General features: G+C 50.7%; 11 protein-coding genes across 56 annotated transcripts; 8 read left to right on the forward strand and 3 right to left on the reverse strand.

Moving 5' to 3' along the window:
* The first annotated feature begins 2149 nt into the window (after positions 1-2149).
* Positions 2150-8312, forward strand: RABGGTA (Rab geranylgeranyltransferase subunit alpha). Of its 5 annotated transcripts, none has more exons than XM_084965790.1 (17): positions 2150-2192; positions 2506-2559; positions 2720-2830; positions 3201-3325; positions 3511-3698; positions 3960-4163; positions 4485-4568; positions 4653-4735; positions 4826-4927; positions 5036-5141; positions 5237-5288; positions 5462-5550; positions 5693-5785; positions 5877-5989; positions 6625-6738; positions 7008-7095; positions 8082-8312. In XM_084965790.1, the coding sequence occupies exons 2-17, from the start codon at positions 2557-2559 to the stop codon at positions 8228-8230; spliced, it is 1704 nt and encodes a 567-aa protein (XP_084821916.1). In that variant the 5' UTR covers positions 2150-2192; positions 2506-2556; the 3' UTR covers positions 8231-8312. The 5 variants fall into 5 exon arrangements, with proteins under 5 accessions (XP_084821916.1, XP_005666280.1, XP_084821918.1 ...); XM_005666223.4 differs by having other exon boundaries at positions 5693-5781; positions 5873-5989; XM_084965792.1 differs by lacking the exon at positions 4826-4927 and having other exon boundaries at positions 4653-4744.
* Positions 8313-8800: 488 nt separating this feature from the next.
* TGM1 (transglutaminase 1) lies at positions 8801-25522 on the forward strand. 2 transcript variants are annotated; one of them, XM_084969085.1, is made up of 17 exons: positions 8801-8953; positions 10300-10453; positions 10669-10749; positions 11430-11753; positions 11887-12075; positions 13024-13272; positions 13665-13783; positions 13891-13998; positions 14448-14622; positions 15028-15166; positions 15303-15406; positions 17979-18067; positions 18558-18711; positions 18816-19097; positions 19216-19376; positions 19972-20108; positions 25131-25522. In XM_084969085.1, the coding sequence occupies exons 3-17, from the start codon at positions 10725-10727 to the stop codon at positions 25354-25356; spliced, it is 2481 nt and encodes an 826-aa protein (XP_084825211.1). In that variant the 5' UTR covers positions 8801-8953; positions 10300-10453; positions 10669-10724; the 3' UTR covers positions 25357-25522. The 2 variants fall into 2 exon arrangements, with proteins under 2 accessions (XP_084825211.1, XP_020954865.1); XM_021099206.2 differs by lacking the exons at positions 8801-8953; positions 10300-10453 and having other exon boundaries at positions 10641-10749.
* Positions 25523-37199: 11677 nt separating this feature from the next.
* On the forward strand, positions 37200-48288 carry TINF2 (TERF1 interacting nuclear factor 2). Of its 11 annotated transcripts, XR_014810789.1 has the most exons (11): positions 37200-37702; positions 37845-37949; positions 38069-38170; positions 38249-38356; positions 38446-38539; positions 38897-39359; positions 39446-39513; positions 39620-39717; positions 39857-40826; positions 43195-44020; positions 46043-48288. XR_014810789.1 is itself a non-coding variant. In XM_001927925.6 (9 exons), exons 1-9 carry the CDS (start codon positions 37511-37513, stop codon positions 39992-39994), a joined length of 1368 nt encoding a protein of 455 aa, XP_001927960.1. In that variant the 5' UTR covers positions 37200-37510; the 3' UTR covers positions 39995-44351. The 11 variants fall into 11 exon arrangements, 3 of the variants coding, with proteins under 3 accessions (XP_001927960.1, XP_005666294.1, XP_084825237.1); XR_014810786.1 differs by lacking the exon at positions 46043-48288 and having other exon boundaries at positions 39857-40856; positions 43157-44351; XR_014810785.1 differs by lacking the exon at positions 46043-48288 and having other exon boundaries at positions 39857-40856; positions 43165-44351.
* On the reverse strand, positions 41048-50161 carry GMPR2 (guanosine monophosphate reductase 2). Of its 5 annotated transcripts, XM_001928014.6 has the most exons (10): positions 50035-50161; positions 49577-49697; positions 49311-49430; positions 45673-45756; positions 45350-45523; positions 43780-43861; positions 43582-43688; positions 43353-43395; positions 41860-42019; positions 41048-41654 (listed from the first exon to the last, which is right to left on the reverse strand). In XM_001928014.6, the coding sequence occupies exons 2-10, from the start codon at positions 49661-49663 to the stop codon at positions 41465-41467; spliced, it is 1047 nt and encodes a 348-aa protein (XP_001928049.1). In that variant the 5' UTR covers positions 49664-49697; positions 50035-50161; the 3' UTR covers positions 41048-41464. The 5 variants fall into 5 exon arrangements, with proteins under 5 accessions (XP_001928049.1, XP_084825239.1, XP_084825242.1 ...); XM_084969113.1 differs by having other exon boundaries at positions 43353-43688; XM_084969116.1 differs by lacking the exons at positions 49311-49430; positions 49577-49697; positions 50035-50161 and adding an exon at positions 47522-47656.
* A 358-nt stretch (positions 50162-50519) lies between these two features.
* Positions 50520-66270, forward strand: NEDD8 (NEDD8 ubiquitin like modifier). The gene is made up of 4 exons (XM_003128544.5): positions 50520-50636; positions 64850-64897; positions 65066-65148; positions 65899-66270. The coding sequence occupies exons 1-4, from the start codon at positions 50619-50621 to the stop codon at positions 65993-65995; spliced, it is 246 nt and encodes an 81-aa protein (XP_003128592.1). The 5' UTR covers positions 50520-50618; the 3' UTR covers positions 65996-66270.
* Positions 66271-67830: 1560 nt separating this feature from the next.
* MDP1 (magnesium dependent phosphatase 1) lies at positions 67831-69312 on the forward strand. Of its 2 annotated transcripts, XM_003128546.5 has the most exons (6): positions 67831-67949; positions 68065-68125; positions 68199-68309; positions 68639-68746; positions 68856-68941; positions 69104-69312. In XM_003128546.5, exons 1-6 carry the CDS (start codon positions 67913-67915, stop codon positions 69193-69195), a joined length of 495 nt encoding a protein of 164 aa, XP_003128594.1. In that variant the 5' UTR covers positions 67831-67912; the 3' UTR covers positions 69196-69312. The 2 variants fall into 2 exon arrangements, with proteins under 2 accessions (XP_003128594.1, XP_084825256.1); XM_084969130.1 differs by lacking the exons at positions 68639-68746; positions 68856-68941.
* A 459-nt stretch (positions 69313-69771) lies between these two features.
* On the forward strand, positions 69772-74162 carry CHMP4A (charged multivesicular body protein 4A). 2 transcript variants are annotated; one of them, XM_021099213.2, is made up of 6 exons: positions 69772-69893; positions 71673-71822; positions 71907-72084; positions 73001-73115; positions 73263-73398; positions 73813-74162. In XM_021099213.2, exons 1-6 carry the CDS (start codon positions 69833-69835, stop codon positions 73869-73871), a joined length of 699 nt encoding a protein of 232 aa, XP_020954872.1. In that variant the 5' UTR covers positions 69772-69832; the 3' UTR covers positions 73872-74162. The 2 variants fall into 2 exon arrangements, with proteins under 2 accessions (XP_020954872.1, XP_003128593.4); XM_003128545.6 differs by having other exon boundaries at positions 69772-69863.
* A 1127-nt stretch (positions 74163-75289) lies between these two features.
* TSSK4 (testis specific serine kinase 4) lies at positions 75290-84609 on the reverse strand. 10 transcript variants are annotated; one of them, XM_003128547.5, is made up of 5 exons: positions 83947-84609; positions 77331-77870; positions 76788-77002; positions 76009-76372; positions 75290-75574 (listed from the first exon to the last, which is right to left on the reverse strand). In XM_003128547.5, exons 2-5 carry the CDS (start codon positions 77553-77555, stop codon positions 75392-75394), a joined length of 987 nt encoding a protein of 328 aa, XP_003128595.1. In that variant the 5' UTR covers positions 77556-77870; positions 83947-84609; the 3' UTR covers positions 75290-75391.
* TM9SF1 (transmembrane 9 superfamily member 1) lies at positions 84347-90388 on the forward strand. Of its 9 annotated transcripts, none has more exons than XR_014810782.1 (6): positions 84347-84844; positions 85265-85622; positions 86668-87289; positions 87586-87771; positions 88214-89160; positions 89728-90388. XR_014810782.1 is itself a non-coding variant. In XM_084969096.1 (6 exons), the coding sequence occupies exons 2-6, from the start codon at positions 85281-85283 to the stop codon at positions 90119-90121; spliced, it is 1818 nt and encodes a 605-aa protein (XP_084825222.1). In that variant the 5' UTR covers positions 84347-84844; positions 85250-85280; the 3' UTR covers positions 90122-90388. The 9 variants fall into 9 exon arrangements, 5 of the variants coding, with proteins under 5 accessions (XP_084825222.1, XP_013833643.1, XP_013833644.1 ...); XR_014810781.1 differs by having other exon boundaries at positions 84347-84631; XM_084969096.1 differs by having other exon boundaries at positions 85250-85622; positions 88887-89160.
* Positions 90389-90702: 314 nt separating this feature from the next.
* On the forward strand, positions 90703-99103 carry IPO4 (importin 4). Of its 3 annotated transcripts, none has more exons than XR_014810779.1 (30): positions 90703-90810; positions 90898-90984; positions 91141-91220; positions 91298-91339; positions 91743-91872; positions 91964-92143; positions 92392-92457; positions 92562-92663; positions 92750-92833; positions 93087-93251; positions 93351-93404; positions 93561-93670; positions 93949-94057; positions 94217-94346; positions 94535-94648; positions 94766-94879; positions 95114-95205; positions 95362-95473; positions 95583-95692; positions 95812-95889; positions 95968-96025; positions 96122-96227; positions 96327-96520; positions 96671-96712; positions 96936-97061; positions 97170-97378; positions 97484-97616; positions 97704-97808; positions 98581-98650; positions 98776-99103. XR_014810779.1 is itself a non-coding variant. In XM_013978187.3 (30 exons), exons 1-30 carry the CDS (start codon positions 90742-90744, stop codon positions 98904-98906), a joined length of 3231 nt encoding a protein of 1076 aa, XP_013833641.1. In that variant the 5' UTR covers positions 90703-90741; the 3' UTR covers positions 98907-99103. The 3 variants fall into 3 exon arrangements, 2 of the variants coding, with proteins under 2 accessions (XP_013833641.1, XP_084825220.1); XM_013978187.3 differs by having other exon boundaries at positions 95114-95234; XM_084969094.1 differs by lacking the exons at positions 90703-90810; positions 90898-90984; positions 91141-91220; ... (4 more) ...; positions 92562-92663; positions 92750-92833 and having other exon boundaries at positions 93177-93251; positions 93510-93670; positions 95114-95234.
* Positions 99104-99106: 3 nt separating this feature from the next.
* REC8 (REC8 meiotic recombination protein) lies at positions 99107-105973 on the reverse strand. Of its 6 annotated transcripts, XM_005666240.4 has the most exons (20): positions 105804-105973; positions 105490-105646; positions 105322-105390; positions 105075-105217; positions 104914-104989; positions 104384-104504; positions 102738-102822; positions 102303-102382; positions 101969-102083; positions 101814-101886; positions 101652-101728; positions 101436-101485; positions 101039-101188; positions 100672-100738; positions 100434-100567; positions 100200-100248; positions 99874-99940; positions 99630-99761; positions 99451-99557; positions 99107-99327 (listed from the first exon to the last, which is right to left on the reverse strand). In XM_005666240.4, the coding sequence occupies exons 2-20, from the start codon at positions 105543-105545 to the stop codon at positions 99236-99238; spliced, it is 1743 nt and encodes a 580-aa protein (XP_005666297.1). In that variant the 5' UTR covers positions 105546-105646; positions 105804-105973; the 3' UTR covers positions 99107-99235. The 6 variants fall into 6 exon arrangements, with proteins under 6 accessions (XP_005666297.1, XP_084825227.1, XP_084825223.1 ...); XM_084969101.1 differs by lacking the exon at positions 101039-101188 and having other exon boundaries at positions 105490-105606; XM_084969097.1 differs by having other exon boundaries at positions 99451-99761; positions 105490-105606.
* Between the last annotated feature and the right edge of the window lie 547 nt (positions 105974-106520).

The raw sequence follows: 106520 nt of genomic DNA on the forward strand, positions 1-106520 counted from the left end.
CCTCAGACACCTGCACAGTTCCCACTTATCCCACACAAGAGGCCAAATATAACTCCTGACATCTCCTTTTGCCTTAAAGCCAGAGGCTTGTCATTGATTCCACTGCTCTTATCTTTCCAAAGGCACCTGGTTCGGCTTCTGTCTGCCAGCCAGCTAAGTCTGTTTGGCTTTCACTCCCCCACCTTCCTGTCATAGCACATGCCTAAAATGCCTTTCCTACCTTCTTTCCAAAACCAGGACCCACCTTCTTGGAAGCAAATTTGAGACTCATTTCCTCTCTTAAGCCTGCTTGACTCAAACTTCCTAGTTTCAGGATTGCTAACCATTAAAAAACATTTCATGCTTCCTTATTCAGTCTTCCTCTACCCCCTTTCCTCCACCCTTGGTGACTATGATGTAAGATTGTAGCTGGCAGATCTGCACTGTGGGCAATCTGACAGAGGGTCTGTGGGAATATGGTTTCAATCTTGGCCTCACTCAATGGGTTAAGGATCTGGTGTTGCTGCAAGCTGTGGTGTAGATCACAGATGTGGCTCAGATTCTGCATTGCCGTGGCTATGGTATAGGCCAGCAGCTGCAGCTCCAATTTGACCCCTAGCCTGGGAACTTCCATATGCTGCAGGTGTGGCCCTGAAAAGAAAAAAAATTAAAAAAAGATAAAAGGAGTTATTCTGGCAAAGGAAGGGCTGTGGAAGAAAAAGAATAAAGAAGAGGGAACAGACTAGATGCCTGGGAAACTGCAAGTCCTTCTATCAGCTGTAATGAAGGGTTTTTAACAGGGACAGGCAGGACATGACACCCGAGGGGCAAGCAAGTCCCATGTGCCAAGAATCTTGATGTGCTGACCTGAGACGTTCAAAGTCTTTCCTAAAAAGTTGTCAGGAGCCATGGAAGGGTTTTAGGCAGAGATGTAACATGACTGAATTTACATTTCGGAAAGACTGATTCAGCAGCACAGGGATGAACTGATAAAAGAGGGGACAGGATGGAGATGGGGGAACACTGAAAAGACTTTCAACAATCCCAGGAATAAATATGCTTAAGTTTTTAATGTAGTGGGAATGGAAGGATACTAAAGAAATGTTGGGGGGGGTCATCCACTAAAATAGGAAACATAAAGGCTAAAGTTTAGACTGGAAGGGGAGACAGTAATATCTCTCAACTTTTGGAGTTTGATGGGACAACTAGGTGCTACCTAATAAGCTTGTGAATGTGTGTTTGTGTGTATATTTTTTTCTAATATTAAAGTTTGCAAGACATCTGGGCTGGAGACATGTTTGAATGTCATCAAACTTACAGGTAGAAATTAAAACCACGACTGTGGATGAAGTCACCCAGGGAAATTGTGGGTCAGAAGTTCTGTGGACCCAGGATAGAACTCTGGGGAGCTCCAGCTCCAAGCAGTTGAAGACTTGGGTCTGTGAACATTCTCCCGGGAAGGTGTTCAAAATGGAAAGGAGTGAGGGAAGGGCCCTGGAAACCCACATTTAGGGGAGGAGAAAGTTAACAGATGAGAAGGGGAGGGCAAGTGTGCAGGAGAAGCCAGGACAGGGGGTCCGAGGGAGGTCAGTTGCATCAAATGCTGCAAAAGTCTCCTGCTGTCTAGTACTAGGAACTCTATCTAGTCACTTATGATGGAGCATGATGGAGCATAATGTGAGAAAAAGGAATGTATATGTGTACGTGTGACTGGGTCACCTTGCTGTACAGTAGAAAATTGACAGAACACTGTAAACCAGCTATAGTGGAAAAAATAAAAATCATTTATAGAATAAAATAAAACCATGACCAGAAAAGTGGTTAAAAACAACAACAACAACAAATGATGCAAAAGTCAATGAAAGACAGGAAAGCCCATCCCTTAGATTTGGCAACTAAGAGGTGTACAGTGCGGCCAGAGTGAGGTCAAGCGAGCGATAACGGCGTGGGCTTCCGGCTGGTGGCGAAAACTTTTCAACTGAAACACACTTTGAAGAGCTGCCGGGAAGTGCAGACCGCACTGCTTTCGCACCAGCGGCCTAACAGACTGAGACTTGGCGTTTCCGGACTGCCGGCTCCGCCGCAGGCCCTTCGCCAGGCCTGCAGAGGGCGCTGCGCTTCAGAGAGCCGAGGCGTGACGCCGCTCTAGCCAACGTTTGGGCTCGCTGGCGGGCGCCGCATCTCTGCGTTCCGCAGTCCTCCTCGCAGTACAGGTGGGTCCGCGCGCAGGGGGCGGCGGTGCTTGCGAGCTATGGGGCAGGCGGGTAGCGGCACCCATTGGGTGGGGAGTTGTCCCGATCACTTAAGTGCGGCAGATTGGGTCCAGCCCCAGCGGATCGGACTCTGGATAGGGCCGCACGGGTGCAAGCCCCAGTTCGGTGGGTGCCTTTTGGACTTGCAGTGCCTGTCCCAGGACCCCTTATTACCCCAGAGGTCTCCGCCCAGGCTCGCGTGCGACTTCCTGGGGACAGCTAGGGGCGGGGCTCCCAGGGGCGGGGTTCCCATGATTGACACTTCTTTCCTCAGATTTCACGGGCGCTCCTGGACCCTCCCCTGCCCTGAACCTGAGCCAGCACCATGGTGAGAACCCTGAACCTAGCCCCTCTCCTCCGCATGCCCATGCCCACGGCCTTGCCCCGCGTGGCCTTGCCAGATATAAACCTGAGACTCCGCAGTGGGGGTTTGGTGGGTTTGCCCCTGCAAGGCAGCCTGTTCTCGTCCAACCCGCGCATCCCTGTAGCACGGGCGCCTGAAGGTGAAGACATCAGAAGAGCAAGCAGAAGCCAAAAGGCTAGAGCGGGAACAGAAGCTGAAGCTATACCAGACAGCCACCCAGACCGTCTTCCAGAAGGTGGGGCCCTCAGACGTAGCCCCCTCCTGCAGCGGCTCCCTTAGTACAGCACTGAGGCCAAGAGCTGGGCCTTAGAGTCAGACCGCCTGGATCCACATCTGGTTTCTATCACTTAATAGCTGTGTGACCTTAGGCAAACTATTAAATCTCTTTGGACCTCAGTTTGCCCGTCTGTAAAATGGGGCTAATAATTACACTTAAGATTGTTGTTAAAATTAAACGAAAGAATACGAGGAAACCCATATAGTGCTCTGTAGAGTACCTGTTGTATAGTGTGGGATTCACAGAACAGTCTGTAGTTCTATTTATGGTCTTCAGTCCTGTGGTGGGAGATTGATATGATCTCTGACCCTGCTGTCTATCTTCTCAGCGTCAGGCTGGAGAGCTGGATGAGTCAGTGCTGGAACTGACAAGCCAGATTCTGGGAGCCAACCCTGACTTTGCCACACTCTGGAACTGTCGACGGGAGGTGCTTCAGCGGCTGGAGGTCCAGAAGTGCGTAGGGGTTCAGGGCCCAGGGAAGATGGCTCTGGCCTTGCCCCACCTGGGTCCAAGGATAGAGGACGAATGGGGCAGCCGAGGCATAGGCAGAAGGCAGTGGAGGGCTGGGTGCAAAAAGTCAGAGGTGAGCTGAGATTGGGTGTTGGAGGGCCCTGACCCTCATTCCCCTCTGGGTGCAGGTCCCCGGAAGAGTTGGCCGCTTTGGTGAAGGCAGAACTGGGCTTCCTGGAGAGCTGTCTGAGGGTGAACCCCAAGTCTTATGGTACCTGGCACCACCGCTGCTGGTTGCTGGGTCGCCTGCCAGAGCCCAACTGGGCCCGGGAGCTGGAGTTGTGTGCCCGCTTCCTCGAGGTTGATGAGCGGAACTGTACGTGCCTGCAGATTCTGTCCCCACAGGGCTCAATTGCCCCACATCCTGGTACAGCACCTCAGTAAGGCCCAGAGTGGGCAGGGATGGCCTGACAGGCCCAGTGAGCTGATGGCCAAAGGGATGAATGATGGAACCAAATGCATCCTCCGTGGAGTGCGTAGAAGTGTTTCTCAGGGCCTCCAAGGGAACTCCACGGGTACCAACCGGGGAGCTCCTCTGGCCCTGCATCTGAGATGTGCCGTCTGCCCTCCCCTGCAGTTCACTGCTGGGACTACCGGCGGTTTGTGGCCTCCCAGGCAGCTGTCCCCCCCGCGGAGGAGCTAGCCTTCACGGACAGCCTCATCACCCGAAACTTCTCCAACTACTCCTCCTGGCATTACCGCTCCTGCCTCTTGCCCCAGTTGCACCCCCAGCCAGACTCTGGACCCCAGGGGCGCCTCCCTGAGGATGTGCTGCTCAAAGGTAAGCAGAGTCAGGGGGTGCTGTGCAGTGCCGCCTTTCCAGCCCTGATGCCTAGCCCTGTTTCCGAACCTGCCACTGGGTTTACTGAGTACCCACTTTGTGCCTGGCTCTGAGGGTGCACAAGATCCAGCCCCTGGCTGCAGCAAGCTCAGGTGTCCAATGGCAAAGAAAAAAACTGACATATGTAGTAGCCCCTGGGCAAGGCCAGCGTATAAGTGAAACTGAGGGCTGCAGGTTCTCCAAAGAGGAGGTGGGATGTCGGGGTGGCCAGGAGCCCAGCAGGGTCCCAACCACAGCCCCATATCTCCTTGGCCCCCACAGAGCTGGAGCTGGTGCAGAACGCCTTCTTCACTGACCCCAACGATCAGAGTGCCTGGTTCTACCATCGCTGGCTCCTGGGACGAGGTGAGCAGTGGGGAAAGAGGCTTAGTGATTAGAGCTTGGAACAAATGGAAGAATATATAAGGAAGCCTGTTGTCTCCCTTGCAGCTGATCCCCAGGATGCCCTGCGCTGCCTGCACGTGAGCCGGGATGAGGCCTGTCTGACTGTCTCCTTCTCCCGGCCCCTCCTAGTGAGTCTTGCACCCTTTACCGGAGAACATCGTAGATTGGGGGCCTGGTGCTGTTGGAGTGATGGGTCTCTCATTTGTCCTCTGTGCCAGGTGGGCCCCAGCACGGAGACCTTGCTGCTCATGGTTAATGAGTCACCCCTGTCCGTGGAGTGGAGGACCCCAGATGGCAGGAACCGGCCTAGCCATGTCTGGGTATCCCAGGAGTGGTGGGGCAGAGTTGGGGGTGCTGGGGCAGGGTTGGGATAGGACAGTCAGAAAAGTGGGTGCAGCCTGGGCTTTTCCTTAACGTCATGCTCCCAGCTCTGTGACCTGCCTGCCGCCTCCCTCAACGACCATTTGCCGCAACATACGTTTCGTGTCATTTGGACAGCAGGCAATGCCCAGAAGGAGTGTGTGCTCTTAAAAGGTGACACAGCCTGCAGCTTCCACCTCTCGCAGCAGCCCCCCACTCCTCTCCTCCTCTCATGGGTGTCCCCTCCTTCCACCTACTCTTTCTCTCAGGCCGCCAAGAGGGCTGGTGCCGAGACTCAGCCACAGATGAACAGCTCTTCAGGTGATGACAGGGAACATACAGACAAGGAGCAAGGCTCTGGACTCTGGGCATCAGGCAGCTGGGGCGGGGGGGCTGAGGGCTTAAGCAGATGGTCTTGGCCTGGATACTAGGGAGGACTGGTGCCCAGGGCTGTTTGTGGGCATCACCCCCTCCCCCACTTCCTCCACCCTCAGGTGTGAGCTGTCAGTGGAGAAGTCCACGGTGCTGCAGTCTGAGCTGGAATCCTGTAAGGAGCTGCAGGAGCTGGAGCCTGAGAATAAATGTGAGGTCCAATTCCCTGAGATCCTGCTCCTCCAGGGAGGCCCTTTTCTGGGGGCCCCTTGGGGAGAGCAGGGCAGCTCTCCAGAGGATGGGAGCAGAGGAGGATCCAAGGGAGACCATCCTCTTCCCTGCCATCTCCCCAGGGTGCCTGCTCACCATCATCTTGCTGATGCGGGCGCTGGACCCCCTGCTGTATGAGAAGGAGACGCTGCAGTACTTCCAGACCCTCAAGGCAAGTCTGGCCTGTGGAAACCGGTGTAGGGCAGCCCCAATGGGCAGGAGGGCTGCTGACACGCGTTCCCTGTCGGCCCCCTCCCTGCCAGGCAGTGGACCCGATGCGGGCCGCGTACCTGGATGACCTGCGCAGCAAGTTCCTGCTGGAGAACAGCGTGCTCAAGATGGAGTACGCGGACGTGCGCGTGCTGCATCTGGGTCACAAGGTAGGGACTGCGCATGTGCCTTCCTGGCCAGCCCTCTTCCTCACCTCCCAGCTGGCTGGCTTTGATGTCCACTCCCTGGGCTTCGGCTGAGACCCTCACCAGCTCCTGGCTCTGTCTTCAGTCTCAGGTACCTTTCTGGATTCGTCTTCCTCAGCTCATCCCCATGCTTCTCTCCCTGGAGCAGGCACCAACCCCAAAGCCTGGATAGATTCCAGAGATTTCTGACGAACTTTCCAGATTCTTTTTTTCCTCTCTTTGTAGTCCTTCCCAATCAGTCTTCCCGACATAGCAGATCTGTCCCATCACTGCTGCCCACCTTCGCTCCCACCAAAGCAATCCCCCAGACTTACCCGGCCTGCACCTGCCAGGGTCTGTGTCTATCCCAGCACCCTCCTCCACCCCTGTATCTGCCCCCTCCCTCCGCTCTGCTGGCCACCCCAGCCCCAGCTGCACTCACATCTGTCCTTTGTCCTTGACATAGCCAGGGGGTGTGAGGTAAGCTCCCTACCTGCCCCATCCTGTGCTCAGCTGGCATCCCCAGGGGCTTATGTGGGGCACACAGGGCAAGTGCCCAATAAATGGTGGCTGAGGACTTTCCTCCAGGTCTCGCTGGGTGTCTCATCCCCCCTCTTCAGGATCTGACGGTGCTCTGCCATCTGGAACAGCTGCTTTTGGTCACTCACCTTGACCTGTCACACAATCGTCTCCGAGCGCTACCGCCAGCCCTGGCTGCCCTGCGCTGCCTCGAGGTAACGCACTCACTCCTCTGTCACTGTCCTGGATGGTCCTTTCCCACTTCCTCCACCTCTGAAGTCTGCCCACCCTACAAAGAGATGCCCAGGTGCTCCCAGTTCCCACAGATGATTCCTGTCCTGCCCTCTGTTAGCCAGTCCGACCCCAGGAACCCCTCCAGACATTGTAAGCTGATCACCCTGGGCTCCCTGGTGGCTTGTACCAATCCCAGACTGACAGCTGCCTGCCCTGCCTTGCCTTCCCGACCCCCTCCCCTGCTCCCCAGGTGCTGCAGGCCAATGATAATGCTATCGAGTCCCTGGACGGTGTCACTAACCTGCCCCGGCTGCAGGAGCTCTCCCTGTGCAACAACCGTATCCTTCCTTTGGGGTTTCTTTCAGGCAGCAGCTAGGGGGAAGTGCCACACCAGGAAGGGACAGATAGCAAGCAGGGTGGGTGTGCCCCTGGGCATGGGGAGGGGGCTCTGGCCATCTAAGCTGAGGAGAAAGGATAGCTGTAGGGGGCTGGCGCTGACTCACACTGGCAGAGTTTTTGCAGGGTGGAAGTAAGCGCCTTCTCCAGGCAGAGTTCACAGACCAGCGGCTTATAGATGTTCTTGGATACCACATCATTTTGGGGAGGGTTTTTTTGCCTTTTGGTTTTTTTTTTTTTTTTTTTTTTTTTTTTTTTTTTTTTTTCGCTTTTTAGTGCCGCAGGTATAGCATATGGAAGTTCCCAGGCTAGGGGTCTAATCAGAGCTATAGCTCCGGCCTACACCACAGCCACTGCAGTGCAGGATCCGAGCCTCGTCTATGACCTACACCACAGCTTACGGCAACGCCGGATCCTTAACCCACTGAATGAGGCCAGGGATCAAACCCACATCCTCATGGATCCTAATCAGGTTCGTTAACCACTGAGCCATGAAGGGAACTCCCCCACATCGTATTTTTTTTTTTTTTTTGAGTCAGGAAGTTTCATATTTTAAACAATCTAGACTTCTGATTCTTCTCAAAAATTGGAAGTTAAAGCAATGTATGGCCTGCATTTGCACTTGGCAACCCTTGGCCTTGGATGAGTCATGGGTGCTTCTGCAGCCAAGGCTAGCTTTCCCTTTGGCCATGGTCTCCATCACAACTTCTGGTACTGCATCCAGTCAGCCTCCTGTGCTTCCTACCTGGCCCCCAGAGGCAGGTGTTTGCAGTCTAGAGCCATACGCCCTTCAGGGAAGTGGACAAGGTGCCCATCAACCAGGCTGCCAGGCAGCAGTCCCCGTTCTTGAGGGAAAGACAGTGATGGGTACATGAGAGCAGACAGATCTGGGGGAACCCCCCCAAGCATTCCTTGACTCCTGCCCAAGGCCTCCAGCAGCCTGCAGTGCTCCAGCCTCTTGCCTCCTGCCCCAGGCTGGTCCTCCTCAACCTGCAGGACAACCCCCTGTGCCAAGCAGTGGGCATCTCAGAGCACCTGGCTGAGCTGCTCCCTTCAGTTAGCAGCATCCTCACCTAAAGGACCCTGCCCCCACCCTTGCCCCTTTAACTTATTGGAACTGAATAAACAATGAAGAGGCCCCCAAAGGCCACTGAGCTGCCACAGCCACCACCATTACTACTGCCGCCTATTCTGGAAAAGAAAGGGAGAGAAAAGCTGGTTCTCTCCCTCTACTTTTGTTTTATGCTCAGAACCACTGTTCCCTATCATGGAGAAGCAGAGCCTCAGTGTCTGGGGCTGAATCAGGGCAAGGGCTGAATTTGAGTCTCTCTTCTGGTTTGGGGCTGGGCCGAGTCTAGGTTCGAGGCTGGGATCAGGTCCTGGCTGGTGCTGGGCTACAAAAGCATCTGTAAGTCTCTCCAACTGAGAGGCCTCATAAAATTTTCTGCTGTGATCCCTACCTCTTCCAGACGCCCTCTCTGCCCTGGCTCCCCTTCACCACAGCTGAGAAAGCCATTCCCAGGAGGAGTCGGGCCAGGAGGCCTGACTCCACCCTCTTATAACAACCCTTAGTCCCCATGAGTAGCATCTTCTGGTCAAAGAGCCCTTGAAAATACTTGATCCCATTTGATCCTGACAAGCTCTCAGGGATGAGATGATTGGGCCCATTGTACTGATGAGGAAACTGCCATGAAGACGCACCCAAGGTTGCTGAGCTCAAGTGCTGGAGCCAAGGCTGTCTCTGCAGCATGGTCTGGGCTTCCAGACTCACGTTCTTGCTTCTGGATGGGGCCTCCCGAGGTACCAAGGTGGTGTCCTTTGCCATGTGCCCCCTCCAACATACACCTTGTCCTGACTGAAAGCCCTGAGGTCCTTGATCCTCCCGGAGGGAGGAAAGGGGAGTGGCTCAGGGGTGAGGGCACTGAGTCAAACCTGGCTGGGTGCGGAAAAGAAAGACCGATTGAAACAAGGGGGAGAAAGTGTGGCAAGGTTCCCTCAGTATCTACCTGGGCCCACATATCCAGACTCTCAGGGCCCTGCTCTTTCTTGTGTTCACAGTGATTCATAAATAGCCCTTTACCAAAGCCCTTTGGCTTACCTGCCTCACACCTGCTTGGAATTTTGATTTCTGCTAGTGCATCTTCTGAGTGTTGGAGGTGGGGGCAGGCTCCCCTCATCTCACCAGGGCTGGGACTTGGATGTGAACAGAAAAAAGTCAGCAGGGGTGTGGAGGGCTCCCTGCCAGCTCCTGGAGCCTCTGTCCCCACCCCCTGGGGCACCTCCCTGCCTGATGCATCACCACGCTCAGCCTCTCCTGTCAGCTTCCTTGTGTCTTCTTGCCAGCCCTGTTTTCACTGATTTCTGTTCAGTGGCCCATGGGCAGAGCTGGCACAACAGCGGGATGGAGGGAAGAGACCCCAGCAATAGGCTCAGCCTTCTGGAAGATATCTGACCTTCTCCCTGTCTTGTTCTCTTGGTGGCCTCTCGGGTGGTTCTCCCAGTGTCAGGGTGGAGTTGTGGCAGGTGTCTGGAGCCGGTTGGTCAGGAATTCCCAGGAAGAATTCCAAGTTGGAGGACGCTGGACTCCAGCTGCCCAGCCTTTCAGTGAGAGAGAAGGGGGTTCTCTGCAGCCGGGAGAGGAGGCCTTAGTTCCAACCCGAGCCTCAGAGCAAAGGCCTAAGTCTCCAGACCCCCCAGGATGCGGGAGTGGGGGCAAAAGGGGTGAAAAACCAAGAGATTGCTCCTGCTCTGAACCTCCTAATCTCAAACTTGGAGGGGCACAGGAAACAGGGGGTGGGGGTTGTGGAGTAGCTAGAGGGAGAACGAGGAGCAGATGGTTGGTGGGATCATGGGACCTGGTAGAGCTGGCAGGTCAAGGGGTGTAGAGCTGGCAGGTCAAGGGGTGGCTGGTGGAGCCAGTCTGAGGGCCTGTCTGCTGATGTCACCAGTTTGGGATCCAGGGGCCTCTCAGGGCAGGATGAGTCCCAGAGCCAGGCCCATGGGCAGTTTCACAGGGGTGAGCCTGGCAGCTGGGACCTAAGAGACAGAGGCAGGAGCCTGAGCTTGGGGAACAAAGAGGGTCTGCCCGGCGGGGTGTGGGTGGAAGGGGCTCCCTGCCTCTTTGCCCTCAGAGCTTCTCCTCCCAGGAGAAGGGGTTGCTGACTCGCCCAGCCTGACTCGCGCAGCCTGACTCGCGCTCCCCTGGTGTGGGGTCCCTCACAGCCCTGCCCTCATCAAGGTGTTCCAACTAAGACCTGACAGACGCCGCCCCCTCTCTAGTCCGGCCGCACCCCGCATCAAGTAGGTTCTGGGTTCCTCGAAAGGGGAGAGAGGGCGGGGCAAAGCTTCATTCCCCAGCCCTGCAGACGCAGCCCCCGGAGGCTGGCCCCCTCCCGCAAGGGGGCATGGAGCAACCCCGCTTCCCCTACTTCCCAGAAGCTTGGCCCCGCCCTCCCCTTCTCATAAACCACTTGCCGGCCCGCCCCTCAATCCCACACCTTCCCTTGCTGCGGCAGCGTCTGTCCTGTCCCATCAGTCCCGTCCTGTTCCATCCCGGCCGCGGGACTCAGAGATGCCGTCGCCAACGCCTCCATCAGGTGAGCGGCTCCGACGGGCACTGGCACGGCGGTGTTGAGTCTTGGCGGGGGATGCGCCGAGGTCCGGTCCCAGCCTATCGGTCCCATCGGGGCTCCCCGAACTCCTAAGCTCCTTCCCCCGAGAGCCCGTCTCTTGGCATCTCGCACCGGCGCCTCCCAGCTGCTCCGCAGGGGTGTTTGACCCGACCTGGGGAATGCCAGGACCCCAAGTCACGAATGTCCCTCGCTTGTCTTCTGCAAGGAATCCTGGGTGGGGGATCTCTGCTAAGAAACGGTCCTTGAGGTGGTCAGCCCTGTATCTCTAGACTGAGGACCCGATGGATAGAGGGAGGTGCCCGGATGGTCCTTGCTGCTGGATTTTGAGACTGTGACGTGTCCACTCATTTCCTGGGATGGATCCTTGAGCAAGTTTCTTGATGGGCATCTGGTTTGGTGGATGCCTATGTGAGGGGAAGAAGGGGAAGACTCTTCTCTGTAATGTGTGAAGCTTCTCTAGATGAGTTTAAAGGGAGTCTGAGGAAGGTTTCTGGAAGGGTCTGAGGGAATCTCTGGATCAAGGTCAGATCATCTTGGTGCATCCAGCTGGGATGGAATCAGCTGGATGGAGGATTTCTGGGTGAGCTGACTAGGGCATCCTAGTCTGAATGGGTGATGAGAGCCGCCTTGCCTCTTGCACACAGGCACAACAGATGGTGCTCGTTCAGACGTGGGCCGCTGGGGTGGGAACCCCTGGCAGCCCCCCACCACACCTTCTCCGGAGCCGGAGCCAGAGCCAGACAGACGTTCTCGCCGAGATGGCCGTTCCTTCTGGGCTCGCTGCTGTGGCTGCTGCTCATGCAGGAATACAGATGATGACTGGGGACCTCGTGGAGACCGAGGGGCTGGCTCCAGGGATCGAGGGTCCGGCTCTGGGAGTCGAAGACCCGACTCCCGGGGCTCAGACTCCCGTCGGCCTGGTTCCCGGGGCAGCGGCGTGAACGCAGCTGGAGATGGCACCATCCGAGGTGAGGCCTGCCTGTCACATTGCCTGAGAACCTGTCTGAGAGTCATTCTGGCATCTCTGGGGGGCCCAGAGGCTAATGATGGGGGCCTGGACTCCCCCTGGGGTTTCACTGACATGGATCCCTGGCCTCGCAGAGGGCATGCTGGTGGTGAAGGGTGTGGATCTGCTGAGTTCCCGCTCGGATCAGAACCGCCGAGAGCACCATACAGATGAGTTTGAGTACGATGAGCTGATTATCCGCCGTGGTCAGCCTTTCTACATGGTCCTCCTCCTGTCTCGGCCCTACGAATCCTCTGATTATGTCGCCCTGGAGCTGCTCATTGGTCAGTGGGGCCTGCAGTGGGAGGGGCGAAGGCCCTAGGCAGGGCAGGGTGGGGGAAGGGGCTAGCTAACAGGGCTCCCTGGCCCAGGTATCAGGGTGAAAGAGGCATCTCTAGGCTCTAGGGACATACTTGTGTGTCCCCTGGGGTGCCTCGGGGGGGGGTCTTGATGTCCCTGTTTTCCAAAGCTCATCCTCCTCAAGCCTCTCAGGGCATCTGTCTCAAAATATTTTCTCTTTGGGTGCACCTCCTTCAGTGTGGCTGCCTTAATGTATCTTTCTTTCTGGATCTGCCCCTTCTTCCCCAGGGTGTGGCTCCGCTCTCTGTCCAACTCTGTCCCTCTATCTCTCTGCCCCCATGGCCCAGGGCAGGTGCCTTCCTCACTGCAGTGCTCAGTAACCAATGACTGCCTAGGCTGGTGATTATACTGCTGCCGGGGGCGGGCGACTCCTCATATCCTTTGATTAGAGCTTAACCTTGCCCACCCGAGTCTCTAATTTCCCAGGTACCCCCACCACCTCCAGCAGGGATGCCCTGGGCTCTGGAAGCTGCAGCCCCAGAGGGCGGATGGGGATGACCTTCAGGATGTGAACTGCTCTTTCATGTGGGACAGGAGCTCATAGGACCCAGCTAGAGTGGTTCTGATCCTTCAGCCCAGGTCCTGGGACAGACAGGCAGGCAGAGGGTGACCTTTTTCTGGTCTCATCTACCATCTCTGAGTTCAGTGTCAGGGGAACAGGTTTGGGATGTTGGACTAGAGCTCTGCCCTGACACGTGAGCCAGCATCGGGTGGGGACAGAGCTACTCTCAGACTGATCTGGGCAATGGCCCAATTCAGGGACACACACGGTGGCTCATACACATCCTGGGTGGGGCTGGGAGAAGTCCAAGTCTCCATTCCCCCCTCTTCAGGGAGGCTGCACCAGCTTATCGGGGCTTCCCTCCCTCCAGGAAACAACCCTGAAGTGGGCAAGGGCACACACATCATCATCCCAGTGGGCAAGGGGGGCAGTGGAGGCTGGAAGGCCCAGGTGACCAAGTCCAGTGGGCAGAATCTGAATCTGCGGGTCCACACCTCCCCCAACGCTATCATCGGCAAGTTTCAGTTCACGGTCCGCACACGCTCGGAAGCTGGCGAGTTCCAGTTGCCCTTTAACCCCCGCAATGAAATCTACATCCTCTTCAATCCCTGGTGCCCAGGTGAGCCTGCTGGAGTTAGGAGCAAGGCGTGGACAGGAGGGGTGGGCAAGTCAGGGTTTCCTTTCCCGGGATCTGCCTGCGTGCCTGGGTGCCTGGCCCTAGGAGACGCCAGCCTCCATTGTCCAGCTGAGGGGACCCAGATCCAGTGTAGAGAGGTGACCTACCCAGGGTCACAGAGCCTCACCTCTCCTGGGGAAGAGCCCTGGTTACAGCCACCCTTCTCCCACCATCTCTATCACACTGGCTCCATCCTTTCTGGGAGCAGTGTCATCAGGCTGGAGGTGTCCTTGCTCTTCCTCTGTGATCATGAGCCCTGCAGAATCAGCCCAGGGGCAGGTGGGACCCAGGGAGAGGGCTGGAGGGGACCAGGAATGTATGTTTTGGGGACACAGAGGACATCGTGTATGTGGACCACGAGGATTGGCGGCAGGAGTACGTGCTTAACGAGTCCGGGAGAATTTACTATGGGACTGAAGCACAGATTGGCGAGCGGACATGGAACTACGGCCAGGTATGGCTGGCCAGGGCCTGGTGCACTCGGAGGCACTAGAGGCAGGTGGAGCGGGGTGGGGGAGCAGGTGCTGGCCTAGGCATCACCTCTGTCCTTCCTCCCTCCAGTTTGACCACGGAGTGCTGGATGCCTGCCTGTACATCCTGGACCGGCGGGGCATGCCATATGCGGGCCGAGGGGACCCAGTCAGTGTCTCCCGGGTCATCTCTGCCATGGTGAGCACCCTCGTGTCTCTGATCCCTACTGTGTGTCTGCCTGCTGCCTCCCCTACCCCTCCTCCCCCATTCCTACCCTTTCTGATTCTTGGAGGACCCCAACCCTGTCCCTGCCCTTGCAAAGGATACTGTGGGCAGGGTCTCAGTCCTCTTGCCTCCCTTGCCTGCCCCCCACCGTCCCCTTCCTGGCTCCAGTCCCAGCTCTTGTGGAATGTAGGGCCAAACCCAAAACTTGGCACACCCAGGATTCACATTCCTGTGTCAGACTAGGGTGGGGGGAGGGGCAGAGGGCTCTGGGAGGGGAGGGCAGGGCTCCGGCTGCCCTGGGATCCTGAAACCTTTAGGGCTGAGGGATGGCTGCAGGGTCAGGGGCTGGGCTGGTGGCCACAGGGCAGGCAGGTCATGAGCCTCTCCTCCAACTCTGCCCCACCCCATCCTGTCCCCGGCAGGTGAACTCCTTGGATGACAATGGGGTCCTGATTGGGAACTGGTCTGGCGATTACTCCCGTGGCACCAACCCATCAGCGTGGGTGGGCAGCGTGGAGATCCTACTCAGCTATCTCCGCACCGGCTATTCTGTCCCCTATGGCCAGTGCTGGGTCTTTGCCGGTGTGACCACCACAGGTAGTGGAGGGATGGGACAGGAGCGGCCTGGGCTCCAGGAAGGAGGGAGGGAAGCAGGCTCCACCTTCAGGAGCCCAGCCCAGTTGTGGCTGCAGAGGGGGCAGGCCAGGCGGGGGTGGATGGTAGGTTGGCCTTAATTATCATTAATTAGTGTTAACAACCAAGAGAGGCCTAGAGGAGAGGAGGGAAAAGGGACAGGCAGGGACAAGGGCAGGCAGGTGGCCAGGCATCCCCTAACTTCCAGTACTCCCTGACCCAAAGACTTCCTGGTCCTAGTGACCCCTGACCCAGCTTGGCAACCCCAGTTGTCCTTGGCCCCCTGCTATTCCTGACCCAATGCCTGACTACCCTCTCACCCCTGACCTGGCCCCAGGCCCTGAACCCCAACCCTGGCCTTCCCCACAGTGCTGCGCTGCCTGGGCCTGGCCACCCGCACTGTCACCAACTTCAACTCTGCACATGACACGGACACATCCCTCACCATGGACATCTACTTTGATGAGAACATGAAGCCACTTGAGCACCTGAACCACGACTCTGTTTGGTGAGGGTGGGGTTAGGGCTGGGCTGCCCATCCCTGCTGAGGACCAGTGGCCCAAAGCCTGGATGCCCAGGGATGATGTGGAGGCCCTGGGAGTTGGGGGGGCTGCTCATGGAGCCCTCTGTCCACATCCATCCAGGAACTTCCACGTGTGGAATGACTGCTGGATGAAGAGGCCGGATCTGCCCTCAGGCTTCAACGGGTGGCAGGTTGTGGATGCCACACCCCAGGAGACCAGCAGTGGTGAGACGGGGCCCTGCCTGGACCCCACCTGGGGGCCCTCCCTCTCTCCCCAGCCTGGGTAACAAAGTCTGGTGTCCTGGATGGGGACTTTGAGCCAGGTCCCTTGACCCCACAGTTCTTCAGACAGGGCTCAGCAGAGCAATCACCAGGTGGCCCTTCATATATTTTCATCTGCATAACTAGCTGCCTACATTTTATTTATGTATGATCATTAATATTCTCAGATGGTTCAGAAGTCCAAAGACTCGAGAGAATTCAGTGAGAGGGTCCCTCAAATCCATTCTTCCCACTTGCTTTGTTACTTACATGTCCTGGAGATAATTCATTGCAGGACCTTTTTGTTTATGTGTACATTTTTTTTTGGCTCTTTTTTTTTTACCCCCTAGGGCCTCACCCACAGTATATGGAAGTTCTCAGGCTAGGGGTTGAATGGGAGCTGTAGCTGCTGACCTGCACCACAGCCACAGCAACTTGGGATCTGAGCTGTGTCTGCAACCTACACCACAATCAGGGCAATGCCAGATCCTTTAACCCACGGAGCAAGGCCAGGGATTGAACCCGCATCCTCGTTGATACTAGTCGGGTTTGTTTCTGCTGAGCCACAACAGGAACTTCTATATATACTTTTTTTTAAGCTTAAAAAGTCATTATTATAAGTGAAACCTGCCTGGGGGGGATATAGAATTGTATAACATAAAAGTTCCCCAATTTCTTTCAGGAGGTTTCTGTTTTGTTTTGAGAAAATTCTGAGTCCTACCCCAGACCTGATACATCAGACATCCTGAGAACCAACGCTAGGAATCTGCATTTTTAAGTTTCCCTGGTGATGTCACAAATCAGCTGGGTTTGGGATTTTCTCTAGGACTGGAGCATTAGGTCAGCAGCAGAGCAGACCCAGCTCCTGACTCGCTCTTTTTGACACATATTCTCGCTTTTCCACTGCTCGCCATGAGGTACAGTATGGAAAAAAATCAGGGTCATGTCGGTTCAAAGGAGAAAACAGCTTGTATAACGCAGTCCAGCCTAAAAGATAATCACTAATGACATAACCTACTAGTCCCTTTAGTTTCTGTAAAAATTAGACTTCCCGGGAGTTCCCGTTGTGGCTCAGTGGTTAACGAATTCGAGTACGAACCATGAGGTTGCGGGTTTGATCCCTGGCCTTGCTCAATGAGTTAAGGATCCAGCATTGCCATGAGCTGTGGTGAGGTCGCAGATGAGGCTCAAATCCTGCATTGCTGTGGCTCTGGTGTAGGCCGGCAGCTTCAGCTCCGATTAGACCCCTAGCCTGGGAACCCCCATATGCTGCGGGAGTGGCCCTAGAAAAGGCAAAAAGACCAAAAAAAAAAAATTAGACTTCCCATACCCTCTGTTCTCAAATGGGTCCCTCACCCACTTCCTACCTTAACACTCTGGCCCCAGGCAGCCACACCTGCCCTTCCTGCTGCCTCCCCCCCACACACACCTCGCTCTTCCTCACCCTGGGTCAGGTAGCCATCCCCTAGCCTACATTCCTCCTGTGGTCTCCTTCTCTCCCTCTCAATCTTCTCTGTGAACAGTGGCCCCTGAGTTGTGCAACCCAGTGATGCCTGCGATGCTGCAACAGCCTGGCAGCGGTCATCAGAGATCTGAGTTCCGGTCCCCACTCTGGGAGGTGGTGGGCTGGGCAGCAGTCAGGGGCTCAGAGGCCAGCCAGACCCAGAGTGGATTCCAGCTTGATCACTTCTTAGATATGTCATTTTAGGCCATTTCCTTGCACCTTTGGGCTTCGGTGTTCTTATTTGTGATGTGGAGATGAGATATACCATATAGGGTAGTTGGAAGACTCAAATAGGAAGTCATATTAGACTAGCAGCATGGCTGGAACGACTCAGTAAATATTGTAGCTACTCAGTAAATATTAGCTCTTTCCGGTCTCTCTATGTCCACTGTCTTATGAAATCCTGGCATCTGCTTTGCCTTGCTGAACCTGTTTCCCCATCTGTAAAAGGAGACCACGGTGCAAGGTATTTTCTAAGATGCTTTCCTGATTGATGGCCCTCACTTCCTGCTGTGCCCCCTCCTCCGTGTCAGCCCCTCACCTCCAGAAAACCTCCTGACCCGATGAGGACAGACTCTATTCCCCACCAACTCCCTTCCTACCTCCCCACAGAGAGAACACAGTGGGCCGTAGAGCTTAGGGATTGTTCTGGATCTTTCTGGAATGGTGACCAGGATGTCATTGCTCTCCCAGCTGGCAAGCAGAGCCACCCTGGGCTCTGGATTTGTCTTGATGCAGGATGGTGATGGGCGGGGGCAGGGGGTGGTCTTGACTTCACAGATGGCTGACACCCAGCTTCAGCCAGTGCAGGAAGTGTGCCAGTGGTTTGGTGACCAAGGCAGGCTTGTCCCCACGGTTGTCTCTGCCCCTCATCCCCCACCGGATGATGGGACCAAACAGAACCGAGCTCTCCTCCATTTGCCCTGCCTGAATTGGACTGGGTGGGGGCTGACCCCTGGTGACGGGCCCAGGACCTGGGGGTCCCCATCAGCCTCCTTGGGTCTCACCTCCGACCTGCCTTCACTCCCCCAGGCATCTTCTGCTGTGGCCCCTGCTCCGTGGAGTCCATCAAGAATGGCCTGGTCTACATGAAATACGACACGCCATTCATTTTTGCTGAGGTGAGGGTGATGCTCCAGGTGACTTCTTGGACAGCCTGGGGAGACCAGGGCACCAGCGTCGGTCCTGGGTTCTCTGGTCCTGACCTTACAGCTGGCCACCTCGGGCAAGTCACTCACCCTAAACTACCCTTAGTTTCCCCAACAGTAAAAGGGGAATAATAATGGCTGCCGTGCTTCCTGTGCTCAGGATCAAAAGAAATAATGGGGATGAAACTGCTTTGTAAATTGTAAAGTCAGCGAACACGCATGAGGGATTATTATTATTACTGTCAGATGCAGTGTAAGGAGCCTCCCAAACCAGCTTCTTCCCTGCTGTCCAGCCTTGTCTGGCTCAGCGTGGAAAGACCCAGTCTGGCTCTGCCAGGAAGCATCCATCCACCCTTTGCATCTAGTCCTCCCTGCAGTTCCGAGGATCAGGGGGAGGCAGCTGGGGTCAGGCCCACTCATTCCTGGCTCACCGCCCCCCCACACCACTGTACTGCCCCAACAGGTGAACAGTGACAAGGTTTACTGGCAGCGGCAGAACGATGGCAGCTTCAAGATCGTGTACGTGGAGGAGAAGGCCATTGGCACGCTCATTGTCACCAAGGCCATCGGCTCCCATATGCGAGAAGATGTCACCCACATCTATAAGCACCCGGAAGGTACAAGCCCCACCCCACCCCCCGGCCAGCTCTGGCCATGCCAAGTGTTCCTGCCGAGCGCTCACCTACCAGCTGTAACCTCGCCCTTGACCCTCAATCCCCAGGCTCCGAAGCAGAGAGGAAAGCAGTGGAGACAGCAGCTGCCCATGGCAGCAAACCCAATGTGTACGCCACCCGGGACTCGGCTGAGGATGTGGCCGTGCAGGTGGAGGCGCAGGACGCAGTGATGGGGCAGGACCTGACGGTCTGTGTGGTGCTGACCAACCGAGGTGGCAGCCGTCGCACTGTGAAGCTGCACCTCTACCTCTCCGTTACCTTCTACACTGGTGTCACTGGGTCCGTCTTTAAGGAGAGCAAGAAGGAAGTAGTGCTGGAGCCAGGGGCCTGTAAGTGCTCCTGCCCTAGCCCCTTGACGGCTGGGCACCCCGGGGCTGGGGGCATGGAGACCCAGGAGGCTGGGTCTGAGGAAGCAGGCCTTGGTGACGCCATGCCTCTTCCCCCCAGCGGAGCGGGTGACTATGCCCGTGGCCTACAAGGAGTACCAGCCCCACCTCGTGGACCAGGGGGCCATGCTGCTCAACGTCTCGGGCCACGTCAAGGAGAACGGGCAGGTGCTGGCCAAGCAGCACACCTTCCGTCTGCGCACCCCGGACCTCTCCCTCACGGTAGAGCAGCTGGCTGGGGCTGGGGGGGACCAGAGGGCAGGGGGAGGGGGCACCAGGCATGACGAGCAGCGGCAGGAGGTCAGGAGCTGGCTCTGGGCCCTTGGGCTTTGGTTTCCTCCTTTGCAGTCAGATCTCATATCCCTGATGGTGTGCTGGCTTCAATTGGGGAGTGAGTTGGAGTTTCCCCTCTGGCTTTGGGGGAGCCCTCTCTAGGGGGCAGAAATGTGGGCTTGGGGGTCTTTTTTTTGTTTTTAAGGGCCACACCCTCAGCATATGGAGCTTCCCAGGCTGGGGACTGAATTGGAGCCATAGCCACCGGCCTATGCCACAGCCACAGCATCGCCAGATCTGAGCCACATCTGTGACCTAGGCTGTAGCTTGCGGCAACACTGGATCCTTTAATCCACTGAACAAGGCAGGAATCAAACCTGTATCCTCATGGATACTAGTTGGGTTCTTAACCCCCCGAGCCACAATGGGAACTCCCAGGGTCAGGCAGGTCTTGATTCTAAGGAGCTTTTCCTTGCTGGTGGAGTGTCTGGTCCCATGAGTTTGGCCAACATCTCTGATGAAAGGGGACTTCTTTTTCTCTCAGTTATTGGGAGCAGCTGTGGTTGGCCAGGAGTGCGAAGTACAGATCGTCTTCAAGAACCCCCTGCCTGTCACCCTCACCAACGTCGTCTTCCGGCTGGAGGGCTCCGGGCTGCAGAGACCCAAGATCCTCAACGTTGGGTGAGTCCAGCCCTTCTTCCTGCCCCTGGCACTGCCCTTGCCTGCCTCCCAGGCTGCCTCAGGTCCCAGCTTTGCTTTCTCTCTGGATCGCCAAGGTTTGTCAGGGCCAGCCAGTGCTGAGAAGTCCTTCTGCGGGCAGCGCTGTGCTGTGTCCCTGCCCTACCTGCCTTACAAGCTCTTTGGGAACTAAAACCTCCCCTAGGAATCACTAGCAACTCATCACTACCATCTCCTAGCCCTCAGGAATTGAGCAGGCGCTTGCAGGAATATTACCTCATTTAGAGACCATAAAAACTCTTTAAAGTACATTAGAGGTCATCATATGATTAGCTTCAAGTCCGGGCTCCATCACTCACCCGCCATGTGCCCTGGGGCAAGTGACTGATTTCCTCTACACCTCAGTTTTCTTACCTGTAAAGTGGGGATAACAATAATACCTGGTCTGAGAGTCAGAGGAAACGTGCACATAGAGCACTGAGTGTGGCGCTCGGCAGTGTCAGTGGTAGCCCCCCACCCCACTGTCCATACAAGATGGGCAGCTGGCGGCCACGCCTCTCCGGGGCTCACAGCTCCAAAGGCGCAGGCGCCGAACTGCCCAACTGCCGCGGTGCGTACCACGCACCGGCTCTCAAGCTTGTGGCTGTGGCGGGGCTGTGAGGGACGCACAGCAGTTCCGGAGGAGATGACCCTGAGACTAGGGCCTTCAACCAGGCTGCCCGGGCCTGATCCCAGCCAGGCAAGGCTCCGCGCCCAGAATGCCTGCAGCCGTGTTCCTGGGCCTGTGCTGTCATCTCTGACACGAACCCACACATGCAAGATCAGCACAGAGGAAAGCAGAGAAGGCCAGAGGCTGACCTTTAAGATCAGCTTTCTGGGGACAGGGGCAGGCATTTCCCTCATTTGACAAAGAGCACCGGAGGGAGCTGGATAGGGAAGCTGGAGGGCCCCTGCCACCCTGCTCTTCCCTCTTCCCACACACAGCAGGCCCTACCAGGGGTGGCCTCCACTTTCGCTGACAGGCCAGAGCTGAGAAGGTTGCTGCCCTGCCCTTTGCCACAGCCTGGCTCCCGGGACGATGAGATGTGTCACAAAGGAGGGTTCTCCTTGTGTCCCCTTACAAGGATCTCTGGCAGCTTAGAGAGTGGAGCTTGGGCCTCCGATACAGCTTGCCTGCTGGTGTCTCTCACCCGCAGATGCAGAGGGAGGGGCCCCTGTCCTGAGGGACACCCAAAGGTGGACTCTGCTCAGCAGCCCCACCAGATCTTCTTATGCCGGTGGGGAGTAAGAACAGGATCAGTGCACTGAGCAGGGGAGCCCCAGCCTCTCTCTTCAGCTGTGGCTTGTGTGAGTCTCCCCCCACTTAAGGCCCCCCCCAAGTCTTCCCACAAGTGAAAGGGTTGGATGATGGCTTCCCAAAGCAGGTCCTCCCCGGGCATTCTGTGGCGCCTCAGCTGCAGTGAGCCCAGGCTGGGCCTCCAGGACAGCGGAGCGCCCTGAGGGGGAAGTTCCCTGGCTGCTGGTTTGGATATATTAGATTCCAAGATGGGCGTTCCTTTGCTCTCGTCTGCACATCAAAGGCTGAGGTATGGAACCCCATTATAGCATAAGGTGTTCCACCCAGCCCTAATAAACATTCCAGAACCTACTCTTCCAGATGGCCATTGTCACCACCAAAGCAGTCCCCAGGAGAGGCTGGAAGTCTCTCCAAACCCTTCTCGGGAATTCCCCCCAGAACCTGAATCATATTCTCTAGAATGTCCCTGGGTGACCTTCCAAAGGGGTGGATTTGACTTTGGGGAAACAGCCTCAAGTCACTTAGAACTAAGACTAATTAATAAGGTAAGTGATCAAGGTGGGTAATGATGCCTTTTTCAATCAGAAATGAAGCTTGGCTCTAAAGGAGGGACCGTGACTCGTCTGAGTGCGCATGTGCACCCAACCAGGTGCACATGATGTGTGTGTGGTTTTAAATGGCTGTGAAGGAAAATCTGAGAGGAGTTTTTTAAAATGTTCAGTGTAGTTGAGCAAGTACATAATTGGAGGATAATGCTAATGTGGATGTTTAAGTTTTCTGGTGTCCTTGTTAGGGAGCTGGTTTTATGACCCTCCCTCACAGGCACATTCCAGCATTAGCAGCTGATGCGCTTGGCATATATTTGCCAACTGGGGTGCAACAAAAGTCTCGCCGGACACCTAAGCCCAGGGTAGAGAGAGATCTTGATATCCCTAGCTGGAACCAGGAGGGCAGCCTCTCTTGGAAATAATGTTATAGGTAAAGGCTAGGCCCTGGGCAGAGCTTCCTCGCCTGCCCGCTTGCCTCCCTCACAAAGTCCTATCTTAATAAATCTATTTCAGGAGTTCCCATCATGGCTCAGCAGTAACGAACCCAACTAGGAACCATGAGGATGTGGGTTCGATACCTGGCCTTGCTCAGTGGGTTAAGGATCCAGCATTGCCGTGAACCATGGTATAGGTCACAGATGCAGCTCGGATCCTGAGTTTCTGTGGCTGTGGCTTAGGCCAGCAGATGTAGCTCTGATTAGACCCCTAGCCTGGGAACTTCCATATGCTGCAGGTACGGTCCTAAAACGCAAAAACAAACAAACAAAAAACAAAAAACCTATTTCTTTTTTTCCCTTTTTTTTGGTCTTTTTAGGACCACGCATGTGGCATATGGAAGTTCCCAGGCTAGGGGTCAAATTGGAGCTGCAGCCACCGGCCACAGCCACAACCACAACAATGCCAGATCCAAGCCTACACCACAGCTCACGGCAACACTGGATGCTTAACCCATTGAGCAAGGTCAAGGATCAAACCCATGTCCTCATGGATATTAGTTGAGTTCATTGCCACAGAGTCACAATGGGAACTCCAGTAAATCTATTTCTTGTCTATCAAAAAAAAAAAAAAAAAAAAAAAAAAAAAGCCAGGCTCTGAAATAGTACAGTTCAATTAGAGTATGGGTGAAATAGACTATTGAAGGCTTATCTGAACCTAAACAACCTTTAACCTTGTATCTATGGAAAAGTGGGCACAATTAAAAACACAAAGACCATTTGATCCCACCCCTCATTTTACCTCTGCTTCCATGTTACACCAGAAAGTGAGGATCATGGGAGTTCCCATAGTGGCTCAGCCATAACAAACCCAGTTAGTATCCATGAGGACACGGGTTCGATCCCTGGCCTCGATCACTGGTTAAGGAACCGGCATTGCTCTGAGCTGTGGTGTTGTTCGCAGACATGGCTTGGATCCCGTGTTGCTGTGGCTGTGGTGTAGGCCGGCAGTTATAGCTCTGATTCAACCCCTAGCCCAGGAACTTTCATATGCTGCGGGTGTGGTCCTAAAAAGACAAAAAAAAAAAGATCAGGAATGATCAATAACTTGTCTGAAGCCATACAGTTAACAGTGGTAGAAGGAGTACAGAGGAGTCCAGGGAGCCTTGAAACAGGCTCCAAGCTAAGTGTTTCACCCCAAGGAGAACTCATTCTCAATACTGGGGTGTTGGTTCATTCCCTTGGAGGACTGTGGTGTTTGGACAGAGTCTGGCTGCAGAGGTGATCCCCAAGGCAGACTCAGGTTGAGCAAGCAGCCAGAGGTAAGGGCTTAGGGCAGAGTCAGGAAAGGACTGAGGCTAACAGGTATGAGTAGGTGTAACAGAAATGCAATCACAGCAGTGCATAGGCACACACACAGATGGCTGGAAGAGCTCAGAGAAGGGTGAGACTGACTCTGAGGGCAGGAGGTGCTCCAGGGAGCCCTCACCGAGGAGGCAGTGTAAGCCTGGAGGCAGCCCAGGGCAAAGTATGAAAACAGAGGTGGTTCAAGGGAGAGAAGGAGCCCGGTGGGGCTGCTGGGCAGGAGAAATTGTGGAAGATGAGGAGGCCATGCAGGGTGAGTCAGAGTGAGCCTGTGTGTCAGGTTAGGGAGCTGCAGTTTCATCTATCTCATAAGCACCACGGAGGCCAAGGCCTTGAAGGGCTCCGTTCACCTCTGAGTGGTTGGAGAGTAGAATGTGAGATGAGATGGGAGGCAAGGAGGCCAGTTAGAAGGTTGGTGAATTTGTGATTCCCAGAGGGGTAGTCTGGGACTAGATTTTCAGAGGTCCATGGAAAGGGAGAAAATACACTGGTGTGTGTGTGTGTTGAGTGAGAGAGTGAGAAACATGTGCTGATGTACACACACGGAGTATATGTCAGTTTGACCATACTAATTGTCATTCTTGGGAAGGACTTTACCTTTTTTTTTTTTTTTTTTTGAGATAACATCCTTCTGAAAGATGACCATAGCAGAGAATAATTAACTTTCTTCCACTTTCTTCCTTGGCAAACCTGAAAGTATTTGGCAATACCATGTTGAGCTGCAAAGTCCCATTTTAAAATTTCTTTGTCCTTGGGGTTCCCTTTGTGGCTCAGCAGTTAACCAACTCGACTAGGATCCACAAGGATTCGGGTTCGAGCCCTGGCCTCGCTCAGTGGGTTAAGGATCTGGTGTTGCCGTGAGCTGTGGTGTAGGTCGAAGATGCAGCTTGGATCCCATGTTGCTGTGGCTGTGGTATAGACCAGCAGCTGCAGCTCCGATTCGACCCCTAGCCTGGGAACCTCCATATGCTGAGGGTGTGGCCCTAAAAAGCAAAAAAAAAAAAAAAAAAGTTTCCTCATTCTCAGAAACCTTACAGGAGACTGAGATGATCTGGTTGGGGCAGGATTATTGGTGATGGAGAGGAGGGGCCGCAGTGCCGCAGTCTTTGTCCAGATGTTTGTGGGAGCAGAGGGGGAGAAGTGCTGGAGGCTGAGGAGACTTCCAGCTTCAGCAGCTGGGTAGGTGGCCACTGATCTGGCGTTGCAGAGGCAGCCTTGTCCTAGTTGGTTGGTAGGTTGACAGGTCGTGGGTGTGGAGATTCCACCTGAGCCCAGAAATGCCTGAAGGGCTCCACCTTCTGCTCCTTCTTTCCTGGCTGCCCTATCAGCCCTTAGTACACCCCCAGTGACCCCAGGCCCCTGACCCTATCTCTTCCCACAGGGACATTGGGGGCAACGAGACAGTGACACTGCGCCAGACGTTTGTGCCTGTGAGACCAGGCCCCCGCCAGCTCATCGCCAGCTTGGACAGCCCACAGCTCTCCCAGGTGCATGGTGTCATCCAGGTGGATGTGGCCCCAGCCGCTGGAGGTGGGGTCTTCTCAGATGCCAGAGGCAACAGTCGCTCAGGAGAGACCATCCCTATGGCATCTCGAGGTGAGGCTTAGCCCTCCACCAGGACCAACGGGACTGGAGTCAGATGAGCAAGGACTCTGCCTTAAGACAGGGGCCCACTGCAGAGCAGCTCCCCCCGGACGCAGGTGGGGAGACCGGGGCACCTGGGGAGGAGCCAATCCCACGTGCACGGATGCTAATAAACTGTTTTTTAATGAAGCTGTTCTTCTGTCCATCTGTCAGTCTATGCCAGACCAAGGAGTGTGCCCCATGGCTTGTCCTGGGGATGCATTTGGCGTTTCCAACACTCCTGGTTCTAAGAAGCATGGCTGGCAGTTCAGCGATGTTACCACTCAGCAGCTGCTGAGGCGGGGCTGCTGGGCATCGGGACGGCCTCCAGTGCTTGCCTGACCAGTCTCCCCCCACCCCAGGGCTGCTAACCAAAGCCCTTTGCAAGCTCCCTGAGCTGGATGGGACTGCCCTCTCTATGGCATGCCCTGTGGGACAGCAGGACCCAGATGGGCACACATCTGAGATAGAAATAGTCTGGAGTTCTCTCTGAGCAAAAGCCACATTCCCATATTTATCTTCAAATACTCTTGTCTGAGAATTTTTACAAAAGAAATATGTGTTGGAGTTCCCATCATGGTGCAACGGAAACAATCCGACTAGGAGCCATGAGGTTGCAGGTTCGATCCCTGGCCTCTCTCAGTGGGTTAAGGATTCCAGCGTTGCCCTGAGCTGTGGTGTAGGTCACAGATGTGGCTCGGATCTGATGTTGCTGTGGCTGTGGTATAGGGTGGCAGCTGCATCTCCGATTAGACCCCTAGCCTGGGAACCTCCATATTGTGCAGGTGCGGCCCTAAAAAGACAAAAAGACAAAAAAAAAAGTAGTATGTGTTCAGTGTTAAGAAAATATAGAAATTTGTAAGGCAGAAAATAACAATTATCTTCAACCCCACCATGTACAGAAAGTAACTATTAATGATGTGTGTCTCATATGCCGCTCTTCCCTCCACATAGCCACTGGTGAGCATTCTCCTACAGCATTAAATATTCTTTGAAAACATCATGTTTAGAGACTAGACAAGAGACTAGGCTTCCAGGTCACCCGCTGGCCCTCCCAGGTCTCTGGCTGCCCTTCTCAGTCTCCTCAGCTGGTGCCTCTGCCTCTGCTCAGACTTGGAGTGTTGGGGTGACTCGGGCTTCCACCCCAGGCTCTCTCTCATCCAGCCATGCTCTGCCAAAGTGAGCATTGCTAACCTCCCAAAATTGTGTGTTTTCCGTGAGCCTCAAACTTGTACATTTACTGCCTTCTCGGTATCTCTGTTGGATGTCTCATAGACACCACAAGTGTAACACGTCCAAGGTCAAGCTTCTAACCCCCAGCATATACTCTCCTGCAGACTCCCTTACCTCAACAAATGGTACCTGCATCTTTCCAGTTTCTTGGGCCCAAACTCTTAGAGTCATCCTTGTCTCCTTTCTTTCTCTCGCATCCCACGTTTCATCTGTCAGCAAATCTTGCTGGGTCTCTCTCTCATCCATAGGTGTCCAGAATCTGACCACTCCTTGTCATCTCAGCAGCTACCACCACCAGAGCTGCCGTCATCTCTCAGCTGGACTGTTTTACCCACTTCCTAATCATTTCCCCACTTTCCACTCCTGTGCTTTGGTACCCTGTTCTTCATACAGCAGCCAGAACGAGTACATGGACCAAATGGTGTCACTTCTCTGCTCAAAAACATTCACTGGCCTCCACCAAAGTCAAAGTCCTTGCAGTGCTCTGTGACTCCGCCCCCCCCCTCAGATCATCCCTCCCTTCCTGGCTCAAACCTTCCAGCTGGCTGGCCCCTTCCCACCTGGACAGTACGAGGTACACTCCTGCTCCAGGTGCTCCTCAGGGCTGTGCTCTTCCTGAGAGTTCTTCCCTGCATGGCCCCATGGCTCACTTCTTTTTCTCCTTCAGTTCTTCCTTGAGTGCCCCCATCTTATGGTCTTCTCTATTTTTTTAATTTTTTCTTTTAAACCTTTTTACCGCTGCACCTGTGGTATATGGAAGTTCCTGGGCTAGGGGTGGAGTCAGAGCTGCATCAGCGAACTAAGCTGCAGCTTTGCAGCAACTCTAGATCCTTAGCCCATTGATGGAGGATTGGGATCGAACCTGCATCCTCACAGAGACAACATCAGGTCCTTAACTTGCTGAGTCACAGCGGGAACTCTTACTATCTCATTTTAAAATTGCAACACCTGGAGTTCCCTGGTGGCTCAGCAGGTTAATGATCTGGTTCCCTGCCGTGGCTCTAATTATGGCTGTGGCGTGGTTTGATTCCTGGCCTGGGAACTTCCTCAAGCTGTGGGCACAGCCAAAAAAAAAAAAAAAAAAAAAAAAAATTGCAACACTTTCCATGTTTCCTGTCCCCCGTGCTCATTATTTTTCTTTGTAGTACATGTTACCATCTGATGTTCTATATATTGAATTCTTTGTATTATTTGTTAATTACCAAATTCTCTCTACCAGTGCTGCCCCATACCAGTCCAAGCCGCCCCCTTCCCTCACCAGCCGTTGCCCTGCCCTGTCTAGTCTCAATTTGGCAGTCAGAGGGATGTTTTTAAATGTCAGTCAGATCATGTCACCAGTCTGCTCACACCCCCCAGTGGCTCCTCACCTCTCACAGAATAACACCCATGGCTGCTTCACCCTTCTGGTTGTTTCTCAAAGCCTCAGCCTTTGGACTCACCAGCCTTTCCCCTGCCCAGCATACTCTTCTCCCGATACCCATGTGGCTGGCACCCTCCCCTCCTTTGAGGTCTTTCCTCAAATATTACTGTCTTCATGGGGCCTTTGAGGCCATCCTATTTTTTTTTTTTTTTGTCCTTTTGCCTTTTCTAGGGCCGCTCCCGCGGCATATGGAGGTTCCCAGTCTAGGGGTCGAATCGGAGCTGTAGCCACCGGCCTATGCCAGAGCCACAGCAACACGGGATCTGAGCCGCGTTTGCGACCTATACCACAGCTCACGACAACGCCAGATCCTTAACCCACTGAGCAAGGCCAGGGATCGAACCCTCATGGATGCTAATCAGATTCGTTTCTGCTGAGCCGCAATGGGAGCTCCCAACGTACTAAATATTTTGATAATGCATTTATTTATTGCGTCTCCCCTTCCCCCATCTGGACTATAAACTCCACAAGAGTGGTGCTTTTTGTCTAATTTGGTCTCTGCTTTAGGCTCAGAATTTAGTACCTAGAAATGCTCAGTAAATAATTGCGTAATGAAGAAAAAATTGGTGCTAATCTATTTATATATAATAACACCTGTCATTTTCACCACAGCCTCTTAAAGTAGGCTGTGTTTTAATGCCCCAGCTATAGATGATGAAACTGAGACAAGGAGTTAGGTGACCTGTCCAAAATCATTTAGCAGTCTAGACTGGAAATAGAACCTGGGCAGTCTGACTCCACAGTCTGTATTTTATCTCAAATGGAAAGTGGCCCCTCAGAGTTCTTAATTCCATCCCAAATTCTTCTTCCCTTGGTTTTTCCCATCTCATTGTCACTATAATGACCCAGTTGTCCCCACCAAAACCCTACAAGTCACCCTTGATCCCTCCCTTTCCTCTCCTCCAATATTCAATCCATCAGCAATTCTTACCAGTTCTACATTCAGAGTACCTCTAAATCTGTCAATTTTTTTTTGCACGTGGCACTGTCACTGTGCTCTCTCTCCCTACAGAACTGCCATAGGCTCCTGGCATGTTTCTACTCATTCCTGAATAATCCAGGTTCTTTACAGCCAGTGAGCTTTCTAAATTCTATTAACCATTTTTTAAATTGAAATATAGTTAGTTTACAATGTTGTCATATTTTCAAGTACATATCAAGCGATTCAGATATATGTATTTATATTTTTACATATTTCAGATTCTTTTCCATTATAGATTATTGAGAATAATTCCCTGTGTTATACAGTAGGTCCTTGTCGTTTAACTCTAAATTCTGGTACTCTCCGGCTTCAAACCTTCACCAAACCCAAGTTCAGCTGGTTGCTCCTTGAAAAGCCAGTACTCGAGAGACAAGTGTTGATGGGATGGGAAAGCCTGCTTTATTCAGGATGCTGGCAACCTGGGAAGATGGTGGACTAGTGTCCTAAAACTATCTCCAAGGTGCCAGTTAGGGGACCAAGGTTTTAAAGGGGAGTTTCAGGGGTGTACAGGTGGGGGGCTACATGCTGAACAGCACAGTCAGCTCCAATAACCATCTCAAAATTGGTGTTGTGGTGGTCTGGCCAGTGTCATTTTGATGGTTTTATGCACAATTAATCCCCCACTCCAGGACTGGTCTGCTCCCACCTCCTTAAGGCCAGTCCCTGGAATTCTTAAGCAAGCAAGATTAATTGTCTCTTAGTCAACTAGTCATTATCTAATTATCTCTTAAGACTTGCCAGGATCAGTAGAAAAGGAAGATAGCATGTAAATGTTAAACTCTGCTGCTGAAGATGGAGCAGCTTAGGTTATGGCTACACTTCCAGTGCTTTCCCAGTGCCTTGGGAACAGTCCAAAGTCCTACCCTGACCTTGCAGACCTCTCCAACCTCAACTCCACATGTGCCCCTGGCCCTGCTGCCTCAGCCCCGCAGTCCTTCTGCTTCTCTAATTCACCAACCTTCTACCTAAGACTGAAATCTGCTCTTCCTTCTGGAGGAACACTCTTTTTTTTATTTTTATTTTTTGTCTTTTTGCCTTTTCTTGGGGCGGTCCCACGGCATATGGAGGTTCCCAGGCCAGGGGTCGAATCGGAGCTGTAGCCGCCGGCCTACGCCAGAACCACAGCAACACGGGATCCGAGCCACGTTTGTGACCTACACCACAGCTCACAGCAACGCCAGATCCTTAACCCATTGAGCAAGGCCAGGGATCAAACCCGCAACCTCATGGTTTCTACTCAGATTCGTTAACCACTGCGCCACCAAGGGAACTCCTGGAGGAACACTCTTCGCCCGGGTGAATGGCTGATCCCATGACATTCAGGTCTCAACTCAAACGTCACCTCCCCATAGAGCTCTTCCCTGTCCATCAGTCTGATCAGCTTACTGCCTCCAGTCCCTTTGGCACCTTGCCCTGTTTTATTTCATAGCCTACCTAGCACTTACTGTTTAACATCAGCATGTCCATTTATTGAATTCTGTCTCTTTGCTCTAAAAGGCATGCTCCTTAAAAGATGAGACCTTATCGGGAGTTCCCATTGTGGCGCAGTGGTAACGAATCAGACTAGCATACCTGAGGACTCGGCTTTGATCCCTGGCCTCACTCAGTGGGTTAAGTAAGGATCCAGCATTGCCGTGAGTTGTGGTGTAGGTTGCAGACTCGGCTTGGATCTGGCGTGGTTGTAGCTGCAGCTCTGATGTGACCACTAGCCTGGGAACTTCCATATGCTGCAGGCTCAGCCCTAAAAAGACAAAAAAAAAAAAAAAAAAAAGATAAGATCTTATATATCTTGATTACACCTACAACCCAGGACCTAGAACAGGGCCCAGCACAGAGCTACTGTTTGCTACTTATAAATTTAAATGCAACAATTTGCAAGATGTAACTTATTGCTTGAATTTGTGGAGCAAACTCCAATAGCTGTATTATGTTTTTAGCAAAAATGAACAAAGAACATGATTTATTTCTCATTCCTGTTAATTTAAGTCTTCCCAAAGTTTTGCTATTCTAAACAGAACTGTGATAAATATCCTTGTTCAAGCACATAAACCTTTACGCTCATTTTCCACTACTTCCTTAAGATAACCCCCCAAGTGAGAATTATTGTGTAAACAGGATTGAGCATGTTTAAGGCGGTTGATACATTTTATTAAATTCATTTCCAGAAAGGTTGAACCAGAACTCAACAATATCTCTTTTTATTGAACTCTGGAGAAAATGTGAGAGCTTAAGGTTTCTAACAACTTTGTAACTTGCTTCACATTTGTTCCTTTTATCCTGGTCCCCTGTATGTATTAGAGCTCAAAAACTCTTGAAATCTTCAAAAAGCAAAGCAAAGCAAAGCAGGAGTTGCTGTCATGGCTCAGCAGAAATGAATCTGACTAGCATCCATGAGGACGCAGGTTCAATCCCTGGCCTCACTCAGTGAGTTAAGGATCCTGCGTTGCTATGAGCTGTGGTGTAAGTCGAAGATGCAGCTCAGATCTGGCGTTGCTGTGGCTGTGGTGTAGGCTGGCAGCTACGGCTCTGATTCAACTCGTAGCCCGGGAACCTCCACATACCGCAGGTGCGGCCCTAAAAAGACAAAAAAAAAAAAAAAAGCTCCTAGTATGAGTTCAGCTCAATCTGGGTGCTTCATGGGGTTCATGGGGATGATCTTTAATTCTCTGGGAGTGGGTATCAGAATCTCAGTCATCCCAGCTTAACTTGTCCTGGCCAGGTTTGCCTCCCACTAAATATACGCCTCACCTTATCTCTTTTACACTGATTCATAGTCCATGACTCATCGTAGCACTCAATACATACCTGAAAATGAACTAAATTGGAGCGAACTAAGTCTTGAGGCGAAGGAGTGCAACGGGATTGTGTTTTGGAGCATTTGTGGGGAGAATGTATGATGGATAACTAGACCAGTTCTGGGAAAGAGAGAGAGAAGTGGGAGCCAGGGGAAGCTGAGTCATGACCAGCAGAGCAGAGCTCTTATTGGGACTGCACCTCTGAAAACTATACTAGGGAAATTTACCTTTTTTTTTTTTTTTTTTGTCTTCTTAGGGCCGCACCTGCAGCACGTGGAGGTTCCCAGGCTAGGAGTTGAATCGGTGCTATAGCCATTGGCCTATGCCAAGCCACAGCAATGCCAGATCCAAGTCGCGTCTGCAAACTCCACCAGAGCTCACAGAAACGCCAGATCCTTAACCCACTGAGCGAGGCCAGGTATTGAACCCACAACCTCCTGGTTCCTAGTTGGATTCGTTTCTGCTGTGCCACAACAGGAACTCCTAGGGAAATTTACTTTTAAGCCATTTACATTTATTCATGTGATTACTTCCTTTACATCATCCTTTATATTAACAGAGTGCATTTTTTTTAATAAAGAGGAGGTGGTCTTAGTCTTGACTTTAAGAAATCCACTGGAGTTGCCCTCTTAGGAGATATCCCTGGACAGTGATGAGACAGTCATCATCTCTGAGTCTTGGTCACCAGTTTTGGTTCTCCTGGGACACCTGATTTACAAAGTTGACCACTAGGGTGGGGATGGAGTCTTTATATCAGTATCCAAAGTTTTCCTGAATATAAAGGATCAATATTATGAATGCCTTCTTGCCCCAAGATTTAAAGTTGGAGACATTAGTGTGGACTATGATAGCATCAACTGAAGCCCAACAGAAGGGAAGGGGACCATCCTAGCCTTGGGGAATTGGGCTGGATACAAGGGTGCATGAATCCCATGTGGGTGGGTTTGATTTGGCAAAGCCTGGGGCTAATGCTGGAAGCTTCTGCATCCCCTTAGGCCAAGGAGCAAAGTCTGGACCTGGATGTAGAATCCTGAGAGCTCAAGTATCAACCTCTGTTGTTGGTTTTCTAAGAGGACACTGAATGGGTGGAAAGGGATGATATGATCAGTTTTGCATTTCCCAACATTGATTGATTGATTTGTCTTTTGTCTTTTCTAGGGCTGCACCCATGGCATGTGGAAGTTCCCAGGCTAGGGGTCCAATCAGAGCTGTGGCCACCAGCCTATGCTGGAGCCATAGCAATGCCAGATCAGAGCCGCGTCTGTGACCTACACCACAGCTCACAGCAACGCTGGATCCTTAACCCACTGGGGGAGACCAGGGATCAAACCCGAAACCTCATGGTTCCTAGTCAGATTCGTTTCTGCTGCGACACGACCGGAACTCCCTCCCAAGATTTATGATGAAAGCAACATGGGTGGAGTTCCTGTGTGGCTCATTGGTTGAAGGAGCTGGAGTTGTCACTGCTGCGGCTTGTGTCGCTGCTGTGGCATGGGTTCTATCCCTGGCCCTGAGAACTTCTGCTGCAGGCGTGGCCAAAGAAAAATGGAAAAGAAATTAGGATTTGGGCTGGGGGTCAGGAGACTACAAAGTCTTCTCAATGTGAGAGACAGCCTGAAAGAGGATAACAACAGAATGAAAAAAGGGGCGGGGGAGAGCAATAGGTCTGAAGATTCTTCAGGAGGTAGAATTGACTAGAGTTGGTGAGAGATTAAATTTGGAGAGGAGGGAGGAGAGAGTTAAGGACAGTGGTCTGGGTTTCTGACCATGGTCAAAGAAAGATGCCAAGCAGAAAAATACAAAGCCCAGGAGAAAGAACAAGATTTAAAATGGAAGTTGAAGAGTTCCTGTCGTGGCTCAGTGGCTAACGAATCCAACTAGGAACATGAGGTTGCAGGTTCCATCCCTGACCTTGCTCAGTGGGTTAAGGATCCGGCGTTGCTGTGAGCTGTGGTGTAGGTTGCAGACACAGCTCAGATCCTTCGTTGCTGTTGCTTTGGTGTAGGCCAGCGGCTACAGCTCCAATTAGACCCCTAGCCTGGGAATCTCCATATGCTGCAGGAGCAGCCCCAGAAAAGGAAAAAAAAAAAAAAAAGACAAATAAAACAAAATAAAATGGAAGTTGACTTCTAGTTTTTGGTCTGGCATGTAAGGAGCTTAGACCATTCTCTCTTGTCCTCACAATAAGAAGGATGAACAGAAAATACAAAACTAAGAGAAAATCCTGAACAAAGAACAAAGGTGGCAGGAGGGACATCTTACCTGTAGAGGAGCAAGGATAAGAATTACATTGGACCTCTCAGAGTTCCCATAGTGGCTCAGTGGTTAACGAATCTGACTAAGAACCATGAGGTTGCAGGTTCAAGCCCTGGCCTTGCTCAGTGGGTTAAGGATCCGGCGTTGCTGTGAGCTGCGGTGTAGGCTGGTGGCTATAGCTCCGATTGGACCCCTAGCCTGGGAACCTCCATATGCCGCAGGAGCAGCCCAAGAAATGGCAAAAAAGGCAAAAAAAAAAAAAGAAAAGAAAAAGAAAAAGAAACTATGCAAGAAGAGAGTGCAGTAAATTTATCTTTTTTTACCTTTTTTTTTTCCTACTGTACAGCATGGTGACCCAGTTACACATACATGTATACATTCTTTTTTTTCACATTATCCTGCTCCATCATAAGTGACCATAGTTCCCAGTGCTACACAGCAGGATCTCGTTGCTAATCCATTCCAAAGGCAATAATCTGCATCTGTTAACCCCAAGCTCCCAGTCCATCCCACTCCCTTCCCCTCCCCCTTGGCAACTACCAGTCTATTCTCCAAGACCATGATTTTCTTTTCTGTGGAAACATTCATTTGTGCCGTATATTAGATTCCTGATATAAGTGGTATCATATGGTATTTGTCTTTCTCTTTCTGACTTATTTCACTCAGGATGAGAGTCTCTAGTTCCATCCATGTTGCTGTAAATGGCATTATGTTGTTCTTTTTTATGGCTGAGTAGTATTCCATTGTGTATATATACCACCTCTTCTGAATCCAATCATCTGTCAATGGACATTTGGGTTGTTTCCATGTCTTGGCTATTGTGAATAGTGCTGCAATGAACATGTGGGTGTATGTGTCTTTTTTTTTTTTTTGTCTTTTGTCTTTTGTTGTTGCTATTTCTTGGGCCGCTCCCGCGGCATATGTAGGTTCCCAGGCTAGGGGTTGAATCGGAGCTGTAGCCACCAGCCTACGCCAGAGCCACAGCAACGCGGGATCCGAGCCGCGTCTGCAACCTACACCACAGCTCACGGCAACGCCGGATCGTTAACCCACTGAACAAGGGCAGGGATCGAACCCGCAACCTCATGGTTCCTAGTCGGATTCGTTAACCACTGCGCCACGACGGGAACTCCTGTATGTGTCTTTTTTAAGGAAAGTTTTGTCCAGATATATGCCCAAGAGTGGGACTGCTGGGTCATACGGGAGTTCTATGCATAGTTTTCTAAGATACCTCCATACTGTTCTCCATAGTGGTTGTACCAGTTTACATTCCCACCAACAGTGCAGGAGGGTTCTCTTTTCTCCACACCCCCTCCAGCATTTATTTGTGGACTTACTAATGATGGCCATTCTGACTGGAGTGAGGTGGTATCTCAGGGTAGTTTTGATTTGCATTTCTCTAATAATCAGTGATGTTGAGCATTGTTTCAAGTGCTTGTTGGCCATCTGTATATCTTCCTTGGAGAAATATCTATTCCGGTCTTTTGCCCATTTTTCCATTGGGTTGTTGGCTTTTTTGCTGTTGAGTTGTATAAGTTGTGTGGAGTGCAGTAAATTTAAAGTGCTGAAGGAAAAAAGCCCACCAACCTAGACTTCTGTATATATCAAAATTATGTCTCAAAAGTGAAATATAACTAGAATTTCATACATGTCTGATCTGGGTACTTCGGGACCTCCAACTAGATGCCCCCTGGGCAGCTGAATATGTGGGGCACCTCAGAAGACTGATCTTAAGTGGAGACGGTGGGGAGCCATTATATCTAGGAAAGGAGATGCCCCAAAGAAAGGGTAATTTCACTAAACCCCTGTAAGGCAGTCAGAGAAGGTAATTAATTCAATCAACAGAAAATGTACATTGTGTGCAGAGGTTCTGTTCCTGGCAATGGAAATGAGAGGCACCAGAAACTGTGACAAGGAGAAAGACAAGTAAAACAGTCATTTACATTAGGGGACTGACTGTAGCAAGTGCGCGGAAGCAATTTGAAAAAGAAAATCTATTTTTATTATTTACTTTAGCACTTCATGATTAAAAAAGAAAAGATAGCAAACATAGAAAACATAGAATATTACCTAGTCTCACCATCTAGAGAAAAACAGGGTAACAATCTGATGTATCTTTTTTTTTTTTTTTGTCTTTTGTCTTTTTTTTTGTTGTTGTTGTTGCTATTTCTTGGGCCGCTCCCGGGGCATATGGAGGTTCCCAGGCTAGGGGTCGAATCGGAGCTGTAGCCACCGGCCTACGCCAGAGCCACAGCAACGCGGGATCCGAGCCGCGTCTGCGATCTACACCACAGCTCACGGCAACGCCGGATCGTCAACCCACTGAGCAAGGGCAGGGACCGAACCCACAACCTCATGGTTCCTAGTCGGATTCGTTAACCACTGCGCCACGACGGGAACTCCTGATGTATCTTTTTAAACTTTGTTTTCGGGTTTGTTTTTGTTTGTTTGGTTGGATTTCCTTTGCTTTTTTAGGGCCACACCCGTGGCATATGGAAGTTCTCAGGCTAGGGGTCGAATGGGAGCTACCGCTGCTGGCCTCCACCACACCCACAGCAACGCTAGATCTGAGGCGCGTCTGCAACCTACAGCAAAGCTCAAGGCAACTGACCCTCAACCCACTAAGCAGGGTCAAGGATCGAACCTGCATCCTCAAGCATACTAGTCAGGTCCGTAACCCGCTGAACCACACCAGGAACTCCCTGTATTTTATTTTTTAAAGGCGGGCGCCCTCTTCTGTTCTGTGAAAGGAAGAACAGTTGAATTCTTAATGGCAGCGGCGCGCCGCCGGGAAAGGCTTTGCAGGCGCTGGTTTGGGTGCCGGGATTTAAGGAATCGTATTTGAGAGGTGAAGACAATGGAGAAAGGAAGTGGCATAGACCTCCTTCAAAGACCAAAAAGCTAGACCTCAAAGAAAGACGTGACTTCTCTATATGCTCCGCAAAAAAACACCGAGGCCAGGGGCGGGACCCAAAACTGCACTCGCCACCACCCACCGGCCGTCAGCAGAGCAGGTCACAGTGGGCGGGAGCCGGCAGCGGCGCAGCCGGATCTGCGGGGGCGTGGCCTTATGACGCGACGTCACGTCTCCTCTGCCTGAAGGCCCATTGGTTCTCCACTGCCACCCTTTTCCGGGGTAGGGAAACTGGTGGCAGAGCCGAAGCGAGGTAGCCGTCCGGTTAGAGACTGCGGCGGCGTCTAAGACACAGCAACCTGGTGCCAGTGTAGCTGGCCAGCTTCTCCATTCGGGCTGCATCCAGAGTTGGGGAAAAAAACCCTAGAATTCTAGTGACCCACGGGAGGGTGTGGACTCAGATCGCGAACTATGCGGCGCAGACCAAAATAGCGGAGTCGGAGGGCCACCGGAAGCCCCACCCCTAGGAGGAGTCGCGAAGCCTCGCCTTGGAGGTAGGAACCAAAAGGGACGGCCCCTGGGGTGGAGCCCGCCGGCCATGGCCGCGCCCCCGGAGGCTGGTCCCGCAGCCCTGCGCTTCGCAGCCGCAGCCAGCTGGCAAGTTGTGCGCGGACGGCGCGTGGAGCATTTTCCGCGAGTATTGGAGTTTCTGCGATCCCTGCGCGCTGCTGCCCCTGGCTTGGTTCGCTACCGGCACCATGAACGCCTGTGTATGGGCCTAAAGGCCAAGGTATTGGAGTCAGTAGGACCTGGTTGAGGGGAAAGGGGAGGGATACGAGGTCCTCTGCTGGACCGACCGCTCTGGAGTGGGACTGGTTGGAAAAGGGTAGCTTGCCCCGACGTGGGGATTCTGAGCTCAGTATTCTTCACAGCTGGTGGTGGAGCTGATCCTGCAGGGCCGGCCTTGGGCCCAGGTTCTGAATGCCCTGAATCACCACTTCCCAGAGTCTGGACCTGTGGTGCGGGACCCCAAAGCCGTGAGTCGTCCCTGGAAGAAGCCCTACCCCCAGTTAACACTTAGGGCAGCACAGTTGCTCCTCCTTCCTGTCACTGGTCCTGATGTCCCTAACTTGTTTGCTTTCCTTACTCCCAACAGACAAAGCAGGATCTGAGGAAAATCTCAGAGGCCCAGGAAACCTTTTGCCAGCAGGTGAAGCAACTAGCAAAGGATTCTGTTGATTTGGCTTCGAACCTACAGGTGGGACTGGCAGCTTTGGAAGCTATGGTGTAGCTTTTTCTTTAGTCCTTTTCTGACCTGCTTCTTTCCTTCCTGCAGGGACTTGAGCAAGAGTATGGGGAAACTTTCCTGGCTGCCATGGAAAAGCTGTTTTTTGAATACTTGTGTCAGCTGGAAAAAGCACTGCCTACACTGCAGGCACAGCAGGTTTCTGGGAACAAAACACATTAAGGGTAGAATGTGGGTGGTTGTGTCAAGGACTGTGGTCTTTATGCCTCTCTTCTCCTTGCCCACAGCTTCAGGATGTGCTGAATTGGATGCAGCCTGGAGCTTCTGTCACTTCTTTTGTCCTGAGCCAGTATGTTGTGGACATGGGGTGGCCACCTCCAGGTACCAGGACCATCTCTGAAAACTAAGAATTTGGGGGTGGAATGTCTAGCCTGAGACTTTTTTTTTTTTTTTTTTGTCTTTTTTGCCTTTTCTAGGGCTGCTTCCGCGGCATATGGAGATTCCCAGGCTAGGGTCTAATCAGAAATATAGCCACCAGCCTACGCCAGAGCCACAGCAACACGGGATCCGAGCCGCACCTGCAACCTACAGCACAGGTCAAGGCTACGCTCATCCCATTGAGCGAGGCCAGGGATCGAACCTGCAATCTCATGGTTCCTAGTCGGATTCCTTAACCACTGAGCCAGGAGGGGAACTCCAGTAGGTTGCCTTTTTAAGCAGCTCTGCTTGCTTTTTCAGAGTGCTCTGCTACTGACTCAGCGACCACCTCAGAGCCCATGGGGCAGAGTCCTCCTCAGCAGCCAAGACCAGCACTCGACAACCCTCTGCCAAAAGCCCAGCCTGGCCCACACCTTCCACAGGGACCAATCTCAAGGAAGCACCCAGAACCTCTGGCTGGCCACCACTTCAATCTGGCCCCTCTAGGCCGGCGAAGAATCCAGTCTCGGTGGGCATCCACTAGCGGAGGCCATAAGGAGCGCCCCACAGTTATGCTGTTCCCCTTTAGGAATCTGGGTTCACCAACACAAGTCATATCTAAGCCTGAAAACAGGGAAGAACATGGGACACACATGGCAGATCCAGCAGGTGCAGTGGGCACCAGAGCGGCCTCTGCTGGCAAGTCTAGGAGTCCATCCAAGACCCTGGGGGGAAGGGCTCTGAAGGAGAACCCAATTGACCTGTCTGCCTCAGAGCAAAAGGAGTGAGTAGACCAGTTGTTTCTCCCTCCTAGTGGCACATTCCCTGCCTGCTTTCCCTTCACCCTGTCTTTGTTTGCTCTCGCCTCAGGAACTGCTTGGATTGCCCCATGGGCCCCCTGAGACTGTCATTATCACCTCCGAGGGCCAGGAAGCCAGGTAGGTCATCCTGAGTCAGGACCGGGTCAGACAGCCCCTTCTCTTGGAGACTCGAGGGTCGATGTTCACCGAGAAGAGTACTTGGACTCTGGTTTCCTCCCTGCAGCGTGTCCTCCGTCTCTGTGCAGCTCTGACATTACCATAGGGGACCTGGTTTTGGACTCGGAGGAGGAGGAGGAGGAAAATGGCCCGAGAGAAGGAAAGGTGAGTAGGAAGCAATGGAAAGCTGGGGGAGGCAGGGGCGCTTAGTGGCAGAACCAAGCAGAAAGCCACATGGTCTGGAGGACAGGGGCTCAGGGCATGTCTCAGTGATGATAGGATGTCCCTGCTCCCTTCTCTGCAGGAATCTCTGGAAAACTATCAGAAGACAAAGTTTGACACCCTGATCCCCACCTTCTGTGAATACCTCCCCCCTTCTGACCCCAGTGCTGAGTCTGTCCCTTTCCCTGACCATATAGACAGTTCTAGACTCCTACGATAGGACTGGCGTGCTCGCGGCACTCAGCCAGTTCCTTCCTCCTCAGTTCTGCATGCAGTTTGGGGGAATAAAGTGGAAGCCTAGGCTTGGACTGACTACATAGTTAAAAAATCACTTTGTGAAGCTTGATAATTAAATTTGGGATTTTTTAAAAGACTGTCTTGGTGTGAGGGAGGGGAATTAAGGCTTCTTTAAGGTCACTGTAGGTTATTCCTTAGAAACAGAACCGGCCTCTCCAGGGCTGGAAGGGGATCCCTTTGCCATTTCACTTCCCCTGGAGAGTGCTGTTCAGATGTGCCCGAAAAGGTTACCAGAGCTGAGCCTGGATAAGAAGTTTCCTTTGGCTACTCTGAAAATACTATGTGAGTCCTGATACCAGAATAGACTTTTGTAAGGCCTCCTACTGCCAGGTTCCCTGGGAGCGGTGGCACTAGGACGGAGATGCTTTGTGGGAAGAGTATGCACTGTCCTTGGCTCTGCTGGGTCAGTGCCTTAGAGCAGCACCCAGATGCTAGCCTTGTGCAGAAAACCCCAGAATCTCTTTTCTTTCTTTCTTTTTTTTTTTTTTTTTTTTTGTCATTATCTTTACGTTTGAGTATATGTTGGATTTTTCTGGGTCAGCTTTTACAGATGTATCTTTCAGAGAGAAAGGAGTTTTATGGGCCTTTCCTGTTTTTTCAGTGCAAGTGCTCCCTCTTCTGTTGCTATAGTGAAGAGCAGTTTTCTTAATTATAATGTGCTTTTTTGGTAGTCAGACCAGATCTTAGCTGTTCCCACTAATTTTGGGTGATTTCTTCCTGGAAGTGAACCTATGTTGATGTCACTGAGTTTCAGAGCCACATCCATGGCATATGGAGGTTCCCAGGCTAGCAGCTGAATCAGAGCTGTAGCTGCCATCCTACCCCACAGCCATAGCAACACGGGATCCGAGCCACATCTGTGACCTATACCACAGGTCACGGCAACGCCGGATCCTTAACCCACTGAGCGAGGCCAGGGATCGAACCTGCATCCTCAGGGATACTAGTCAGTTTCAATACTAGCCACCATGGGAACTCTGGGATTTCTCTTTATTGAGGTACTTAAAATATATAAACACTTCTGAGCTTTGTAGATATTCCAGATTCTATTTAATGAATCTGATGAACAAAACATGATTCTAAAGACCTGTCTCTTCCAGACCAAGCCCACATAAAGCCCTTATGTATGAATCAGCATCTCTTCCTTTTAATAATCTTCAGAATGCCGGGTCCCCAGATTCCTGTTTGATTATCTTACTTCATTTTCTCAGCCTGCCTTCCTTGCTTCCTCCCCAGTGAGTACCCTGGGCATTTTGCACGTGCAGATAGATAAGTGCAGAATCACTGCAGGAGCCCTCAGCAGAGAGAGGGTAGGAAATGACCAAGTAAGAGTCCTAGGAGTTGGGAATTGCAGAAGGGGTGCTGGTGCCCTGGGAGGGCAGAATTGTCAGGTCTAGCTCTCGTCACTGAAGATGGGATTCACCTGCTGGGTGACACGGATGAAGGTAGTTCTCCGACTCAGCTCCTTTAGCTTAGCTGCTCCCACATAGGTGCAGGTAGAACGGATCCCTCCAAGGATGTCCCGGATGGTGTGCTCTACAGCCCCTTTAAAGGGCACCTCCACAGTCTTTCCCTCTGAGGCCCTTAGAGGAGGAAAAGCTTTTTTAGCTTTTCTTTCTGGATTCCTTAAGCCAAATGACTCTTCCCCAGTCTCTATCATTTACCCCAGTTTCCCCTCTTCCCCCAAGAACTGTACCATCCATCTCCCAGCAGCCCTGAGGTCTGTCGCCACCTTACTTAGAAAGTCACACTTTATCAGAACCCTCGGCTTCTGGCCCCCACACCTACCTGTACTCAGCCACGCCCCCCGCATACTTCTTCATGGCCATTTCAGAACTCATTCCATAGAAGAGCTTGTACTTCTTGCCATTCCTCTCGATGAGCTCACCACCTGACTCACTGTGCCCCGCCAGCATGCCACCCAGCATCACGAAGTCAGCCCCTGCCCCTGCCAGCACCAAGAGGGAAAAGAGATGAATCTCGCTCAGGCGCCCGCCTTCGTGCCCCCAAAAGCAACTCACATCAAAGTCTCAGGGCTGACAATGATTCCAGTATCTTCCTGGTTTTGTTTCCCTAGCTGGTCCACAACCCAGCACACAGGCCTGCTTTGCCCTGGCTTCTATTCCTCAGTGAGCCTGACTTTTCCAAGAATTTAAAAAGAGCCTCTGGAGGTGCCTTGCCTGGATTCTGCTCTCTCCTTTTTGCTGCTTTCATCTTCTGACCACCCTTTTTTTTTTTTTTACTGTCCCCAGCTGAGCAAAGGTCTCCAACTTTAGTGTGAGCAAGGATCACCCAGGAAGCTGTGGGAGTGAAGATCTGCAGCCCCACTCTCCAGAGCCAGAGTCTGTGGGTCTGGGGGCAGGGCTTGGGCATCTACACTATCCAGCAGTTCCAGGGACACTGCAGATGGTGCACTTGGAGAGTCGGGATGAGAATCTCAGGATTTCCCCTGCTGGCTTGCCCCAGGTGACATCACAGGCTTCAGGTCACTAGTCAGATTATAAAAGAATCTGAGGAGTTCCCGCTGTGGTATAGTGGATTATGAACCTGACTGTAGCAGCTCAGGTTGCAGCTCAGATTCAGTCCTTGGCCCAGGAACTTCCATGTGCTGCAGGTGCGGCCGTTAAAAATCTGGGGGAGTTCCTCTCGTGGCACAGTGGTTAACGAATCCGACTAGGAACCATGAGGTTTCGGGTTCGATCCCTGCCCTTGCTCAGTGGGTTAATGACCCGGCATTGCCGTGAGCTGTGATGTAGGTTGCAGACACGGCTCGGGTCCCGCGTTGCTGTGGCTCTGGTGTAGGCCGGTGGCTACAGCTCGGATTAGACCCCTAGCCTGGGAACCTACATATGCCACATATTTCTTGGGAGTGGCCCAAGAAATAGCAAAAAGACAAAAAAAAAAAAAAAAAAAAAAAAAATCTGGGAGTTCGCGTCATGGCTCAGTGCTTAATGAACCCAACTAGCATCCATGAGGACGCAGGTTCGATCCCTAGCCTGGCTCAGTGGGTTAAGGGATCTGGCGTTGCCGTGAGCTGTGGTGTAGGCTGCAGATACAGCTCAGATCTGATGTTGCTGTGGCGTAGGCTGGCAGCTACAGCTCCTGATTCGATCCCTAGCCTAGGAACCTCCATATGCCGCAGGTGTGGCCCTAAAAAGACAAGACAAAAAAAAAAAAATCTGAACAGCTTTCTTGGACTTCCCTAGCCTGATCCTAGATCCTCAGAGGTGACTCATCCTCTTCAACAAGATCCTCCTTCCATGCCCTCCCAACGTCCTTACCAAAAGCCTTGGCCACATCGCCGGGACAGCTGCAACCTCCATCCTGCAAAGTAAGGAGATCTGTGAAGAGAGAGCATGATTTCCCAAGCCTTCTAGGAGGTTCCCAATGGCCCACCTCCAAGCTGACAGGAACCCAAGAGTCCTGATCCACCTCTCCCAGAGCCTCCAGACCTGGCAGAAAACCCCACTGTTTGGCAGCCTCACACTCTACCCTGCCTGTGGGCCTTACCGAGATGATGTGGCCTTTGAGACCGTGCGCAGCATCTGCACACTCCATCACCGCACTCAGCTGTGGATACCCCACTCCGGTTTTCTTCCGGGTGGTACAGACAGAGCCTGTGAAGAACGTGACAAGGATGAGAGTCAGGTTCTCCAGGGGTGCTGGCCACTGAATGGGTGGCTGGTGGCCCCCAGTGAACCGGCTTACCTGGTCCAATTCCCACTTTGATGATGTCAGCCCCAGAGAGGATCAGCTCTTCCACCATCTCTCCTGTTACTACATTCCCTGCCTGGGACAGAACCATCCAGTCAGCATTCTTGGGACCGGAAACAGAGGAAGCTGTGTGCTTCCAACATTACTACAAAGATGGGTGCCTGGGTTCCTTCTGTTGGGCCCTCTGAGGGCTTTGAAATGAGCCTCTTCAAAGGAGCCCACTTCCCAAGCTGAGGTAAGGGGCCAGTGTCACTGTTGTACTAAGGTAAAGCTGAGGTCCAACTGGACCAAGCCCACAACTAATTTACAGCAGATTTCTCTCCCTCTCCATGCCCACAGACCCAAACATATCTTGTGTTTTAGCTGTTATGTTATGAAACCTCTCTGGCTTCAGGAAAAAGGGGAAAACATGGAAATACAGGCTAAATACCCATCTACACAATTGTATTTGCTTTTGGTGGACAGGACAGAGAGACCACTCGATGTTGTGATGAAAAGGAGGCCTTGTCATCACTCCCCTGAGCTTGTAAAAAATATAAATAAATAAAAAACACTCTCTCATGCAACCTCTTTGGTAGGATTGTAGTGCCTGCCCATTTCTGTGGGCAGGTGTATGTGTACCAGAAGTACGTACAATGTGTAAGCATTCCCTTGTGATCTGGTGTGTGATGTCGGGCACTGGATTTGCAAAGACTGTGTTATTGTCAATTTCTTCTTTTAAGGTTGTTAGCAGTTGCCGTATATATTGAGGTGATCCTCTGCTGGGTGTATATATATTTACCACTGTTATATCTTCTTCCTGGATTGATCCTTTGATCATTATGTAACGTCCTTCCTGCCTCTTATTAAGGTCTGTTTTGTTTGATACGAGTATTGTTACTCCAGCTTTCTTTCGATTCCCGTTTGCATGGAATATTTTCTTTCATCCTCTCACTTTCAGTTTGTGTGTTCCTAGAAGCGAAGTGGGTCTCTTGAAGACAGCATATATATGGGTCTTGGTTTTGTATCCTTTCAGCCAGTCTATGTCTTTTGGTTGGGCGTTTAGTCTATTTACATTTGAAGTAATTATTGCCATTTTATTAACTGTTTGGGATTTTTGTTGCTCTTTTTTCTTCCCTTCTTCTCTTGTTCTCTCCTCTTGTGGTTTGATGACTATCTTTAGTGTTGTATTTGAGTTGATTTTTCTTATGTGTGTGTGTGTCAATTATAGATGTTTGGTTTGCAGTCACCCTGCAGTTTTGATATAGGATTCTATATGTACATACATATATATATATATATGAGACTATTTTAAATTGTTGGTCTCTTAGTTGCAAGTGTATCTCCATTTGGATTTACAAAGACTGTATCAAGGGTCAGAGAAAACTGCCCTGGCCAGTAAACAAACATTTAAAGCATGCAGCCATGGATGATCACCCAGTGACATGATTAAGTGAACTAGGAAAATCATAACACAGCAGAGGAGAGATGAACTGCTGCTCAGATGAACTGTAACAAAATGGAGTGGCAGGGAAGAGTGGAGGAAGGAGAGGAATGGGCCAGCTTCAGGGCCACGGCGACGTACCATGATGGTGTGTTCGGGGAAGCGCTTCCGCACATCCTTTACAAATTCAACAAAGTGTTCAGAGTAGCCATTGGCAACGTCCAGGCATATGTATTTCACCTGGGGAATAGCATCGAGGATCTGTTCCAGCTGCTCAAAATCAGAAGAGCCTGTGCCCGAGCTGGCGGCCAGATGCTGTGAGAGAAACAGGGCCATTGGCATGTCAGAAACCGCCTGGCTGAATAGCAAACAGGGGTAGGGAGGTAAGGGTTGGTCCCCAGGAAGCCAAACAAGGATTCCTAGAAGACTGGGATAAGGAAGGTATTTGGGAGGACCAGTGTTACCTCAAGACAGTCAGGGTTCTGGCTGGCAAACTCTTTCCACTGCTCGAGGCTGTAGTGTTTATGGACAGCCGTGAAGAGGGAGAACTGGGGAGAAGCCATCATAAAGGAGAGAATTCTGTTAAAAGAGTCTCTTTTTCTAAAAATAGACCTTCATACCATCCTATCTGAAGACAAAAGGACTGAAGTCTGTAAGGAGCAACTTGAAGAAGTCAGTGGTCGAGCTGTGATTTCACTTCAGCCATTATTCTCCCCATGAATCCAGTAGGGCTTTTTGCCATAAGCTAGTACTTGTCATACACTCCCGCCAACGTACAAAGTTACCTGGTTTGGACTTCACCCACCAGCATATCCCGTGCTTCTGATTTAACAGGTGACAAGGACAAGCTGTTGGTGCACTGGGACAAGCAGTAGACAAGAAAGAACCATGAAGAGACTGGACTGAACCACTGCCCGCCTGCACTGACTCAGCCCTTCCTCCTATGATAACCTATGACAGAACTAACCTCTTTTTTGGTCTCTTCTGGCCCAGCAGTAATTCAATGAGTCTAAATGCTCACAGAATCACAAAAGGTAAAGTCTAAAGGTTAACAGAGCCAGTAAGGTGCTACCCTTTCTCTATCTTCTCTGGAGTAAGACAAATTTTCTTGAGACAGGGACCAACTCGAAAAGTCTATTTCAGTCAACCAAGTTTAAGGATATAATGACTCATCAGACTTGTATTGCCTAGCTCAACAAATTGCAGACAACATCCCTGTACTTTGAGAAAGGCATTCCAAGGCTACTGTGACTGCTAGCATTTTTGCTTTAAAAAGTGCAGACATGCAGGGATTCCCCTGTGGGTTAAGGATCCGGCTTTGCTACTGCTTGTGTCACTGCTACGGCACAGGTTCAGTCCCTGGCTTGGGAACTTCCAGGTGCTCTGAGTGCCCCCACCCCCACCCCAATAAGTGCAGACATGCAAAAAGACAAGAGACAGTTGACTGAGACAGCACAAATCTTGCAACTGACAAGAAATCCAAGGGAGTCACGCATCAGCCAGCAGTAAGGAAGAGTAAATGCTACTCTCAGAGGTCATCAAAAACTACTGAGCTAAAGCTGGTACTGAATTCTGCTTTCTCAGCAACACTCTGCCATCAACATGCCAAAAAGACAAAAATCACTCTAGGAAGTCAGCAGACCTTAGAGATATACTGGCACAGGTGGCATGATGAGCATACTCAAAGATCTCAAAAGATCTTTGCTTGCAACCAACTTTTTAATTATTACTGAGAGACTTGACTGTATCTCTCAAATCTGACTTCTTTAGCACTCATTAGCAGTAATGAAACATAAAGCATCAAGGCAATCCTAGCAAGGATTGGAGTTCCCACTGTGGCTCAGCGGTTAACAAATCTGACTAGTGTCCTTGAGGACGCAGGTTCAATCCCTGGCCTCACTCAGTGGGTTAAGGATCCCACATTGCTGTGGCTGTGGCGTAGGCCAGTGGCTACAGCTCAGATTTGACGCCTAGCCTGGGAAACTCTATATGCCACGGGTGCAGCCATAAAATGACAAAAAACAGAACATCTGTTAACCCTGAAGTCAGGAGTTCCTGCTGTGGCCCAGTGGGTTAAGAATCTAACTGCAGTGCCTTGAGCCACTGTGGAGGCACAGGTTCAATCCCCAGCTTGGCACAGTGAGTTAAAGGATCCAGCGCTGCCGCAGCTGCAGCGTAGACCAAAGCAGCAGCTCAAATTCAACCCCTGGCCCAGGAACATCTATATGCCATGGGTGCAGCCATTAAAAAAAAAAAAACGAAACAAAACCAAAGAACAAAAACAACACTGAGGTCAGATTCACTATTCCTTACCTCTCTTGCACAGGCCAGGTGGACAGTGGGCAACAGCAGGATTCCTAAGCACTTGATGAATGACAACAGTAATACAGTAGTAAAACTGCATAACCATGAACCTCAGAGAAAGGACAGCAGACATTCCATAAAGACTTACAGCAATTGAAAACAGAGAAAAGGAGATGAAGTCTTTAAGGCTAAGAGAACCACAAGCAGCAGCAGAATCCATCCACCAGGGCTACATTAACCAGAAGAATCCAACGTTCTCAGGGCACCCAAAATAGCTATCTACCTTCTCAGCTACAAGTATACAGGCAGGTAATACTACTGACAGGAGCGGCATCTTCCATTTTGAAACTGAACAATAACCTGTATATAAGAAAAACACATTCTATTTTGGGGCTCATCTCAGAAACTCCCAGGAACCTAGGACTTAAAGAAGAGAAAGGTTTAAAAAAAAAAAAAAAAATAGGCATGAAAGGAAATAAGCTGCTTCTCTCTAGGATCTTCTAATTAGGAATTTTTCAATACTCTATATTTAGTTTCTGGACTAAAACAGTAAATGCTCAGTGTCCTAACAGTAGTGTAAAGAGAGATGCATATGATTTGGAGAAGATGACCTGGATGTTAAAAAAAGTTGTCAGGATGTATAAATTGCTGGACAGGAGAAAAGGGAAAGTTCCATTCATATATCAGAAAAATGGGAGCAAAACTTAGCTGTGAATTTCACAACTCGGCCTTTTTTTTTTTTAATCTTAATAAAATTTAAAAGATTGACATGTCAAGCATCTTTTCTCTTTTTCTTTTTTTTCTCTCTCTTTTTTTTTTTTTTTTTTTTTTTTTTTTTTGCTTTTTAGGGCTGCACTAGCAACATATGAAGTTCCCAAGCTAGGGGTCTAATCGGAGCTATAGCTGCCGGCCTAGGCCACACCACAAGAAGGCAGGATTAGAGCCATGTCAGCACCCAACACCACAGCTCAAGGCAAGGCTGGATCACAATGGGAATACCCAAGCATCTTTTCCAACCACAATGACATGAAATTTAAAAAACCAATTACAAAAATTAAACTGAAAAATTCAAAAATGTGTGGCAATTAAACAATACCTACTGGGTGAAATCAACATGCTACACCATATCAACAAAACAAAAATTATATGATCATCAGAGTTCCCATTGTGGCTCAGTGAAAATGAATCTGACTAGTATCCATGAGGACACAAGTTCAATCTCCGGCCTCGCTCAGTGGGTTAATGATCTGGTGTTACCGTGAGCTGTGGTGTAGGTCACAGACAGGGCAGCTCGGATCCTGGGTTGCTGTGGCTGTAGCTCCGATTTCAACCCCTAGGCTGGGAACCTTCATATATCGCTGGTGCAGCTCCAAAAGACAAAAATTAAAAATTAAACCATATGATTATCTCAGGAGATGCAGAAATTCAACATCCCTTCATGATACCTCTACAAGTTTCTTCATAGCAAAGGAAACCATCAACGAAGTGAAAAGTCAACCTACTGAATGGGAAAAAAAAAATTAAAACTATATATCTGATAAGGGGTTAATATTCAAACATATAAAGAACTCATACAACTCAAAAGCGAAAAAAAAAACCCACAAAAAACCAACTTAAAAATCCAGATGGCCTTTTGAATCCAGATAAAGGGGTCTTAGTACTGCTTTAAAACAGTAAATTGAGCATCCTCACTGTTAATTGCTAGAGTTGACCTGAGATAGGGGTGGAGATGCAGATACCTCTGCAGTCAGCCCCCAAACCTGGACACTATGAGGAAGGGGCACAAGGGAAGTCCTACCTTACAAAGAACCTTGGCCATCTCAAAGGTACCCACAGTATCCATATTGGCAGCGATAATGGGGATCCCAGTGTACATCTGCTTTGAGTTCCGAAATGAAAAGGATCTTGTGAGATCCACCTGCAGATAGGAACAGGACACTGAGCATTTATTGATCCAAAAGACAAGTATTGCAGGAGGGCAAGAGCCAGGAATCTGTCTCAGTCCTGGCCCACCAGGAGCAATTAGGTGGGCTCAAGAAGAAGCAACAAAGGAAGCAGGCTCACCTCACTTCGAGACTTAAGGGTACTGCGTTTGGGTCTCAGCAGGACATCCTTGAAGTCCAGTTTGACGTCGTTGTCGATGTGAGGCATGGCAGGGACTTCGGGGTAGTGACGAATTTGAGACCTGGAGGGTAGGAAAAGTAAGGAAGTGGTAGCTGAACCAATCTCCTCTTAGGCCTTAATGGCAGGGCTTCTTGCTTAGATGTGGAAGATCAGAGCACTGGCCGAGGCACGGTCCGTGAAGACAGTCACCTCAGACCTGTCCCGTGGTTTCAATTATTATTGGTGTTTCCATCCCACGTACTATTTCCTGGAGGAGAAGAACTGGAGCGGAGTCGTGAGTGACCCTAGAAAGGTCACTCTTCTTTTTCCTGCCCTTGCAAAGAGAAATTTGGGGTAAGAAGCCGACCAGGAGGGAACAGTGGGGTCCCATAACCAGCTTCCGGAGTAGGGGTACTCACTTCCTCTCGTCGAGGCCCAGGTGGCAGTTGACCGAAGGTCCTCTTGCTTAGCAACTAGCCTCGCGCAGCTCCGCTGACCTTCGTGGGCCACACTAACAGGTTCCGCTAATAGCCAGAGAGAACAATTAACCAAGGAATTCCAGCTTCGGTGGAGGACCTGAGAAGACTTCTGGGTAACAGAGTTCACACGCTGAGAATGCCGTTGGATTCAAGGGACAGGAGACTACAACTCCCAGGGTGGGACGCGCGGGCCTGCTCCTTGGCATGATGGGAGAAGTAATTCGTCCCGCCCCCACTGTCCACTAGCCCTGGCTCGCTAGGGACTCTCAGGATCGGAGTGGCGTCATCTCTGCTGTAACTAAACGGACTGCCTTCTTTTTTTATGCCCCCAAAAAGAAACGCGAGAGCACTTCTGAGCCTTTCCAGAACCCCGTGGAAAGGAGGGGGTGGAGCGGGTGGGTGGAGCCAGACAGTGACCCGGAAGCAGAAGTGACTTCTACAGGCGGAGTGCTGGGGAGCGGTAGCGGCGACCGCAGCGGCAGAAGCAGCAATTTACCTGTGTGCAGCTCTAAACTGGGAGGAAGATGCTAATTAAAGTGAAGGTGGGAGCACTGCTACCCTTGCCAAGACTCAGTGGTACTGGGCTGGCCGCAGTGCCTTAAGGGAGAAGCCGGGAAGGAAAACCATGCCTTTCCCGAGCCTGGAGGGGGCTGACAGCCTCGGGACTCCGCGCGAGGGGTGATGGGATGGGGGGGGGGGGGGGCAAGAGGGCTTTGAGAGCTAGGGGTTGGCCCAGCCAGCGGACCCTGGGGTCTCGGCAGTGGTTGCTTTCACTCCAGGTGTGTGCCTTGACGCAGAAAGAGGCCGCCTTTGTTTGGGCTCTCTCTGTATTCGAACCGCCGCAGTCATAGAGAAGGCCTAGCAGCATTTTGGTCTCCTTCTCTCTCGTATTCTTGGAATAAGCTCTGTTCTCCATCCTTCATACCCAGATAACCTGCTTCTCCCAGCCCCTAACGTAGGTTCCTCTGAGCACAGCACCAAAAGGTTAGCCTAGGGAACTGGGAGCCTCCCAGGAACTAGACTGTAAGCCTTTGCTAGTTGTCGCCAAGGTGTAGTGCCTCAGCCGGCCGTCAGGAAACAAAGCTGGGAGCGTGTTCAGTCAGCACCTGTCTTTCTGACCCAGCATCCTGGACCAGTCTCACTTCCTTGACTGAGGCAGGTTAGTTATCAGTGCCCTAGTTCTTGTTAGTTTCAAGTGTTTCCTTCATCTCTATCCCGCCTCCTGTGATTCCTCACCAACCCTCATTAATCTTATCTACTATTTCCTCCTGTGTACCCTCAGACAGAGAGGCAAAAACGAACAATTGATGCAGTGCAACGTTATTTAGGTTTTATTACAGCTAAGTAAGTCTATCGTTATTTTGTGAGCTCCTTAGTGTATTTACCATGCATAATAACCATTAACCTCTTTAGTCCTTCTGATCCACCTCCACCTCTTAGCTAAGGATTGAGGCCAGGAGGCATGTTAAAGGCTATTATTTTTTATTATTATTACTCAAATGAATTTATCACGTTTGTAGTTGTATAATGATCATAACAATCTGATTTCACAGGATTTCCATCCCACAGCCCAAGCACATCCCCCCACCCCCCAAACTGTCTCCTCCAGAAACCATAAGTTTTTCAATGCCTGTGAGTCAGCATCTGTTCTGCAAAGAAGTTCAGTCTGTCCTTTTTTCAGATTCCACATGTCAGTGAAATCATTTGATGTTGGTGTCTCATTGTATGGCATGATAATTTCTAGGTCCATCCATGTTGCTAAAAATGCTGGTATTTCGTTCTTTTTAATGGCTGAGTGATATTCCATTGTGTATATGTACCACATCTTCTTGATCCACTCCTGTGTCGATGGACATTTAGGTTGTTTCCATGTTTTGGCTATTGTAAATAGTGCTGCAGTGAACATTGGAGTACATGTGTCTTTTCAAGTCGTGGTTTTCTCTGGATAGATGCCCAGGAGTGGGACTGCTGGATCAAATGGTAGTTCTATGTTTAGTTTTCTGAGGCATCTCCATACTGCTCTCCACAGTGGTCACACCAATTTACAATCCCGCCAACAGTGTACTAGAGTTCCTTTTTCTCCACACCCTCTCTAGCACTTATTGTTTGTAGACTTTTTGATGATGGCCATTCTGGCTATTGTAACATGTTACCTCCTAGTGGTTTTGATTTGCATTTCTCTAATAATGAGTGATATTGAACATCTTTTCATGTGTTTTTTGGCCATCTGTATGTCTTCTTTGGAGAACTGTCTGTTTAGATCTTCTGCCCATTTTTTGATGGGGTTGTTTGTTTTTTTGGTATGGAGCTGCAGAAGTTGTAAGGCTGTTATTTTTCAAATTTTGAGTAGTGACCTGTAAAAGAGTCACTGATTGTAAAATCAGTTTAATAAGTCAGTATGTCACGGGCAATGAAAGAAAAAAAAAATCAGGTTTTACTTCTGGGTAAGAGTATTGTGTAATTTTTATTTTTATTTTGTATATTTATTATAACAGGTATGTGTTATTAGTTCATATGTATTTCTTAGTGTGGGTCACTTTCCCAAAAGTCTAAAACATTAGCACGTGAATGCTTTTATCTTTTCCATACATATGGATTCTCGTGTCCTCTTAGTCCTCTTTTAGTCCAAAGAAGAGGTTATTACTATACTTATGGTCAATGTTTTATTAAACCTTTTAAAAAATTTCAACCTACACAAAAAATTTTTACCTCATGGTGCCATACAAACACAAAAAGAACTGTGTGTGATATGCTCCGGCATTTTGAATTTTATTCCAGGTTGATTTCATAACCCACTGATAGGTTGAGACCTGCAGTTTAAGGAAATACTGTGTTTTGGCTGGGCTTCTCAACTTAGAAATGCGTAAGAATCATGTGGGGATCTTGTTAAAATGCTGATTCTAATTCAGGTGGCCTGAGATGGAACCTGAGATTCTACTTTTTTGCAGCACTTCCAGGTGATGCTGATGCTGCTTGTCTGGGGACTAGCCTTTGGGTAGCAAGGTTCTATTTTCTTTGAATCCATATTTATTCAGTACTTCTCTAAAATTTTTGGTCTCCTTTCCCAAAATACTTTACTTTCTGCCTTCAAATATCTTTCTCTGTCCATCATTCTCTTTCTTTTGTGTATATTAAATACATTTGAAAGCAATTAGTTAGCTGTGAATTACTATACACATAATAGGTTTTATGAACAGGGTTTCTTTGTGAATTATTCGTTCTTCAACTTTCATTCTCCGTAGCTGACTTACTCCATATTTCTTTCTGTAATCCTGTACTATCAAATCCCTTGTTGAGTGAAGAAAAAGCACACACAACATGAGAGCTGTGAGTTCAGTTTTATTTGGGGACCTACTGAGGACTGTAGCCCGGGAGACAGCCTGTTAGATAGCTCTGAGGAACTGCTCCGAGGAGGTAAGTGGAGGAGGTCAGCTTCTATGTGATTTTGGAGAAGGGTACCTATAATCAAACACACATCTCTGTCGAAAATTGTTGCTAGTCAGGAAGAACAGATATCTTAGTTAATGGTCATAGTGCCTTTCTAAGTATGGGAAGATACAAGAATTTGGGTTCATAAAATTTTCTCCTGAAAATATCTATCTAAAGGCCACCTCTTCCAGTTTTCCCAGAGCACAGAGAACATTCCTGAACATTCCACCTTGAACCCCTTTTAGGGTGTGTTGAAGGTCGGTGATGATAACTTAATGCAGTGGCTGATGACTTAATTCTTGTAGAACCAGGTAGCACAGTGACATTCTTTAGTTGGCACCCTCCCAATTTAAATCTTCTCTTGATACCTCATCTCTGTCTTTTTAAAATTATATACATCATTTCCTGTCTTAAGCCATCTTCCCAATATTCCTCTCATATATTGATCCCATCAGTCTGTCAGGTATCTGGAACCTAGTTCTTTAGAGTCATTATTCTCTTTTAAAAACTATTTTTTTCCTTTGGAACCTTTCTGCTTGATTTTCTTTCCATTCCCATTACCCTTGTTCTCATTAATTTATGTCTTTATTTCTGTGTGATACCTCCAACAAAGTTTTCCTACGGCCATATCCCCTCTAGACTTTAGAGTCTATACCAAGACACAGTGTACAAAATCATAGCATACAGGTCCTCTTTAAACTTCTTTTTCATCGTATTACTCCCTAATCTCAGATGCTTCATTGCTATCCTCTTAGCAAATTACTCGAGGCAACTGTCTTTTCTATCTAAGCTCCAGTTTGCTTCTTCATGCTTTATTAAAATAAAACACAGAGTTCTTAAGTGTTCAGTTCAAGGAGATTTGTTTGTGTGTGTATGATCGATTCTCCTTTTCAAAAAAAAATTTTTGTTATAGTTTATTTGCAATGTTCTGTCAATTTCTGCTGTACAGCAAAGTGACCCAGTTATAGGTATATACATTATTTTTCTCACATTATCCTCCAGCATGTTCCATCACAAGTGATTAGATATAGTTCCCTGTGCTATACAGCAGGATCTCATTGCTTATCCACTCCAAATGCAGTAGTTTGCATCTGCTAACCCCAAACTCCCTGTTCATCTCCCTCCCTCCCCCTCCCCCTTGGCAACCACAGGTCTGTCTTCCATGTCCACAAGTTCATTTCTTTTCTGTAGTTAGGTTCATTTGTGCCATATATTAGATTCCAGATATAAGTGATATCCTGTGGTATTTGCCTATCTCTTCATGACTTACTTCACTTTGTATGAGTCTCTAGTTTCATCCACGTTGCTGCAAATGGCATTATTTCATTCTTTTTTTATGGCTGAGTATTATGTACGCATCTTCTTAATCCATTCATCTGTTGATGGACATTTAAGTTGTTTCCGTGACTTGGCTGTTATGATTTGTGCTTCAGTGAACATAGGGATGCATGTATCTTTTTCAGTGAAAGTTTTGTCCAGATATATGCCCAGGAGTGGGATTGCTGGATGATATGGTAGTTCTGTGTTTAGTTTCTGAGGTATCTCTTACTGTTTTCCATAGTGGTTTTATCAATTTACATTCCCACCAACAGTGTAGTTGGGTTCCCTTTTCTCCACACCCTCTCCAGCATTTGTTATTTGTAGACTTACTAATGATGGCCATTCTGACTGGTGTGAAGTGGTATCTCATTGTAGTTTTGATTTGCATTTCCCTACTAGTGATGTTGAGCATTTTTTCACATGCCTGTTGGCCATCTGTATGTCTTCTTTGGAGACACGTCTGTTCAGGTCTTCTACCCATTTTCCAATTGGGTCGTTTGTTTTTTTGCTGTAGAGTTGTATGAGTTGTTTGTATGCTTTGGAGATTAAGCCCCTGTTGGTTGCATCATTTGCAGCTATTTTCTCCCACTCCGTAGGTTGTCCTTTTGGTTTTCTTTGCTATGCAAAAGCTTGTAAGTTTGGTTAGGTCCCATTGGTTTATTTTTGTTTTTATTTCTATTGCTTTTGGAGACTGACCTAAGAAAACATTTGTATGGTTGATGTCAGAGAATGTTTTGTGTATGTTCTCTTCTAGGAGTTTTCTGGTATCTTGCCTTATGTTTAGGTCTTTAAGCCATTTTGAGTCCATTTTTGTGCATGGTGTGAGCGTGTGTTCTGGTTTCATTGATTTAGATGCAGCAGTCCGTTTTAGCATTTCATATACTTGACTCCTTTGTCGAAGATCAATTGTAGGTGTTCAAGGAGATTTTTTGTTTGTTTGTTTTGTCATACCCGTGGCATATGAAAGTTCCCAAGCTGGGTGGGGGGCATCAGATCCAAGCCATAGCTTCAGCAATGCTGAATCATTAACCCACTGTACTAGGCCAGGGTCAACAGTATACACCCATGTAACCACAAGATCTAGAACATTTTCACCCATATCCTCGGAAAGTTCCTTAGGTTAGTTTTGCTTGTTTTGGAATTTCACATAAATGGAATTATAGAATATATAATTTTTATGTGACTTCTTTTACTCAGCATTATTTCAAGTTTCTGGCTATAATGAATAAGACTTTTATGAACATTGTTTTTTGTGGACCTATGTTTTCATTTCCTTTGGATAAATACCTAGGAATGGAATTGCTGGATCATGTGAACTTTAAAAGAAACTGCCAAACAGTTCTCCAAAGGGTTGCACCATTTTATGACCAGTAGTGAATGAGCATTCTGGCTGCTCTGCATCCATTTTTATTTTAGCTGTTGTAGTGGGTGTGAAATGTTGTGTCAGCCAGGTTAAATTAATCACTGTTGATTTTCTCTCACCACAGCATTTTGTCACTGCACCTTGTATTTGGACAGTAACAGCAGTGTGGCATTTCCTTGTATGTTGGTTGGTTCTATTAATTGTATGCTCATTGTCTCTTGGCTGTTAATCTTCACTTGAAAAAAGATTGTTGTCAAAGGCTGAGTCACTTAATTTCTTTTATATCCTCTTCAGTGTTTATAGCAGAATGTTGGGCTTAGGTTCATCATAGACTATTCCCAGGTGACAGTGACCAGATTGAAGAAGAAACCCAGTATGACATGCTCTTTTAAAATATCTTGGAGTTGGGAGTTCCCGTCGTGGCGCAGTGGTTAATGAATCCGACTAGGAACCATGAGGTTTCGGGTTCGGTCCCTGCCCTTGCTCAGTGGGTTAGGGATCCGGCGTTGCCGTGAGCTGTGGTGTGGGTTGCAGATGCGGCTCGGATCCCGCGTTGCTGTGGCTCTGGCGTAGGCCAGTGGCTACAGCTCCGATTTGACCCCTAGCCTGGGAACCTCCATATGCCGTGGGAGCGGCCCAAAGAAGTGGCAATAAGACAAAAAATAAAATAAAATATCTTGGAGTTCCCGTTATGGCTCAGAGGAAACAAATCTGAGTAGCACCTATGAGGACACAGTTTCAATCCCTGGCCTCGCTCAGTGGGTTAAAGAATCTGGTGTTGCTGTTAGCTGTGGTATAGCTCACAGACGTGGCTTGGACCCTGTGTTGATGTGGCTGTGGTGTAGGCCAGCGGGTACAGCTCCAGATCGACCCCTAGCCTGGGAACTTCCATATGCTGTGGGTGTGGCCCTTAAAAAAAAAAAAAAAAGGTATCCTTTAAAATTGTTCAATTTTAGGAGTTCCCGTTGTCGTGATGCAGTGGTTAACGAATCTGACTAGGAACCATGAGGTTTCAGGTACGATCCCTGGCCTTGCTCAGTGGGTTAAAGGATTCAGCGTTGCCATGGGCTGTGGTGTAGGTTGCAGATGCGGCTCGGATCCTGCGTTGCTGTGGCTCTGGCGTAGGCCGATGGCTATGGCTCTGATTCGACCCCTAGCCTGGGAACCTCCATATGCCGCAGGAGCGGCCCTAGAAAAGGCAAAAGGACAAAAAAAAAAAAGTTCAACTTTAAATGATTTTAATTACAACAGGTTCAAACATACACAATAGCAGAGATGGAATAATGCACCCTATACCTAGCTGCAAAAATTACCATCTCATGGCCAATCTTATTTTATTTATATTTTATTTACACTTGCCAACTTTCCTTATCTGATGTTTTAAGAAGCAAATCCCAGGTAGCATAGTGCATATTATTTGTATATAATTTAGTATTTATCTGTAAAAAATAACTTTTTTTTCCTAATGTAACCATAATCACTACATCTTGAAAATTAGCAGTGATTTCTCACTATCATTGTATCATTTGTTTTTTATAATTTGTTTGAATCTGTATCCAACCAAGATTCATACATTAGTTGGTTGGTAAGTATTTTAGGTCTCTTTAAATCTGTAATTCTTCATTTCCCCCATTTTTTTCTTGTTGCATAATCTATGTTGTTGGTCCTGTAGTGTTTCCTATAGTTTGGATTTTGCTGATTACATCCCTATGTTGTCTTTTTTTTTTGTCTTTTTGCTATTTCTTGGGCCGCTCCCACGGCATATGGAGGTTCCCAGGCTAGGGGTCTAATCAGAGCTGTAGCCACCTGCCTACGCCAGAGCCACAGCAACACGGAATCTGAGCCACATCTGCAACCTACACCGCAGCTCATGGCAACGCCAGATCGCTAACCCACCGAGCAAGGGCAGGGACCGAACCCGCAACCTCATGGTTCCTAGTCGGATTCGTCAACCACTGCGCCACGATAGGAACTCCCTATGTTGTCTTTTTTTTTTTTTTTTTTTTGTCTTTTTGCCATTTTCTTGGGCCACTGTCACGGCATATGGAGGTTCCCAGGCTAGGGGTCTAATCAGAGCTGTAGCCACCGGCCTACGCCAGAGCCACAGCAACGCGGGATCCGAGCTGCGTCTGCAACCTACATCACAGCTCACGGCAACGCCAGATCCTTAACCCACCGAGCAAGGGCAGGGACCGAGCAAGGGCAGGGACCGAACCCGCAACCTCATGATTCCTAGTCGGATTCGTTAACCACTGCGTGATGACAGGAACTCCACTATGTTGTCTTTTAATACATTTCTCTTTCCTCTGTATTTCCTATCAGTTGGTAATAAGATCTAAAGGCTTGGTTAGTCTGTCTTTTTTTTTTTTGCTTTTTAGGGCCACACCCATGGCATATGGAAGTTCCCAGGCTAGGAGTCAAATTGTAGCTACAGCTGCCGGCATTTGCCACAGCAATGCAGGGTCCGAACTGTGTCTGCAAGCTATATACCACAGCTCACGGCAGTGCCAGATCCTTAACCCTCTGAGCAAGGCCAGGGATGGAACTCTTTTCTTCATGGATACTAGTCGAATTTGTTTCTGCTGCGCCACAGTGGGAACTCCCTGTTAGTCTTTTTTATCTGTTCATGTGTTGGAGTAATTCAAAGGTGGTGTTGTGATATATACTTCTGTCAGGTTGTTTTGCTTTCTGTGGTGTCATTGCCTAGATCCGTTATTTCACTGGAAGTTATAAAATGGGGATATTGTAGTTTTATTGTTGCTTCATATAATAGCTGGAATGCTTGATCAGTGCCAGTATGGTGGCCATAAGCCCCTATGGACTATCAAGCACTTGAAATGTAGCTAGCGAGACTGACGAATTGACATTTCATTTCATGCTACCATCTCCCCTTCAAAATTTTGCAGAGGTTATAAAAAAAGAAAGTGGTATGTTGTGTGATGATCAAAAAAATTTTTATTTAAATACTTTATTTTTATTTTTATTTTTTGCTTTTTAGGGACGCACTTGCAGCATATGGAGTTTCCCAGGCTAGGGGTCTAATCGGAGCTACAGCAGCCAGCCTACGCCACAGCCACAACAGTGCCAGACCCGAGCCGAGTCTGCCACCTACACCACAGCTCACAGCGATACCGGATGCTTAACCCACTGAGCGAGACCAAGGATCAAATCTGCAACCTCATGGTTCCTAGTTGGATTCATTTCCTCTGCGCCACGATGGAAACTTACCCCAAAAAACTTTTTTAATTTAAATTATTTATTTGGGGAGTTCCCGTCGTGGCGCAGTGGTTAACGAATCCGATTAGGAACCATAAGGTTGCGGGTTCAGTCCCTGCCCTTGTTCAGTGGGTTAACAATCCGGCGTTGCCATGAGCTGTGGTGTGGGTCCCAGATGCGGCTTGTATCCCGCATTGCTGTGACTCTGGCGTAGGCCAATGGCTACAGCTCTGATTCGACCCCTAGCCTGGGAACCTCCATATGCCGCAGGAGCGGCCCAAAGAAATAGCAAAAAGACCAAAAATAAATAAATAAATAAATAAAAATAAATAATTTATTTGTATTTAATTTCCATTAATTTAAAAATAGGCACTAAAACTTTTTTCAGTCTTTGGAAAACAGCATGTTTGGAACAAGTTGGAAGTGTAAATCTAGTTTTTCACCTGTGAATTATGAAATTTAAAAACAGATCAAGAAATTCTCTGGTGGCCTAAAGGTTAAGGATCTGGAGGTGTTGTCACTGCTGTGGCTCAGATCACCATTGTGGCACCATTCAGTTCCTAGCCCAGGAACCTCCACGTGCCATGAGAACAGCCAAAAAAGAATGTAAAATATATTAACATGGTTACATGTTGAAGTATAATGTTTTGAATATGCTGCCTTGAAGAATATTAAAATTAATTTCACCTTTTAAAATTGTGGCTACTAGAATGTTTAATGTTGTGTATGTGATTTTCACTGAATTTCCACTTCTAGTGGTCAATGCTGCTTTACACAATTGTTTCCTTATATTCTCATCAATGATATTGTCTTAAAAGTTTTTTCCTCATTCCAGTGCATTCATGGTATTAAAAAAAGGAAAATACAGAAAGGCACAAAGGAAAGAAAGAAATCACTCATAATTTCACAACTTGAGCCCTGATGTCTCTATCCTTCCACACCTTTTTTTTGCCTTTTTTTTTTTTTTTGCTTTTTTGCTTTTTAGGGCCACATGTGGAAGTTCTCAGGCTAGGGGTCGAATCAGAGCTGCAGCTGCCACAACAACGCGGGATCCAAGCCTCATCTGCGACCCACACCACAGCTCACAGCAAGGCTGGATCATTAACCCACTGAGTGAGAGGGCAGGAATCGAACCCGCATCCCCATAGATACTTACCAGGTTCATTACTGCTGAGCCACAGTGAGAATTCCTTTCCAGACTTTTATGAAAGCATATAAATATGGAGTTCCCGTCATGGCGCAGTGGTTAATGAATCCGACTAGGAACCATGAGGTTGCTGGTTCGATTCCTTCCCTTGCTCAGTGGGTTAACGATCCAGTGTTGCTGTGAGCTGTGGTGTGGGTTGCAGATGCGGCTCGGATACCACATTGCTGTGGCTCTGGCTACAGCTCTGATTCGACCCCTAAGCCTGGGAAACTCCATATACCACGGGAGCGGCCCAAGAAATCGCAAAAAGACAGAAAGACAAAAAAAAAAAAAAAAAACCATATAAATACACATATGTGTTTATTTATTTATTTTACAAAATTGGAATTATACTATTAGTCTAAACATTGTTGGAGGACTGTGTGATTTTTCCCTATGTGTGTGTACCATAATTTATTTAACCCTCAATTGTTTGATGTTTAGATTATATTTCTAATTTTTCAGGTTCAAAAGGCTTTAATCACTGCTGTCATAGGTCTATTTTCAGACATGGGATTATTTTGCCCAGAAGTGTTGCTGGGACACCATATGACATACTGTGCTGTGGATACATTCATGGGCTTCTGTAGTCAATTTCAGAAACAAAAGACCAGTCCTAGAGTTAGAGATTTTATAAACCAATAATTGTTTTTAGGCCCAAGCATCTGACTTTTGGGAGAACAGTTCTAGGTCTTCTGTTAGGGCCTTTTGTACTCTTTAAAAATTTTTATTGTTAAATCAGAAGGAATATTCATGTGATAAAGGAGTGTGTGTGTGTGTATAATTTTTTTTTCCAGGGCTGCAACTGCAGCATATGGAAGTTCCCAGGCTAGGGGTAGAATCAGAGCTGCAGCTGCCAGCCACAACCACAGCAATGAGGATACCTAACCCACTAAGTGAGGCCAGAGATTGAACCCACCTTCTCATGGATACTAATTGGGTTCATTACCACTGAGCCATGGCGGGAACTCCCAAGGAATATATTTTTATTAGAAATTTAATTAGTACAGATCAAAGGAAAATTAGCTTTGATAAACCCTCCCCTCAGTCCTGCCTCTCTTCTCAAGGATAATCACTATTTTAAGAGATAGTATACTTTTAATCCTTTTTTCTATGCATGTGTATATGTTTGTATCTACATATAGAAAATGATAACTATGCATTCTTTAGATCTTTCCATGTTAGTATAGAAGCTCTTGTAGAATAAATATTCTATGGATGTGCCATAGTTTAATAGTTTTCTCATTAGTAGGCATTAGATTATTTCTAGTGTTTTGCTTTTATGAAAGGTGCTGCAGTAAACCTCACATGTTCCTCTCTGAATACATGCTCAAATTTCGAGTTTTTTCTCCAGATTAGTTACCTAGAAATAGAATTGTCTTGTTAAAGAGTCTTTGCAGGGAGTTCCTGTTGTGGTGCAGTGGTTAACGAAATCTGACTAGGAACCATGAGGTTGCAGGTTCGATCCCTGCCCTTGCTCAGTGGGTTAAAGGATCCAGCGTTGCCATGAGCTGTGGTGTAGGTTGCAGATGCGGCTCGGATCCTGCGTTGCTGTGGCTCTGGCGTAGGCCGATGGCTATGGCTCTGATTCGACCCCTAGCCTGGGAACCTCCATATGCCGCAGGAGCGGCCCTAGAAAAGGCAAAACGACAAAAAAAAAAAAAAAAAGTCTTTGCATTTTAAGTATTAAGGTCAATAAAGTAAATAATTTGTGGACAACACAGAATTACATACTTTTCATTTTGTCGGGAAAGAGCCTAAAAAAATACCATATATTGTCATCACTTCATAAAAGGACATTTTAATACCTGAATATATTTAGTTTCATGAAAATCTCACTGTTTTATTTTTTTCGTTTTCAATAGACTATTGAAAATTTTCATTCAGACTGGCTTGAGTTGGGATAGAAATTTGAGAATCACTGTTGTAATTCATTCTTTTGCATCCAGACAGGGCAATCCAAAGGAGTTACTCTTGCATCTTTTGAAATATCCTTAATGCTGAACATTCTCATGGCTGAGAAATTAGGTCCTAAGTACTTTCTTCATGCTGGTCTTTGTGAAGCTATAAGTGGAAACCATATGTTATTTTGTGAGTCCACCACGGAAGTGTACACTGGATCCCAATACTAGGTCAGCCAGATGTAGGTAGTATGGAGTACAGAGTTAAAAGCTCAGGTTCTGGGCCCAGAGTGTCTGTGTTTGGATCCACACTCTTCTCTTGACTTCATAGGCATGCTTTTTATTTAATTAGTTTTATTTTTCTGTCTTTTTAGGGCTACACCCACAGCATGTGGAAGTTCCCAGGCTAGGGGTCTAATCAGAGCTACAGCTGCTGGCCTACACCACAGCCACAGCAATGCCAAATCTGATCCGTATCTGTGACCTACACCACAGCTCACGGCAACACCGGATCCTTAACCCACTGAGCAAGGCCAGGGATCGAACCTGCGTCCTCATGAATACTAGGCAGATTCATTTCCACTGAGCCACGACAGGAACTCCAGGCATGCTATTCAACCCATCCTAGCTCTGTTTTCCTCATCTATAAATGGTGATACTAACAGTATCCATCTCATTTAATACATGCAAAGATTAAATGTATTAATGCATGTAAGACACTCAGCATAGATTCTGACTCTTGGAAAGGGTTCAGTAAATGTTGGCAGTGATCATACCATGACCATCCATATGTTTAGCTCTTCCACAAGTATTTATTGACCAATATTTACGTATATGTCAAACACTGTGCTTTGTGCTTAGATTAGGAAGATAAATTGAACAGTCTCTGTCCTTTAGGAAGTTGTAGTGTAAATTGGAGAGTTTGACACTTAAAAGACTATTTTTGTCTTTTTAGGCCTGCACCTGAGGCCTATGGAGGTTCCCAGGCTAGAGGTCAAATCGGAGATGCAGCTGCCAGCCTACACCACAACAACATAGCATCCAAGCTGTGTCTGCAACCTACACCATAGCTCACGGCAATGCTGGCTCCTTAACCCAATGAGCAAGGCCAGGGATCAAACCCGCAACCTCGTGGTTACTAATCAGATTCATTTCTTCTGTGCCACAATGGGAACTCCTTAAAAAACTATTAGGCGTACCAGGTATTAACACGCACTGGGGATAAATCATCAATCTTAAAGTATCCCTTGAGGTTTGAGAAAAAAACAGAAGAGAGCATGATGTAAAGGAAAGCAAAGTAGAAGCAAAAAAAATTATCCTAAATCAGACAGCTTTAAGAGCAAGGATGGATGGGAGATTAGATTGGACAAAGCACAATGTTTAGAAGTGTCTAATGAGCATAATTATTGTGTTTGGATAACAGCAGCCCTTAGCCTATGAAAGAAGTCAGGAAGTTCAGCTGTAATTTAGGATTTAGATAGAAGTCTGGAGAAGATATGGGAGAGTAGAATGTTGAATTCTAGCACCACTTTAAAAGCTGGTCAGGAGTTCCCGTCGTGGCGCAGTGGTTAACGAATCCGACTAGAAACCATGAGGTTGCGGGTTCGATCCCTGGCCTTGCTCAGTGGGTTAAGGATCCAGCGTGGCTGTGAGCTGTGGTGTAGGTTGCAGACACGGCTCAGATCTGGCATTGCTGTGGCTCTGGTGTAGCCCGGCGGCTACAGCTCCAATAAGCCCCCTAGCCTGGGAACCTCCATATGCTGCAGGAACGGCCCTAGAAATGGCAAAAAGACAAAAAAAAAAAAAAAAAAAAAAAGCTGGTCAGAGATAGCTCTGGTGTCCTTGAGAGTTCTTTCAGTTATCTGAATGTTATTTGTAGCATTGGTACAGAAAGTCCTTCTCATTCAGTAGGATACTTTCCTCAGGAGAGCTCTCATTGTGGTCTTATCCAGAGGTATTACAGTATTCTCAGGGATTCTAGTGGAGTGGGGTGAGATGACCTATGAGACTGAGATGGTCAGATGGTTCACAGAATCTTCCCCGTGTCACAGTTGTCCACAGCCTAAAAATATCTGAAATCCAGTATGGTCAAAGACTTCTTCTTTTTTTTTTTTTTTCTTTTTTTTTATTACTCAGTGAATTTATTACATTTATAGTTGTACAATGATCATCACAACCCAATTTTATAGGAAAAGACTTCTGATACTTCAAATCAGCTTTGCTGAGAATCTGCATTTCTCAGAAGGTAGTCAATTCCCCAGAGACTAGGCCAGGATATTTTACCTAGCAGACAAATTGTAGATTGGACTATAGGACTCATGAAACCCTTGCCTGTTTCAGACGCTGACGGGAAAGGAGATTGAGATTGACATTGAACCCACAGACAAGGTAATGTCTGCCCAGTACCTCTCCATGCCTGTCTCCCTGCCTGTATATTTGCTTGGGAACGCTGACGAACTTAGTCCTTTAGCTCTCATGTTATCTGCATAGTTCTCATTCTTTCCACTTCCATGGTCCTACCCCCTGAGCAGCCCCTGACTACTTGTACCCCTAAAGGTGGAGCGAATCAAAGAGCGTGTGGAGGAGAAAGAGGGAATTCCCCCACAGCAGCAGAGGCTCATCTACAGTGGTAAACAGATGTAAGTTGGGAATGGGAGTGAGAGAGTGGCAATCTTATGTGACACGAGGAAACCAGATACTGGAGGTGGAGCAGGCCTGCCTCTTTTCTGTTGCCTCGGACCCTTTGGCAGTTTAACAAAGCCTAAGAACCCTTCCTCCAAATCAGATTTTTGCAGACATAACATAATAATACACAGAATGACAAACTACTACATTGAAATAACAGTTATCAAACTACTAAAACAAATCGGTGGCATTCCCACTATGGCGCAGCAGGTTAACAATCTGGCATGTTTCTGGGGAGGTGCTGGTTCCATCCCCAGCCTGGCGCAATGGATTAAGGATCCAGCATTGCTGTAGCTGTGGCATAGGTTACAGCTCCCTCTCAGATTTGATCCGTGGCCTGGAAACTTCCATATATTGTAGGGGCAGCTGAAATAATATACGTGCTGCTTCACTATTACATTAAGATCAAATGATAGGTGTAATAACTGCTATAGTTGTGAAATATTTTCAAGATATCTGCAGACAGTTGTGAAATGATACAAAAATATCTAATTTCTGTTAACAGCTTGCCCATATTGCTAATATAGTTTTTGGCCTGTGTTCAAAATTGAAAGAAATATCAGTTAGGGGGTGGTAAAATTATAAAGGTGTAATTTTTTTTTTTCTCATCTGCATGCATAGATCGCCAGAGACACCCAAAAAACCCAGGTTAGGAGCCCTGCTCTAGAAGGTATTTCTAATGCTTTTTTCCCCCCATCCTGCAGGAACGATGAGAAGACAGCAGCTGATTACAAGATACTGGGTGGCTCCGTCCTCCACCTGGTGTTGGCTCTGAGAGGAGGAGGTGGTCTTAGGCAGTGATGGACCCCCCCCCCTCCATTTTACCTCCTTGCCCTGTCACTCATAATGAGGCATCATATATCCTCTCACTCTGTGGGACACCAGAGCCACCGCCCCCCTCTCCTGGATGCCCAGTCTTGTGTGTCTACTGGTGGGAGACTGTGAGGACCCCAGGATGCAGTGTTCCTGACCCAAAGGGCCTTTGCTGGCTGTTGGGTTTTAGTTTGCAGTCCTGTGTGCTTCCCTCCCTTATGGCTATGTCCCAGGTTGTCAATAAAATATTTCCTGGCCTCCTAGAATCTTTCTTCTGTTGCACAAATATGACTGAAATCAAGATGGATCCAACATTGGAGTTCCCGTCATGGTGCAGTGGAAACGAATCCGAGTAGGAACCGTGTGGTTGCAAGTTCAATCCCTGACCTTGCTCAGTGGATTAAGGATTGGGTGTTCCCTTGAGCTGTGGTGTAGGTTGCAGATGCGGCTCAGATCTGATGTGGCTGTGACTGTGGTATAGGCTGGCAGCTGTGGCTCTGATTCGGAACCCTACCCTGGGAACCTCCATATGCCTCGGGTATGGCCCTTAAAAGCAAAAAAAGGATCCAATGCACTCCCAGTTACACCAGGCTGAAAGAGCAGGACAATGGAAGGGAATGTGCACTTAGAGGGGTTATCAGACTCTATGAAAACCTACACTCAATGACGTGCTGGAGCCAGCTCTTACCTGCTCCATAGGTAATTGTTGACACCTCTTCCCAATCCCACATTAGGTGACTTAATGTTGGCAGCTTGGTATTGGCCATGGTAGAAATACTTATAGAAGTTGATGGTACAAATAAGTCCTTCTCCCCAAACTGGCGATTACATATCCGTCAGCATCCTACTGATGTGGGTGGTAGAAAACAGGAGAGTGAATTTTCTCCCACTGTGACCCTACTGAACATTTATTTGAGCCTGGTTCAAGAAAGGCCCCGAGAGGCGGAGTTCCCATCGTGGCGCAGTGGTTAATGAATCCGACTAGGAACCATGAGGTTGCTGGTTCGGTCCCTGCCCTTGCTCAGTGGGTTAATGATCCGGCGTTGCCGTGAGCTGTGGTGTAGGTTGCAGACGCGGCTCGGATCCCGCGTTGCTGTGGCTCTGGCGTAGGCCGGTGGCTACAGCTCCGATTAGACCCCTAGCCTGGGAACCTCCATATGCCTAGGGAGCGGCCCAAGAAATAGCAACAACAACAGGACCAAAAAAAAAAAAAGAAAGGCCCCGAGAGGCGTTCCCTTCATGGCACAGCGGAAACGAATCCAACTAGGAACCATGAGCTTGCGGGTTTGATCTCCGGCCTCACTCACTGGGTTACGGATCCGGCATTGCCATGAGCTGTGGAGTAGGTCAAGAGGTGGCTCAGATCTGGCATTGCTGTGGCTCTTGCATAGGCCAGCAGCAACAGCTCCGACTGGACTCCTAGCCTGGGAACCTCCATGTGCCGTGGGCGTGGCCCTAAGAAGACAAAAGAGGGGGGCTTTTACGGTTGGAATATTGCTGAGGCTTCTGGGTTCTGTACAGTGGAGAGATTCATTAGGGAAAGTAAGTGACAAGCTGTGATGGATCTCTGTGAGATAAAAAGAGAGCCAGCAGAATGGGCTCCCCTTCCTTGGCTCCTCTAGTTCAGTAGAAGCTGGCGAGGCCGGGTGGGGTGGAGAAGAAGGAAGAAAATCCCTTGAAGAGTCTTGAGGACCGCTGCGGTTCTGTGAGCAGTTGCGTTGGAGTTTTGCTGCGGTTCTTCCCCCTCCACCACCAGAAGGCGCTCCTGCGCTGTCTCCGGGCCGACCGCCCCAGCCCCGCTTGGCGACGCTCTAGTCAACGCTTCTCTAAGGTCAGCCGGTTGACCGCCAAGCCGCAAGAGAAAGCCCAGCCAGCCTCGGGGCGTGCATCTTGCCGACGCGAGTCATGGAGCGTCTCCCAAAGCTCGCAGTCTTCGATCTGGGTGAGGGACCGGACTGGGGAGAGTTTCAGATTGGCGCTCTCTTTCTCCAACCCCAGTTGCTGCTCTCGAGGCCCTGCGCCCGCTCAGGCTGAGCCCTCCCCCTCCTTCCTCGTAGATTACACGCTCTGGCCGTTCTGGGTGGACACGCATGTAGACCCCCCGTTCCACAAGAGCAGGTGAGACAGGGCCCAGGAGGCCTGGGGCCGGGCAGAGCCCTGCGGGAGCTGATCGCCCTCTCTCCCTCTCCAGTGATGGAACTATACGAGACAGGCGCGGCCAAACCGTCCGACTGTACCCAGAGGTGCCTGAGGTCCTGGAAAGATTGCAGGGCCTGGGGGTTCCCGTCGCGGCAGCTTCACGGTAAGAAGAGCATCTGAAAATACTGTCCGTGTAATGCTGACAAATGCATGCACAGGCAGACTTACCGTGTAACCCCTTGGCTACAAAAATTTAGGTGGTCCAAATTTGAAGGTATTTCCATATTTTCCGAATTGTACCCACTCCTGTGCCTTTTGTTTACTGGCTCAGTGCCACCTCTGTCAGATAGGAAGGATATGGAGTTGAATAAAGGCCAAGGTGTCTACCCATGCTGGAAGAATAGCAAGTCAGTTTCCCCCAGGTTACACATAACTTCCCTTGCAGCCCTGGCCTTCCACTCTCCTGATCCCACCTACTATGCCTTTTTGCAGGACAGGTGAGGTTGAAGGAGCCAACCAGCTGCTGGAGCTCTTCGACCTGGTCAGACATTTTGTTCATCGGGAAATCTATCCAGGCAGCAAGGTCACGCACTTTGAGAGGTACACGGACATAAGGGGAGAAGCAGGGAGAGAGAAAACCAGAAAGGCTGGAAGAGCTAAGAAGCCATTGAGGTTATTACCCACCCCAACCACTGCCTGTCTTGCACAGGTTGCATCGGAAAACTGGAGTTCCTTTCTCCCAGATGATCTTCTTTGATGATGAGAAGCGGAATATTGTAGACGTCAGCAAACTAGGTACTGAGTGGTGAGGATAGCCGTTTGGGGAGTGAGAAGAAAGGTTCCTAAGAGGGAAAGGGTTAGGTAGCTATGTACTGAATGGATAGTTTGCATGCATGTGACACCCCAAAGAGGTCAGTCACAATAAGCCTGATGAAATGTGGCTTCTTTTCTTTCTAGGTGTTGCCTGTGTTCATGTCCAGAATGGAATGAACCTTCAGACCCTAACTCAAGGATTAGAGGTGTTTGCAAAGGCCCAGGCTGGACTCTGAGGTCCAGTCTTGTGGATGAGCCTCTTTGGAGGCATAGAACTGAGAGGAAATCAGGAGGGCATTTTCAGGTGCATTTGTAAATTATTATTAAAGTGTATTTGTTTGTGGCACAAGAAATCTTACCCAGTGTGGGCTATTTTTCTGTTTTTCCAGTGTATGACCCCAGGGTGGGCCATCTGGAGATGCCAAGGCACTGGACTGCATCAAGTTCTGCCTTTTAAACGTGTGGCAAACCCAAGACTGTGATCCCCTTGTGCTCGCCCCATCTCCACCCCTGTCCTAAGCATTGTCAAGGGCAAGAAGAGCTCTTTCACTGGCCCCAAGTATTGGGATACATTACCCTGCACATTTCCTTCCAGGAAACCAAGACTTTGTTCTGGGGGTAGGGGTGGGGCGCCGTTTTTATATAGTGGGAAACTAAGCAGCGGCTTTAAGACAAGCATGGGTTTGGGGCTGGTGTTTTGGGTCACACGTGACAGCAGTGGTCTCCCTGGCGCTTGCTGATGATGTCTCCGTGGCGCTCCAAGGAGGGATTGGCCAAAGCCGGTCTCTAAGCAATGAGCGCAGCACCCTCCCAGAAGCAAGGCGGAAGCGCGCCGAACGCGGTGGGGCGGAGGCGGGAGAAGCGAGACGCGCGATGAGTGGTCTCGGCCGGCTCTTCGGGAGGGGTGAGCCCGAGCGAGACTGGTCACCGGGAGGTGCGGGCCGCAGGGGGCGGGGGAAGACCCAGGAGACGCCGTCCCGAAAACCCCGCTGGGCCAGCAGGCGCCGCCTTGTCAGGGCGCCTGGCTCCGGCTGCCTGCCTTCCCCCAGCTCCGAGGGAAGAGCTGGAGGCCGGGAGGGGGCGCGAGTGGAGGGCGTGGCGACTGTGCAGGCTGCCGGTGGTGAGGCTTGCGGGACGAGTTCCTGCCTGTCAGCATTCAGTCCTTTCCAAATCACTGGCGCTTACTTTATGCTGGGCCACAGGCAATCTGAAGTGACTGAAGAAAGCTTGCCTTCTTGAAGTTCTTCGGTGGGGGAGGAAAGCAAGCAAAAACTGGCATTTACAGTATAGTGTAGCAACTCCGTGATGACATGTTCCTAAAAACCAGGGGCCCACAAAAGAAGCAGGCGTGGCGGGTGGTGATCCAGAAGGCTAGAAGTATGCCAGGTGGAGGATTGAGGTTCTCCAGGAAGAGGTAACTGTGTGCAAATCAGAAGCAGGGAAAAGTATGGTATATTTAGGGAAACGAGTTTAGGCTGCCCTGGAAGTTAGTGTGTGCATACGTAGTGAGTGAAGGAGTGCACATGTGTGTAGTGAAGAGAAAAGTGGACATGTGGATGGAGAGGTTAACAAGGGCCACGTTGCAAAGGACCTTGCATGTCTTGTAAAAAGCGTTTTTGGGAGAGTTCCTGTCGTGGCACAGCAGAAACGAATCTGACTAGGGACTATGAGGGTCCAAACCTTGGCCCTGCTGAGTGGGTTAAGGATCTGGCGTTGCTGTGGCTGTGGTGTAGGCCGCCAGCTGTAGCTCCAATTATAGACCCCTAGCCTGGGAACCTCCATATGCTGTGGGTGTGGCCCTAAAAAGAAGAAATAATAATAATCAAAGTTTTTTGAGACTTCCAGTTGTTGGCTAAGCCAGTTAAGGACCAGATGTTGTCTCTGTAAGGGTTCAATCCCTGGCCTTGCTCACTGGATTAAGGATCTGGCATTGCTGCAGGTTGCAACATAGGTCACAAATGCTGCTCAGATCTGATGTTGCCATAACTGTGGCTTAGGCCTTCGGCTACAGCTCCAATTAGACACCTGGCCTGGGAACATTCATATGTCACAGGCATGGCCATCAAAAGGAAAAAGAAAAAGGGTTTTGGATTTTATCCTGTAGGCAATGGAGAATATGGAACGATATTAAGCAGGCAGGGGCCATCAGATTTTTTTTTTTTTTTAATAAATCTGTTAGAGGTGCAGGAGATGAAGGGAGAAGTTGAGAAGAGGTTTTTTTTTCTCTAGCCCTCTGCGATTTCCATATGTGGCAGGTGTGGCCGTAAAGAGGAAAAAAAAAAAGCAAGTGAACTCTGGTGGAGGACATGATAATGAAGAAGTTATGCATGTGTGGGTTTAGGGAGTGTAAACTTCCACTCAGTTTGCTGTGAACTCAAAACTGCTCTAAAGAATAGTCTATTTGGAGGAAGAAGAAAAATAAGACTGGGAGTGACTTGAAAGGTAGCTTGGAATAGCAAAAGAATGCTGACCTTGTAAGTTATACTGCCGCCTTTCAATTCCTGAGCAATCTCTTACTCCTGGTGATCTTCAGACCAAAATGTTAACCTCCTTGTGCCTTGTGTATTTGTAAGGTGGAGATACTACTTTGGTTGTAGACAGTCATTTGGGGATTTGTAATAACGTGGTCAATTGCGTAGCACCTCCTATATACTCAGTGATCAGTGGCTAATATTTGTCCTTCGCACAACATGGGCTTCCTCACGGATTCCAGGGAAGAAGGAGAAGGGGCCAACCCCTGAAGAGGCAATACAGAAACTGAAGGAGACAGAGAAAATATTGATCAAGAAACAGGAGTTTCTGGAGCAGAAGATTCAACAGGAGCTACAAACCGCCAAGAAGCATGGGACCAAGAATAAGAGAGGTAATGGGGGGAAAGGCACCAACAGGGAGGGCCTGGTGGGAAGCTGAGGCTTCTGGCTCTGATGTTCAGTGTGGACTGGGTCAGCCGCCCTACAGGCTTTGCGGAGAAAGAAGAGGTTGGAACGGCAGCTGGCACAAACCGACGGGACGTTATCCACCCTGGAGTTTCAGCGTGAAGCCATTGAGAATGCCACCACCAATGCAGAAGTGCTTCGTACCATGGAGATTGCTGCCCAAGGCATGAAGAAGGCCTACCAGGACATGTGGGTATGGGGGGGAGGGCAGGAGGGGGCCCAGGCACTGGTAGCTTGGTATTGTACTTTGAACTTTAAAACCTCTCCGAATGTGGGAGTTCCTGTCGTGCAATGGAAACAAATCCACTAGGAACCATGAGGTTGCGGGTTTCATTCTTGTCCTCCCTCAGTGAGTTAAGGATCTGGCATTGCCGTGAGCTATGGTGTAGGTCACAGACGCAGCTTAGATCTGGCATTGTTGTGGTGTAGGCTGGCAGCTGTAGCTCCGATTGGACCCCTAGCCTGAGAATCTCCATATGCCGCAAGTGCAGCCCTGAAAAGCGCAAAAAAAAAAAAAAAAAAAAAACAATAACAAAAAACCCTCTCCAAATGTGAATTTGAAGTAGAGACTCCTGTGCTGGCTAGCCATCTATCAGCCTCCTCGTTTGTTGCAATACCATCTCTTTATTGGTTGGGGCATTCTAGGGAGGAAAGATGATTCTCCTCATTTTTAAAGATCCTTCAGGAGCTCCTGCTATGATGCAACGGAATTGGTGGCATCTTGGGAGCGCTGGAATGTGAGTTCGATTCCTGGCCTGGCACAGCGGGTTAAGGCTCCAGCATTGCCATAGCTTCAGCTTAGGTCAAGACTGTGGCTCAGATCTGTTCCCTGGACGGGGAACTCCATATGCTTCGGGGTGGCCAAAAATGAAAAAGAGAAAAAAAGACCCTTCAGAGAGTGCAACCGATCCTCCCCATTGTGGCTTCTTGCCATTTCTCAGCCCAGACTTGCCTCTTTGCACTTTTCCAGGGGTCTCTTTTACCTGGTAGCCATGGATTTATCAGTCTGAAGCCACAGGCAAGAGGGACATCATATGAGATGAAAAAGTCTGGGGAGATGGGGATTGTCACCTCATTTCTGGGCTACTATATATCTTATTCTCAGGGACATTGACAAGGTGGATGAACTGATGGCTGACATCACAGAACAACAGGAGGTGGCCCAGCAGATCTCAGATGCCATTTCTCGGCCCATGGGCTTTGGAGATGATGTGGATGAGGTGATTGGGAGTGAGGAGTTGGGAATACTGGAGAAAGCGTGCCTGGGAAAATCATGGGGCGGGTTTGGGGTGCTCCAAAAGTGGGATGTTTTTGGAAGTAGAATTTTCCTTTCTTCGTCTTGAGTTGTCTTATCATCCCATATCCAGGATGAACTGTTGGAGGAACTAGAGGAGCTCGAGCAGGAGGAATTGGCCCAAGAATTGTTACAAGTGGGCGAAAAGGCAGAGGAACCCCCAATCAAACTTCCCAGTGTACCCTCTACACATCTGCCTGCAGAGCCAGGTACCCAGGGCTGTTCTATCTTCTCAAGGATTTGACAGGGTGGGATATATATGGGGCAAAATTATTCCTCATCTATCCTGCCTCAAAGATTCCAGGCAGAGAGGGCTGCTGCTGAAGTTGTACAGGTTGTTGACTGCATAAGGGTACCTGGCTGTAAGGGATTGGGGACTGAAATCCAGCCTGTGCTTCACTTAGCAAACTGTGTCCCCTGGTCTGGGGCTGCAGATGCTGGGAGAAAAGTACCTTCTGATTTGCCCGAAGGTGCTGATTTAGCAGCAGCCCAGAAAGCAAGACCACACCCTTGGCTTCTTTGCTGGGAGAGAGCATTCTGAAGACTCTGGGTGTTGTAGCAGGGATGGTTGGAAGTTGCTTAGGTCTTAACACTTCTTTCTCTGGGTGTCCTTGTCCCCAAAGCTCCCAAAGCAGATGAAGATGAAGAAGAACTAAAGCAGTTGGCTGAATGGGTGTCCTGATGAGTCTGGGCTTGTCTACCCAATGCTGCCTACGTTGTTCTCTTTTCCTTAAGTGCCAAGTGCTGAGCTAAAGGAACCTAGCCTTGTTGGGAGGTCCTGCTGAGGGTGGCAGTATGACCCTGTGTGAGAAAAGGGTCTGTTGCCCTCCCATCCCTGGCTCAACTCTGAAGAAGGATCTCGGTGTGGGAGGAGCCCCTGGGCTCCCTTCGATAGCAGTTACAGTGCCCTTGTTCCCAATAAAATGGGGCAGATGGAATCCTAGTGCTAATACTGCCTTGTCTAAACCTGAAATTCGTCTGCTGGTCCTTGGAGCTTTGTTTCAAGAAATGGCTAATAATGAGCATACTGAAGGGGAGTTGGCACCTAGAACAAATGGGAGCTTCCAATATCTTAATCTCTGTTCCAGGCAGATATTGTTCCATCTTTCCAGCTGGTTTGTCCTAGAGTTGCCAAGTGCTGAGGGTGAGGAAACTGCCATCTCTTATTTATCCTAGAATCATGTGGCTCTGTCCCTGAGTCCTCCCCCATCACTTTTCACCCAGTCGTGCCTCTGCCAAGAGAGCACCATGATTTACCACCCATTTTCCTTTGACAAAGCCTATTTTCAAGGACAGGAAAGGGGGAGGGGGGCAAGTAGCTTTCCCTTTTCTGGAACGCATAGTTAATAGGCTTGGTGTGAACTGTCACTTGCATGTGTAGGAGCAATAATGAGATGGGCCATGAGTCACTGCGATTGTTTCAGTAGTGGTTAAGGTGGCATTTGGAGGAGGAAGGAACCACCTCCTTGATACCCATTTCTAAAAGAAGGGATAGGAGTTCCCATTGTGGCTCAGTGGTAACAAACCTGACTAGTATCCATGAGGACACGGGTTCGATCCCTGGCCTCACTCAGCAGGTTAAAGGATCTGGCGTTGCTGTGAGCTGTGGTGCAGGTTGCAGATGAGGCTCTGATCTGGCGTTGCTCTGGTGTAAGCCGGCAGCTGCAGCTCTGATTTGACCCCTAGCCTGGGAACCTCCGTATGCTGCTGTGTGGCCCTACAAAACAAAAAAATAATAATAGATAAATAAAAGAAGGAACAGTGCCGTCCCTTTGGACTATACACAGGCAGAGCCATGACTAAGCAGAGCAACCAAGGGCCTCCACCCCACTGCTTGAACATTTAGAGCTCACAGAGATATAAAATAATGAGCATGTACTCAGCCAGAATGATGAAGCTTCCCCAAAGCAGGTGCAACCTCTGAGCATGCCCGCGCCGCCCCCAATGAGCCCCATATGAGCTACAGTGTAGATTACAGTGTCGACTTGACCCTTGTCAAAATGACTGGTTCAGGCTTGGAGCAGAAATCCACCTCTTACCCTTGGCGGTGTTCCCTGCTAAAGTTTCCCTGAAGAATGAATGTTCTTTGACTCCAGCTGATGAAACTAAAACACAATTAGATTTATTTTTGGTATAAAAGATTTTTAGCCCCAGACCCTCCTGTTTTGCTCCCTCTCCACCCCCTCCCTCCCTCAGCCACTTTCAGGTACTAATTTCCAAGGACTGGTGACGATGAGTGGTGCTGGGGGGCTGGCACATGGCCTCGAGCAGCCTGATCTCATGGGTGGCTTGCTCAGGCTGAAACTTGAGCACCCAGGGATCCTTGATGATGTCCAGGATGGTGGCACGCTTGGTGGCTTGGCGTAGCGTCTGGAGGACCAGGTTCTAGGGCAGGGGAGAGAGAGGTCTTGGCTGAGCTGGCCCCCCATTGTGCTACACAGGCAATGAGCAGCTGGACCTAAGAAAGAAGCAGGATAGCCCATCACACCACTCTGGTGAAAAGGAGTGTGACCCTGACTTTACCCTGAAAAGCCTCCTGTCTGCTCAGAAAGCCCACACCTTGAGGGAAGGGGGAGGAAGTGTTCCTTGAGGGGAATCCTCTCAGAATCCCCTTCTGGCCTAAGGAGATAGAGGCTGAAACCTGCTCATCACCCACATGCCAGGGGTTGGCCCTTGGAGCCCTCCCACTATTCTAGGGCAGGGTAAGGGGGTGCGATGGCTCTGAAAGGACAGCCTTCCCTCGGGTTGGGAGGCCTAGGTTGGTAGCCCCTCCCTGTGGGTCACCCCTGAGGCCTTAGCCCTCCTGGGGGAGCCAGCACCTTGCACTCCTGGGAGATGGCATAGCTAGGTGGAAAAGTGACCTCCTTCTGAGTCTCTTTCAGTAACTTCTTGAGATTGGTGTCATCAAAGGGCAGACGGGCGACCACTAGAGTGTAGAGGATGACACCCATGCTCCAGGTGTCAGACAGGAAAGGGTTGTAGGGCAAGCCTAGCAAGATCTCCGGGCAGGCATAGGCAAAGCTGCCACAGTAGGTCTGGCTGAGGTGGTTAAAGCAGTTCATTTGGCGATAGGAAGGGCTACTCCGCACAGGCTGGTTAGAAGGCACCATCTTGGCGAAGCCAAAGTCCGATATCTTCACATTCTCCCGCTTGTCCAGCAGCAGGTTCTCCAACTTTAAGTCCCTACCAGCAGCAGAAAGGCTGGGGGTCAGGAGAGGGCTTAGCGTTAGACCCGGAGCTGAAGGGCCGGGGGTCAGAGGCTAGAGGTGAGGAGAGGCAAAGCGGGGAGAGAGATGCCATTATGAAGACACAGGGCAGAGAGGAAGGAAAGCCACAGAGCTATGAGCAGAGCCCACAGGGGAGAAAGGATGGTGCCTGAGGACCACTAGGAGCTCACCATCACTTTTAATAAAGTGCTGTGCTCACAGTGGGTACTTAATAAATGTTCTTGACCAGGTGACTAAAATAAAGTGGATGAATGGGTGTAGATACTGCAGGGAGAGGAGAAGCGAAGGAAAAAAGAGGACAGAAAATGGGAGATGTGCATCAAACCCCCTTGAGAGCCCAAAGGCCCCAGTCGGGGTGGCAGCGCCCTCACCGGTGCACGATGCCCTTGCTGTGCAGGTAGGCAATGCCCAGGGTCATCTGGGAGAACCACTTGCCAGCAAGGGGCTCAGAGCAGGCCCCGTAGCGCTGGATCCACTCAAGGACGTCACCACCCTGAGCCAGCTCCAGGATGATGTACACTCGGGACGTGGTCTCGATGGCCTGATAGAAGTTGATGAGGTACTTGTGCCGCAGGACCTTCATCACCTGCCCCGGGAGAGGGATCCATCACACACAGGCAGGGAGAGCCCCGGCTGTGCTCCCAGCCCTCTCCTACTCTCCTACGGCTACTTTCTTGGAACTTTGCAACAGGAACAAACCCCAGAGGGCCGATGGCCTATGGGCAAACCTGTGCTTTGCACTCTACCTTTTTGAGAGCCTGGAGGTGAGGTGGAAAGAGACGGAGTTAACATCAAGTCATTTTGCTAGCTGCCCGCTGAGTCATTCGGTTGACTCCACCCGCTCCCAACCATACCCCTTCTGGGAAGCCTTGAGCAGCTTGGTACCTGTTCCCTCTTCTAGCCCCCTTTCCAACCTGTATCTCACGGGGCAGGAACTTGTTAAGATAGTCCTCAGAGGCCTTCTTTTTTGAGATGATCTTGACAGCCACCATGACCTTCTGCTTTGTGTAGTAAGCTTCATACACTGTTCCATAGGAGCCATTGCCAATGACCTTGCCCACTTCGTAACCATACTCCTCCATGACGGAGCGATAGGCTGTGGCGGGTGGTGCTGATTCCAAGGTGTCTCCCTTCCCCATGATGTCGGGCTTGCTGAGACCAGGGAGCTTTGCTACGGAAAAGCCTCCTGTCTGCTCAGAAAGCCAACACCTTGAGCCGCTGAAGGCTAGGGTGCCAAAATGAAGTTAGTCTCCAAAAGCTTGCCTGTGTAGTCACACAAGTTTGGGATGCTGGGCTCAGCTCGCCACTAGGAACTTGGAGGAGGAAGAAGAGAGAAGCGGTTCTTTTTGTCTCCACTGGCTGTTGTTACTTCTTTCTCTTGGTTACGGAACTCCCCAAGGTTCCATGTTCCACACACATCATAATCCATCTTCTATCCACCACTGGCCACAAGGCTGGAGAAGGAAATGCAGTTTGGAACATATTTGTCGCTGGAGGCACCTTTGTAATCTGGTGAGAACCCCCTCCATGGATCTGGTCCTTTCAACCAGTCATGATTATTGAGCACCTGCTATGTGCCAGGCAGTGTGCTGAGTGCTGGGAGAAAATAACCAATAAGACCAATAGAGACCCTATGTTACTAGCATTTCTAATCAAGCATGAGAAACACCTAAGTGTGAAAATACTACAGAGAATTAAAATATTGTAGAAGCATATTTTAAGGAGTCGTAACATTAAATGTATTTCTTCCCCGCTAGTGAGGGGTGGGGTGTGGTGGTGGGTGGCTTAAAACAGCCTCCTTTTTTTTTTTTTTTTTTTTTTCTTTTTTAAAACAAATTGAGGAGTCCCCACCATGGCTCAGCAGTTAACAAACCTGACTAGCACCCATGAGGGCGTGGGTTTGATCCCTGGCCTTGCTCAGTGTGTTAAGGATCTGGTGTTGCTGTGGTGTAGGTTGCAGACGCGGCTCTGATCCCATGCTTCTGTGGCTCAAATTGGACCCCTAGCCTGGGAACGTCCATATGCTGCATATGTGGCCCTAAAGAGACAAAAAACAAAACAAGAAAACAAACAAAAAAACAAATTGAGCTAGACTCGGGTGGTTTGTCTGGTGGCATCATCTCAACTAGGATGGTTTGTTTCTGCACACAGCCTCCTTATTCATTAGACTAGGAGAGTTCCCTCACATAGTAGCATTGAATTTCAAGAGAAAAAATAAGCGGAAATTTCATGACCATTTAGAGGCCTACGCACCAAAATCACAAAGCATCATTTCCATACCTTTATAGGAGTAAAGATGGTTACAAGGATCACTCAGACTAAAGGGATGGTGATGCAGACTCCTCTTAACCTTGAAATGCATCTTATCTTGCCTTCCATGACCTTTATCTCTTTAGTTTTCCTTCCATCCCTCCAGCCATTCCTCAGGTTCCTTTGGATCCTTCCCTACCATCCATCCCTTAACTACACCCCGAGGGTTCTGTCATAGGCCTTATTTCCTCACTCTTACATCCTCCCTTAAGGATCTCATGGAAACCCTGTTATTTTTTAACTGATCTCTCCAGCAAGCCTTCTGTTCCCCTCCAGTAAACTGTTTGCCCTGAAGTGCAAGGAATAAAGCTGATTTTATTCCCATAAAAATTCAGTGCCTCCCCATTCTCCTCAGGATCAACTCCAAATTCTTTTATGTGGCTTCAAGATTTGATCCTGTTTACCTCTTCAGTTTTATCTCTTAACGTACATGCAATGCTCCAGCTAAACAATTGCTTTTCTTTCATTGTTCCCTCTGTTCTGGCAAACTCCTACTCTCCCGTCAGGATGTAGCTGATGAACTGTCTTGAAGAAGCCTTTACTGACTGCGCAAGCCCAAATTAGATGTTCCTCTCTCCTGCATGCTCCCACAGCCCCAAAACTTTTTCGAATGTAGTCTGTAATTGTTTTTCTTACTTGCCTCTCCCACTAGGCTAGAAGGCAGGCCAAGTGATGAGAGGAGGGAGGTGAAGTCAGAAATTTGAGAAGAATGCTTGCGGAGACGGGAGAACTGATTTAGAAAATGGGTGTAACTGGGCAGTATTAAGGGACCAACTGAGATTGGAGAACACAATTAATAGACACAAGGTTTTGGGTTTTGTGTGTGTCATTTTGCCTTTTTCTTGGGCCATTCCCGCAGCATATGGAGGTTCCCAGGCTAGGGGTCCAATCGGAGCTGTAGCCTCCCGCCTACGCCAGAGCCACAGCAATGAGGGATCCGAGCTGCATCTGCAACCTACACCACAGCTCACGGCAATGCCAGATCCTTAACCCGCTGAGCAAGGCCAGGGATTGAACCCGCAACCTCATGGTTCCTAGTTGGGATTCGTTAACCACTGAGCCATGACGGGAACTCCTTTTTTTTTTTTTTTTCTTTTCTTTTTTTTTTTTTTTTTTTTTTTGGTTGCGCCTGCAGCATGCATATGTTCCCAGGCTAGGGGATCAAACCCATGCCACAGCAGTGACCCAAGCCACAGCAGTGACACCACCAGATCCTTAACCCACTGTGCTACCAGGGAATTCCCAACAGACACACAATACTAACATATAGAGTGTTAAGATTACTTTAGCATCCTGAATATAGGTGCTGAATGTTGACATACGAATTGATCCAAGATTAAGGTTTCACTTGGCAGCTATAGTGAAAGAATAACAGGAGAGAGGCATCAAGAACATAGGCAAGAAGAGTTCCTGCTGTGGTGGAAGGGGATCAGCAGTGTCTCTGGGTTTGATGAGACACAGGTTTGATGCCCAACACAGTGGGTTAAGGATCCAGTACTGGTCGCAACTGCGGCTCGGATGTGATCCCTGGCCCAGGAGCTCCATATGCCGAGAGGTGGCTGAAAAAACAAAAAAGAGCACAGGCAAGAATGTGGCTGAAATGATGAAATGTAGACTCTAAGCTGTGTGGGTTAGGAAAGCTAGAAAAAGGCCAAAGGGCAGGGGAAGGGGTTGCAGGTCTCAGTGAACCAGAACACGCTTGGTGGGAATGACAGAGCACAAAAGGTTGTGGTCAGAGGGGTTATCTAGTTTTAAGATTTTTGGGAGGGTGAGCTGGCACACAGAAGAAAATAGGGAAGAATCAGATTTCTTTTACATTCCATCCTCCAAAACAAAAAACAAACTCCAACAGATTATGCCATAGGCTACTGGTAAATTCCCATTTACTGACAAACTGATCCTGCTGGCAGGATGGTTCTGAAGTCCTGTTGGAAGCCAGATCTACATCTTCAATCTTTCAAGGTGAGCAGTTGTCCAGGGCACACTGTGGTAAGGAGGCCCACCCAGCCCTGCCTGTCTTCTGCTCCCCCGGATAGCTCTGCTGGCAGCTCTGTTCTCATCATGTACAGCAGATAAACAGTCCATTCAAGGAATGTGTATTAAGCTGCCTCTTATACAAAAGCACTATTAGATCCAAAGGATCCCAAGATGAATAAATTATAGTCCTCCTCTAAGGACTTAGAAATTAGCAAGGGAGACAGACATAAGAAGTTAAAAAAAATAGTATGACTGGAGTTCCCGTCGTGGCGCAGTGCTTAACGAATCCGACTAGGAACCATGAGGTTTCGGGTTCGGTCCCTGCCCTTGCTCAGTGGGTTAACGATCCGGCGTTGCCGTGAGCTGTGGTGTAGGTTGCAGACGCGGCTCGGATCCCGAGTTGCTGTGGCTCTGGCGTAGGCCAGCGGCTACAGCTCCGATTAGACTCCTAGCCTGGGAACCTCCATATGCCGAGGGAGCGGCCCAAGAAATGGGAAAAAGACAAAAAAAGAAAAAAAAAAAAAAAGTATGACCAGATAAAGTCTGTAAATAAAGCCTGGAAGGAGCTTTCTAAGGGGAGGCTTTATAGAGAAGGTGGCATTTGCACAGTTCAAAAGAAGTATCCAGGCAGGTGAGTAGGGAATGGTAGACTGGACAGCCTAGGCAGAAGGAACTCTATAAAGCTTGCAAGCTTGAGAGGACAGGACAGTCAAGATTGCAATTTGAGGGAGTTCCCATCGTGGCACAGTGGTTAAACGAATCTGACTAGGAACCATGAGGTTTCGGGTTCGATCCCTGGCCTCTCTCAGTGAGTCAAGGATCGGCGTTGCCATGAGCCGTGCTGTAGGTTGCAGACATGGCTCAGATCAGGTTTGGCTGTGGCTGTGGTATAGGCCGGCAGCTGCAGCTCCAATTAGACCTCTAGCCTGGGAATCTCTATATGCCGCTAGTACAGCCCCAAAAAGCAAAAAAAAAAAAAAAAAAAAGATTTCAATTTGAGGAGTTTCTGCTGTAGCAAAATGGGTTAAGAATCCCATTTGGGTCACTATGGAGATTTTGATCCCATGGATTGATGGGTCTGGCACTGCTGCAGCTGAGGCATAGGTCGAAGCTGCGGCTCACATTTGATCCCTGGCCTGGGAACTTCCATATGCTGGGGGTGCAGCCATTTTATTTTATACACACACACACACACACACATATATATATATATTTTTTTTTTTGCTTTTTGCTTTTTTAGGGCCTCACCCAAGGCACATGGAGGTTCCCAGGCTAGGGATCCAACTGGAGCTACAGCTGCCAGCCTACATCACAGCCACAGCCACACCAGATCTGAGCCATGTATGCGACCTACACTACAGCTCACAGCAATGCCAGATCCTTAACCCACTGAGTGAGGCCAGGGATCAAACATGCAACCTCATGGTTCCTAGTCAGATTTGTTTCCGATGCGCCACGACAGGAACTCCTGGGTGCAGCCATTTATTTTTGTTTGTTTGTTTTTGTCTTTTTGCCTTTTCTAGGGCCGCTCCTGTGGCATATGGAGGTTCTCAGGCTAGGGGGCCTACGCCAGAGCCACAGCAACGTGGGATCTGAGTCGCGTCTGCGACCCACACCACAGCTTATGGCAACTCGGGATCCTTAACCCATTGAGCAAGGCCAGGGAGTGAACCTAAAACCTCATGGTTCCTAGTCAGATTCGTTAACCAATGAGCCACGACGGGAGCTCCTGGGTGCAGCCATTTAAAAAAAAAAAAAAAAGGTTTCAATTTAAAACTGGATGGGGTTCCAGAGGGAAAGGTATCCAGAGAAGTAATTTAGATCCATGTCTGGGAGGGCTAATATGCCAAACTTTCTGGACTCCTATATTACTCATAGTTAAATTCTGGTGTGCATCAAAATCATAGCTTGTTAAAAAATAGATGCCCAGTCCCCTCCTTCCCCAAGATCCTGATTTGGTGGAACCCAAGCACCTGTTTTTAATGTTTCTAGTTGAATATGTATGATGCACAACAGGATTTAAAAACCACTATTGCAAACTATTTATATAACACAAAAGCAGACTCACAGGTATAAGAGAATAAGCTAGTGGATATGGGGAGGGGGTGAGTGTGTGGGGGTGGCGATATAGGGGGAGAATGCAAGGTACAAACTATTGGGTGTAAGATAGGCTCAAGGATGTATTGCACAACATGGGAAATATAGCCAATATTTTGTAATAACTGCATATGGAAAGTAACATTTAAAACTTGTATTAAAAAAAAAAAAAAGAATCACTGCTGCAGGAAATAGGACATCCTTAAGATTAAAAAAGAAAAAAAATCCTTACAGCAGCAGTGTGGAAAATGGATCCAAGGGGAGAGGTGACTAAGAGGCTAGCAAGATGGTTGTCATATTTTAAGTGAGGGCATGGGGCCAGAACCTAGGCAGCATGGAGAGCAATTTCGAAGATATTTGAGAGAAAAGCAGAGGAACCTTGGTGGCACTGATTTTAGCGGTGGGGTGGGGGTGGGGCGGTGTGGTTAATTGTGAAAGAGGCCCAGGTTTAGAGACCAGATGATTGTCATATACAAGACTATCCCAAAGCCACTCTAGCTTACTTTTCTAATTACAAAATTCTTTGTCCAAAAATCTTAGTCTCCTACTTCCAGGATCTGAACCTCCTCCTGTGGAGAGGAGGGCTGAAGTGAGTAAATGAAGGACTTTTCAAGCCATAAGCAACTCGAGACTTGTAGCTGTCTTTACTCAGGGAGAGGGACCCCTAAGTCAGCTTCCCGACATGTTGCTCCCAGGGGGCCAAACGAAGTCACAGTCCTGGGTTTTGATCTCCAGGGTAATTTGCCTAATGGCAGATCCCTTGACAAATGAGTGTAAACTTTTCCAGAGTAATCTGCGATACAAAATTAAGAAAGGCAGAGTTCCCATCCTGGCGCAACGGAAACGAATCTGATTAGGAAGTGTGAGGTTTCGGGTTCCATCCCTGGCCTCGCTCAGTGGGTTAAGGACCCGGCGTTGCTGTCAGCTGTGGTGTAGGTTGCAGACACTGCTGGATCTGGCGTTGCTGTGGCTGTGGTGTAGGCTCCGATTAGACCCATAGCCTGGGAACCTCCATATGCCTCGGGTGCGGCCCTAAAAAGCAAAAACAAACAAACCCAAAAAACAAAATTAAGCGAGGCTCAAACACATACACACAGGTAAATAAAAATAAAGACACAGAAATCAAAGCATGTTGAGATTCTTTACCTGCAATTTACATTAAGTGTCAGGGTGCCCAACTCACGGGGTAAAAGTGCAAACATCCTATTTCTTTGCGTGCTTCTACACCAGACCTGGCCCAGGCTCAGCTATCGCTGGACACAGGACGGTCGTTAAAAGATCATGGCTCCAGTACAGTCTTCGGAAGATGTATCACATATTTGGTTTGGGGCGAGAGGCCACTCATGACGGTTGGTAGAGCAATAGTCAGGTGAGATCCAGACTCTGCGATCCTTTCATGGGCTGTGTCCTCGCTGTCCTAGCATAGCGACGCCCAAAGCCTCACACCCGCCCGGGCTGGGGGCCCTGAACCGCCTCTCGGGGCTTGGCCTCAGCAGTGGGTGGCGAGTCCCATTGGTTGAGCCCGCAAATGCTTCGGACGTACACCAGGTGTGGGCGCAGCCGCCGCCCGGGCTCGGTGTCCTGGGTAGTCACTGGGCGCGCTGCGGGAACTGTTCTCAGGCGTCCAACCCAAACCTTGCCGGGAACAGGCGGCCCGCTTGGCGGCGACTCTTATCCAAAAGGGGCGTCTGTGTCCCCAAAGCCAGTTCTCAACCGCAGCCCCCTCCCGGGGAAAGCGGGAAGGATTGGAACAGCAACGGCCGCGGGGGGGGCGTGGCCCCCTGCTGGCTCCAGGAAGGGGCCGAGGTCCCCGCGGGTGAAGGCGGAAGTGGTAAGACTGACGTGTCCTGAGCTGCCCTTCCGATCGCCTGGAGGGCCCCCTGCCAAGCGACAGGCTAGGCAAGCCTCGCGGGGGCTCCAGAGCCGGGCCCGGCCTCTGGCAGTGGAAAGCTCCTTGCAGAACCCTTAAGTGAGCTGGGAGCGGTGTCTCGCGGTGTGATCGCAGCCGCTGCGATCAGGCACTGCAGCGGCCAGCCCCGTGGAGGTCAGTCGTCGGGTCCTCTCCAGGCCCCCGCTAGCGCGCCGCTCTGGGGGAGACCCCGGCAAGAGCGCAAGGGCTGCTGCGGGGCGGCAGAGGCCGCTGGCGGCGCCTCGGCCAGCCCTTCCCGCGCGGAGAGCACCCTGGGGCTGCGGCGGGAAGGTGCGAGGCCGCGTGGCGTTGCCATGGAAACGGGCTGGGGCGCGCGGGGAGGTCCGGAGCAGAAGGGCTAGCAGAGGGGGTACCCCAGGTTGAGAAGACTAGGGAGCAGAGGCAGAGCCCAGTGTTCGGTTTAGAGACGTGGTGTGGTGTGGCGGTTGGGGAGGTGGCCTCCTGAGGGAGGGTCGGAAGGGCCAAGGGGAGGAATTGGAGCCATTGGGCGTCGTTTGACCCTGGTTCCGATAACTGCAGGATTCCCCCAAACAGGTTCCGCTGCCTAAGGATGACAGTTCTAGGGCACCTTCGAAGTTGGAGCTGCCGGTGGTTGCCACTCTTGCTGCTGCTGGGCACAGGCCGTGAGCCAGGGGTGGAAGGTGTGACACACTACAAGGCCGGCGACCCCGTCATTCTGTATGTCAACAAAGTGGGACCTTATCATAACCCTCAGGAGACTTACCACTACTATCAGCTTCCAGTATGCTGTCCTGAGAAGATTCGTCACAAAAGCCTTAGCCTGGGTGAAGTGCTGGATGGGGACCGAATGGCTGAGTCTTTGTACGAGATCCGCTTTCGGGAGAATGTGGAGAAGAGAATTCTATGCCACATGCAGCTCAATTCCGCGCAGGTCAGCCTCTCCACATTGACTAGAACTTAGCCCTCCCTGCCAGGGACTAATAACGTGCCTTTACGGTTTGCAAAGCAGCTTTGTGGAAATGGGCCGAGTTGATAATAACTACAACCCCTTGTGGCAGGCAGGGGAAATGGTATATTTGCATTTGATTAACAAAGAAACATAGTAACTTTTTCAGGACTACAGGGATAGTAAATTGCAGAGCTGATGTTGGTGCCCAGGGATCCAGACTCAGAGCTTCTCTGTTGGTAGTAGGGTACCAACTATCACTCCTATGTAGTCATGTCTTCCCACTCCTACCTCTCGGCATTTCCAACTGGCTCTTTTACACTCTACCTAATTTTCCCTGGCATACTTTTTTCTTCAGCAGTTCCTATCTCAATTTTTCCTTGGTCTACTCCAGACCTTCTTATGCCTTGCCCATCTCCTTTTTCTGGTTCTTAACCATGTCAATACTTGTTCATTTCAGAGAATCCCAGTTTACTGGGGTCTAACACAGTGGTTCTTTCTTTCTTTCTTTCTTTCTTTTTTGTTTTTTTTTTGTTTTTTTACAGCTATACTCACTGCATATGGAGGTTCCCACGCTAGGGGTCAGAGCTGTAGCTGCTGGCCTATGCCACAGACACAGCAACACAGGATCTAAGCAATATCTGCAACCTACACCACAGCTCATGGTAACACCAGATCCTTAACCCACTGAGCAAGGCCAGGGATCAAACCCGCATCCTCATGGATGCTAGTTGGGTTTGTTAACCACTGAGCCATGACAGAAACTCCCAACACAGTGATTCTGGACAGGAGGCAGTTTTGTCTCCCAAGAGACACTGGCAACATCTGGAGATATTTTGATTGTCATTACTGGAGGATGTTATTAACATCTAGTGAGAAAAAGCTGGGGCTGGAGCACTTTACAATGCATAGGATAACCTCCACAACAAAGAATTATCCAGCTCCAAATGTCAGTAGTGCTGAGGTTGAAACACAGCTCTAACTCAATGCCTTGGGAGGCCTTGTCTGATTCCTGACTTGTTCTTTGTAGGTGGAACAGCTGCGCCAGGCCATTGAGGAACTGTATTACTTTGAATTTGTGGTGGACGACTTACCAATCCGTGGCTTTGTGGGCTACATGGAGGAGAGTGGCTTCCTGCCTCACAGCCACAAGATAGGACTCTGGACCCATTTGGACTTCCACCTAGAATTCCACGGAGATCGAATTATATTTGCCAATGTCTCAGTGCGAGACGTCAAGCCCCACAGTTTAGATGGGTTACGGCCTGATGAGTTCCTAGGCCTCACCCACACCTACAGTGTGCGCTGGTCTGAGACTTCAGTCGAGCGTCGGAGTGACAGGCGCCGTGGTGATGATGGTGGTTTCTTTCCCCGAACGCTGGAAATCCATTGGTTGTCCATCATCAATTCCATGGTGCTTGTGTTTTTACTGGTGGGTTTTGTGGCTGTCATTCTCATGCGTGTACTTCGGAATGACCTGGCTCGTTACAACTTGGATGAGGAGACAACCTCAGGAGGTTCTGGTGATGACTTTGAACAAGGTGACAATGGCTGGAAAATTATCCATACAGATGTCTTCCGCTTCCCTCCATACCGTGGTCTGCTCTGTGCTGTGCTTGGTGTGGGTGCCCAGTTCCTGGCCCTTGGCACTGGTGAGGTGATAAAAGAAATTAATCAGGGATGTCTCCCAAGGGGTAGAACTAAGTAGGTGATTTGTTCGGAAGAGATCTCCGGATCTTCTCTTCTGTCCAAGGAGGGGAGCAGCCCTAAGGGGAGGGATGGCTCCAGCAAGGAGGGCTAGATTCTACTGTGGGTTTTCTGGACAACAAAATTGGGGGATATGGTTTTGCTGGAGGCCCTGTGACTGGGAGAAAGGGGGTGATTCCTCTGAAATTGCCAGAAAAGGGATAGGAGAGACCTAACACAGGCTTTCCACTACCACCTGCAGGCATCATTGTCATGGCGCTGCTAGGCATGTTCAATGTGCATCGTCACGGGGCCATTAACTCAGCAGCCATCTTGCTGTATGCCCTGACTTGCTGCATCTCTGGCTACGTGTCCAGCCACTTCTACCGGCAGATCGGAGGCGAGCGTTGGGTGTGGAACATCATTCTCACCACCAGTCTCTTCTCTGGTGAGGACTGCCCTTTCCCTGGTGGGCCAGTTTAGGAACTTCAAACACATTGTGGAGCCTGACAGAGTCAGTAAGGCTTTAAGGGAAGGAAATTAGGCAAAAGAAACAAGAAACTCAAAAGGCAAAAATGCAATTTTTTTTTTTTTTTTTTTTTTTTTGCAGTTAGAAACTAAGCCCATAAAATGTTCTAGGCAACGTGATAAGCTCTCGACATGCCTTCATCTCATTTAATCCTCACGTTGACTGTATGAAGTAGGTCATATTGTCTCTATTTTACACAGATGAGGAAATTGAACTTTAGGTAACTTGTCTGAGATTATCCTAAAAAGCAGTGAATCAGGTTTCAGCCCTTGGCAGTCAAATTCTAGAGCCTGTATTCTCAACCGTTACACTTGAGAATAATAACACTTTTTTCCCCCCTTTCTTTTTTGGTCACCCCAAGGCATACAGAGTTCCCGGGCAAGGGATCAGACCTGAGCTGCCACAGTTGTGACCTGCATCACAGCTGCAGCAACACCGGATCCTTTTAACCCACAGTGCCAGTCTGGGGATTGAACCTTGAGTCCTAGTACTACAGAGACACCACCAATCCCTTCGTGCCACAGTGGGAATTCCTGTAGTAACAGTCTAATTTTTTGATATTCCTTTTTTCTCCCAAGTTTTTTATTTTTGAAGTGGGCTACCCTACTGTAGCTTTCCAAGCCAGCTTGTCCTCTCAAAGCAGTAGTAATTTGCATTCTGAACCTTTTGTGTTTTCAACCCTAAGTGATTTATATTCTATCACATCTGTGTCTGAACCAGGGCTTTCTGAAAACAGGGCCTTAATTCAAAGGAATGTCTCATGCTAGGACTCAGCAACACCACAGCAGGACAGGCCTTGGAGGCAGGTGGATTTGTGTCACTCTCTGATCTATGTAATGGCTGCCTGGATCCTTAATGGATAAGGGTGGGGGGTGTTGGTAAGCTAAGGACCAAGGAACAAAAAGACATGAAGGGTGGAGTCAGCCTGGGAGCAGGATGTTTTATTCCTCACGCCTTTAAATCTAGTCTGATTAGGTGTTCCCAGGGATACAGCTCCTAGTGCTGACCCTCCCTCTGGGGGACCATCCCTGCAGTGCCTTTCTTCCTGACGTGGAGTGTCGTGAACTCCGTGCACTGGGCCAATGGTTCAACACAGGCTCTGCCAGCCACCACCATCCTGCTGCTTCTGACGGTTTGGCTGCTGGTGGGCTTTCCCCTCACTGTCATTGGAGGCATCTTCGGGAAGAACAATGCTAGCCTGTTTGATGCACCTTGTCGCACCAAGAACATCGCTCGGGAAATCCCGCCCCAGCCCTGGTACAAGTCTACTCTCATCCACATGACTGTTGGAGGCTTCCTGCCTTTCAGGTATCCTCCCTTTATTCCATGGCCATCACTCTCAGGTTCTTGGCCTTAACTTCCCTACTCACCCCATACCCTAACCCAGTATCAGGAGTAATCCCCAGTTCGGCTATTACCATTAAGAGATCACTAAGTGATTCCTCCTTTCTCTAAGCAGGACTGAGCTTGAATCAGTCAGTTCAAATATGAGGTTGTCTCACTTGTAAAGCTTTCCAGAGACATTGCTCCTTAAACCATCTTCCTCATTTCTGACTTTAGGGACACCATGTGGAGCTTAAAGCCCATTCGAATACTCATTCGGTTTGAGTGCCTCTCAGTACCAGGCAAATACAATGGGAAAGTAAAACAGATAAGATACCTGTTCTCAACCTACTAAAGATGTTCTTGAAATGAGAGCAGCTAATCATAGGTAAAAGAATCGCCATCAAGCCAGAAACTCCAGGGTAGGGAGTGGAGTGGACCTGCTTTCCACAGTGATCCAATAACATGGAGGGGTGGTGGCTGGATTTTTGCCTGGCCACTGCTGGCAACACACAGCCCTTTAATGCTGTGTATCGTCTCTTCTCTTCACAGTGCCATCTCTGTGGAGCTGTACTACATCTTTGCCACAGTGTGGGGTCGGGAGCAGTACACTTTGTATGGCATCCTCTTCTTCGTCTTCGCCATCCTGCTGAGTGTGGGGGCTTGCATCTCCATCGCACTCACCTACTTCCAGCTGTCTGGGGAGGATTACCGCTGGTGGTGGCGATCTGTGCTGAGTGTTGGCTCCACTGGGCTCTTCATCTTCCTCTACTCAGTTTTCTACTATGCCCGGCGCTCCAACATGTCAGGGGTAGTACAGACGGTAGAGTTCTTTGGCTACTCCTTACTCACTGGATACGTCTTCTTCCTCATGCTGGGCACCATCTCCTTTTTTTCTTCCCTAAAGTTCATCCGTTATATCTATGTTAACCTCAAGATGGACTGAGTTTGGGGTGGCAAAACTATTGCTCTTCTTTCCCTTTCTTCATACCCCATCGATCTCTTACCGTCATCTTTTCTGACTGAGTGAATGAGTTGTGTGATGGCTTTGTTGTCTTCCCCTTTGCCCTTTGGGCCTTCCTTCCCCAGGGAGGGCCTGGAAATTATAAGTCTCTATTATATAAGGAGTATATATTTGAACTTTTTAAGTTGCCTTTAGTTTTGCTCCTGATTTTTCTTTTTACAATGCCAAAATAAAATTTATTAAGAAAAAGGATACTGTAGTTGGAGGATTTGGTCTGGATATCGAAACGCGTGCCTTGCCATTAAGGGCACTGTCTCATAGAAAGCCGGGTCGGCAGCGGAAAGCACGGGATTCGAATTCTCCACGGAGCTTGGGAACCCTCGGCTGGGGGAACCTCCCTTACCAGGGCCCTGTTTCAGCGGCTCAGCCGGAGCTCAGCCCAACGGAAGTGGCGGAGCCGGAGCTCTGCGGGAAGCTAGTTGAATCACCTTGGCGACGGGAGGGGCGCGGAGCAACGCCCCTTCCGCCGGAAATGGGTTATAGAGCCTCCACGTGCTGTCCCTCCCCCCGCCCGGGCCGGTAGTGGCGGCTCAGCTGCTGCCATGGAGCCTGCCGGCCTAGAACAGATACTGCAGGAGCTGCTGCTGCCGGACACAGACCGCATCCGGCGGGTACTGGGGCAGGCGGGACCAGACCGGGCCGGGGCGAGAGGAGGGTTGCGGGAACGGCCTGACTCTTGACCCCTAGGCTCTCCCCAGGCCACCGAACAGCTCCAGACCGCTCTGCGGGACCCCACTGCCCTGCCCGCGCTCTGCGACCTGCTGACCTCGGCGGGCGACCCTCAGGTGAGGCTCCTGCCCCTTCCCGCTGAGCTGCCCTTAGTACGCTACCTATCCAGCCCCAGCTCCAGCCCCCGGCGTCCCGCGCCTTCCTGCTCCGACCCTCACATGCCTGCTGCTTCTCCCTGCCGGAACCCTCACATGCTTGCTTCCTCATCCCAGATCCGGCAGTTCGCAGCTGTGCTGACCCGCAGACGACTGAGCACTGGCTGGCGGCGGCTGGTGGTGGAGCAACGGGAGAGGTGGGCTGGGCCAGGGGCGGGGCGGGGCCAGGCTGAGGCGGCTCTTGGGTTCCTAACACCTGCCACTTGTGTTCCAGCCTCAAGTCCCTGATCCTGTCGGCCCTCCAAAGAGAGACAGAGTAAGTGCCTAGAGCCCCCTCTCGGGGTCCTAACTGATTCCAGGCTGAGACCTTCTTCAGGTTTCTACCTTCTTTTTCAGCTCTAGGCTGGATCTTGGGGGGCAGGGACTACAATTCTAGACCAAGGAGGAAAGTTCTTTAGCATGGGCTGTGATTGTTTGTCAAAACCGAGTCCGAAGAATGGAACTGAAATTCAGTATGGGTGATGTCAAACTCACCAGATTGCACACCCACCATGGTGCTGGCTTCCCCTTGAGCTTCTGCCTTATGTGTTCCAATTTGGCAGAGACCCTGTGCCCACATCTGGAGGTTTCTCTTGTGGCCACCCGGTGGAGGCAGGGCCATTGTGTGCAGGGGAGGGTATTGGAGGGTGATTAGGGGTGGGGAATCTCTCCCTTTGCAGGCATTCTGTGAGCCTTAGCCTGGCCCAGCTCTCAGCTACCATTTTTCGAAAGGAAGGCCTGGAGGCCTGGCCTCAGCTCATGCAGCTTCTTCAGCACAGTACCCACAGCCCCCACATCCCAGAGAGAGAGGTACCAGCGCATGGTTGGTGGGAGGAAGGGACCTAGAGGCTGGATGGACCATGTAAGCTTTTCCCTCTCAACTCCTGTTTCTCCTGGGCAGATGGGGCTTTTGCTGCTAAGTGTGGTGGTAACCTCCCGGCCTGAAGCCTTCCGACCCCACCACCGGGAGCTTCTTCGGCTTCTGAATGAGACCCTGGGTGAGGTGGGCTCTCCTGGGCTCCTCTTCTATTCCCTGCGCACTCTGACCACCATGGCTCCTTATCTCGGCACTGATGATGTGGTGAGATATGGTCCCTCACCTACCCTGGCTCCCTGTCCTTGGGCTTTCATGTCCTCACCCTTGCGAGTCCCAGAGGTACTTCAGATTCTTTCTGGTTTTTGTCCTGCCTAACAATTGAAAGGGGATCCTGTGGGTGGGTTTGCCTGGGCTTCTCCTACATCCAGGCTTCGAGGAGGCTGCCAGATCCTCGAGCTTGAGATTAGGCTGCATCGTGCTTTCTGTAATTCAGCTTGTCCTGTGTTCTCCAGCCTCTTGCGCGGATGTTGGTGCCCAGGCTCATCACGGCCGTGCAGGCTTTGATCCCTGTAGATGAGGTGAGAGCGTTCGGTAGGAGCTCTGTTGGAAGGAAAGGGCGGGAGTGTTCCTCCTCGTTCACCAGAGGAGAGCACTGAAGCCTTGTGACTTCTCTCTCTGGCAGGCAAAGGCCTGTGAGGCCTTGGAGGCCCTGGATGAACTGCTGGAGTCAGAGGTGCCCATCATCACCTCCCACCTCTCAGAGGTCCTCACATTCTGCCTGGAGGTGAGCCCGGGGTTGGTGCTGTCCCTGCTGATTGTTTTGATGAGAGTTTCCTTGTCTGTTTCTGATTCGAGTTGGTCTCTGGGCAGGTGGCTAAAAATGTGGCCTTGGGTGACGCAATACGTGTGCGTATTCTCTGCTGCCTCACATTCTTGGTCAAAGTGAAGAGCAAGGTGAGTGCCCTCTGACACATATCACCCCACCCCATCTCCATCCTTCATATCTTACTCTGGGGCTTTCTGTCCATCTTAGGATGTCTGAAGTACTATCATTAAGATGTTTTGATTTTGGTGTCAGCCCCAGCTCTTGGCTAGGAGATTGGGAATCTCTTGCTGGACCCGCTGTGGCCTGGAAGGCTGGAATTTTTAATGTGAGTCCATCTTGGGGACAGATTTTCAGGGTCACTATTCTGCCCTCCCTCTTAAGGCTTTACTGAAGAATCGTCTCCTGCCACCCTTGCTGCACACCCTTTTCCCCATCATGGCTGCTGAGCCCCCCCTGGGCCAGCTGGATCCTGAGGACCAGGATTCAGAAGAGGAAGAGCTGGAGATTGGGCTGGTGGGGGAGACACCCAAGCACTTTGCTGTACAGGTGGGATGTGGGGCAGGGCCCGGGGGGAGGTGTGCTAGGTGGTTGTGGGACGTTGAGGACAAAGGTGGAGTCCAGCAACGTCTCCCCATTCTTTTCTAGGTCGTGGACATGCTGGCACTCCATTTGCCCCCTGAGAAGCTCTGTCCCTTGTTGGTAAGTGTGGCTCTGTCTTTCTGGTGTGCTTGTCCCCGGGTTTGCCAGTCACCCAAGGCTGAGGATGCTTGGGCCCTGGTAACTGTGAAAGGCTTGTTGCTGCAGGAACAGACAGGCTCGTGCTGGGGTTTCAGGGAGTGCCATCTGCTCCCCTAGATGCCCATGCTGGAAGAGGCCTTGAGGAGCGAGAACCCCTACCAGCGCAAGGCTGGGCTCCTGGTGCTGGCGGTGCTCTCCGATGGAGCTGGCGACCACATCAGGCAGAGGTGTTTGTTCCCCCATCCTGGAGGGAGGGTAGGCTGTGGGGAGGAGGACCGCACCGCCCACAGCCGTGCTGGTCCGTGCTTGTTGTTGGAATGTAATCATCAATAGAGTCTCCTCCTCCTCTGAGAAGTGTTCTGGTTTGGAGGATAAGTGGCTGCCCCAGACTTTGGCACCAATGGTCAGCGCTTACTATCTGGTAACAGAAAGCCAGGGTTTTCCCAGGGGATATAGGTCTCGGTCCTGCCCCTCAGACCACATCTTCTTGTCTGGCCCCATCCAGACTGCTGCCCCCACTGCTGCAGATCGTGTGCAAGAGCCTGGAGGATCCATCCCTGGTTGTTCGCAATGCTGCACTCTTCACTCTGGGCCAGTTCTCGGAGAACCTACAGGTCAGCAAGGCACATGTGGGCCCCCACCGTTTGAGTCCCCACACGTTCTGGTGACCATCTCCCCTTCAGCTTCATCTCCTCAGGCATCCCTGCCTCCATCAGCACTTGGGTGTGTGCCCTGAGGCTGAGTTGACTCGGCCCCTTTTTTCTTTTCCCCAGCCCCACATCAGTAGCTATTCCGGGGAGGTGATGCCGCTGCTCCTCACCTACCTGAAATCAGTGCCTTCCGGGCACACACATCACCTGGCCAAGGCCTGCTATGCCCTGGAGAACTTTGTGGAGAACCTAGGTAGTGATGGCATTTGGGGGTGTGAAGGAGGGGATGGGCCTGTAGTCTTGCCACAGGCAGCAGGATGTGTGTCTTGCTGAACCACTGCCTGTGGTGGGGAGAGGGGTGTGGTGGGGCCACCAGGAGGATAGGGCTGGAGGCAGGGAGGAGACCTGGGTTGGTTGTTAGAGGAGCGCCCTTTCCCACAGGGCCTAAAGTGCAGCCCTACCTTCCGGAGCTTATGGAGTGTATGCTGCAGCCTCTGAGGAAACCCAGCAGCCCCCGGGCCAAGGAGCTGGCTGTGAGCGCCCTGGGGGCCATTGGTGAGTTGGAGGCAGGAGGCGGGGGCACAGGGTTCATTCACCCAGGGTGCCCACGGCCGGTGATCCTGGCTCACCCTCCAGCTCTGATTCTTTGCTTCCATCGCTTCCATCCCGCAGCCACTGCTGCCCAGGCCTCCGTGCTGCCCTACTTCCCCACCATCATGGAGCAGCTGCGGGAGTTCCTGTTGACAGGCCACGAGGATCTTCAGCCTGTGCGGATCCAGAGCCTGGGTGAGTGAGGGGCTCCCAGGTAGGCTTCCCAGTGCCGGGGAAGGGCTGATGCTCACCTGGCATTCAGAGAGCGCCCAGGACGGCCCCGGTGCTTGCCTTCTGTCTGCACCCAACATAGGAGTTGGAAGGGTTTCTGATTTCCCCCTGTTGCCATCTCTGGTTCCCCAGGCCTCAGCTCTGCCCTGCCTCTGGCCTAACTCCACATTCTGGCTAACGAAGCCCTTGCTCCCACAGAGACACTTGGGGTGCTGGTTCGAGCAGTGGGGGAGCCCATGAGACCTCTGGCTGAGGAATGCTGCCAGTTGGGGCTGGGCCTGTGTGACCAGGTAGACGACCCTGACTTGCGGCGCTGCACGTGAGTGAGCCCTCACCCTGCCCCACCCAGACTCCAGCCCTCTGGTTCTAGATGGTGGGTCCCCGGGCCCCCCATCCTGTCTGGCTAGAGCAGGCAGGACTGTACAGCTTCCACCTGCTCTCGCTAGGTACAGCCTGTTTGCAGCCTTATCGGGGCTGATGGGTGAGAGCCTGGCTCCCCACTTGCCACAAATCACCACACTCATGCTGTCGTCCCTGCGTTCCGCTGAGGGCATTGTGGTGAGTGGGGAGTGGGTGGGCTGGACCAGCTGGGGAAGGCTAGCCCTGGGATAGGATCACTGTCCTGGGCCCAGTGGAGCCAAAGGCCGGGTGTGCCTCCCCATTCCAGCCTCAGTACGACGGAAACAGTGCCTTCCTTCTGTTTGATGACGAGAGCGATGGGGAAGAAGAGGAGGAGCTCATGGACGAGGACGAGGAGGAGGACTCAGAGATCTCAGGGTGCGGAGGGTGGCATTCTGGTTGGGGGGGGGTGGAGAGGTCCTGGCTCAGATAAGGGCCTGGGGCCAGCCATGCTTCCACTGGCGTCTGATGGCTGCTGCCTCCCCACCTCGATTTAGGTACAGCGTGGAAAACGCCTTCTTCGATGAGAAGGAAGACACCTGTGCTGCCTTGGGGGAGATCTCTGTGAATGCCAGGTGAGCATCCCCCCACACACTGGAACCGGCAACCCCCCCTTGGGAGCCCCTTCCTCATGGCCGTGTGTCTGTCCACAGTGTGGCCTTCCTTCCCTACATGGAGACTGTCTTTGAAGAAGTGTTCAAACTGCTGGAGGTGAGTGGACCACTGGGTGGAGGGGATGGGGTCAAGGGCTCCAGGCACGTTGGCCCTGCATGTAGCATGCACGTCCTGCCTCTCCTTCTGCCACAGTGTCCTCACCTGAACGTGCGAAAGGCAGCCCACGAAGCCCTGGGTCAGTTCTGCTGTGCGCTGCACAAAGCCTGTCAGAGCTGCCCCTCGGAACCCAACGCTGCTGGTGAGAAGGGGAGCCAGGGCCAGGCTGGGGTTCCTGGAAGCAGGGGGTAGGTGGAAGAGGGCAGGGCCTGACCAGGCTTTCAGCCAATCGTGTCCCCAGCTCTGCAGGCTGCCCTGGCCCGGGTGGTGCCATCCTACATGCAGGCAGTGAACGGGGAGCAGGAGCGCCAGGTGGTGATGGCTGTGCTGGAGGCCCTGACAGCGGTGCTTCGTGGCTGCGGGAACCTGGCTCTGCAGCCCCCTGGGCGGCTTGCGGAGCTCTGCCACATGCTCAAGGCCGTGCTGCAGAGGAAGGTGAGCAGGGCTGCAGGCTGCAGGGTGAGGAGGTGGCCTGGCCCCAGGCGGGGCTGGCCAGATGCTGGCAGTCCAGATCCCGCCTCCATCCACCCAGAGGAAAGAAGGGGCAGGGGAGCCCACACTGAGCTGAGCTCCTCCCTCCCACAGACAGCCTGTCAGGATGCGGACGAGGAGGAGGAAGAGGACCAGGTGAGAGCTATGGGGACCAGGCCGTCTCCACAGGGCAGGGTAGACAGTGCACTTGGGCTTGGCCTGGGGCCACCAGGGTGGCTAAAAGATTGGCAGTGGCTCCGAGTGACCAACCCTGCTCCCACCAGGCAGTGGGGGTTCAAAGAAGGCTTCCTGGGGCTGCAAAGGAGCAGGGTTGGGAGGTGCCGCCCTGCAGAGGTGACCCTGGTGCTCCCACCCGCAGGCTGAATACGACGCCATGTTGCTGGAGCACGCTGGCGAGGCCATCCCTGCCCTGGCAGCTGCGGCTGGCGGGGATGCCTTTGCCCCCTTCTTTGCTGGCTTCCTGCCGTTACTGCTCTGCAAGACAGTGAGTGCTCTGTCCTCTGGCTTTGAACCCCACTCTGCCAGTGTGTCCTGTACCCATTCCCATACTCCGTCCCAGTCCCAGGCTGACTTGCACTTCTCCCCCCACCAGAAACAGGGCTGCACAGTGGCAGAGAAGTCCTTTGCGGTGGGGACGCTGGCTGAGTCCATCCAGGGCCTGGGTGCCGCCTCGGCCCAGTTTGTGTCCCGGCTGTTCCCTGCGCTGCTGAGCACCGCCCGGGAGACAGACCCCGAGGTGCGGAGCAATGCCATCTTCGGGCTGGGCGTGCTGGCAGAGCACGGGGGCCGCCCTGCCCAGGAGTATCCTTAGCTTGCAGAAGGGGGCCTGGGTGGAGTTGGGAGGGTGTCCCTGAGGCTCAGGATGGGAACAGTCTGCTGTGCGCCTGTTCCTTGACTGTGGACCAGACACTTCCCCAAGCTGCTGGGGCTCCTCTTGCCCCTGCTGGCGCGGGAGCGCCATGATCGTGTCCACGACAACATCTGTGGGGCACTTGCCCGCCTGCTGATGGCCAGTCCCACAAGGAAACCGGAGCCCCAGGTGAGGGGTGGAGGTGTCCACCAGGACCAGGGTGCTGAGGTGGGTGTGGAGGGTGCAGGGCAAGGGGCCAAAGTCATCTGTGTCCAGGTGCTGGCTGCTCTGCTGCATGCCCTGCCACTGAAGGAGGACTTGGAGGAGTGGGTCACCATAGGACATCTCTTCAGCTTCCTGCATCAGAGCAGCCCTGACCAGGTAACCCCAGTGCTGGGGTGCTCGATGCTCCAGTCTCAGTGGCGGGCAGAGCTGACATCAGTTTAAGCTGCTAATCTCTGCTTTCTTGTTGATCTTCAGGGATGGGCAGCCAGGCCTATAGTGGGAAAGGAGGGGCACCCTCTTGCCATGTATCATTTTTTTTTTTTTTTGGCCACACTGTGGCAAGTGGAAGTTCCCGAGCCAGGGATTGAACCCACATCACAGCAGTGACTGAAGCTGCTGCAGTGCCAGTGCCAGATCCTTAACCTACTGTGCCACAAGAGAACTCCCACGTATCATTTTTCCTCAGGGAGGCTCCATTTCCTCTCTCTGGTCTGAGCCAGAACTCACAGCTTTCCTAGGCTGATTTCCTATACCACGGCTCTCTCAGAGTGAGGTTTGTCTGCACCAAGTAGCTGGCTTTGGACTTGTCCCAGTGCTCCTGTGTCCATCACCTTTGGAGACTTCTGTGTTGTTGGTGCTCTTGGGTGTCTGGGCTTCTTTCAGTCCCGAGGCCACGATGTCAAATATCTTTGGCCACAATCCCATCCTCTCTAAAAGAAAAGAAAAAGAAGAAAACTACTACCACTCTGTTACTTGGGTCCTTCTCACGTTTCACAGTTGCTTGAGATGTCTGTGAATCAGTGTCAAGCTCAAGTGACCCAGGTGGGAGACTGCCTCTCCTAGGCGCCTACCACCCACCCTGGTGCTGGGGCCTGGCGGGGGTTGGGGTGGGGAGGTCTGCCCTGAGCCGATCCTTTTTTGCCCACAGGTTGTAGATGTGGCTCCCGAGCTCTTGCGCATTTGTAGCCTCATTCTGGCTGAGAACAAGATCCCAGCAGGTGAGAGTGGCAGTCATGGGCAGGGCTGGGGGATGGGGTGGGGGGAGCAGGGCTCAGGGGGCCTGGGGCAGCTAGAGGTGGTGGCCAGCCCTCCCCAGATTTCTCCCTTCTCACCCTCCACCCAGACACCAAGGCGGCACTGCTGCTGCTCCTGACATTCTTGGCCAAACAGCACTCCGACAGCTTCTATTCGGCACTGGGCTCGCTGCCTGCTGACAAGGCCCAAGAGCTCCAGGCCGTCCTGGGCCTCACGTAGACCAAGGGCAGCCGCTGGGCCAGAGAACAGAGCCTGCCCAGGCCCAAGCCCAGCTCTCAGCCCAGTTCCAGCTCACGCCTTACCAAAGATTCTGGGCCTGTGCCTCCTACCCACTTGGAGTCTCAGCCTTACTTGCTGCCTTCCCTGAGGCTGGATTTGTCATTCTGTGGGACAGTATAAAAGGAGTCATGACACCATACTGGAATCAAGGCAGTTTATTTTCGCTTGAACAGTAGCTGAGAGCAGGAAGGATAGAGATGCTTGTTCAGAAGTGAAGCAAGACATAGTTTACTATGTTGCCGGTTGCCTGGCAGCTTTGTAAACTGGCTCTAATGGACGTGGAATCGGGGTCCTGGCTGGATCAGGAGGCGCCCGTAGGGCTTCTCTTGTTTCACGCAAAGAATTTGCTGCGCGGCAAGCACTAGTCAAGAGCGGAGGAGAGGGCTGGTCAGAGGGAGTCCCTACAGCAGCCTCTGGCCTGTGTGCCCACTGCCCCCATCCCCTCTCCGCCCCGCCCCAGGCACACACAGGTGCCCATGCTCACCCAGGAGCAGGTAAAAGACCCGGGCAGCCATCCTGCGGGGGCTGAGAGGCGGCACCAGGCTGCTAAAGTCGGGCTCCCTGTTGGCCTGCAGCTCCAGTGCCACTGCCCTGTGGGGATTGAGAACTGTTAGCTGAGGCTCCAGCCCAGGGCCACCCCTGGAGGCACACCCTCCCCGGTACCTGTGCACGGCCTCCAGAGAGAGCAGCTCGGGCTCTGGGGGCAGCTCCATAGGAATCTCCACGGGCACCTCAGGAAGTTCAGGCACCACAGGCAATGCAGGGACCTCTGGCTGCTCTGCCTCAGCCCAGGCCCTGGGAAAACATGCAGTGGAGCAGGGAAGGTGGCAGCTGTGACAGTGACGAGCAGCAAACCCATCCTGGCTGCTTCCCTCCTGGCAGAGCTTAGGGCCGGGCTGCTGCTTACCATCGCTCTTCCGGAGGGGCGAGGCTAATGCGGGACTTCTCCTCCTCAGCCATTTCTAGGGAGATCTCTGATGGGAGGGAAAGGACCTGAGCTGGTGGCTTTGCATCTGAGCAGTTGGGACTTTGGGGGCCACCTGATTAAACTGGCTGCCAGAGCTGTGTAGTCACTTGTTAAAAGCACCCAGGAAGGCTGGGGGTTAAGGGGGGGGCCGAAGAGAATCTATGCTTCCTTATGTTAAATGCTCTGACAGCTGTCAGCAGTAGGGGTGCCAGTTTTCTGGGACAGTGGTTAGAGTGGTGTCCACTGTCCCTTCTTTGAGTGCTTACCTGATGACACCAGGAGGGGCCCGCTGGGCTCCTGGGCCTCCCTCAGGACCTGGGGATGAGAGCAAACTAAGGTACCAAGTATCAAGAAGCACCTGCACGGAGCTGCAGCGGGCCCAGCCTGGAACCAGCCTGGCCGTGACCTGGTGCCGCGGGCTCATGTGGGCAGGGGAAGGCAGCCTGCTGGGTCCCACAGGGCAGACGGGGCTCTTCAGGAAGGAGTGAGGGTGTGGTTACCTCAATGTCACTTGGAGTTTCAGCCTTTCTCCTCTCTTCCTCAAGCTCCGGGGGCAGTCTTTCCCTGAGTGCTCTCGGGGGTGGCTGGGCGCAGTGGGTCCAGAAATCCAGCAGTTCTCGGGGCAGCCGGCCAGCTGAGGACAGGGACAGTAGGGAAAGAGTTTGAGGTGTAAGGAACACCCAGAATGCTGAACAGGGCTTCAGAGGATGCCACACGCCAGCTCCCCCAACTCCTTACGGTGAGTCGGGGTTTGGAACAGCTCTGCAGGGCTCAGGATCATCCTCTCGGGAGGCTGCACCATTGGCTGCGTGGTGGAGAAGGCCAGAGGACTAGTCAGGAAGGAGCCACTGCCCTTCCTTCACCTGCAGGGTCAGGTTCCAGGGCCTTCTGACTCTTTCAGGCTTGGGCCCCTGCCTGTCCAATCTTTCCTAAAAGGCGGACTTTGAACTGGTGCCCTTGGATGTGCTGAGGGGGTCACAAAGTGGGGTATGGGCAAGTCCCCAGTGCATGCACTTGGGAACTGTTCTCAAGGCCTCCCCAGGAGCTTAGAAGGCCCAGCATGCACCTGCTCCCCTCCATCCTCTCAGAGCCTGGGTGCACTCACACACTCCCAGCAGTGGGCTCTGGGTTGCAGTTGTTCTTGGAATTTCTCCCGGGAGATCTGGGTCTCCTTGTCCCAGAATAATAACCGGCGGCGGCGACGGCGGCGAGCAGGTGGGATCTCAGGAGGTGGGGAGGCTGGGGGCCTCCTCCGCTGAGGGGAGGGCAGGAGGGTGCAATGCTCCCCATTAGGCCTTTTCCTGTTCTGGTGGACTGCAAACACCCCACACTCCCACTCCTAGAGGTGCCCATCTGGGGTGTGGGAAGGGGGCACCTTTACTAGTTTGCACAAAAGCCTATGGAAGCTAGCAGTGACCTTGGACTTCGGGAAACTAAACATGGGTGAGCGGCTCTGGGAGGGGAGAAGGAAGAGGAGGAGACTTCGAAGGGTTGCTACTCACCTCGGGGCTACGTGGTGGTGGCAGACGCAGCTCCTGTGGGGGGGTCACCTCTGCAACAAGACTCTAGGTCCTGGCTCTGCCCCACACCTTTGCCCTCAGAGCCACCCAGGAGAGAAGCTAGAGGGTCCTCCCTTCAGCAATTTGGAATATAGGGCTATTATCTGCAGCCACTATGCAGGGACCCCCAGGAAGGACCCGGGCACAGCAGGTACTCACCAGGAAGGGCCCCAGGCTCCCAGACTGCCGGCTTCAGCTCCTCAGGGGCCAGGAGCAGCTCCGCCGCCCTCTCCACTCTGGGGGGAAATGGGCAAGAGAATGAAGACACCCCTCCCAGCACTGACCCCTACCTGGCCCAGGCCCAAGGGCCCCTGCCCTTACTCTGCAAGAGCTATAGGTGAGGGCAGCGGGGCTGCAATCTCCACCTCTGGAGCCCGGGGTTCCTCCTTGAGCTCTGCAGAGAGAAGATCAGGGCTCAGAACCCAGAAGAAAACATGTGGGAACACTGCCCAGACTGCCCGAGCCAAGGGCCTGACCTTCCATCGGGGGAGGCCTTTCCAGCCGACGTTCCTCTAACAAAATGGCTTCATCTTCCTCAGCAATCAGCAGGTCCAGGTCTCGGCGGCTGACCTCTGGGAGTTCCCGTTCCCCCTGTCAGGAGAGGGGACTCAATTCCATTTCTGTTTGAGAGCGATGCCACAGGGCGGGGCCAGCCAAGGGGAGGAAGCCCATGGGTGCTCAGATGCCAGGGGCGGGGGTGGGGAAATGGAGGCAGAGAAGGGAGGACCCCGGGGGCAGAGAGAAGTCCACGCAGGGCAGCTGGGCTGTGAGAAGTGGGACTCTGGCTCTGTGGGCAGCGGGACGGCTCACCTCGACCTGCAGCATACGTATGGGCTCCACTTCCAGGAGCGTGATGGCCTCGGGAGACCGCACAGTGACCGGAATCCGCTCTGCAGGGGCAGGGAAGTCACACCAGCCCATTTCTTTGCAAGTTCACACACCCATGTGGCAGGGGAAAAGCATGGGTTCTGGAGTCAAGTCAACCTGGGTTCTAGCCAGGCCCCGGCCGGCCACTGGCAGTCTGACCCAGGACACATCACCTAACACTAAGAGCTTCACTTTCCTCGTCTGCAAAATGGGGATAAGAACTCCAATCCCCTGGGACTCTTGTGAGGCAGTGATGAGGTTATATGCATTCAGTGCCCCTCACAGGGCCTGGCTCCTAAAAGAAGCTCAAAGAGAGTTATTTCTTCAGCTAGGGACCTTCCTCTGTTTCTCATCAGAAAGCAGCCTCTGTCTGCTTACCTGGCTCTCTAAGCTCTGTAGGGACTTCAGGAAGGATCTCCTCAAGAACTTTCTCTGGGGTCACAGCCTCTAAGAGGTGTCGAAGCTTTAGGGAGGGATTGGGGACAAAAGATAGAGTTCAGCTTCAGCCCCTGCTCCCCCACCTTCACGACTTTAGTCAGACAATGTGCACGGTACCCCCTTATGCCTAATTCTGTGGCACTGACATCAGCATGCAGTGAACCCACCAAGCTGTTGGTTTCCTTTCTTCCCAAATATCTAGCCTGTGTCAGTTTGTCTGTGAAAGAAGTACTGCATCCTTTTGTCAACTGTTGTGGGGGACAGAGCAAACCAAAAGGATTCTTGATCTTAAGTGTATGATCTCAAGGAGTCCCCGTTGTGGCTCACCAGAAACAAATCTGACTGGTATCTAGGAGGACGCAGGTTCCCTGGCCTCACTCAGTGGGTTAAGGATCTGGCATTGCCGTGAGCTGTGGTGTAGGTTGCAGATGCGGCTTGGATCCCACATTGCTATGGCTGTGATGTAGGCTGGCAGCTGCAGCTCCAATTTGACCTCTAGCCTGGGAACTTCCATATGCCGGGGGTGTGGCCCTAAAAGACAAAAAAAAAAAAAGAAGAAGAAAAAGCGTATGGTTTAGTGGGAGAGGAGTTTTGTTATGACCCCAGCAAGAGTCAACACAAATGATGCTGAACACTTGAAACACTTGAAACTAATACATTTTAAATCAACTATAATTCAATAAATTTTTAAATTAATTTGTTCTTCAAAATAAATAAACACAAAGGATAAAACACAGGTGATATGTAAGTTCCAGAACAACATTTGGTTCTGGCCAGGTGTGGGATAAAGGCTTCATGTAGGCATTCCCATCATGGTGTAGCAGAAACAAATCTGACTAGCATCCATGAGAATGCAGGTTCAATCCCTGGCCTCACTCAGTGGGTTAAGGATCCGGCGTTGCCATGAGCTGTGGTATAGGTCGCAGACGTGGCCTGGATATGGTATGGCTGTGGCATAGGCTGGCAGCTACAGCTCCAATTCAACCCCTAGCCTGGGAACCTCCATATGCTGCAGGTGCAGCCCTAAAAACAAAATAAAACAAAAAAGACTTCATGTAAAAGAGTAGCATTTGAGCAAGGTTTGTAAGAAAACAAAGAGTGACCATTATGGGCTAGAGAAACAGTACAAAGAAGGGAATGTGGCATCTTTGTGGCAAATGGGCCAGGCTGGTGTCTGGGAGACAAAGATGCCCAGGGGATGCACTGAGAGGCATCTGGGATGGCTGCCTCTGGACCAGGATGGAAAGCCTTAAATGTTAGTATTCTGTTTGCAGTGAGGAGCCGCTGGAGGTGTCTTTGAAGGAGGGGAGTTAACACTGTATAAGTGGTAGGGGTGTTAGGAATGGATGGACAAAGACGTGGGTAGGGAAACCCAATGCTGAGGCACACTGAGCGCCTGGATTAAGGCCTTGACTCTTGGAACAGTGTGGAGACAGTGGAGATAAGGGCTGCCTCTAGGTTGGTCCTGAATAGATAAGTGCATCACGCTTGTCTGGATGGGTCTGCACTGACTGCAGCAAGCTCCTGCCCTCCCCTGTGCACTGTCAACTCATCAGTCCAAGGTGCCCCAGGGGAATGAGACCTACCTGAGGGATATCGAAGGGACTGGGCAATCTGGGTTCCTCAGACATCATCCCAAAAAAGGGATCTGGAGCATCTTCCAGAGTCTCCATTATGGCCAGATGGTTAGGAAGAAGCAGGCTAGGTCTGAGGGGGAATGTGGGGTGTCAAGGGCTGAGGCTGGGAGTTCCCATTGTGGCTCAGCCGTTAAAGAATCTGACTAGCATCCATGAGGACGCAGGTTCGATCCCTGGCTTTGCTCAGTGGGTTAAGGATCTGGCATTGCTGTGAGCTGTGGTGTAGTTCGCAGATATCTCTTGGATCCTGCATTGCTGTGGCTGTAGCATAGGCTGGCAGCTACAGCTCTGATTCAAGCCCTAACCTGGGAACCTCTGTATGCCGTGGGTGCAGCCCTAAAAAGCAAAAAATAAAAAAAAATTAATAAATTAAAAAAAAATTTTTTTTAAAAAGGGGATTGAGGCTGAAATGGGCTGAGGCCAAGCAGGGAGGTTTGCCAGCAAAGGCCGGATGGTCCTAGTCCCAGGGGCACACTCACAGGTCAGTCTCCACCATGTCTATGCGGATCTGCAGCTGGGCGCGGTGCAGGCGCTCCAGAATATGCTGGATATCATCTGTGGGCAGGAAGGATAAGGCAGAGAACCTGCCCAGGCCAGGGCCACGCAGCTCTGCCCCACCTCAGAACCTTCCTGGCCTTACCTACGAGGTACTGGCACTGTTGAAAGTAGACCCGGATGATGCCGATCTGGAGCTGAGCTGAGAGGTATAGGGAGAAGCGGGGCCGCGGCAGACCAGGCAGCGGGGGCTGCACCCGTACCAGCACATAATTGAGGATTTCCTCGCTGGGGGAACAACGTGCCCCGATCGCCGCTATGCCAAAGACCAGCCCAATCCATCCCCTAACCCACTCGGGCCCCAGGCCGCTCTTCCCTTTTCTGGGCCTTACCAGGTCTTCTCCACATTCACCTTCAGGTATTCACGCTTCACCAACCGGGTGCCGCGCGTCGCCGCAAGCCTGGAAAGAGGGTGGGGGGATGGTTGGAGGGGGAGCCCTCAGCCTGGGATCCGTGGGGGCCCCTCCCGGCCAGCCCTGCCTGCCCTGGTCTGCCCTTACCAGATGGTGGCGAAGCAGCCAGTGTGGCGCTGAAGCACGCTGGGGTAGTAGAACATGGTCCCTCCGAGGTCTCACCCTCGTCTCCACCACTCTTCCGTTCGGATCTCAATCCGAATTCTTCAGGACACAGGGTTTCCCAACAGCATTAGAGAGAAGGCTGTGAACAGGTGGTGCGGAGGGTGGACCCAGAATGCCAAATAAATGAACTGATAAACGACTAAAGGGATAAGGAAATGAAGACGCAAACACTGGCGTAGGGTCTCCCTCTCCGCGGGCCCGAAGCGGGTCACGCCACATGGGTGCTTTGAACTTACTGGAGACTTCTGGGTTGGGTTCCGGGTTGGAGATTCAGAACTCCGTGATGGGAGGCCTGGGGTGCAATCCAGACCAGGGTCCAAGGGAGATCGGGTGTCCTCCGGCCTCTGCACACCTTTGGTCCCGTCGGTGCCAGCCGGGTCCCCCTCCCGCAGGGTTAGATCCCGCCGCAGGGAGCGCGTGCTCGGGTGTTTTGTCCTTCGCTCCTCATTAGACGGCAGCAGCTCCGGGAACAGCCAATGGAAAACAGGGTTAGCTTGGGGGCGCTAGTTCCAGGCCACCAAGCAGCCCGCCCACTTGGGTTCAAGGCAACAGGGGTCTCCCGAGGCAGATAGCTAACCAATGGGAAGAACCCTGGGGGTGGTGGGGCCATTGTGAGATGTCCCGACCAATGGGCTCTCGTCCTCACCTTGGTAACAGGGATTCCTTGGAGGCGCTTCTCCGCTGACGAATGAGCGAGGAGCAAATCCCAGCCTCTGCCTGCAGGGAGCCTGGCAACGAGGGCGCCTTTACAAATCCAGGAGGTGAGGTCATGCCCGGGGCAACCGCCAGGTCCTGGCACCCTGACCTGCAGTTAGATGTTGCCTCTTTCCCCAAATCTCACCGAATAGCAATTGGTTGGTCCACCTTTGTGCCCAGCCTAGGGCCTGTAATGAGCTGGGGAGGTGGAAAGGGTGTGAGTTGGCCTTGGAGCTGCCACGGATCAATGGGAAAGA

The sequence above is a fragment of the Sus scrofa genome, chromosome 7 (genome assembly GCF_054392235.1).
Source record: "Sus scrofa isolate SSC_HxYL_T2T_F1_AM1 chromosome 7, Sscrofa_HxYL_maternal_Yorkshire_Landrace_v2.0, whole genome shotgun sequence".
Classification (NCBI taxonomy): domain Eukaryota; kingdom Metazoa; phylum Chordata; class Mammalia; order Artiodactyla; family Suidae; genus Sus; species Sus scrofa.

Bases quoted from the DNA above. Each gene is read 5' to 3' on its own strand.
- CHMP4A (XM_021099213.2), top strand. From the start codon at position 69,833: ATGAGTGGTCTCGGCCGGCTCTTCGGGAGGGGTGAGCCCGAGCGAGAC. The intron at 72,085-73,000 runs GTGGGTATGGGG...TCTTATTCTCAG, and splicing joins AAGAAGGCCTACCAGGACAT to GGACATTGACAAGGTGGATG. The intron at 73,399-73,812 runs GTACCCAGGGCT...TTGTCCCCAAAG, and splicing joins ACATCTGCCTGCAGAGCCAG to CTCCCAAAGCAGATGAAGAT.
- REC8 (XM_084969097.1), bottom strand. From the start codon at position 105,545: ATGTTCTACTACCCCAGCGTGCTTCAGCGCCACACTGGCTGCTTCGCC. The intron at 104,505-104,913 runs GTGAGTGTGCCC...ATTCCCCCTCAG, and splicing joins GACATGGTGGAGACTGACCT to ACCTAGCCTGCTTCTTCCTA. The intron at 102,823-104,383 runs GTAGGTCTCATT...CCCTCCCTAAAG, and splicing joins GTCCCTTCGATATCCCTCAG to CTTCGACACCTCTTAGAGGC.
- TINF2 (XM_001927925.6), top strand. From the start codon at position 37,511: ATGGCCGCGCCCCCGGAGGCTGGTCCCGCAGCCCTGCGCTTCGCAGCC. The intron at 37,703-37,844 runs GTATTGGAGTCA...TATTCTTCACAG, and splicing joins GTATGGGCCTAAAGGCCAAG to CTGGTGGTGGAGCTGATCCT. The intron at 39,514-39,619 runs GTAGGTCATCCT...TCCTCCCTGCAG, and splicing joins TCCGAGGGCCAGGAAGCCAG to CGTGTCCTCCGTCTCTGTGC.
- TSSK4 (XM_013978156.3), bottom strand. From the start codon at position 77,555: ATGGGGAAGGGAGACACCTTGGAATCAGCACCACCCGCCACAGCCTAT. The intron at 77,003-77,330 runs GTTGGAAAGGGG...CTCCCGGGGCAG, and splicing joins TCCTGCCCCGTGAGATACAG to GTGATGAAGGTCCTGCGGCA. The intron at 75,575-76,008 runs GTGCTGGCTCCC...CCCCTGCCCTAG, and splicing joins CCATCTCCCAGGAGTGCAAG to AACCTGGTCCTCCAGACGCT.
- RABGGTA (XM_084965790.1), top strand. The intron at 5,990-6,624 runs GTAGGGACTGCG...CCCCCTCTTCAG, and splicing joins TGCTGCATCTGGGTCACAAG to GATCTGACGGTGCTCTGCCA. The intron at 6,739-7,007 runs GTAACGCACTCA...CCTGCTCCCCAG, and splicing joins CTGCCCTGCGCTGCCTCGAG to GTGCTGCAGGCCAATGATAA.
- NEDD8 (XM_003128544.5), top strand. The intron at 64,898-65,065 runs GTAATGTCTGCC...GTACCCCTAAAG, and splicing joins ACATTGAACCCACAGACAAG to GTGGAGCGAATCAAAGAGCG. The intron at 65,149-65,898 runs GTAAGTTGGGAA...CCCATCCTGCAG, and splicing joins ATCTACAGTGGTAAACAGAT to GAACGATGAGAAGACAGCAG.
- MDP1 (XM_003128546.5), top strand. From the start codon at position 67,913: ATGGAGCGTCTCCCAAAGCTCGCAGTCTTCGATCTGG. The intron at 68,126-68,198 runs GTGAGACAGGGC...CTCCCTCTCCAG, and splicing joins CCCCCGTTCCACAAGAGCAG to TGATGGAACTATACGAGACA. The intron at 68,747-68,855 runs GTACACGGACAT...TGTCTTGCACAG, and splicing joins AAGGTCACGCACTTTGAGAG to GTTGCATCGGAAAACTGGAG.
- TM9SF1 (XM_084969096.1), top strand. From the start codon at position 85,281: ATGACAGTTCTAGGGCACCTTCGAAGTTGGAGCTGCCGGTGGTTGCCA. The intron at 87,772-88,886 runs GTGAGGACTGCC...CCATCCCTGCAG, and splicing joins CACCACCAGTCTCTTCTCTG to TGCCTTTCTTCCTGACGTGG. The intron at 89,161-89,727 runs GTATCCTCCCTT...TTCTCTTCACAG, and splicing joins GGAGGCTTCCTGCCTTTCAG to TGCCATCTCTGTGGAGCTGT.
- IPO4 (XM_013978187.3), top strand. From the start codon at position 90,742: ATGGAGCCTGCCGGCCTAGAACAGATACTGCAGGAGCTGCTGCTGCCG. The intron at 91,221-91,297 runs GTGGGCTGGGCC...CTTGTGTTCCAG, and splicing joins GTGGTGGAGCAACGGGAGAG to CCTCAAGTCCCTGATCCTGT. The intron at 96,713-96,935 runs GTGAGAGCTATG...TCCCACCCGCAG, and splicing joins AGGAGGAGGAAGAGGACCAG to GCTGAATACGACGCCATGTT.
- TGM1 (XM_084969085.1), top strand. From the start codon at position 10,725: ATGCCGTCGCCAACGCCTCCATCAG. The intron at 13,273-13,664 runs GTGAGCCTGCTG...TTGGGGACACAG, and splicing joins CTTCAATCCCTGGTGCCCAG to AGGACATCGTGTATGTGGAC. The intron at 13,999-14,447 runs GTGAGCACCCTC...TGTCCCCGGCAG, and splicing joins CCCGGGTCATCTCTGCCATG to GTGAACTCCTTGGATGACAA.
- GMPR2 (XM_084969113.1), bottom strand. From the start codon at position 49,663: ATGCCTCACATCGACAACGACGTCAAACTGGACTTCAAGGATGTCCTG. The intron at 45,757-49,310 runs GTAGGACTTCCC...GCTTCTCCCCAG, and splicing joins TGGCCAAGGTTCTTTGTAAG to TTCTCCCTCTTCACGGCTGT. The intron at 45,524-45,672 runs GTAACACTGGTC...TTTCTCTCACAG, and splicing joins AGAACCCTGACTGTCTTGAG to CATCTGGCCGCCAGCTCGGG.